The 123,026-nt window shown below is 39.7% G+C and overlaps 3 protein-coding genes across 5 annotated transcripts; all 3 read right to left on the bottom strand.

Annotated features, from left to right (window-relative positions):
* Nucleotides 1-12,402: 12,402 nt before the first annotated feature.
* Nucleotides 12,403-46,543, bottom strand: nfatc2a (nuclear factor of activated T cells 2a). Of its 3 annotated transcripts, none has more exons than XM_084720376.1 (10): nt 46,203-46,543; nt 40,601-41,534; nt 39,484-39,652; nt 35,127-35,329; nt 34,851-35,023; nt 30,373-30,513; nt 25,940-25,995; nt 25,681-25,813; nt 23,856-24,560; nt 12,403-13,291 (listed from the first exon to the last, which is right to left on the bottom strand). In XM_084720376.1, the coding sequence occupies exons 1-10, from the start codon at nt 46,258-46,260 to the stop codon at nt 13,236-13,238; spliced, it is 2,628 nt and encodes an 875-aa protein (XP_084576502.1). In that variant the 5' UTR covers nt 46,261-46,543; the 3' UTR covers nt 12,403-13,235. The 3 variants fall into 3 exon arrangements, with proteins under 3 accessions (XP_084576502.1, XP_084576500.1, XP_084576501.1); XM_084720374.1 differs by lacking the exon at nt 46,203-46,543 and adding an exon at nt 43,320-44,015; XM_084720375.1 differs by lacking the exon at nt 46,203-46,543 and adding an exon at nt 43,320-44,014 and having other exon boundaries at nt 23,862-24,560.
* Nucleotides 46,544-60,755: 14,212 nt separating this feature from the next.
* On the bottom strand, nt 60,756-110,781 carry atp9a (ATPase phospholipid transporting 9A). The gene is made up of 28 exons (XM_084720373.1): nt 110,644-110,781; nt 106,787-106,931; nt 102,339-102,452; nt 102,019-102,127; nt 99,438-99,496; nt 98,446-98,497; nt 97,262-97,356; nt 95,934-96,014; nt 94,455-94,530; nt 94,065-94,141; nt 93,669-93,829; nt 93,424-93,566; nt 92,307-92,419; nt 91,428-91,637; nt 87,080-87,241; nt 84,898-84,990; nt 84,677-84,760; nt 81,807-81,977; nt 77,429-77,527; nt 74,121-74,210; nt 73,713-73,857; nt 72,124-72,188; nt 70,174-70,329; nt 67,367-67,431; nt 67,024-67,132; nt 66,853-66,910; nt 64,493-64,696; nt 60,756-62,636 (listed from the first exon to the last, which is right to left on the bottom strand). Exons 1-28 carry the CDS (start codon nt 110,709-110,711, stop codon nt 62,500-62,502), a joined length of 3,141 nt encoding a protein of 1,046 aa, XP_084576499.1. The 5' UTR covers nt 110,712-110,781; the 3' UTR covers nt 60,756-62,499.
* Nucleotides 110,782-112,915: 2,134 nt separating this feature from the next.
* sall4 (spalt-like transcription factor 4) lies at nt 112,916-121,152 on the bottom strand. The gene is made up of 4 exons (XM_084720371.1): nt 120,946-121,152; nt 115,615-118,071; nt 115,229-115,530; nt 112,916-114,912 (listed from the first exon to the last, which is right to left on the bottom strand). The coding sequence occupies exons 1-4, from the start codon at nt 121,010-121,012 to the stop codon at nt 114,478-114,480; spliced, it is 3,261 nt and encodes a 1,086-aa protein (XP_084576497.1). The 5' UTR covers nt 121,013-121,152; the 3' UTR covers nt 112,916-114,477.
* Between the last annotated feature and the right edge of the window lie 1,874 nt (nt 121,153-123,026).

Raw genomic sequence — 123,026 nt, 5'->3', positions numbered from 1 at the left:
TGTACTGCGATGTCTGCCTTCTTTCCAGTATAATGGGACTAAATGGGACTTGGCTTGTGGTGCACACACAGAACTTGTTGTGAGAAGTTTCATGTAGGAATGACTTTCTCTCTAGTAGAAAGAAGGTAGTTCTAGTAGATTATACTGCAGAAAAAAAGTAGTTCCTACATGAATCGACTCACAGCAAGGTCTGTGTATTATCTTGAGTAACCGGGTCAAAGAGAAGCTAGTTTTGAATTTTTCAAGTGTACTGTTTTGGTGTTTTGAGCACCAGAAGCAAAGTGCCATTTAGTACCACTATGCTGGAGAGAAGGCAGACCTCTCTAAATTCAATAAATGTTTATATGCCCCAGTAGTCACCCTCTCCCCTCCACCGTAATTATTGTTGAGGTGTACTTTTGTGCTTGGCACTTTACCTCCAGCAGACCTTGTGATGCTCTGCTGACCTGCAGTGTTCTGGCACTTATTCAACAATGACGCTGTTTAAGTCACAGGATCATTAAGGCCATATTATACTAATTTTCAGGTTCATACTTTTATTTGGGGGCTCTATTAGAATAGGTTTACATGCCTCTGGGCTGCATGGTGGTTAACACTGTTGCCTCAAAGCAAGAAGGTCGTGACTGTACAGCTGCAGCCCACTGCTAATACTAGGTTGGGTTAAAAGCAGAGACTAATTCTCAGCATACTTTGTATATTTGTATATGTGCCCATAATGCTGAGATTCACCTTTACTCTACATTTAATGTTAAATTAATTAAATTTCTCATATTTTTCATAGCCTCAGCGCCTCTGTTCACCGCTGACATGCTCCATTTTAGCCATGGATGTATTAACCCAAGTCAAACAATAACACCATCTAGCTAACAGATCCAGGCAGCGGTGGAACAGAAAATCCAGTGTTCTGCAAGGTAAAATTACTTATTTTATCAATTGAGGGTGGTATTTGGCCATGAGAAAATGCTGTCTGCCAGCAAGGTAAAGTGGTTCTAAATATAGCATACGCTTAAACTGATATTGATGTTTTTTCAAGTGGCTAAAATACATTTTATTGTTGACCCTGGCCACAGCAGTACATTGCTTAGCTTCAAATACTGGGACTGCCATAGGCAATACACTGACTCTCAATAAGAACCTCATGTAACCGTATTATCCAAACCAGCTAAATTCCAGTTTAGTCCTCCACTAAACTGAATGGGGATAAAATGATTTAATTGAACATCTTGTCGAGACTTTTCCAGTGTTTTTGGACTGAATGGATCAAAGCTCTGCCAGTGTTTGTAGCTGGGAAATGACTACTATCGAAGCTGCACTTTTGAATATCAAAAGAATAACCTTGTCTTACTGAAATCCTTACCACTGCACGTGTTCGAACAGCTGATCTGATCCACATTAGCCGTGGCCTTGCTTCCCAGCGGGCCACTAATGTCAGTTTTATGGTTTTCACAAAGCTCCCAATAAATTAATTCCTGAGGTGTTACCATTTCTTTTTCACAGGAGGCAGTATTGTTACCTTCAGGGTGTCTGTCAAGTAAATTTACATACAGCCGCAACACATACCGGGCTTTGGTGTAACAACTAAGCTAATGATAGCTGAGCCAGTGCTCCCCACAAAAGCAACATGAAAACCCAGTTGGCATCTGACTTCTCATTACTTAGATTCAAATGAGGCTTAATGTTCACACAGTTTCTCTTGACTGTCCCTCAATATTACAACATTAGTACATCCCACCCAGCCTGTAGCAGTAGCCACATTAGCAGCGCTACATGCTAACGCCAAGTTCAACAGGGTAGCCTCCAAAATAATACGTAAAACAACATAAAACATGGCAAAATTTACAGCTTCCAAGATTGAAGTCAGGTCATGGACGGCCAGCATGAATACATCTTTGAACTTGTACCGATGCTCATTAAACAGTCTGTAATAAAATGTTAAATGAACACATAACGTTAAGAGTTTTCCAGTGGTTGTGGGGACCTTTCCATCATGTTTCCATCAAAGTTAATCCACTGGTTCTTGACATCCTCTTATGGTAGGGGAGTACATGAAGACTTCTGGGTTCTTGCAGGCAAAAATATATTGGCGTGTTTCACTGATACCTTCCACATCTTTGTGTTACAATAATGGCAAGAGGTTTCAGTGGGCGGGACCGTCACTGAGCTGAAAAAAAGGCTAAATTACAAATAAATGTTTCAAGCAGGTCAGGGGCAGCATTTTCTGTAGGAGCATGTAATTTTCTCCAGTGTGGACGCACAAAAAAGCTATAATACACAAGAGGTAAAACCCATGAAGCATAATGCAGCCACTTTAAAGGAAAATGCACCTGGTACTTTTACAAATGAGCTCTTGAGGAATGACAAATTTATTTGAATTGTTTTACTGTCTGGTGGCTAAATTGTCATTATGCTAATGTACGGCTCCAGAGGCATGTGAAGGTTTTAGTTGCCAAGGATGTCGACTGTAACCATCAGGTTTTACTTTTAGCCCCTTAGGGCCAGAAAAGACTGATGTACAGCCATGCCAGAGGCTCTGTGAGGCTGTAAAGGCACAGGGGAGCTGTGAGCTAAATACAACAGTCAACATGTTGGTATTTTATTATTAGAGTTATTAGAGTTTGTCACAGTTCAGGTCTGAGATGGACCCGAAAAAAAGACACAGGTGTGGATTAACAAAAGGATAACTTTAATAACTTACTGTGGGGAAGGCAGGGAACACAAAATGACAAAAGTCAACTGGGAAGTTCAGGTGAAAACTAAAAAAACAAAAAACAAGAGTCCAAAAAAACACAAAGAATGATCCAAGTGAACAAAAGAAGAACAGACAACCTGACAACTGACAGAGGGAACACAAACTGACAATATACACACAGAGGGCTAAATTAGGGGCAGGTGGGAACAATCAAGGACAGGTGGAAACAACCTTAACGCAGAAGAGCAGGAAAACAGACAAAGACAGGAAGTAAAGGCAGAAATAAGAGGAAAGACTCCAAAATAAAACAGGAAACACTAACAAGAAATCCCAAACCATGACAGCTTTAGTGTTTAGCGTGTTAGTGCGCCAGCAGTTGACTTTGATTAAAGCTGCTACAAGGAGTTTTTAGCTCGTTTATGAAACCATCTCAATTTCATGCTAATGCCTCAATATGTCCTCCATAAACAAAGGAGTCCAAGAAGACACTGGTCAGATTCTCACAGATGAAATAAGCCTGTGTTTACATTTTCCCAGCCAAAGTTACAGTGAGTAGCATGTTAGGCAATAAAAAAAGAAGCATTTTTATTTAGATAATTTTATTTTTTATGATATAATTAATAGTTATGGTGGTGGAAACACTTCCGCTTTGTAAACAGGGGCCTCCAAAATCAATATGACAGTTCCTTGTAGCAGCTGGTCTGTTTTTCAAGAGAGCCAACTAAACACAGCTGATGGGATTGTAATAGTCCAATATTTGTTGAGATATCCAACTTAAAATCAGACTGGAACTAGAAAAGTCAGCATCTGAACAAAATTTTGAGCCACTCTATCATTAAGATGTTGAGATATTTCTCTATATAAATTAAAACTTTGTATAAAATCTCATATATGGCTGTTCGTTTTTGAGATATTTCAGTGTGGACCAAAGCAGTGGACCGACCAACAGACTAACCAGCCTTGCCACCTCCAGAGGTATAGACTGTCTGGTTAAAAAGACAGAGAGCTATTGTTTAGATTCACTCTTTTACTCTTATAACAGCAACAATTACATCACACATAACAATTAAACAGAGAAATCGATCAGACACTTATCTCTCCGTCACCTATAGAACGTTACCTAAAGATACTGTATGTGTGAAGGGTGAAGCAATCATGTTATATACGGCACAATGTTCAGAAAGTAGTCGACAACCTTGCCTGCGCCCACGCACATACACCCACCTTTGATTAAAGGCAGCAAGTTCACACCCACTGGTATTTGCTGTAAGTCATTCTGGGAAACAGGAAATTACAGTACAGAGTGAAGTAGCAAAATGAGACATGTTGAGGGGAACTCAGCACAGAAAAAGAAAAAAAAAAACTAAATAACTTATATATTGTATAGAATAACTTTATGGAGGTAGATTTATGATATCTGTTCGATTGAATCTGAGCGTGTTATTACTATAATAAAACATCACACTGCAGAGCTTCAGCTGCAAAAAAAAATCTGCCAGTGCAGCAGCTTTACAAATTCCAATATTCACCTGTGCCATACCAACTAATGAGATCATTTATTTGCATTAACATGAAGATTTTCTATGAATATCCTCTCAATTACTGCCCTGTCAGGAGCAGGCTGCAGCGAGAAGGAAGCATTATGTAAACGCAGGTGGAGGGAACTAAAGAAATGAAGTATGGAGCCGCGTGTTGCTTTGTGTTGCTGGTGGTGGGCGGCAGCTGTATTTACCACTGGAGCCTGTTGTTTCCTCTGACTTAATGAGCATCAAGGCCACTTCAGAGCTGATGTCACCGTTCACCTCGGAGCAAGAGTGGCTTTTCACCAACTGGTTATAATAGATAATAATGAACCATTTTAAGAGTTTGGACAGTTTGTGTGGCTCACTGCACTGCCTGCTTTTGTTTTGTTGCTGTGAAAAGTGCTCTGCGTGAGGACATGTTATCATTTAACAAATGAAAAGATAAATACAAGAACTGAGGCTGCTATTATGACATGTTGTGAGTTGATTTGTGCAGCTTATCAAGTCGATTGTTATTACACAGAATTGCAGTATTATAACTGGGTTTTTGTTTAGATTATTTTATTTTTTTGTTTTATTGTTTCTGCTCTGAGGGTTACTTGCACCTTGATGTGCAAACATCCAGCAAAAACGGAAAGGCTATAATAAGAACTGACTTACCAATATATTATAATTAATCAGAACCAACTTAGCTGGAACTCTAAACCTAAACCCTAATTTAATGTGTGATATTCAAGAGGAACACAGAGCAAAGAAACCTCACTTCATTGCAGAATAATTTGTTTTATTTGCATTTTTGTTCATTGTCATTTTATGTATAAACCCCAGTTTAAGAAAAAGTTGGGTTGTTGCATAAAACATAAATGAAAACATAACTTGTATTCAGTAGAAGACAGTACAAAGACAATATATTTAATATTCAAACTAATACATATTGTTTTAGTGAATATACACTAATTCTGAATTTAATGCCTGCAACACTGCACTCCACAAGCCTGAGTATCTACTAGAATAACCAGGTAGTCCCATCTAGTTAGTTACATTATCTGTGTGTGTGTGTACATATATATATATATATATATATATATATATATATATATATATATATATATATATATATATTAACCTGAGCCTGCTGCACATTTAACACGCAGATTAATGGTTTGGATACTACAGTACAGCCCATCATAAACCCCCTTAAATTAGCCCAAACAGCTTTGCAATCCATAAAACATCCTTGCAAGTCCATACTAAGACAACATACACTGATGCTTTATGGGCTAACGTCATGATATCAGTTATGAAATGCAGAGTTATGTTTATGTAGTAACTCTCTCCTCGGTCTGATTCCTACAGATGCAGTTTGCTTTGCACCATGAAGCTAAAGAGAGACACTGTTTTTAAAGGCTGTTTTTGCTCTTTTGTCTGCTCCTTTATATTATTTCTAGGTTTCTTCCTGATCCGAAAGAAACCCTGCCTCAGAAAAAGTCAGGCTTTCTTTTCCTCACAAATTTCACTTAATGCATCTGCTTTTTAACAGGCTAATTGTGTTCAGACTTAAAGAAAATCTATTTCAGAATTTAATTAAAACATAAAATGGTCAGTGCTGCAGCTGCTTGAATACTAAATGTATTTTGGAGAGGCTAAATAAAGCATACAGCTGTTTTGACAAAGCAGCTTTTGTAAGCTGCTCATATGTGCTTCATTCGATTTAATTTGCAATTCTGAAGTGCCTGAATCTGTCAGTTCAGTGGTAAAAATACACAGTGAAGTATTCCCATCACTCCACAGAGGAGCACTTCTGTTTGGTAATGCACCTCAGTGACTGTCTCGATTCCAGTGGAGTAGCTTTTAACAGATCCTCCTGAACTGTATTCACATGTTCTTGTCTCCCCCTGCAGGCCGTCAGCAGGTCCCGCCACTGACTGTTAGTTTCCTCTTGTTACACTAGTTGTCAGTATAATACAGAGTATGACCATGCAGCTGAGTTTCCATGTCTGGCTTTTCGTCACTCATGTACAGGTCATCATCAGACTCTGTCCTGCACGTTTGACTTCCAAAGCTGTGTGTCTCATGGGTCAAAGTGAAGTTATGTTAAAAACCTTGAATCTTTCAGCTCCACTAAATTAGTGGTTCTCTCTCGATACATGTAATTTTATTGTTAATTTACTTTGATCATTTTACAACACAGTTTTGTAAAATGAGATGCCAGTTATGGTTCCATTTAAGCTAAAATGTAAATAAAAATCAAATTATTTTACTGGAGCTTCACAGGCTGGGGGAGAGATTTCCTTCTTCAAGATATAATCTGCAACATTTTCCTACAATAAATAGTGTTTAGACTGATATGACATAATCCCTTTCAGTCATCATTATGACCTGCTAAAAGTGTGTGTTGGTGGCTGTATCTGCAAACACTGTCACGTGTGTGTCAAGGTAAACAAGATGAAGGACCCAAAATGCAGACCACTAGGGAGAACCAGTTCAAATATATTTAAAAGTGAACAAAGGAACAAGGGCTTATGGAGGGTAAAATCCAGGGTCCAAAAAACAACAACAAAGGAATCCACAAGAGGGCAAAACACAAAAACAGTCCAGAAAAAAATGACACAAGGTCCAACAAAGAAGGGCAAAACAGGAGACAGCAGGATGACACACATGGGCAACAACAAACTGGCAAAGAAACAGAGAAACATCGGGACTAAACAGACAAAGAACTAATAACCACAGGTGGACAGGACAGGTGAAACCAATGTCAATCAGAAAGAGCAAGAAAAGGACAGGAAGCAAAGGCAAAACACATGAGGGAAGACCAGAACTACAAAATAAAACAGGAAATAACCAAGAAAACCCCAAACCATGACAAGTACCCTGCTCTCTGCCTGTATTTCCCAATTTTTACCCATTATTTTGCTGTGCTCAGGATGTTTCACCAACCCAAAACATTGATATTTGATGCCCTGATGCATTTAGGAACAGCTCAGAGGAAATCCTACTGACTTTGACATTGAAGAATCTTAAGTATGGAAGATTTATTTTATATTTTTATGGTGCCAATTTGTTATATTGGTGATTGGTCTGACTATTTATCTTTATATATATATATATATATATATAAACATTATTAAAGTAATTAGAGTAGATATTAGACATGATTCATTAATGTTATTATTAAATCACTACTAATAGCACTTACAGAATAGCACTCTCTTCATGCCACCCCTGCATAAGTCAGTGTCCCACTTGGGCCACCCCAGTCATAAAAAGTCTGGACTGAGATGAGGAACAATGCATTAAATTATTAAAACTGTTTGCATTTTGTTTGTTTGTTTGTTTGTTTGTTTGTTTGTTTGTTTTGGTGAAAGCCAGACAGCAGATTGATAATAACATCGTTCAACCGACATATTTATCCAAATTTATTTGCCTCTGTTTGCAGAACATTTTGATGCAAATGTCCTCCATCTGTCCTCCACCTAATAAGTTCAGTAAGACGACCAACTTTGGCATTCAGTAAGGCATTTACACACCTGAAGCCCAGGAAACTGACTCATGTCTCTGAGAAAATGATGTGGAGTTTTCAGAAGCGTCTGCAAATGGACAAGGTCATCTTTATTCTGCACAAACAGCCCATTATACTGCTGCTCTGCAGCTGACCCGGTCACTTTTTAATATTTTTTTTCCACCATATGAAGACACCTGAGTGTCGCAGCCAGTTCGGTTTTTGGACATTATATTCAAGACTGGACTTCATGTGTGGGATTTGATTTACAGTTAAATCACAGCTCATGTTGTGTCCAGTTAAAGCTTGATGCCCTCCGTGTCAGGATGAGCTCAGTCTTTTTGATTTTTTTTTTTTTAAATGACAAAAAAGCAAGCTGAATGAAATGCCAAGCTCATCATGTAGTTCATTCTTGTCCGATTTCACACAGCCAATTTGTATGCGGTCCGAACTCATTACACCATCAAGTGCTAAAGGGCGCATGAGTCATCGTGGCATATCTGTATGAGTGGGCTGTATGAGACGACTCATGCAGAGAAGCCCACGTGCTGCTTTTTCACCCCGTGGTGATGTCATAACCAGAGACTTCCTGAACACAAGGTTCATTCACAGAGCCCTCCTCCTCCCGACACAGGGACCAAAGCACCAAACAAGCTGTCTCCATAGCAACTACAGCCTCCGGGCATGAGAGTCCCCTTTTTGTTGTTATTTGCTGTTTGAGGGAGGGATGGTGTTTGAAGCCGTGTGTGCACTGTACACTGGCACGTGCGCCTGTGTAAATATCACATCATTTTACTCGATTAAACCTCAAGTTCTGAGTATTTTTATGTTGTATAAATAATAAACAAACATGTTGGGTCTCCATGAGTCCGTCTGCTCCAGCCTCAGGGCAGGAGGGGGCCACTTAATGAGTCACCGTCTACTGGATCTGCTAATTTTCAACTTTCCTCTCATAAAAGACAGAATATTGAGATGATTTTCACAAGATCCTGTGTTCAAATATTTAAAACATGAAAAAAGACTAACAAATCTCCTTTTTAGGCATTAATAACAAGGTCTGAAGTGTTTGAGTGTTTACTGAAAATCCAACACCTTTTTTGACATATTTAACAAAACAAGTCCTTAAAAAATTTAATTACTGCAACAATTTGATCAACACCGTTTGATTTTTCTCCTATTACAGCAACATCTTCCACAATCTGCAACTTAAGATTTTTAATACTTCACTGAAAACTGACATTATGATATGGCAAACCTGAATTTCAAAAGCTAACTACTATTTTTCCATTTACTAAATTCAGTCTTATGAAAAGAAAAGACAACACACTGGTCTCGGACCTTCATGAAGAGTGTTTTTAACAAGTCACACAGCATCGAGCTCAAGTAGATAACGCTCCTCCCACTCTGTGTGCACAGGTGTGGGACGATCTGGGAGTGTCTCTCAATAATTGACAACCACCTGTGTGCAATCTTTCACATTGTGTTCCATATAAATAAAAAGAAAAGAAACAGGAGACAGTGAGACACCACAACACTAATTAAATCTATTTATAGCTTGAGTCATTCATAGTTGTGCAATTATTTCGACATAATACTTGTATCTTGAGTACACTGTTAGTACAACATAATTCCAGAAAAAGGTGGGCCGTTGTGTAAGACGTAAATACAAACAGAGTGCAATGATTTGCAAATACTTTTTGATTTGTATTCAATTGAATACAGTAGAAGAAAAAAGATATTTAACATTCAGACTGATTTGTTTTTTGTAAATATATACTTACCCTGAATTTGGGGAAATGAAAAACTGTTAAAGTTGAGGAATGCACAAAAACACCAGTTTAGACCACTCGACTGATGAACAGGTTAACTTGTAACAGGAGACAGTATCATGATTGGATATTAAAGGGACATCGTCACAAGCATGGATGGGGTAAGGTGCACCACTTTATGAAAAAACAGTTAACTTCAGAGAATCCAGAGAAATCTCTGCACATACACATGTTCTTTGCACGATGGTGCTTTACTCCTTGAAGTTTTTTTCTCCGTTTAGCTGTTTGTGTTTTGCCTTTCCCGGCTCCACCTTATATGTTGTGTTTTATGTGTTTTTTTATTGGCCAATTTAACACATGGCTGAGGGACAACAGTCATAAATGAGCCTTTTGGCTAACACTGGTACATTTACAGTGATGTTAATTAATGTGCACTGTCCCCGTGAATAAAAAGTAAAATGAAAAAAATAAATGGAAGACCGAAAAAACGTTACTGAATGCCTGTGACCTTTGACCCCTCAGGTGGCACTGCATTAAAAAACTGTTTTAAAAACCCACATAACTGTATAAAAGGATATATCAGCAACATCCAGAAATGCTGCAGACGTCTCTGGGCCCGAGCTCATCTGAGAGGGACTGATGCAAAGTGGAAAAGTGTTCTGATGAGTCCAGGTCGTTTATGGAAATCATGGACCTCATGTCCGCTGGGCTAAAAAGGAAAAGGAACATCCAGATTGTTACTGGTGCTAACTTCAAAAGCCAGCACCTCTGATGGTATGGTATAGGCCCGACTAATGCTGAAAGGTACATACAGGTTTTGGAGCCACATATGCTACCATCCAGATGACGCCTTTATCTCAGAGACGTTTCTGCTTATTTCAGTAAGACATTACCAGGACACACTCTGCATGTGTTAGAAAAGCGTGGCAGGAACTAGACTTGCCTGCCTGCAGTACACTATCGATCTAAAACCCACCACACTCATAGCCTGTGGAGATGTACTGCATCTGCCTATGCTCTTGCAGCTTTTGCTGTAACTTCTCCAGCACCCTCAACTCTCTCTGTCATTCCTTCTGTACTCTTGCACCAGGAGGGTCGGCGTCAACTCCATCGCTTTCTTTTCATCACTTCCTGCTTGAGGTCATGTTAAATACTTACTCAAGAGAGAAACTGCAGAAGAATGAGATTAAAACAAGGACAATCATGGTATATATGGGTATTATTTATTGCTACTTTTAAGGATACAAAAATAGCATGAAACAGAGAATTTTTAAGGAGGCACAAAGTGTAGTAGACTCAAAATGAAACAAATACATGACAACTATGAACACAGAAAAATAAAATAAGACAGTATTAATAACCTTTTCATTACCAAAGATTTCTTTAAAGATTGTAAAATAATAAACGCATGAACAAAAATATAACCTATTAAGGGGAGACTTAAAAGTTTTTGGTAATGTATAATAATTCCCTTCAGAAAAAAAAAAACAAAGTTTTATATTGTAATAAAACAGATAAAAGATATGATAACTAGAACATTGTGTATATTATAAACACAAGAGACAAGTAAAAGATGCATGACAGACAACAAATTGTTTCTATATTAGTCTACTCAAGCTTTATCATAAGACATGGACAATCACACTTTGTATCTAATATTTACAGAAAAGGGGAAAAAACTATTTAATATAGATTACATTCAAGAAATGTCAAATGCACTTGTGCTGTACTGGCTCAATGAAAAATATCATTAATAGAATCATATTAGATTTACTAATATTAAAAAAATAAAACCTTGTTTTCCATCAAATAGGTCCTTATCAAATATTAAACATTGAGATTCAGTCTACATTTTACTTCTATTGCGTGTTTTTAACTGTTTTACTTCACTTGAAACATTTTTTCCTCTTTACAATCATACAAATGGCACTTGGCACTTTTTATCTACTCCAATTCAGTCAGTGAAATATTACAACATTACAAAAAAATAATTTTTAAACTACAGCTTTTTTCATCAAAGCTCATAGGTTATACACACTGTATTCTTTCCCTACTGTGCTTACAGTGTGTATAAAGTGTAATAATGTATGCTCTTTACATCAGCAAGCATGAAGCTTCTGCATAGGCAGGCATTTAGCTTTGAGTATACTGATTGTCATTATGGACAGATGCAAAATTCAACTATACACAAAACAATACACAAAGTACAAGCTTTGGAATATTCTGTTTTAGACTGTGGACGCAGCCACAGATGTTATTACAATCAATTTTAAGAGCAATACAAATACAATAGACAAAAAAAAAGATTAAAAAAGCAAATCCACCTTTAAATTTGAGTGTACAAAATCTCTCACTTCAGCTTGCATGAGCCAGGCATTAAGATACATTTTTAAATCATTTTCAATGTAAAAGTGACACAAAAAAAATCAACTTGAGCAGAGAAATCATTTAAAAATGTACTTGTAGACCCACACTTTGCTGTAGCATCACAGGCCCCTGTGAAGCCACTTTGGCATCATCACCTGAATATAATGCAATATATATTTTTACGAATATAAAATGGTACATTATTCACATGACTCAAATATTATATAAAAAAAACTAAGTAATAACATTGAACCCCCTGTTATTGAAAACAGTGCATATTAGGAGGTGTCATTTTTATATGGTTAAGGCAGGTGTGCGCTTCACTTCAATTAGAAAACTGCACTTAAAATGAGATGATCAGCATGTAAGCTTAGGACAACCTTTTCATGTAAAACTGCATATGAAGATACACACAGACAAAATACACACTTTGTGCAAAAAGATGACAAGCTTTTGGCCAGAAGAAATATTTGAATATTGGTAGTGGGGCTTAAGTTTTTTGGTGTGACATTCAGTCCCTCAAGAAAATTGCGAGGTTGCCAAATTCAACCAGTCTCTGTGAATTCTGCATGAACTTGCACTTTTGTCCAATCACAGCAGCTTTTCTGCAAATGTGACCGATCTTCACAGTTTCTAACAATCATAGGCCCCCATGCAAATGTCATGCATGTACATCTCAGTGAACCAACTCAATGTTTTATCATTAATCTGTTTGTATTTTTTTAATTTTTGTCATGGGTGCAATATGCACTTGCTCCTGCAATTTCATCGCAAAAAAATGCAGAAAAGCTGCTGTGAAATCAGGCATTTTAGGTCACAACAATCACAAAAAAGCCTGCAAAATTCTGAAGGGACTGGACATTAAAGCTGTTGACCAACCGATTTCCTTCAATGAGAAATTTTACAAATTTGAAGCCTTTGCACGCTACATAGGCATCATTCACTAGTATGAGGCATACAGGTGGGAATTTATTGCCTGGACAACATGGAAAATGCTATTCTGGGAACACGTTTATATCCCCTATTTAATCTCCTTTGTAAAACAAACTTTATCAAGAAAATAAAATTAAAACAATAAGGCACATTCCCCCGTCTTCTGTCACGGGCTTGTCAGAAACCTGCTGGGTGTCTGTGTTGACGTTATGGCTAAAATGAATTGTTCTGTTTGCCAAATGAAACTGTTTATTGCAGGGAAACATCCAAAGCAAACACAGCAGCCGGGAGCTGATATTTCTGTCTGTACGTGTAAAGAAAATGAGGAAGAGAAGGTCTGACTGTTGGTGGATGTGCGTCACCTCGCTGGAAGGTTGAAGAATGCGTGCGTGCGTGTCTGTCTGTGTGTGACGGCGGGGGGATGCATGTTGTCATTTCCTGCTCGGGTCCCTCCTCTATGTCTGCCCTCTGGCCTGAACGCCTGTCAGATCCTTTCTTATGATCTCATTCACTGTAAAGCGAAGAAAGACAGGGATGTTAGACAGTGACAACTCAAAAATAGTGTTAAAACAGAATCCTTCTGATTATTGATTATATTTTTATATTGATAATATTCCAGAAATACTGCTGGCATTGTTGCTCAATCAGCATTTCTGTGCAGGGTGTTGATGGAGGCCACATAAAGACTGCATTAATGTTGAATAACCACTAGAGGTAGAGCTATGCATGGGTGTATGAGTGATTACTTCCTGTTGCTGGGACGATTACAAGTGTGTGTATATGCATCAACAGAAGAGGAAGGGGGTTGAAATGGAAACTTTCAGTGTCATGGTTCTAAAAATAGAATCACAATGTGTGGGTGGGGATTATAACAAGTGTCATGCATTGAAAATAAAATTAAATATTGATATTATGTTTCTGCATTGAATAATTTAGATTCTTCATGTCTGTCCTATAGCGAGTATTTGCAGCTTTGTTGCGCGTGTGATGATAAAATAAGCAGCGACATCCAAACAGCAAGAGGAAGTGTAACTACTGCGAGTGCACGTGTTAACCTTTGTTTAAACACAGTCACACAAAAGTCACACTATCAACAGGTAGCTCTGCAGTAAGCAGGAAGGAATGACAAGAATGTGTGACATGTCATCCCTCCAGATATGCCACCCTGTCTGTGTTTATGTGGGAGCCCGGCACTGGAAGCCTACTGTGCGTCTGTCTGTGTACACTGGCACTCGGAGAAATTACAGGCTGGTGCCACTGCTTCCACCGTGCCTCGGGGAACTCATTAGGGTCGATGAGTAATATAAGTATTCCAAAGTGGGCCAAAAAAGCTCTTTGCCTGTAACCAAGCCATTAGAGAGCGTATCGTGTCTGTGATTTTGTAACCATGGTAATGGGCCACAGTTTGGGATTGGGTTATTCAACTAAAGTTAAAAATATAAGTGTTAAAATCTGAATATCAGCACTGGTGGCTCATTCAGCAGATGGTAAAACAGCTATTAAAATACAAATGTTGCCTTTGTTTTGTGGGTGTAGCTCCTGCTTTATCAGTGGTTCAATATTTTCAGTTCATGCGTGTCAGACTGGTCTTCAAAGACATATAAACAAGTCCACTTTTCATTTAATCTTATTTTGAGATTACAATGACCTGGACGAACAAGTTAGACAGGAAGACCAATGTCATTTTCATACCTATACTCTAATATGAATCTACACCCAGCAGCATAGCTTAGCTTAGCATAAAAAGTGAAAGCATGGGGAAACAGTTATCTTGGCTCTGTACAAAGGTTAACAACTTCACATTACATGAACATCTTAAATTTTGTAAAGAAAATAATGTGCAAATTAAGGAGCTTTAGAAGTGCTGTTATGCCTTTTTCCATATGCTAAACAAAGCTAAGCTATAAGAATTCAAAGTGGGTCAGAAAAGCTCTTTGCCTGTAACCAAGTCATTGGGCTCTTCAACAGAAGTTAAAAATGAACAATGTAAAGATCTTAATATCAGCACTGGTGGATCATTCAGCAGTTTGTAAAAAACTTCACTGAAATTTTGCAGTAGTTTTGTGGGTGCTGTTCCTGTTCTGTTCAATAGTTCAACATTTTTATAAATCTGTATATTTGCTTTCTTGCTGAGTTTGACAAGAAAATCGATACCTCTCATGTCTGTAGGCTACTCTAAATATGAATCTAGAGACAGAAGCCAAATAGCTTAGCTTAGCATAAAAATCCAAAAGAGGGGGAAACAGATAGCCTGGCTCTGTATTCAGTTGAAAACTTTGGGTCACTTGTTGTTTTATGCTTCTTTTTTCGCAAAGAAGTGACATCCAACACCCAGTTAGCTTAACTTAGCATAGCATACAAAATGAAAACGGGGAAACAGTTAGCTTGGCTCTAAACAAAAGCTAAAAACATGTGCCTATTTTGTCACTTACTTACTTACTTGGTACTTACTTTAAACTAAGCTAAGCTAACTGGCTGCTGGCTATAGCCTCATGTTCAGGTGACAAATATGAGAGCGGTATCAACCATCTCATCCACTTTAAATTTTGACAAGAAGGCTAATAAGTAAAACTATTCCGTTCAACTCAGTAGAATGAATGAAAGATGTTTCTGTTGTCCATATCTTGGTTTTTATTGATGCGTCCTCCTTTTCTGCTATCCTTTTTGCTGCTGTTGTACCACTGAAATCTTGGTCTTAAAAATGTAAAGATATTATGATGGTTCACTACTGAATCACCAGCCGTACAAAATACTGCATGCTGCTACTTATTACAGAGGTAGAGGACCTTTATTCAGCTGCTTTGTGTCACCTCTATTTAAAACCTTAATTTACATGATGGCTAGACAAAGGACGCAGCTATTAAAACATGTAAAATGAAACTGGACACCATCTCACCCACACAGCAGATGACAGTGTGGAGGTCAGAACGGCTCGCCACAAAATTAACAAAAGTAACTGTTGAAGGTGATAACATGTTCTTACATAAGATGATTCCTGTATAAGAGGTGATGAAAGCATACATAAAAGTTACTGTGTCTAATTTAAAGTAAAGTTGCAATGATTACTTGATTAATAGATTGGCTGATAAAAAAAAATAGTTGTGAACCATTTTGATAATCAATTAATCATTCAGTCATTTTCTAGCAGAAATGTGAAACATTACTCTTTTTCCAGCTTCTTAAAGGGACAGTCCATACATATTTTCCTCCTGGCCTGAAGTGCTATTTATCCATCTAGATTTTTTTGGTGTGAGTTGCAGTTTTGGAGATATCTACCAGATGTCTACCTTTTATCTACTACTTTTTTTTTTACAGCAGAAACTACCTGAAGTACTTTACAGTCTAATGGAACCACTGTCTTTCTATTACAGAGACAGTAGTTCTCACATGAAACTGCTCATAACAAGGTGTGTGGATTATCTTGAGTAACCAGGTCATGATATTTCACGATATTTAAAGTCTGCAAGTCACACCAAAAGAAATCTAGATGGATAAATAGCACTACAAGTCAGAGGAAAAATATGTATTTTTGATCTTGGGGTTAACTCTCTCTTTAAATGAGAGGATTTTCTGTTTTTTTCTTTGTCTTGTCTTTGGGTTTTGGGCTGTTGGTTGGACAAAAGAATTAATCTGAAGGCATCACTTTGGGCTCTGGAAGATTGTTATCAGCATTTTTTGACATTTTATAGACTACAAGATTAGTTGTGAAAGAAATTAGCAAATTAATACATAATGAAAGCCCTAATGGAAATGATGAAGTAGCACTGCAGCAAAGGGTCCTGAAATCTAATTAAGCAATCAGACAGAGATCCTCTTCCATCCAACAAACCAATCTTTGTCTGTCTCTCTCTCAGCCTCTCCCGTTGCCTTTCTGTCTGATCATTTGCAGATGTTGAAAAAGAAACAAGCCGTTAGAGCAGCTCTCAACACTGAGCACATTTTATAGCCAGAGCAGCATCTGCAAAACTGCAGGGGCAGCCAAACTGGGCGCTCTGCTGTCGTCACAACATCAGCGTCCCTGTTTATTTTAGTCTGTAGTGGAATTCCCTCTGACACCTAATGCCTTAAAGACACTTTCATCTCCCCAGCAGTGCCACAGGATTTTTCCTGAGCATAAAACAAGCTCTGAGAAGCAGCAGGAGCGCCGCAGAGGGGGCAACATACAGTGGGGCTTTACTGAATCTAATGAAGGGTTGGCATGGAGCGGCTATTTGAGGCTGGCCCGGGGAACACTCGGGCTAGTCTGTTCAATAGGTGAGTGTCTGGCTCCCGAGTTCTGCACCAATGAGCTGCACTGTTTACCGACGGTGGGAGGAGAGAGCGAGACGGCACGTACAGTAGCTGACTCAGTAGCTGCGCGCTGCCTGCTGCGAGCTGGAATGTGTGTGTTTGTGTGTCTGCAAGTATTTGCATGTTAATACAGTGAGTGTGTTTGTGTTGTAGAAGGGTGCACAGTGTGTTCATGACTGGAGAGATTTGAGAGAGGCTGATGAGGGATTGTAATGACAGCACGAAGCTGAAAAGAGAAAGTAGAGTAAGTGGACTGACAGCTAACCACCAGTCTAACCACAGATCCGGTGTTGTCAGTGCTCGCTTCTTTTTTTTCAAGTCTGTCTTCAAACAATGCTCACACACCCATATGTACAGTGAAAGAGTTATTAGTCGCTGTTATTGTTCATTCTCTCTCGCGCTGGCTGTCAGGAGATCCGTTTTCAATCTGATTCCAACAGAAGAATTAATCTGCCTCTGTTCCAAAGTTCAACTGAAGCAGCTATGAGGCTTCAGGAGTCAAACTTTTTAAAGCTAAATTCCCTCTTTGTCTTACTGTCCCTCCACCACGGATCAGCAACTCAAAGAGGGAATTTCACACTGAGAAAACTAACTTCAGAAGATCTTGATTTGATTATCTTAGACTGCTGAAGTCTCAATATGAGTACTGAAGTTTCAGTACAGTTTGAAGTAGAATATGAAATACCTCAAAAGTTATGAAAAGGATAACCATGAAACTTTGTTCAGACATTCATGACCCCCAGAAGATTAAATCTAATGACTCCTCTGACTTTTTTTCTTGTGGCACCATGAGGTTGATGTGCCTCAAGCATTATGTGTTGTTTAAGTCAGGTGATGTAGTATAAACAGCAAGAAAACCCGCATATGGAGGAGGTGGGGTGGATGGATGGATGATACAAACACAGGACTTTCACCCAGGAGACCAGAGTTTTCCCCGTGTGAAACCAACAGTCAGTGCTGAGTTCCTTTTAACATACTTAACATATATAAACTTACCTAAATGCTTTAACTTGTAACTAAAATACTTATTTTAACACAAACCATGATCTTTTCCTGAGCCTGGCAAAGTAGTTTTATTGCCTAAACCTAACCAAGTAGCTTTTGTGACTTTATCTGAAAGTCTACCTGGATGTTGCATACTCATTACTGCTAACTGTGGAGTACCGCACATGTAAAACTGATACTGGAATGTCATATTTTGAAGTGCAGGGTCACCGATCAGGCTGGCGTATTTGACAAGCTCAGACTGAGAATGTGCTGGAGTGAAATATCTCGACAATTCTTGGACGGTTTGTCAGAAAATTTGCTACCCACCTCGATGCTTTCCTCACCTCAGGATGAAGTGCAACAACTTTATTGATCACTTGACATTTCGTCTGGTGCCATTAAAAGATCCACTTTGTGCAACACTTTGGTTTATGACCACACACCCACAAAACTAAAGACATCCTCAAGCCTCAACTGTACTTTCTGTTTAGTTTAGCTAATGTTAGCATGCTAATGCACCACTGCACCAGAGCCTCACAGAGCTACTAAGTGTGGCTCTTAGTCTTGTATAAAACAACTGTGGACTTTGACGCTGATGTCTCTAAATGCATTTGGAAGGGACGTCTTCAAGGTATGATGTGAAATAACATTACAGGCACTGATCGATGTTGCACTGTATATATGGCCAGGTGAACATTGTTTCAGAACAGATAGGCCATTCATTAAAGGTTGCATGTGAAGGATATAGTGGCATCTTGAAGACTGCAACCGAATGAATACCCCTTGCCTCACCCTCCCCTTCCAAGCATGTAGGAGACCCGAAGGTGGCTGTAAAACTTGGCAAAAAACACAAGCTGCTCTAGAGCACTCTAGAGCAAGTGTCTGGTTTGCCCACTGTGGGTTACAGTACAAATCCCCCTAAATTTTACACACTGATGCTGACAAATACAGAGTCTACATACAGGAACAGAAACCACTCATACACTTTAAATTAAGTTTTTTAAAGCAGATGCCGTGCACTCATCTGTGTGGCTGTAGCACCATCTAGGTACGGCCGTGTTGTGTATTTGATCAAGCCTTTCAAATGGGATGGAAGTGAGCTGAGACTAATGCGTTGCCACCAGGCTGTTGCTGTGTGCTTTATCTCTTCTGCCCTGATCTCTACCTGCTGGAACAATTTCACCTGCTCCACTGCCTCTGGGCTTTATTCCACACCCACTAAATCTGTCACTCTCTGCCTTTGTAGGCCTCGCCATTGGCCGCTGTGCCGTTTTCACAAACCATGTGAGACATTCTTGACCTTTTCTGATCCAAAAGCCAAGCAAGCTCCAACAGGTGTCTTTTTTTCAGGCGGACAGATACAATAAATAAATAATTGCAGCAGATGTTGCACGAGCACAAACCAGAGCCATGGGAACTTGTAGATACGAGACCCCTGCGTGGGAGACACTGCGTACAGAGTTTTGGTACAAAGTGAAAATACCTGACATTCATTTTAACACTCCTCACTAAAGTTGACACAGTTCAGGCACCTCTGAGATGTGACAGTTATCGACCACAACACTGTGACGATACCAGGATGTGGCTTCACCCTTTCGTCAAAAATGACTACAGACTGAAACGCGTCTCGATGAGTAATGTTGACAATCTCACTTTGGTGGAAATGCTGTTTGATAGTCCCAACTTAAATGATTGTTTTGTGGTCAGGATCATATTCGAACACCTTTGCAGTCAAACACAGGGGGATTTTTTTGACCACGCTTATCTTCTCACCCTCTGTCTGCAAAAAAATATTTTGAATATCGGGAAGTCCCCTCTTTTTTTCCTCATTAAATGATGTGGGTAGGTGGATTATCACCTGTAGGAGTTATAAGCAGTGGGCACATTAGCCAAATGCAGATGCTAATGGGTCATAAATAAGCTTTTAAAGGGATAGTTTGGATTATTTAATGTGGGGTTATATGAGGTGCTTATCAATAGTCAGTGTGTTAACATGCACCTAGTTAGAAAAAGCATCAGGAGTACCAGTGGAGAAAGCTAAGAAATGCAACAAAAGCAACAAAACTTATTTTAGCTACCTAAAAAAAGGTCCTCCTAAAAACATCAGTTATATTTACAGTATTTTCACAGTTTTACTTTGCCATTATACAGGTCAAATATTGCTATCCCCAAACAAACAAAACTCCATAGGCAAAAACAGTAGTTTTACCTCATAGAACACAAGAGCTGCTGATCTTCTGCTGCCTTGATCTGTTAGTTTGCTTGTATTTTTGTGTGACTTTGGTGAATCACAAAACACAAACAAAATCACAGATTGAGGAAGTGGTAGACCAGCAACTCCTATGTTGTACAAGGTAAAATGACTGATTTTGCCTATGGAGTTTGGTTGGTTTGGAGAGAGTGATATTTGGCTTATATAACACAGATTACCCTGCAAAAAGGCTGTCTGACAGCAAAGAAAAGCAGTGAAAACATTCAAAATAAAGCGTACACTTAAACTGATATTGATTTTTTTAGGTGGGGATTCTTTAAATGGCTAAAATACCTTTTGTCGCTGATCCTGTCCACAGCAGTTCATTGCTTAGCTTCCATGCTGGTTCTCCTCTCTGCTTCTCCAAACTGCTGACCCACATCTACTGTAGGTAATACAACCACTATCAAGAAATACCTCATTAGAATCCACTTCAAATAATTCAAACTATCCCTTTCATTCAGGAATGTAATATTGTAGAAGTGCTGCTAATTATATTGTAGTTTTAAAATAATAAAATCTCCCGCAGTTTTCGGGATAAAAGAAGGCAATTAAAAAGAAGTAAGCGCTAATTCTGCAATTAGTTTTAATGAGATTTCCAGGGAAATGGTAACGCGCTATTTGAGTAAAAACTCAAACTGAACAAAGACGCAGCGGCACCTTGGGGAGCCGACTGGTCGTCATCACCTTATGATGATGGGAGGATCAAACAGGAGGCCTTTAAGTCCTTGTTAATTCACCGACTCACAGCCCTGTTGCTGTTTACTGCGGAGGGAAACCCTGCAAGCCCCATCCAAAAAACACAAATTCCATTGCTGGCCTTTTTTCTTCGTTTCATTTTTTCCATTCAAACACGCACACACACACAACCCTTTCCCTTTTCCTGCGAACTACCCTCCACCCTCTCGCTATCTTACAGGGATCAGGCTGGATTTCTGGAGGAGAGCAGCTGCAAATAGGAATTTCTTGTGCCAGATTGGCAGAATCCCGTAGTCGGAAAAAAAGCTAATCCTCTGGTGGGTTCCCCCACAGAATCGAGGGGCGTAAGGCCAAGGAGAAGCCCGGGCCAACTATAACAAACAAAGAGGCTTTCCCCAGCTCTCCCAGGCAGCCCGTTCCACTGTTTGACAATGGTTGCCATGGAAGTTGTTTTTCACTTCATAACAGTGTCAACATGTCCAGGCGGTCAGGAGAGTGACACTCTTTTCTCTCTCGCTGTCTTTAATGCGAGAGAGAGAGAAAAAAAGCTCATTTCCTGATCCGTGGAGGTGCCAGACGAACCCCTGCGACCGGCAGAATGAATATTGTTGACGATGACCTCAAACTGCCTTTAAACCTCACCTGACTGACACGGACTACAGAACGGAAAAATACTGTACCTGCTTTCAGAACTACTTGTAACACTCTAAAACTATCATTAATAAATGGTAAATTGATATTTAATTTAATGTTCATTAGTATGTTTTCATTATTGTATACTCTATATCTATGGCGCAGGTCCTCCTCCATGGAGGCTGCCATGTTGCACCACAGGTTTCTGTAGAAGCCCAGAAGGACAAACCAAACAACGGCTCTAGCCTTTCACATTTTTTGCGAATTACACTGCCACCATAGAAGGTGTTTGCACTTAGCAAGCTCAACACTAGATGGCACTAAATCCTACACACTGGTCCTTTAAGAATCATTATATAAAGACTTGGACCAGATATTTTTAACTCTCTGTAATAGATAATAAAAATTAGTTTGTAAACCATTTACTAACATTATTTGAATGGCTAATATTACAACTGATGTTTATAATATGTTACGTTACATAATGAACATTAATACCTGAAGTGTCATAGTTTTAAGGGTGAGGCCACTGACCAACATGTCGTATTTGATGCACTGGGAGTGAGAACATAAATAAATATTATAGATATTTATATGTCTATAAATATCTGGATGGTTATTGTAAAGTTGCAACTGATGTGTATAACTTTACAGTCACTTGATAAATAGTTTATAAAGCATATACAAACATTCTGTTTGTTAAAAGTAAATAACTATTAACTTATCAATTTACCATTTATTAATGATGGTTATTAGAAAGTGTTACCAAAACATAATGTAGTTTGTAGGGTATAAATGATTTATAATTAGGTTATTAGTCAAGTTGCAAAAGCTTTATAAATCATTAATAAGCTGTTACAACATAGTTGATAAAATTGACTATAGGGACCTGTTGCTTGCCAAATAGCGAGCCCACATTTATCTGTACTGTTCAGCCTCAGATCTTATTGCTTACTCAGTTTACTTTGTCTTCTCCATTTATACTAGCATTTATATCTGTCAGCTTAATCAGATATTTGTTAATAAGTTACAAGCATTTTACCACCAATAGAATATCTTAACAGTAAAAAGGTTTTCATTTTGCACCAAATTACAATATCAAATTACCAGATTCATACAGGCTTTGGCAATACTGTTAGTAAGTACTAATACTTTGTTACTGTAATTTACACTTTGGCTATCTACATTTTAACTCAAATATCTGTACTTTCTACTCCTTACATTTTCAGAACAGGCTTGTGTTACTTTAGTTTGAACGCATTTGTGAGGAATTATTGAATGACTTTTCTTTTTCATCATTGCACACTGCCCTCTCAACAGCAAGACTGTTTTCAGTCTAAATTGACGGCACAATAACACATAGACAAGATAACTTGTTGGTGTATCTTTTGGTGCATATCACACTTGACAGAGTTAAGATAAAAACGACGTGTAAGATGTAACAAGATGAAACAGGCAAGAGCGGAAGACTCGACCACGGAGAAAAGTTTTCTTAGCTTTGCACAGAAACAGCTGGAAATGCCCTTCATAAGGATGACATTTTACTTTTATACTGTACATTTCAGAGCCTGTACTTTTTGAATTTTACTTGAGTAAAGACGTTAAATCAATACTACTTTTTTTATCTGTACTTCTACACGTGTATGTTATTGTGCCAAATAGTGAGCCCACATCATCATCAACGTATGAAAACTGTTATAACTAAAGTTTAATTAATAATAACAATAATTATTATACAGTGGTAGCATTTGCAGAACCTTTAACTCTACAGTGCGGAAGAGGTACAACCTGCTGCTGGACGTGGCCTCACATCAATTCTGTCAGAGGGTAATGGGGTTGACAAGCATAAGTATAAACATATGACTCATAATCCATGTTATTTCCACCTTGAGTGGAACAAAACTACACCTCCTGTCGAGGATTGTTTTAACAGTGTGAGCTTGTTCTGTTGGCTTTGTTCAGAGGGATACTATAGCACATAGATCAAACCGGGGTGTGTACAGAGGAGATGGCGCAGATACTGTAAATATCCTTGAATTGTTCTGAGGAAAAGTCATATCTCTGTTAGCGGTTCTTATCATCCATCTTTTTCAAGAAAGGGAATTGTACATATCCATCACTTGTCTGCCTGCTTTCTTACACCTCATTGCACTTAACTGATAAAAACAGAAAACAAGCTCTCCCACTCACACAGAGTATAAAAGCATTAACTTACACTCACCATCATCTAGGTAGGCCTGGTCCAAGTTCTCCTCCTTGACTGTCACCCTCCTCTGTCCGTCTCCCGGAGCCTCCATCTGCCCCGTTCCAGGCGGGGGCCGGGCTTTCTGCTGCCCCTTCTGTGCGTAGGGCTGCTGCTGGATCACGGTGGGATAGTGCTGAGGGTGGGTCACCGCTGCCTGGGCCTGGGGGGGCGTGGGTGAGTGGGCGGCGGCCGCCTGTGGGGAGTAGCCGTCGCAGTAGATGACCTGCTGGCTGTCGGGCTGTGCAGCGGGGAGAGCTTGAGGGTCTCCTGCCCGGAGCAGGTGATGGTTGGTGGGGGAGAACTGGATGATGGAAGGATGCTGGCCTGCACCGATGGGACCTACAGACTGAGCCGGGGAGCCGGTGTGGACCAGGACCGACCGGTGGGGGTCAGGCATCATCACTCCGGTCTGCTGATAAAGGCTGGGGCTGCTGCTCAGACTCTTGCCCCCGCGGGAGTAGACGATGGCTGGGCTCTGCTGCTGGAAACGTGCATCCTGGCTGGAGCCGAGACGCTGGCAGGAGGCCATGCCGGGGACCAGGCCGTTGTCTGGATGGAGGACGCTGCGCTGGTTATGGTAGTAGGAGTGAGGGGATAAGCCCAAGATCTGAGGCACGGCAAAACCCATGTGGTCTGCTTCATACTCATCTATGGGCTCTGTCTTGATGGATGGAGCTGGAAAGAAGTTGAAAAGTCAAAGAGAGGCTGTAAATACTCTGAGAGGAAGTAACTGGTACTTCCATGTGCAGCTGCATAAACCACCTTAAGTTTCAAATTTAAGTTTGTCCCTTATGCAAAATATTTCCCCAAGGTATAGGGTTCACTTAAGACCGTGTTCAGACTGAGGCTTTCACAGTAGTTACAGTCATTTTACAGCAGATGTGCATTCCAGTTACCATGGTTACCACTTCACCATATCACTCTTTAATGTTACTAGAAAGCATTACTGTCAGTTGTTAGCTAGCTTAGCTAACACCCTTAGTTAGCCTGTGTTAGCTAGCTTCTCAATTTTCTACTATTTTCTCAATTAATCAATCAACTGATTAGTTGTTTGGTCTATAAAGTGTCACAAAATGGTGAAAATGTTGATAAGTGTTTCCCAAAGTCCAAGACCATGTCTTCAAAAGTCTTGCTTGGTCCACAACTGAAAGATATTCAGTTTACTGTCACAGAGAACTAAAGAAACCAGAAAATACCCACATCTGAGAAGCTGGAATCAGAGAATTTTGACATTTTTTTTGATTATCAAAATAGTTGCTGATCAATTTAATAATCAATTACTCAATTAACTGTTGCAGCTCTAAATTTGACCCAGCAGCCCTGCATTCACTTAAGCAGAAGATGTGGCAAGACAAAAATCATGGCAAGAAAGTAACAAAGAGAGAAGAGAAAACTTGTGAGTTTCAATAAAGTTGTGTTAACGTTTGGCTAGGTAGCTACGAAGTAGCTAGTGCTAATATCAAATCTTTTCTGTCTAATAAGTTGTGCATTGCTGGTAGTGTTCAGTGGATTTTCTCTACCCTGTAAAATGTCTTGGTATCTTGGTTATTATCATATAATCAGCCGTTCTCTTATGTTCAACAAATTATTTCACTTATAAGGGACTGTTATGGATCCTTTAAAAGTCACAGAGGAAAATGTTTACTGAGGACCTTATAGCAACTCACATAATTAGGGGCAACCGGGCACACGTTTTCAATCATGATAATATTTAGAATCATTATCTAATCTCTTTGCATTCAAATCCCATAGTGTTATATAAGCATACCACAAACGAGGTGAGAAGCGTTCTTACATGCCAGTGGTGTGTAGGTGAAATGTTGTGGCTGGCTGCGCTTCCTCTTGCCGTTAATCACGTAGAAGTTGACTTTGACAGCATGGCAGACTGACGTGTCCCTGTAAGACGGCACCTCCACAAACAGCATACTCTACAAGACAGAGGGATCTGATTACATACAGAAACTGAATCTGAGCCCCCGGATCATCACAATTGACATGTTTCGTGAGTTTCACAGGTTTGACACAACACAACGCAGGAACGGACATGTACGTACTGGTTGGCTCTTATCTTTGTCCACTGTTGCTTCCATTTCCCAGATTTGCTGCCCATCTAGAAAGAAGTAAAAGAGAAAGTGAAAACCTAATAGTGTAATTAGACAATGTGGTAATTAACTCTGCAGTAAAGTACAAAGCGAGCACAGCTGATTGTTTCAAGATGCACCAGACGGTGGGATCATTCTGCAAGTCTTTAGGCCATAAATTTGGGAAAACACTGAATCCTTGAAATCACATTACTTGTGTTTTCAGTTTTGTTTATTTAATTTCACTGATTCCAACTACAGTGATGGACAGTACACTTGTAACCACCATGACGTCTATCTGGCAACATGTCTCCCATTTGATTTCATGTCCTCCACTTCTTCCTTCTCTATCACACAACCATTTCTAGACAGGGGAGTGGGGGATCTTTAGCAGCAGTATATGCCACATAAAAGTGTTATACACCATCTGAAAGCTGAGAACAAGAAGATTATTAAACACTGTGTTTTCTTCAGGTGCCTATTCAAATTCTTAAAGTTTAGATTGTATAGGGGCTTAGAACATTATGGACTGAAGCATATGTTGGCCATTCCAAGTCTCATAACTTGTTGCAGAAGTTTTTGGGTTGATAATATTTATAACAAAGATTTGAAGCTAAAATTTTTGACCACTTGAGAATTGATAAAATGCCTCCAAAATATCACATAACGACACAGAGACCTTGAGGAACACCAAGGAAAAATTCATGCTGTGATTTGGTATCAAAAACCTTTTAAATTTTGGTGATTTCTGTAAGAAAGTTTGTTGCCAAAAGCTATTCATCCAACCTCTGAATGCTGCAGGTCTCTAGTTTGTGGTTGTGAAGTGTTACCAGGCTGCGATTATTCTAGAGGTCGCAAGAGGTCATTTTATACAGTGAGGTTTAAAAATATGGTGTCACTACAGTGAAATGGCTACCATGAGGACTAGCATCATTACACAGAATCCACAAGAATCTCAGCTTTCCAGTCAAACCCAAGTTCTGATATTCCAATATTGTTTAGGGATCCCAGTATACAAGAATACTCAAATAGAATAGGTGAAAATAACACATTTATACTGCATGCAAAAAGCTGCATTGTTTTTGGCTAAAACTGCATGGGATCAGCATAAAGTGGGCGTGTCATTCAGATATATTGATGTGAGACATCAAGGGACCCCTTTGAAAAGGGCCGTGCCAGTTTTTCATGGTGGTTTCACATGGTAAGTACCAACGGATCCTTTAAATCTTCCAGTTTCACATGACAGCAGCATCACTCCAGCTGTAGAACCCACTACAGCCTCTGAGCTGACAGAGCACACACACAGGTCCAGATGATGTGCAGGTTTTCACCTCACACACACACACACACAGTCGGCCATTAATCAGAAAGACACACCTGGCAGAAACACAACATTAACTGGGATGTGATCAAAACTGCAAGTGTTTGCACTTCTCCACGTCTACAACGATTACGGTCGATGTTATGTCACATTGCACTTCATCAGATTACATCTGAGCTGTCACTGAGTTGGAAAAGCAGAAAACCAAACAGGCTTGTTAATGTAAACTCCACATGCCCTAACACATGATCCGACATGTGCTGCAGCGAGTTCTGTTTGAATGTTACTGTAGGTGGGAAACCCTCTGTCAAATTGTAAATTACAAACACATGGCTTGAATGAGTCAGCAGGAGGAAGGGGGATTCCACACATCTCGCCAACTTTTCTTCTCTTTTTTTCTAAACTTTATTTTTATGATCAACTCTCTCCACGTCTCTTACAAAACGTGATGACTACTGCTTTCTTGGCGTTTGTGTTTGTTTGCGTTTTGTTGCAATTCTACTCTCAGGGATACCCCGACCCGTGTTCTCCCTCTGGAGATAATTGTGTGCGGAGGTGGAAAGGTGGAGGGTGGGGGTGGGGGGGCGGCTAGAGAGTTGGAGAAAAAGCCTGAGCAGGGTTGACTTGGCCGGGGAAGCTTTCCTTTCCTCCGTACAACCCTCCCTGTCCGAACACAAGAGCCAGGGGAGCTCCAGCCAGAGGCAGCTGTCTCTTATTCAGAGGGATTTCACAGCTGCACTGGTCCAGAACTTTGTGTCATACAGAAACTCTCCAAAACAATGGCAATCCCTCTTGGTAAGATTTCTCTTTCCGTCTCTGTCTTACTATCCATTACTGCGCTGTGTTACGACACAGCGGCAGGGAACCCCGGAGAAGAGAAAAAAAAAGGAAAGTAGTCGAGGCACGCGGGTCTAAGTTTTAGTTGGGGTAGACTGCGGAGTGCCTGCATATAAAAAGCCAAACACTCAGCAGCGGAGTCAGTGAGTCACAATATCAGACGAACACAAGTATTTTCAACTTAACTATCCGCCCAACAGAACCTTCAGGCAGCAGCTAGAGGTTGAGAACTGCAAATATAGAACTGGCCATGACTAACAGCAGGTGATGAATACAAACCGACCCTTCAACAGTTCCTTGATATAAATCCAAGTCAACTCACTCTTAAAAAGGGTGATACATCCCAAAGCCATGCAAACAGACTGAGGGACACCCAGGATTCAAGTAACAGTACAGGGTCCCTGACCTTTGACCCCACACAAGTGCCTTACAGAGAATATTGTCTGACCCATCTCATATAAAGTACCCCAATTTAAACTCAACATTAACTAAAAACTCATTCATGCCTACCTCGATTCAAATTTTAAATGATCCTGCTTGAGGCTGCAGGGGTTGTGCAATAACTTCATGGTGTTGTGTAATACGGGCATTATGTGTAATATGTGGTTGTGATTTGCTACAGCTGCTTTGTTTATATGTTGTTTGTTTTGTATCACTACCATGGAGCATGGAAGCAGCTATATGTGTGCAGCACTTGAGTCCAAGGCAAATTTCCCTATGAGGACAAGTGTTTTGTTGTGTTTTGTTTTGTTTTGTTGTGTTTGGTTTGGTTTGGTCTGGTTTTGTTTTGTTTCATTTTGTTTCGTATTAGGGCTGGGCATGTGGCCCCATATTTATATCACGCTATAATCTGAAGCACGGACGGTGACGGTGTATATCACGGTATTTGTTTTTCTTAAAATGTCAATACAAATGTTTCTGAAGGGGTAAAGCAGTGGTATGACAACTGTATGGCAGCTCTCATTACACTCTAAACTGTATTACTAAGACATATTTCACATAGAACAGAGGTATTTTAAGAACAACATTTTTGTGTAACCTGTTATCACACTGCAGCTCTCCTCGCTTCAGCTCCTCCTCACAAACACACACAGGGAGCGAAGTCAGCAGAAAGTGAACCAACTACCTCAAACAAGAAAGAAAGCTGAGGAGATATTTTAATCTGCTGTTTCCACGGTCACAGTGAGTTACTGTATCTCGACTGTACAGCGCTTTGTTTCTAACGCTTTCTGAATTTGGGAAAACTTTTGCTTTGGTCAAGCAAACAGAGGGTCAACTGGTCAGTACAGTATAGTCAAAAATCGTATCGTATCGTATCATATTGTATCGTATCAGGGCTGCACAATTAAATGAAATATTTTCAAAAGTGCAACATAGTCAAATGCAATATCCAAATTACTGAAGCTGCAATTTTTCTTTTTCTTTTTCATTTTTCTTGTTCTCCAGATACAAGAAAACATCTTTGTTTTCTAGAAATCCCAACAAACGTCACATTATCATGATTTTAATAGTTGTTTTAGTGAAAATAGAAAATTGTGACGCAAAAATGATCATTCCAACTAATTGTAAATAACATCTCAATCACAACATCTGTCAAAATAATAGCAATATGATTTGTTTTTACCATATCATGCAGCCCTGTATCATATGGCATGGTATTATACAAAAAGACTAAATCAAACTGTACCAATCACAATAAAATCACTTCATTTTGGCTGCTAAATAATTTCAATAAAGAATTAGAAAAAGAGCAATTAATTAAATTACTCTTAACAAAGGGTAAAAACTGCATTTCACTGCCATGAAGTGACATAAAATAACCACACGTGAAACAACTTTTCATGTGACACACAGAACTATTAATCACTTAACAAAAGGCCCATCTGATGATAAGACATCATTGAAGTCAGTGAGGAAGAAAAGGGCAAAAGGAAGTGAGGCTGCAGTTTTATCATTTGGATCATGCAAATAACTCCAGTGGCTCCATCTATACAATGATGGTGGTGAAATGTGAGAGCTATGAATTTGTTACCCAGACATTGTAGTTCATGAGTCAGGTATCAGTGGTGTTGTGGTTGTGTAATAGGAGAAGTACCAGACAGCACAGACCATAAAGGTTTCAATGCGGGTTGTTTTCCAGGCAAAGTGTCTCTTTATGGTTAATCAAAAACCTACAAAAACATGTTGCTTGAAAACAGAAAATGATTCTTGTTCCACAGGTTGTGAGAAATTATTCTATGCAACTCACCCTGGGCTTTCTCCATAAAAATGACCTTGGAATCGGAGCTGAAGTTCTGCCCGGTCAGGATCATCTGCTGGCCTCCCAGAACAGAGCAGCTGTCCATGTCCTGCTTCTCCACCATGGGAAGCTCATGTGCTGAACGCTGGGCTGCCGGGACACACAGAGACGGGCGGTGAGTGACATTTACTGTCCATCTACTGTCACACACTCACGTAAGAAGAACTTTTATCACATGAAATACCATGGAGCTGAAAAAATAATTGTTTCTGTCATTTTTCATGCAAAAATAAGCAAAAATTGTCCAGTGCGAATTTACTTCGTTTCTCAGTTTTACATCACTTTAAACTGAATATCTTTTAAAGACATTTCATGTCTAGACAGCTGTAAATGTCTTTTTTTTTTTTTTACAGGTTCTGACATTTCATAAACTGAATCAGCAACAAATTAATCACAAAAGTAATCTGAAGAATAACCAATAACAAAAATAATCATTAGCTGTAGAACAAAACCACAGTGAGAAAACATGTAACACTTCATTTTAAAAGTTTTGTATTGATGACTGGTGCAAAGTAAGAACATTTGCAATTCTGAAGTACTTGTACGTCACTTGAGTATTTCTTATTCATGCTACTTTATTCTTTTAATCCAATGTATTTTAGAGGTAAATACTGTATTTTTTACTCCATTATGTGTTTTCAACAGCTGTGGTTAATCAGTTAATCATATATAGTTTGAAAAATTTAAGTTTATATCAAGTTTCACATCTGTAAAGACATAATTGTAAGTTGTGAAATTATAATAAAACGTTTGTTCAACCAAAACAAAGTAGTTAGTTCATTCCTTTAAGTGTGGATTGTGTGATACTGGGGTATTTCCTATAGTTACTGTACCATAAAAATCTTTGGAGATTGCAACCCTAACGCTAATACTTTTACTTCAGTGAAATTTTGAAAGCATGACTTTTATTGTTTTATTTGCAGCAGAGTATTTCTACGCTGTCTTACTGACACTCTTACTTAAGTAAACAATCTGTGTACTACTTCCACCTCTAGTACCGATTTCCCACAAGTGCCCGACTCCTTATTACCAAGAAGTGACGGTGTTTCACAATACAGAGGTGATGATGCTGAGTCAAACAGCAATAACAACCCCCGCTCTCAGTTTTAATAAGCAGCAGCAATATGAATCTATCAAAAAATCAAAACTTAAGAGAGTTAACGAGAACAGCTGCCTCAGTCTACATACAGTGAAGTACTGTACAGGAAAGGAGACGAAATAAGAGGAACAGCTAACAGTCTGATGCAATACGATAAAACAGGGCTGCAATAAATGCTTCCGACTGCTTGTGACTCTTAAAAAGCTGTGCTGTCAAACACTGTGTAATCTCAGAGGATTTCATTTTAAATTCTAGTGGAGACCCCCAGAATAAGTCATTTTTGTGACGTGCAGAAAAAATTTCCATGTGATGGAGTATTAGTAGAGGGATTGGATATTTCACTCAGTGAAAACATCATATAGTTTCAATGAAGAGTTGGAACAAGCTGATAAACTGGGACCAGTATGTTAAAACCTTAAATGTAGATCAGAATGATCTGGAAAGGATTAAATATCAAAATGTGGTATTTAAATAAACAGTAGATGTGATCCTGATCCTGCAAAACTGGGATATGGCTTTGGAAATGCAATCCTACCCAGAATGTTGTTTTGGTGTATTTCAAATCTTTAAATGGACACTTCACCCCTAAATCAAAAGTACATGTTTCCCCCCTGGGTCTTGTGTTGCTCAAAGCACCAAAAAATCCATTTAAAAAATTTAAAACCAGTGTCTCTTTGCAAAAATCATGACCCAGTCACTCAAGATAACCCCCAGACCTTACTGGGTGCAGTTTTATGTAGGAACTACTTTCTTTCTGCAGCAGAATCTACTAGAACTACCTTATGATCAAACAGAGGAACTTCTCTTTCTAATAGAAAGAAAGCAGTTCCTAAATGAAACTGCTCAAAACAAGGTCTGTGGATTATCTTGAGCAACTGGGTCATGATTTTTGGCGGGAAACACTGGTTTGACACTTTGAGCACCACATGCTGAGTGTCTTTATAGTGAAGAGATGTCTGCCATCTCTGTGTCTTATATCTCCAGAAGTCTGCAACTCACACCAAGAAAAATCTAGATGGCCAGGTATATCTTTATTTAACTTCATTTAAGGTGTAGATTAGGATGGTTTTGATTCTAAAAATCAGGATTATCCTGATCAATGAAGGGTGGATTCAGCATGGATTCAAGGTGGAGACATGTAGGACACATGGAACAATTTAATTATTCTTAGAAGAACCAGGAGCACAATTTAACATTTAAACAGGGCATTGAAGGGGGGCTTGATTGCCTAAATGTAATTCAAGTTTCATTAACCCAAAGTGCTAATAATACAGTGAAAGCCCCAGCAAGTTGCCCAAATCTGGCCTGCGTGTTTTGTGCTAATGCAGATAAGTGAATATGAATAATATGCAAACTGATTTGCACTTTCCAACATTTTCATGTCTGCGTTGATGAAATGTTACTTTGACCTACAGATGGAGGCCTTTCTAAAGACTGCAAATCTAGATTCTGTAATCTTGATCTTGTGCTTTGCAGATCAGAGTGATCTGAAATTTCTTTACAAAACCAGGACAAAACTTCCAAGATCAGTTTTATCTGGGACAGCAAAAAGAAAGGGATTACAAAATCTGGATAATTATGATCTGGATTCAATATTTTGACCCTGCACACTAACAATCATGGTCTGTGTTAAGTGTTGCTTTCTCATCTTGCAGCCTATTTTCCCCCTTTAGTTCAGCTGAGACTCTACAGTCACTGAGGCGAGCTGAGGCGTCAACAAACAATCCCCCTGACCTTTGCACGGGCTTGTTCGGCGCACTTCCCTGCGAGAGGATAAAACAGAGAGGGTGAACGCCAGCACGGGCCCTGCCTCCTCAAACACACCATCACTGACACAGTCTGCTTATCAACGGGCCTCACAGATGTAGCACAGGCGTCACTGTGAGCAACTTTACGCTTAATTGGTTTTTCGCTGACGGCGATTGTTCAGAAGCTCAGACAGGTACTAACTATTGTTCTGCTCTTCCAGTGATCGGAAAGCAGATGTGAAACGGCAGTTATAAAATCCTATTATGATCTGCGTCATGATTTTTTACAATGACAGGAGCATATTGCACGCAGACTAACATGATGAATGTTGCATCTTGACCAGGGTGTTGGTCAAAGTTAGATAAAGGGCCTTCTTGTTTGAATTTTGATTACACCCGGTGCTTTAATAACGCTGTGTACACACACACTGATGTACCCAAACACAGACTTTTACTACTGCGCACATACAAACAGGTACACACAGACACTAAAACATGCAGCACCCGCCTACTGGTTGGAAGCCCTGGAGGCATAAAGACATCTTTGTGCGCAGGAGTCTGGACTATCAGCCCAGCTCCAAACTCATTTGAATGTGGGCTCCCTTTTTTATGATGTGTATTTTGTGTAAAGTTTTGTTACCTGATGAAAACATCTGCAGTTTGACCTCAACAGGATGCATACGTGGGGAATTCATAAATCCTGCACTGTATCAGGACTCAAAATAATTTTAAAACTAAAATAAAAATAGAGAACTAGATTGATTATGCTGTAGATTTCAGAGTGTGACTGGTATTTAAGGGAGAGCGGTGTTATACATAATGTAAGAGATAAGGTTCTTCACTTTGCATCAGGGTCCTGCATCACCCTGCCTGGGTTTATCTCACAATAATGACCCGCTCACTGTACATTATAGTGTTTATTACGTGATTACTTATTTAAAAAGTAATAATTTGACACATTTGTTAAATATTTGATTCTGATTGGTCAATTACTGCATTCTAGGGTCTGTTATTTGCCATGAGGAACAGCCTGTTGCTATGGACGTGGTTCTGATCATAGATTCTGGAGGAGCAGGAAAATAATGTTTAAATCAATAAAGTAATATTTAAATCTATATTTTCTGTCAAATTATTGATTTTTTTACTGGAATATGTGGAATGATGTGCAGTGAGCTGGTCATTATGGCAAAGTAAACCCCTTCAGGGTGATTCAAGACCCATCCACATCATGCTGGGGTCCTGCATCACCCTGTCGGGGTTTATTTCACCAAAATTATCCCTTACATAGACATTTAATGCTAACCAGTAACAGATGTAAATTATATTTGTTGTCATTTATGTCTTGAAACTAACTTTTTCACTCCCTTCCCAAAACTCACAGGATGAGCACTAACATCGTTCCACAGCAGCAGCACTGACAAGACAGTCTGTAGATGTGTATAGAGACATTTTTTTGTTTATCAGCCTCTTGAACGCAGGCATCAGCCAGTGCCGATTATCTCAACATGCCAGATAATCAGCCGATCCATTACTCAAACAACCCATCATACTGTTACAGTGTAAAATGTGTGGCGGCTTACAGCACTCGATAGGATGAGAGGCCACTTGGAGAGAGACATGTTGTCCTCCGGGCTGAGGTATGTGCACACGGAACACGAGACGAACTCGGGTGTTTTTCCGACCAACGTCTGTCTCGCCCTTCCTCAGCTCGATGTCAGCGTTCCTGAGCTTCAGGATCCCAGCACAGTCGATTCTGTGAGGAGGGACGAATATGTGAGCAAAAATGACAACGGAAAATTTATGTTAGAAATGAAAATGATGTCAAAAAAATCAAATGCACATTATTATGCTCTCACATTGCTTTCATGTTGTTCTTTGGCTCCAGGGGGATCTCGAGAACTTTGGTGCCGTGGATGATCTTCTCAAAGCTGGTGGTCGTAACTGTTTTGCCAGTGATGCGGTGGACTTGATAAAAGGCGTGAGGTTTGAGGATGCGCTCATCGGCCGTACCAATGAAGATCTGCAGGCCAAGTGGCTCCTTGCCTCTGTAGCCATGTAACTGCAGACACGAAAAATTATAAAAACAGACTTGAAACAGAGATACAGTATGAAGGAAATGTTTGAGTCACGTTAAGCTGGTTGTGTTTTCCAATAGCTGCTTGTCCTAACTCTGCCTTTCCAGATGTTGTTCCCCCCAGAGGTGGTTAATCAGTGTCAGACCCACGTGTAAAAGCATGAGTCTTCGTTCTGCAGCCTTGAACAGAAAGCAGCAGAGGAACACAACCTCCAGCCTTGTTCTAGTTCTGTCATGACTGGATGGAGGACTCAGCAGGGGTCCTCTCTTTCACTGAGAGAACTGAAACTGTCATAAACATCGAGCCCGGCTATTTTGACCTCCTGCTGCAGAAATGAGAAAGTATCAGATAGATGGGTGATGCCGTGAAGTGGAGACAGAGAGAGGCAGAGAGAGATGTCACTTTTAACTTGAGAGTGGCTCCTGAGGAAACCTGCAAAAACCACAAAGCATCAACTTGCATCTAAATGCTGTTTTTGTGCAAACAGTGTAGTGCATAACCTTTGTCATAGACTATAACCATAAACTGGTTGCAGAATGACGGAACAAACACTACAGGTAACACTTGCACTTTGTTTGAGTGATTATTTACTCTAACTAGAGAAAATGTCACAGCACAGCTAAGTCTAATTGCCTGAGTCCATTTAAAATATTACATTTCTACACCATCTAACTATAAAAGAGGAATCTTTAACTTTAAAGGAAGGAAGGCAAATCTATCTGTCTGTCTGTCTGTGTGTAAGACTGTCCTTCACATTTCTCAAGAACCGTTCATCCGATCAACTTCACACTTGGCGTGTGAATTGCTGACGACCCACAGGAGCACAGGGTCGAGTGTGAAGTTGATGATATGGGTGGTTCTCAGGGCGGCCCAAACATTTTTTTTTTTAGTTTAGTTTGCATGTCCTCATTCGCACACTGTATTAGATTTTTGAAGTCACTATGTGAGGCTACGAGGTTAGTAGCCAAATTATTCATGCACATCTAAAATAATAACGGGCCGAGGATAGAACCCTGTGGTACCCCAAACAGTATTTTTCTCTGTCTCTGTTTATCAAATGCTTCGGTCAAATCTAAAAAGACACAAAGTATCTTTTTCCCCATCTAAAGCAGAGGACATAGTCTTGAGAAAGCCATTTTTTTCCTATTGAGACTGTTTCTTTAGGGGTGTCAAAGTTTCAATACTAACATGCTTTCAATTTCAAGAATCACACTGAAAGGCAGAATCGGCAATTCTTAAAGTATTCGTTTTTTTCCCCGCTCCCACCTACTTGCAGCATCCGGTGTGTACCCAAAGAAAAAAAAAACAACAACTCTTTAACCAGCGGTTATATCACACTTATCACGTAACTTTTTAAAGAAGAATGACAGTTGTGAGGGCACAAAAGCAAAGATCTATTGATCTTTACGAATCAAAAGCCCACAGTCTAACAGCCATCAGTGGAAAATAAAAAAAAAATGAATCAAACCATGACCTTACAGATACTGTAAAGCAACAATTAATTTCTGTTGTGTCTGGCACCCACACAAATTTGGATGATTAAAAATGTCAGTATATAAAATTAGGTCTCAAAATGGTGAAAATATTAGATGTTTTCTTTGCTCTGAAATGCTATGGCATGTCTGCCCTGCTGTCTCAGTTTCAAACACCACTACGACCTGAAAGCACAGACGCTCCGCCTAGTAGCTGTATTGGACTTGTACAAACATGTTTGAGCCAAAACAACCAGAGGATGGTGACAGGATCATATTTTTTTTTCCTCTCAGGTGAGGCTGTGTCGTTTCTGTCGGTTCGTGGGGCTTGTATAAAATCCTAATTTAACTCCACAATTCAGTACTACATAGTTTTCAGTCTTTTTCGCATGTCTTCAGTAAATATGTCCTGACTTGTTTAAGTAAAACCTCCTTTGCAAAGACTGTAAAATCAAGTCATATGAAATTGTGGATTTGGAGACACATAACACCCTTAGTTGCTTTTCATTGTGGTAAGAAAAACTACATACAGCATTTACAGCAATCATGTTTTAGAAAAGATTATCTCTGTGGATGTAAGTGACAGACATCACAGCAGCTGCTGAAACTATGGCAACATGAGTGAGCGCGCTGGCTCCACGTCCAGGTAGCTGACACACAGAGCGAAACAGAGGAAGCTGACTGCAAACACTCAACAGGCCATGTGAGCAGTCGGCCGGTTGTCATGGCAGTGGCAGGAGCAGTGAGTCATGACAGAGAGCAGTGTAGGAAAAGCGGAGGGTACGGACTCTGAGAGAGAAGAAGGAAAAAGAGAACGAAGGAGGAGGAGAAGAGGAAGGGAAAGACGAGGTGAAGGAGTGCAGCCCGTGGCTAGCCAGGCCTGACCATCTGATTGGCCTGGCAAACCAGGCAGAACTGACCTCAGGGTGAGGCCTGTGGGGATGGGCAGAAAATGGAAAAGAAGCAAGGGAAGCTTTATTTCCAACAAGTCCCTACTATCACCAACAAAAACAGCTTTGAAATGTTGCCACGGTAACGCAGAGTAGGGGAAGTTGAAACTATTCTTGGACGATGCAGCCAGTCGTAACTGTGTCACAGCTAATTTCAGCACGCCGTGTTTGAATTCCATGTTGTGACTGTCAGAGGAATAACAGCAAACTTTTTTTTTTTCTACAATTATCTTAACCACAGGCACCGTTCTTTCTTTCTTTTTTTTTTTTTCTTTTTTTGTACACGTGTCTAGAGAGAGTTTCAGCACTTGAAGTCGGCTTCCTAATACGAGACCCACACGGTCAACAAACCAGTGTGTAAGAGGAAGTAAGGGGACAGCATGAATACAGATCTGTTTGTGTGGTTAAAACCATGGGGGAGAGGACGCACAACAGCAGACTATATTAAGCTGGAAGGCAGAAAAAAAAATCAGAGAGCCTGTGTTGCTCAGTGACCTGAGTTCAGTTCTGAGGGTTGTCATGAGGGCTACGGGGTGGTTAGAGTGTGTCATACGTCTGGGGTTAGAGCAGGCATTATGATTTGTTTCGGAGAGTGAGAAGAAGGAAAGGTGCTATGAAGGTATCCAGCACAGAGAGTCATTTTCATACAGCTGGCCCTGGGCAATAACACCACCACCGAGTGCATAATGAGTAGGAAATACCATTACACGCAAGCTCTCCCTTCAGGACTGCCTGAGGCTCCCTAACTGGACGGCTAATTGAATGGACGAACCTGACAACACGCCGTCATATGGTTATTCATAACTTTAAATTTCAGTGTTAAACTCATAAACGCTTTCTTCATTTAGATTTAGGGGGATTTAATCCCAGAATATATCAGAAATGAAATATAATATTCATAAGTATGTTTCACTAGTGTATAATCACATCAAAATAATAACTGTTGTGTTTTTATTACTTTAAAATGATCCACCATGTTGTGCTGCCATGTTTCTAGAGTACCCCAGAACAGACAAACTTTCCGGCCCCCAAAGTTTCTCCTGTATAGGAGAACCTACGGTGGCTACAAAACTTGCGCAAAACAATCTAGGGCCAGTGTTTGGTTTGTCCTTTCTGGGCTACTGTAGAAACATGGTGGTGCAACATGGCGCACTCCATGGAAGTGGACCTGCACCCTTTCAAGGGCGGCTCAGCGAATGGAAGTGAAAAGATATCATGTTAATTATTACATTAGTTATGAAAAGGATATCACATAAAATAAGCTAAGTATGTGTGACTGGAGATCAGAAATAAAGTCGTTTGGGTGAAATTTCCCACTTTCTCAGAGTCAGAAAATAAATCAGCAGAGATCTTTTTTATGTATTTGAAGTAGTGTGAAGTTATGTCAAACAGCAATATTAGGCTATCTTGTCTAAATTATTGTGTGTCTGTAGGCATCCAGGCATTGAACAAAACTAAGCAGGTAAACTTAAGGAGGTATCTTTTCCCAAGCAAAAAATCCCTCAGTGTAGGAGAATCTACAGTGGCCATAAAAATGCAAAAGGTCATATCTAGAGTGTCTGGTTTGTCTGTTATGGGCTACTTACTCTTATTTTCAGGTGTTTATACACTAATTAAAACATACTTATGAAATGTATATTCCATTTCTGCATTATTCTGCCAACAAATCCCCGTAAATCTTACATACTTGATCTTTAATGCTATTTTTAGCTATACCTGCACAACAGGATGTCCTCCGGTGGGCGCTTTGACAGCACCCCTGCTTCCCTCTGTCTCATAGTGAGCTCTGTGATGCGGCTTGGGCTGCACCTCAATGTGGAGTTCATACTGGTCTGTGCGATTGGGGATCGGCCATTCCAGTGGGGGGAGAGAAGCCACGGGGATGCTGCAGAACAGGAAGGATACAGGAAAGGACATAAGTCATGTTCTGCTCCTGAGACTGGGTTGCACCAACAAAAATTAATTTATTTAAGATTAGTCTAAAGAGAGAAGAAGAAGAAGTCAGAGAAAAGCTGAGTTTAAAATGAGTAAATCTAGTTTTAAAATTAGGCAGAGCTCCGTTGCCCAATTTAAAAATAATCTCAATTTAGTAAATCCAAGTTTATTGATGTGAAAGGAAATTAAGAAGAGTTTAATTAATATGGAGATGCTTGCTTACCCAATTTTTAAAAACAGTAACCAAGTTAGTATAAAGGAGGGGGAAACCTGATAGCATTTGGCTGCTCTGTATTCCTTAACAAAACATTACACTGTTTGCTAGTTAGCTAAAGTTAACAGAACATGAAATTGTTCACTAGTTAGCTTAAGCTAACAAAATGTTACATTGTTTGCTAGTTGGCTAATGTTAACAAACATTACATTGTTCTCTACTTGGCTAACGTAAACAAAAGGCTACACTGTTCACTAGTTATCTTAAGTTAACAAACATTGCCTTGTTTGCTAGTTAGCAAAATGTTACTCTGTTTGCTAGTTCATTAGTTAGCCTAATTAGCTTATTCATTATGGTTCAACAGAGAAACTCTAATTTCACCATGATAGTAAGGAAAAAACAGAGACTGCCTTGCAGCAACTGCCAGGCTGTCTCTTAACTTTCATCAAGGAAGTTTATTATTGTTGCTCAATCCATCTTATAATGGCAGCTATGTTAAAATTTTAACCTGCTCTAGTGGAAATTTAAAGTTATTATTGGATCACACTTCAAATTGGAGTTTTGTTGCAACATAATTTTAAAGTTAAGCCATGATTTAATAGGATTTAAAAACGAATCCTTTTTGGTGCAACTCAGCCTTTATCTTGTGTGGTATGTGTTAGCCTAGCTTTATTGCTAATTTACCTGCAGATGCTGGAAACCAGAGGCTTGGACCATATTGGTGGGATGACAAAGAAAGGCTCTGCAGCAGGTTTGGTTTTTATGTCCTGGTCGCAGGACACCAAATAGTTCCCTTCTACGTGGTTCTCTGGGTACAGAGTGTAAACCGGGTTGGTCTTCTTGACTATTTTAGTGGGCACCAGGCCCGGCTGAGCAGAGCTGTACCCATTCATGGCATCAGCGAGGCTGCTGTGTGTGTAGTGGGCACCGATGTTGTGATCATCATGGCCGCTGTGAGGGGACGGGCTGCGGGATCGGTGCCCGGGAACCAGACCCGGGTTCCTGTACATGTCGTAGGTGCGTTTCCCCTGTGGGGAGGTGGAGCGGGAGCCGGCTCTGGGGGAGGGCGAGCGGTGTCCTAGGCAACCGTCCTCAGCTAGGCTGGTGCCGGGAGAGGTGCCCGGGGAGGTGCGGGGGGAGCCAGTGTGGATGTTCTGTAATCTGGGGCAGAGATCTCCAGGGTTCTGGACACTGCTGGGGGACACACACGGAGACGCCCAGGGTGAGTAGCTTTCCGAGTGCCAGCTGGTGGAGGAGTTGCTGCTGGCGGGACTCAGGCACTGCGGCTCACGATAGGTGAGGTTATCGTGGCCGGGTACAGTGAGGGTGGGTCTGGGGCTAATGTTCAGGTGGTGGTTCTGCAGGGAGTCCCGACCATGGTTGTAGTGCTCACGGGAGGGGGTGATTTCGATCCGCGGGCTCAGGGCCAGGCCTGCAGGCCGGGTACTGTCCAGGAAGTTCCTGGGCTCCTGGTTCTCATATCCCGTGAGAACCTCAGTGTTGTGTTCACTGTAGGGGGGACTGCAGGACTTGATGCCGTACGGGGAGGCCTCCTCCAGAGGGAACGCCTGCTCAGACTCTGGACTGAGGACTTTGTGAGTAGCAAGGTTGGGGTCATCTGCAGGGAAAAACAAAGAAAAACCATCACAAAACACACATTTAAAAACAGAAGTGTTGCTACAGAAATATTTCCATTAATAATGGCAATGTATCTCAATTCAGCACAAAAAGTTACAGGTAGAATATACAGGATTTGTCAGTTTCTGTTTGTAAATGCACCAGTAAGATAGTTGAGTCAGGTTGTCAAATACCTGGTCCAGGTGAGAATGTCGAAAGCAGGCCACATCCTAGGCCACATTAGCATTTTAGCTGCCCTCGAGGGGCCGGTTATAAATCTAATACTATATGTATCTATGTGTTATCATGTTAAATAACTGCCTCCTCATTCACTTATCACTGGTTTTAGTAATTTAATAATTAATAACTAGCTAGGAAAGACAATGGCAAGCAGACATTCAAGTGTACAACTATCAGAGCCACAATTTAATGCCCAAAGCAGTAAAGTAATTAAGTCAAAATAACAACAATGGTTCTTTCAGTTTGTGTAGCCTATTAGAAAGGTTTCAAATGCAAAATGTATATTTGCTTAAAAATGTAATGACAGCATTTTGTTATGCTGCTACTATGAACTCTATTAGCTATGACCACACGGCTGTGGCACCACTGGAAATGGCTACATGAGAGACTATCTAGCATATATTTACATCTAGCGGCTAAACACTTAGCATAGTTTATGGACACAGTACGTCTTTAATGCATCGTAGAACTGTATTGCACAAATTGCATAAAACAAAATGAGGTGTCAGGACGAATTTGGCTGCAGGCCTTGAATTTGGGCTCGTTTATGCCTAAAATTAGATGCGGATACTGATGACACCTTCTGTTCAAACTCTGCGTTCATTTCATCTGTATTTGTGGAGGTTTTCTGAGAGCTTATGAATGTGGATGAAACAGAGCAGTAAAAAGGTCAGTCGTGGGGGGCAGCGCAGCCAATAGTTCGAGCGAGACACGACCACAGGGCGAAGAAGTTCACATGTCGCGATGTATTTATTGGCCTGTATTAAGGCCCCCGCCCTCTGCAGCGCTGTCTCTGTTTCTCTCTTATAACTCTTCCAGCTTTGCTGTTTGTTGTTGTCAGAAACTTTCGACTCTTCTTCTCCTTCTTTGAGGAAACTTTTGACTCTGAGCGGCGCCCTCTGGTGGATGTATTTTTTAACATCCATGCCTCGTGAAGGACATGTGGGAGTATGCGGACAGTGATGATTACATTGTTTGAAACAGATCTATCTATTTTCTTACATAAAAGGGCCATAAATGAATTTAAATACCATCAGTATCAACCCAAAGTGTTGTTACCAATATTTTATCTCTTTCTCCAGAATTACTGCCCAAAAAAACATCCTGAGCACAGCAAAATATTAAGACCAACATACAAAGACCAACACACACCTCTAGTGGATCATAAGTGATGACAGAGAGAGATTATTTTTATGAGCTCATACACTGTTGTTTAGGAAAATCCTGCATAGCATGCCTTTAATGTGCACTTTCTAAATAGCATTGATAACTTCACCTGCAGTTTTTTAAATACTAAAGTTAATTTTTAACTTTTTTGTAAATAAAGCACACAGTCAGCTGAGAGAGGCACTTCTTCATGTTGACATTTTCTCTCACATGGCTACTGTGTCTCATAAAGCACTGGCCTGTCAGATTTACTTCCTGCTTTTCTTCTTCATTCATGAATAAATCTTATCTGAGGTCATACACATTAAGTTTGAGCCTAGAAATAGCCAACAGAGGGAGAAGGTGTGAACTCTGGCTGCCAAAAAAGCATCGGACAAACCTTGATCTCCCCCCGCAAAGTCGCTGCAAGGTGGCTCATACTCAAACAAGTACTCAAACTCCAGATCCTCATCGGGACAGTTGACTCGACTGAGCTCTTCCTCCAAGTCTTTCTCGTCGTAGAAAGAGGTCATCTGTCTCGGTTTGTTCCTAACGACTCCTCCGTCCGAGTTCAGGCGATATTGAGCGACAGTGACGCGGCTGGGGTTTGCGTGTCGCGGCGCTGATGTGGATTTGAGGAACCTGCTCAAGTGCCAAATGATGCATCGGTGAAGCTGCACAAGTTTCCTGTTTGAGCCGCAGGTTATTTTCAGATGAAGGCGGGTCTGTTTTCACGCCGAATGCAGAATTTTAGAGTTCATCTCTGTATCTGATCACGCCTCCTCTGTTCGTCGATGCGTGGAAGATAAAAAAAAAAAAAAAAAAAAAGCTGAAGTGCAGCTTGGATGTGATGAATTAACTGCCCCAGTCAGACAGCTGAGTGTGAGTCTGCAGCCTGGTGCTGCCCCCGGGTGTCTGAGAGGTCGCAGTGACACAGCAGGGTGCTGCTGACTGGGCTCATCCCGGGGCAAGCCAATATATCAATATTATATCAATATCGGCTTATGAGACTAGATATTGGATATGTCTATATCATGATATTTCATAAGTGTTGTCTTTTCCTGTTTTTTTAAGGCTGCATTACAATAAAGTGATCATTTTCTGAGTTTATCAGACACTTCTAGCACTCAGCACAGTCATATCCACATAACTGATGATTATCAAGAATCTAACTGTTTTAATGTTTTGTGAGCTCAACAGTAGTCATCACTACTAATAATATTGTTGCCATATTGATATATTTCGTCAAAATTATTGTGATATTTAATGTTGTCCATATTGTTGTTGTCCAGCCATATTTCATACTGATGGGCATTCAGTCTAATGCAATGCATCATATTCTATATTATAATGAGTATTTGAGAATTTATGGTATGTTATTTCAGAGAAAATGTGTATATGGAGTAGAGCCCAACTGATACTGGATTTTGGGGGCCAATACCAATGTTAGGGAGTCAAAAGAAATCAGTTTTAGTATATGGGTATTGTATATATTTAGAATAAACAGTAAACTTTCACTGATTTGTGTAACAATTATGACTAACTATTAATAAAAAAACAGCAATGGAACAACTTGAATTAAGAAAGAGGTATCAAATATACATAAAATACTGCTTTAAAAAAAGCTGCATTATGTTCTGTGAAAAAATATCGGACATGATATATGCAGATACCGATATAGCTGTGCTGGGCTAATAGCAGGCTGATAATATTGGCCGACCAAAATATCAGTCTGTCTCTAATATTGAGGTATATCTGGCATAGCCTAAAAATATTTAGACATTACTTATAAGTTATTGCTCAGCCCTGCTCATCACGTTTAACAACTGACTTACATCCATTAAACGGGATCATTTCATTACATACATGCAGATGGTTAGATGGCTCAGAGAGTGGACTGAATCACACCAACATGCACCACTGCATCATGTTCTCCAGTGGACTGGATTTTATGAAATCTGTCAGCCAATGTGTCGATGAGATCTTTCTTTTTTTTTCAACAGTTCACAAAATGTGCACAGGTTGGGACTCCTGAGGGAATCCCCAGATTTACGCACGACGCGGCACAGATAGTTGGGCGTTCCTTCCAGTTGTAGCCTTACACCCAGTGGGCCAGCAGCCTACTGTATATGCTCAGTCAGCAAAACAAACAGACCGACATCAGAGCAAACTGAACATTTTTATGGCTTTTTTGGTCGTCTGGTATCCGGATGCACCAAGTAACTAAGTACATAAAGTTCTGAGGAACTTTTACTTTACTTGAGTATTTCTGTGTTTTGCTACTTTCCACTTTTCCTCCACTACATTTATCTCATAACTTACTTTACATATTCAATCTGACAATACAAAAGATATAATATGATGTAAATTATAGTTTAAGGTGAAACTTTACTGAAACAAGCTGCCTGACAGATAAAGTATATACAGTCATTCAAACTAGATCTACATTTACTAGCTCCAATATTTAAGTGATAAACACATTAACACATCAGTAATTATAATCCAATACTCATGAAATAGGTCGTCCTGTATAACGAGTACTTTTACTTTTGGTATTTTAAGTATATTTCGATGCTAAAACTGTACATTTACTTGGGAATGTCGGAGTTTTACTTACAGTATTTCTACACTTTGTTATAGCTACTTTTACTCAAGTGCATGATTTGAGTACATCCTCCACCACTGGGTGGTTTGGACATGCAGCCCAAATGAACCAGAACCAGGGTCAACAAAATGTTCTGTATCAGACAGGATATACTGTAAGTCTTTTGTTGACCCTGGTTATATATAAAAAACTGATATTCGAAACTTTAAATGACCCTAGTTTGGCACGCCTGGGTCAAAATCTTTGTTATAGTTACACCCAAATCAGGTCTAATGTCATATATTAGAGCTCAAAAGTTTAGATCACGTGACATAATTTATATCAACTTTCTTTTTTATTCATATCCAAAGCGTCTCTCCTCTTTTATCAGGCAAAATAAAGTATTTTACTACTAATTACTACACTTACATGCTGCTGTATTTAATTGGCTCCGTGTTTCCCCCCTCAAATATCTACGGGTTTCCCTGGGATGCCAAGACACGCGCTGCGCGTCGATCAGCGTGTCTCTTCCCAAAACATCAACATCCCAACTATCTCTGAAATGTTACACAGACAACTGACACATGACAGCACAGCCTCACATCAGCACAGACTCAAACACTGCAGGAATAACTCTTAGTCTATCAATTAGAAATCAAATGGTTTGATTACCAGATAATCACAACACTTCAGCAGTACCTTGATCCATCGACCTCATGGTGTGGTACTGTGCCAGCCTCCAAGTCTCTCTAAACATCTGGAGAAAAAGTTTAAAAAAAAAAATAAAGAAAAAGAAAAATTACCTTCCGCTAATAACCATAGCAGAAGCTTTCTTCGGTTTAAATGTTCAAAAGAGACGAAACAGAGAAAAAAACTTTCTGTTCAAGTTCAAAAAACTTCAGGCTGCGACACAGCAGCTGCGCGCAAACTCCCTTTCTGTTCAAAAAACATGCAGCCGCATCAGCTACAGCGACGGGTCTGGTATGAAGTCCCCCTTCCTAGAGCTCTATAAGGATTACTTGAGTATCAAGAGCGGCTTCCTTCCCCGCTCTGGGTGTTTATAATGGTCCAATGCTGTAAAATAACGGGATTCCCTCAGTGTTTCCTCCTGTTTGTGCGCCTTTGCCATGGAAACCTGGAGCCGGTCCATGTCGGAGACTCAGGGCTTTCCTGCAAAGCCCCACACTCAGGAATCCATGACGTCTCCGGCTCCTGCGCCAAGGCATTTCTGCGGCTTCTCTCAGACAGTAGCACACAAGAACTTCATTGTAGGGATGAAGAAATTACTGTAGGACGCTGTAGGAGAGAGAGGGAGAAAAAAGAAAAATAGTTCTGAAGTTTGATTACAGGATAAACTACATGCGATTTACTTAACACAGTTTATAGACTGTTCTGTCTACAGTTCAGTCTGTCCTTTAGTTTGTGAATGATTGTAGAAAGAGGACTCTAAAACGTTTATTTAGAGAAGATTTAAGTGACCATGGTTAGTTTTTGAACATGGAATATAGAGAATTCCATTGTTCCCATTGAGGGAAGAAGCTACTATAATTTCCATTCTCTAATGGAAATCTGCAGCATCTTCTGATACTTGCCTGTAAAAAAACAGGCAGAACAAGACCTCTACATGGACTGACCCTAGCAGTCACGTGGAGAAATTCTCCATTGCAATAAAAGTTACATAATGTAGCATCCAAGGAAAAAAGTCTTTCGATATTTTGGATTCATCTGTGCTGAAGTCTTCTTGTGCCAGTGTTCCTGTCAGACACCAAAAATACAGACTCACTTTTTCATTTCCACATGAAACTTCATCAGCTGCACTGTAAAAAAAAATCATACAGGAATTTAATGGAATCAACAAATCTTTTTTTCTAATAAACAGAAGTAAATACACAAGTTTTATTTATTCAAGTTAACAAAACTTAAAATGTCTAGTGTTTCTTTTCAGAACATATCTGAACTCATAAACATGAGTTCTTTCAAGTTGTAGTCTTTTGACTTGAAATGATGAGTTGAATGAATGTACTGTTCATCCATCCATCATCCATCATCCACCCATCCATCCATCATCCATCCATCATCCACCCATCCATCCATCATCCATCCATCCATCCATTTTCCTCTGCTTATCCATGATCGGGTCACGGTGGCAGCAGGCTAAGCAGGATATTCCAGATGTCCCTCTCACCAGCAATGCTTTCCAGCTCCTCCTGCTCCGGAGGCGTTCCCACGCCAGATTGGGTATGTAACCCCTCCAGAGGTTCTGGATCTAGCCTGGGGTCTCCTCCCACTGGGACATGCCCAGAAAACCTCCAAAGGGAGGCATCCAGGAGGCATCCTAATCTGATGCCTTAACCACCTCAACCGGCTTTTTTTGTCACCAAGGAGAAGCAACTCGACTCCAAGCTCCCCCTTGGCGCCCGAGCTCTTCACCCTATCACTAAGGCTGGAGATATACTGGCTTTTAACAATGCGTTCGAGTGCATAAGCAACTTTACTCATTATGGCTTTGGACTAACAGTTGTCCGTGTCCTCAGAAATTAACACTATGCATGTGCATAGGCGAGTGGAAATATGGTTAAACAGCAAGTATAACTCCGGCCTAAGGCTGAGCCCTGACACCCTACAGTGGGACCTTGTTTCTGTTGCTTTATATACGCAATCTCATTTTTTCAGTTTCTATCCAAAGTTCATGGTCATAGGTGAGCGTCAGAACATAGATGGACAGGTAAGTTGTAAGCTCTGCCTTCTGGCTCAGCTTCCTCTTCACCACAACAGGCCGGTACAACATCCACATTACTGCTGATGCACTAACAATCCAACTGTCGATCTCACGCTCCATTTTACCAGTGAATTCTTCCCCCTCTGGGTTGAGAGTGAGTTGCTGGTATAAAGTAACTCCAAGAGAAACAGCTGAAGCAAAGTTCTTTTTGTGAAATGAAGAACTGATTCTTCAGACTGAGAAAATGCCAAAGATAATCACATTTGTTGAATATGTTCATTAGTGTGACTGAAGACTTGGTTCAACTTAATATCTTAATTTAATCTTAATCTTATTGAATAGGTTTTATCAACTGATATCAAGTTTATTCGACTTGAAACGTTTTTTGAAATAAATAAAATCACCTCAACTTGTCTTTCCAAATTCAGTCAACTTGAAATTTTTAGGCAGCCCAAAGACTATTTCAAGTTAGAACAAATAGTTTATTTTTACAGTCTACACTGTAAATAACACTCAAAGATTCAAGTTTATCTAAAAGTAAATGATCTCAACATAAGATCAGTTGTTGGTAAAACTTTTTCAAAACTTGAGTTGGCCTCAAAACTCCAAAATCTGTTGCTGTAAGCTGACTTGTCTCAACTTCTTTGTTTTTACAGGGCGCTTGTGTTGTGTAGGGAGTACCTAAGGTCACGGAACATAAAAACTAAAAACTGTAGAGACCCAGACTAGAACTTGAACTTTGAATCACATGTTTATCTCTTGTATAACAGTGGCGATGATGTTTCTTACAGTAGCCTGCAGCGTTTCACGCTGAACTGTCTCACTTTAAATCCCACACTGACTTTACTCCACTGTTGGCAAACAATCCTATCTACATGTCTGAGTCATGTCTCACTTTATGTGCTGTCAAGTGTATTAATATCTCTTCTCTGTTGAGGTTCCCTTTTAATTTCTAAACAGATAATGAGTTTGTAGTTCAAACACTGTAAATCATCCAGCAACATAAACAGGCTTCGTGATTTAAGAGCCTAAAGGAGATGGTTGAATCTTGACTAACAGCAACTGATCTTTATTTGCTGCATCCGGGCAAACAAAAGTTTATTTGGTAATCTGCTACTGTTTTACAGTCATAAGTAACAAATAGAGGTGATTTCATGTAGCCAACTCTGAATGCATTTGCTAAAATCAAGAAACAGGCAGTAGAAACAGTTTCATGAGAAGCTGTACTAACATCAAGTTCACATATTGCCCAGGAGAGGAAGCTGTAAACCATTCAGGAGAGCCAAGTTAAACTATACATTACTGTTTCAGTGCCATAAATTTATGCCCGCTCGGGTGTTTTTAGTGCAGAGCTGTGATCGTAGAGTTTAGATTCAAAATATGGATGAAAAAAAGAAGAGAATCCATAAATGAGGGATTGTTTTTTTGCAAAACCATTTCTGCTTTTGAACTTACTCCAATTACCAATCAGCTTTCCAAATGCACGGTATGTGGATAATGTTGTCTGATCATGTTTAAAGGACATTTCAATGAAATTGTGAAACAAATACATGTTTTAATACACATACACTGATTCGCTTTCTTGCCGAGAGTCAGGTGAAAGGTGGCGCTGCTCCACGGCTGATATTAAGTTTTCGTATTCAGTGTTGGGCGGGTTATTGCTGTACAAAACAAGAACATACTGGAAAGGGTTGTTAATAATGTTAAGATAACTGGCCAAATAACTGGACAACCAATCTGCAGTATTACTTACATGACAGATCAGTACAACACAAATTTAGCTTACTAAAGTATAACAGACCTAAATATGCACTTTTATCTTCAGGGTGAAGGTTTCGTATGTCCAAAGCGTGGACTAAAAGAGGCGTCACATCTTTTGTCTCGCACTGATTTTAGGGGGTACTGCAGCCCCCTCAGCACCCACACCCTCCACACACAAGACCTATGCTGAGTATTGACTGCATGAGGTAAGATATACTTTATTGAAAACATTTGGGAAATCTGCTAGATCGCTTTTTTGCTGAGAGTTAGATGAGAAGATCAATACCAGCCTCATCTGTATGGTAGATTGAAGCTATAGCCAGCAGCAGGTTAGCTTAGCATAGCATAAAGACTGGAAGCACTGGGGAAACAGCTGGCTTTAGTCTAATATTCACTAAAAAAGTTTGAACTTTTCCCCTTTCTCACTGGGATAAAGGCAATATGTATAGCACAGAAGGATTTGTGGCATGAAAGAGGCTGCACTTTATTCATTGAGGTGTTTTATAGACTTTGGACTTTTTTAAAGTGTCCCACTGAATCAAAGTAAGCAGAAAACATCAGGGTACTGTTCACTCTGTGAGACAGACCCCTGGAGACAGTTCAGTCCAGTCAGCTATAGCTGGAACTTCTGCCACTGTACAGTGACACTTATGGGCCATTTGTACAACGTGATTTGGCTCTTAATTATAAAACAGATCTGGTAACTGACCCTTGCTCTAAAGTCTGAACATTTAGCAGAGTATTCATTTTACAATGTTTAAAGTACTCTGTGTTCTTGGCTGTGGAGTTCCTGCGGCTGCTATGACAAACAGTATGTTGCTGTTCAAGTCTGCAAAACGTTTTAAATGCTGTCAATAACTTATAGCTATAAATTATCCCGGCCATTGAAAATAATACCAAAAAAAACACGGATGTCGCCCAGAATTTAGTGTGACATCATTATATAGACTCTCAGCACCCTCTGACTGACTTCCTGCACCACTGACACACCAGTAGTGTGTTTGGCAGATCACACACCTTTCAGCAACTTGATTCCAGTCAACATCAGGACAAACCAGAAACAGAACATTCATATTGTCTAGAGTGAAACGTCTTCAGTGCACGTCCTCAGTGACTGATCCCATGCTTACATCAGTCATGTCAGACCCAAGGCCATTCATAGGAAAAAGTGTGTACTTGAGGAGAGAGGAGGGGAGGGGAGGGGAGGGGAGTCGGGGGGTAATCAAAGGATCTGTTTTGGATTGAGACATGGATTAGTCTGAGAGAGGCAGCCAGTGCGAGACTGTTTGGTGAACAAGGTGACTGCGATGACTCTGTAAACCGCAGTGAGCAGCGTCTTCGTTTTGGGGGTAACCATCCAGCAGCCTCGTCTGGCAGATGTAAATTCCTCCACTGTTACGGAACTCTTATGCAACTCAAATTATGAATGAGTAAATGAATACGGCACACGTTTAAGAAAGGAAAACCGCCTGTGTCCAGACGGCCGAGTTTGCACTTCCGTCTCTCTCTTTTTCTTTTTTTTTTCTCTCAGAGAACCCACTTTTTCCAAGTTCATGCAGTATTTTCCATCACTGTAAAAACAGCTCATTGAGGTAAAGTTGTCTGGGTTAGAGCATTGCCCTGTTTGAGTTTTCCAAGTGTAACATGTGTGATTGAGCTTTTAAACCCAAGCAGTGGAACTTTGATATGGAAATAGTACATTGTATCGTGTCTCATGGAAATCTTTCCAAGGAAATTCAGGGGGCACAGAGAGGCATGGACTTTTGCCTCCATTTGGGTCTTTTGATCTGCTCTCCTTTATGCCAAGTAACCTGTACTTTTCTCCTTTGCATTAAATCTGATTAAACCTTTTAAGTCTTGACAATATTTGGAGTAAAGCCCCTATTTTCTATACCACTTATCCCATTCAGAGCTGCAGGGGGCTGGAGCCTGTCCCAGCATGCACTGGGTGAGCAACAGGGTACACACTGGACAGTCTGCCAGCCTGTCACAACCATAGACATGTATACATAGACGCTGCATTTGATGCCGGAACGTCCACCAACGTAGCCACCATATTGGGTGGGAAAAAAACTGATCTGTTAAGAAGTAAACAGGGGAGTTGTGTTTTGTTTTTGTTTTTTTGGTCCTTTTCCAGATAAAAAGCACCCTAGCACACTCACAGAAAGTATAGTAACTATAATATCAGTGTGGTTTAAACCACATATTGGGTTATACATATAAGTGGTTAAACATGCCTTCATATGTACAAGGCATTCAAATATCTGCTTTAAAAGAGTAGTTTGACATTATACGAAAGAACTAGAGTCTATGAATATTCATATATTTTTTATTTTAACTGCCGAAGACATCTCCTACTTGTTTCCACGTAACACTTAGGCATAATGATGATCACAACCTTGTAAAGTCACGAAATGAAGCTCATATATACACATATCCAGTGGTAGAATGTAACTAAGTGCATTTACTCAGGTACTGTACTTTAGTACATGTCAGTACTTAAATATTTTCCATTTCCCGACACTTTTAAATGCTACTCCACCACTTTTACTCTATTTTGTGGTTCTGACAGCTGCAGTTACATTAAGATTTTACATGCATAATAATACATGAAGAACTTTTAAAATATAATGGAAAGCATTTAACTACATGAAACTGGACCTTAGCCAATTTGATGCTTAATTAATTAGTTGATAAATCAATTATCAAAAAAATAATCACACTGTTTTGATAATGGATTAAACATTCCAGTCATTAAAAGCAGAATGCCAAACATGTTTGACAGCTTGTCAAATGTGAAAATTTGTGGCTGATTATTTTGGTCGGACCAGACGTCTGAAGGTGTTCAATCATTTGTTGCAGCATTAAATAAAAATTAGTTTCACTCAACAAACTACAAAAGTCTAATGTAACACTGATGCACAAATAATAAGATCTATATCAGTGTATATATATAATTGGATGTACTGTTTACACTCACATCCTGTTTGCATTTTTCTCTGTCAGTTACTTTGATACTTTTAGTACATTTTCCTGATGGTGAATGCAGGATTTTTCCTTGTAATGGTCTGTTTTTACAGCTTGGTATTAGGACTTTTACTTAAGTAAAGGATCTGAGTACTTCCTCAACTACTGCACATCTTAAACTGAGTTTTAAGGTGAGCTCGTAAACCTCGGAGAACTTTCCCTCTCCAGCAGGTTAATGTGAAAACAATCTCTGCCCATCCATCATTCTGCACAGTGAGGCTCAAACATCCGAGTCAAGCAAGAGTAAGCAAAACATATTTTTGAGTGGAGGGAGACTTTAATATCAGTACTAGGGGAAAAAAAGGCTATTTTATAGGATTCTGAGAAACAGTCCAGGAATCTGTGAGGTGGTTTTCACTGATGAAGCAGCATAATGAGATTAGGTTGTGTTTCATTATTATCAAGATTGTTAGACGAGCAGCGCTGCAGCTGCTGAGAGAGCTACTGACAGGATTTCAGCTTGGGCAGCGCTGGCATGTCATTGTGCAATAAGGAATCTTATTTCCTTCCTGCCACAACTTGAGATCCCTGGAAAACATTTTCCTTCTTTTTCCGAATTGTTCGAATGAACTAATATGTTCCATCAACATGGAAACTACATACATCCACCACGCTGGATGAAACCGCCTCATTATGTAACAGGATTCTGATCGATACTTGAATGTTTGTACAGAGAATTCAAAGTGTCTTAAGTCCAGTGGAAAAGTGGCGGAGGAGCTCATGGATTTTTCCCTTTTGAGCGCAGCATTATGAAATCCCATGAAACAATATCACCCCCCCCTTGTCCACGCTATTTTCTGTCTTGTCCAGGTTTCCAATTCCATCCTACAGTATTTCATCTCCCTGCATCTATTATCAGCACAATATGGATGTAAAAAAAAAGTCAATATTTGGTAGTCAAAACAAACTTATTCAGGATTTCAGCTGAAAGAAAAACTCACTCCTCCCATTGCAGCTTCATTCATAACAACATCTGACTGTTCAGCCTCAACAATCACAATTAATCACGCCTTGCAGCAGTTTTATAAATATATTTAATCCTGTCAGTCTTAAAGTGATTTGGGCGTTTTCGTTCGGTTGTTTTGGGAGGCATTAACCAGTGTCATCAGAGATCACAGGGAGAGGCGAGGGAACACATCTGCAGCCCTTCTTTAACAGTCATGGGTGCTAAGACAAATCAAAGCATTCCAGGCCCACAGAGCTATAAATAGTGCCAGAGGAGGGTGTGTGTTCATGCTTTGCAATGTTTCTGTGAGGGGCCTGTCACTGCCAAAATCCAGTGTTTACACAGAGCAATAACAGTGTGTAGTAAACAATTCATCTGCACTCGCTGGTTCATTATTTGGTGTCATTCCAAATCATCCATCAAGGGTTTCTGTTATTTCAAAACAGCCCGCTGCATCTAAGCAGACACGTTTAATGTGGCATATAATCCTGGGAGCGTTATGCAAATGAGAGTTACTGCAAGTTCGTTTATTAGATCCTTAAAGGAAAACTTCACCACTTTCCATGTGGACGTCCAGTCAGTGTTGATGGTAAATGTATTCAACTGAAGCAATAAATTCCTCAGTGCTATACTGACCAAGAAAGCTGAGTTCTCCTGCTTCCTGAGGTGTGCCGGCAGTGCCTGCATGTACCAGGATACACTGGAGGCGAACCTCTGACGCCCACGCCCATGTTAGTGTGTATCGCCACTCTAGTCTATAGAATGTTTGCACCGTCACTGTTTGGTCTGTAACCCACATGTGTGGCCATGTTGGAGGTGCTGGGATGTTATTCAATTAAATCTGACTTTAGGTAATCTAAACCACGGAAAAGTCCAGGAAAACGTGGAGTGACGACCCAAAACACTTTGCCTTCTATTTCCTATCCCAATATAGTGAACCACCTAATTTTTTCACCAAGCCAATACGAAGAAGATTTGAAAGCCTGCACTCAGATTGCCTGTGGTTGAGAGAGACGGGCTACTGTGAAAGCCAAGGTAGGTGATCACCTGATCTTTACAATTTGAGATATCTAAGATTTTTAGGATTTTGCTTCTAATAGTAAACTGGCACAACATTTTGGATTAAAACGCTGATCTGATCATTAACAGAGTTAAGTGCAGGCAAACCTAAAAGAACATTTGGATGTAACCAATTTGGAATCACCACCATTTTCATCATAAACTGTAATTTAATTACATATTTTTTCTCAGTAACAGATTATAATTACATTTAGTTACTCTTCATCACTGCTAGTGTCCTATTGAAATTTTGTCATAATCAGCAGATGAATTTTTGGGGTCACAGTGACCTTTGACCTTTATTATTATTTTATTATTATTTACCAGCCGATCTGCATCGACTGGAGAGTACTTCTAAACATGCTATATAAATAAACTGACTGGACTTTATTTTGACCACCGCAATCTATTCAGTTCATCCTCGAGTCCAAGCGGACGTTTGTACCAATTTTGACGAAAGTCCCTCTAAGCGTTCCTGAGATTTCGCGTTCACAAGTGGGATGGATGTCATGGTGACCTCTGACCTCTAAGCAGCAAAATCTAATCAGTCCACCTTTAGTCTGAGTGGTCATTTGTACCAAGTTTGAAGAAATTCCCTCAAGGTTTTTTTGAGGCCTTTGGCCACAGCTGAAGAATTCTAAATCACAGAGCTCCTTCAGCAGACGGTCATGAGTGTGCACAAAAATAAGTAGCTGAAAAGATTAGCTGCAGATGTAACTGATCACATGATCTATCCAGGCTTACACCAGCAGAGAAAATTAAAATGTCCCTCTTCAACCAGCTGATTAACAAAGTCAGCTTCTGAGAAACTATTTTATTACTCTTACAAGCTTATATTAGATTAACCAAAACTGACCAACGGTTGTGGCCTTCAAAGTTCTTCCTTAACACCAACTACATCACTGTGACATCACCGGATGCAGGAAGAACAATGGATTTTGCAGCGGGAGAACTCAGCTTTCACTCACTGAGAATTTTACTGCCTCACTTGACAGCATCACCATCGACGCCGACCGGACATCCGCATGAAAAGTGCCGAATTACCCCTTTAACCAATCAGATGCGACACAGACGCACAGCTGACCGCAGACCCAAACTGTGCAGCAGCAGCAGCAGCAGCAGCTCAGTGTTCTCTGCAGGAAACTGGCGAAGGCCCAGCGCCCTTGTTGATGTGGTCGCCCTGGCCTGAAGCTTGGATATGGATCCCACATGGTTCCATGCTATCATTTGTATGAACCGCTCCAGTCAGGACCCTGTGACAGTTTGTGGTGTACTCTGCAGCACATTCATGCTAGTCTCTCTCTCTCTCTCTCTCTCTCTGCACTGTTCCATTGGGAGCAGCGTGTAAGATGTTTCCAAGCTGGAAACAAATTCCTGTCTTGAAGTGCCAAAGATAAAATGCACCGACCTTGTGATAATTAGCCTGGATCTGTTACGTAACAGCTGCGAGCTACTTCTCTTTAAAGCCTGAAAATCCAAACCTTGTAAAATGCAAAGTAAATTTCAGAATTTACTCTGACTCTGATTGGATTGTGGATTTGGCAGCGGACCAGCTGGGGCTCCAGAGCTGGCTTTAAGAGCGGCCGAAAGACCACGAATGTTAAGGTTATAGCAGGCAGCAGCTCTGTTGATTCTGGAGTGGAATTTCACTTTTCATGGGACTGATTAAGTTAAATGGTTTCTTTTAATGGTATAACTTACGCATTTGGCCAGTGGAACAAGAAAAAAAAAGTTGGACATACACTGCAGTTTTAATTCGAACATGCAGTACTGAGGTGCCTGACTGCACGTTTAAAAAAAGGGAAAAGATTTTATGACTTGAGGATCTTGTCCAACTAAAACCATCTCTGGGCTGACACGCTATGTAAGCTTCAACACTTTTATAACTTGTAACTACATGGATAATTAACAAAGTTCCTTCAAAAACATTAAACTTAAACTAAGTGTGGACATTTCAAAGAAAAATGATGAAACATTTTCCGTGGGGTTCTAACTTTTATGACCAGCGATTTTAGGGCTGCAACTAGTAATTAATTTCATTATCAAATATTTTCTTGATTAATCATAGTTGTTTGGTCCAGAAAATGTTGAAAAATGTTTCCAAAAGCTCAAGATCACGTCCTTAGATGGTCTTGTTTTGTCTTGTTTTACTGTCACAGAGGACGAAACAAATCAGAAAATATTCACATTTGAGGCATTTTGTCTAAAAGAAAATGATTAATCAATTGTCAAAATAGTCAACTAGTTAATTAACTGACCAACTGTTGTAGCTCTCAGTTATGTAATAAAGAACTCTAATGCATAATTGTGTGTTTTTTAGTTTTCTTTTTGGTTCCTGATTACATTCAGTGTCACAGTTTGAGATTGTGGATTACCTGAGACATGCAGGACGGGGCCGCGAGTGAAGGAGAGTGAAACCACAGCAGCATCTGCAGGCATCAGGGACTCCCTCCTCTGGTGAGAGGGTGCCAAACACCCAGCCTCCTCAATCTGTACAGTATGTCCTGTGTAAGTCACACCTCATCACAAACCGGACTGCACTGAAACACGAACATAATGACCGTAATTGTTTTCACATACAAACTCAGGATGATGGTTTCAGGCCAAGCTCTGTTTCCATGTACGAGGGATACCCTGGGAAAGTAGTACGGTTTGTTTCATTCACAAAAATCTGTGTTTTTTATTATCCTTATGTGGAAATTCGCCTTCAGCTGCACAGATTGATTAAAACACATCACAATAAATTACAATATACACAACAATAACAAAACATACCATGGACATGGTTCCAGTCTGAATGATGTTTATGAATTTAGCAAGTTATTGCATTTACCATAAAATACTTTTTACAAATGTTTTTGGTTGCTGTAGCAACTCCATAGTGTCTTCCTGAGGGAAGTTTTATGAATTCTATATAATGTGTCAGACCTTTGTTTCACCTGCATTTTATGTATCACCCATTCTTGAGAATTGGGGCAAATCACTTAAAAAATATTACTACTAACACTATTTCCATTTTTTTTATTTGAAATTTTATACTTTAAGGCTTTATATACACCACCCAGATTTAACAAAGCAAACAGGTAAGAGCCTCCTGTTGGATAATTACTGCAGCGATTAATAGGTTTCAGCTGTCAACAAGTTATTTAACCCTAACTGATGCAGTGAGCAGCTTCTCATTTCTTAAACAACCATGTCAGAAGACAAAAGATGTGACTCTGTTTCAGAAGGGTTAAATTATTGGCCTGCATCAAGCAAAGAAAAACAACCAATGAGTTTGATGAAACTACTAAAATTGTCCAAGGCATTATTAAAACCTGGAAGGATAGTGGTGAACCGTCATCTTCGAGGAAGAAATGTGGTCGGAAAAAAAATCTTGAATGATCATGATCGGAGATCATTTTGGTGAAATCAAATCATAAAAAATCAAGAGTAGAACTCACGGCTGTGTTTAAAAGTGAAAATGAGAACATTTCCACACACACAATGTGAAGTGAACTGATTGGGACTAAACAGCTGTGTAGCCTTAAGAAAACCACTTATCAGTGAAACTAATCAGGAAAAAAGGCTTCAGTTTGCTAGAGAGCATAAAGATTGGACTGTGAAAAAGGTCATGTGGTCTGATGAGTGCAGATTTACCCTGTTCCAGAGTGACGGGGGCATCAGGGTAAGAGGGATGAAGTGATGCTCCCATCATGCCTTGTGCCTACTGTACAAGCCTGTGGGGGCAGTGTTATGATGTGGGGTTGCTTCAGTTGCTCAGGTCGAGGTTCAGCAACGTTATGAGCCCAAAAAATTAGGTCAGCTCACTACTTGAATATACTGAATGACTTTTCACAGCAGTCTGACTCTCCAATCATCAGTACGAGATCTTGGTGAAAAATTTATTGAACTCTGGTCAGAAAAACATTTTGTGACATTGCATAAGCTTATCGAAATGTGTGCCATAATCAAAGCTAAAGGTGGTCCAACGAAATATTAGTGTGTGACTATTTTGTAAATATGAAATATATGTGCTTTTTTTATTTTATTTCTAAACTCTAAACTTTCTAAACTTTTATTTTTAGCCTCCAGTATGCCCATAACATATTGACATATTAAAAATCACAATTTGCCGCAGGGGGCTTTACAATCTGTACAGTGTGTGACACCCACTGTCCTGTAGACCCTAGAAAAAGGAAGGATTTAACTTTTAACAGGGAAAAAAAATGAAAAAAAAAAAAACTCAGGAAAGACAGAGGAGGGTCGCCCTCCCAGGACAGAACAGAACGGCAAAATCACAAAAAATATTTGAAGACAGTTTGTCATACATCGAATTATGAAATATATATGTGAAGAATGTGAGTCCAGGATGTAAAACATCTGTTGTCGCCCGTTGGATTTTTAACTGTTGGTCATAACATTTAAAGTACAGTCATAAAAGGTTCGTGAATAATTAAGCTCCTCTGTGGCGTCAACAGACTGATCATTAATGATAACAGGTGGGAAATAATGTCAGGCAATGTGTTGACTTGTAATAACCAGCTCCTTGGTCTTACATATATATATATATACATATATATATATATATATATAAAGGGCACATCATTTAGTAAGCTCAATAATGTAATAAAAATATGTAGACTGATTAACTGCGTACACTCCTATCCTCAACATACTGATGATATGGTCTAATGACCTCAATGTGGCCGTGTTAGGACACATTAAACTCGACTGGCTCCACTTTCTCATCAATGTTCGTCAAGCCACATTGAGCTTGCAAGACAAAATGACAGCAATGTCCTTGAGGCGGCTGCAAAAGGCCCAGATACTTCAATCTACCTATCATGTGGGTCCATTTTAAAAAATGTGCTCCTCACTTATTTTCTGCCCTTTTGGAGAAGAAGTCTGGTTGTTGTCTTTGGTCTCGGTGAAGACCAAAATGAATTGATTCTTCTAAGAAATGTTGTCTCTGCAGCCAAAGACAGTTATATGTCTTATTCCCCTGTGCCATAAAACTCTATTACTGTCCACGAACTACTCAAAACGCATCAACTACCATGAACACACACACACACTCTAGGCACACATCCCACATACACCATCCTGCTGCCATAAATACTCACTCAGCATCAAATGCATATTAATCCGCAGCTGAAAATAGTCCCCAATAAAGGAATTATTTACTCCCGCTTGAGTAATGTTTGTTACAAACTACAGCTGTTTTAAGAAATTACTAAACTTTTAAAAAACAAGTGCAAAGTAAAATTTATGATCAATGGAAGTTTATATGGAGGTTAGAACTTTATTTTAATATCTTATTTCATTTGTTTTTTTCTTCTCTTGTGATTGAAGTGTGTTTAAATGCACTGACACGTTAATGCTCTTATCATGGGTCTTATCCTGAGTATACAGCTATATGTACTATTTATCTGTACTTATTTATTTATTTTTGGTATTTTGTGTGTTTCACAACAATATGTGAATGAAAATAAATGTACAGAAGGTTTACGGGATCACCCAAATGAATAGATGAGCTACGTACATTCAAATTATGTTGTGACACTTTCATATAAATTGTAACCTCCAAAGTCAACAAAGAAAAAACAATAAAAAAAACAAATTCCCACAACAAACAAACTAAATATTTTTAACTTTTATAGATTTTATTCTCTAACACAGTGGTTCTAAACCTTTTCAAGTCACGACTCCCCCCTGATGAATCAGGTCGATGATTGGAAGAAAAAAAACACGGCACAAGAAAAGAAAACATGAGATTTATTAATCATCAGTACAACATTGACATCGACACAATTCTCCCTTTTTTTTTGTTCTGCTCATTTGAGTGCAATCAACACCATTAAATAAAACATGTTAATAAATAAAAAAAACAGGTTATTTACAAGCAACCAAATAATTGTAGCATAATTTTAATTCTGCAATTCTATTACAACATAATAAAAATATAATAATCAGTCGTACAAAACAAAATTCTGTGCAAACAGCTTGTAATTTCAGTTAGGATTTAAATTTGAGTTGAAATGATTAGTTATGGCACCCTGGATGCTCTGTTTGACACGTTAGGATTGATCAAGTTGTACTTTTTCCACCTAAACTGAAATTAATTTGAAATAAGTGACAGTGCGGTCATGTTATTCTGTTAGTTGCTAATTATTTACAGTGTCTCCACGATCACGTCACTAATGAAATGAAGCGAGGAGTGTAGTGTCAGCTTTTTCTCTCAATGTGCAGTACAGTAGTAATACTTATAGACAATATTCACATTGTATTTGACTGAGGAGAAGTGATTTGATCCCTTTTTTCTGTCACAGCTGAACTGTGGAGGTTAGTAGAAGTGAGCAGTGAGGGGGCCCTGGATTAGTTGACATGAAAAGGGGGGCAGCTGGACGCCGGTCACTGGAGTATTTTCAGTTATGGCTTTAGGTCACTGTTACAGTGAGTCATCATGCAATGCTGAAGCTTGGCCGGCGCTGGGCCGCCGAGCAGCCACATGAGAAGGCTGCAACATTCCCCTGCAGACACACAGCCGGTGGGGAGCCCCGGCGGAAGGTTTTCGACTGCAAATAACCGACGCTCCTTTGTGGCCGTTTTGACCGCGCTCCACAAACAAGGACAACTCAGGGTCCACACAAAGAGACAAAGACAGATTTAACATCAGACACCACGGGTCATGCTAAAATAAACAACCACACCACCTCCGCCGTGTCGGGCTGTAGCATCGCGGTGACGCATAAACAAATACACAAACTTGCAGACGTGTGTTTTATGCAAAGTCTAGCCAGTAAACTTCTTCTTCTTTTTTTTTTTAACCGTGTAAATCTCAAACTGCATTTAGAAATCACTGTTTAAGGAGAGTGTGAATCAAGTCCTGAGTGAGAATGCTACGTCAATTTCAGTGTCTAACAATAAAAAAAGGTTTTTACTATTTAAGATGGAGCTGGAAATTAAGAGAAAACTGCCTGAATGACACAGAGGTGAGTGAGAGACATTCAGCTTTTCCAGTTACTTTTCTTGAGGTGAGTTCTGACATTGTAAAATAAACTTGACCTACATATTTTACTGAGCTGATTTTGTGCCTTAATTTATTACATACAGGCTAAAAAGCCACATCCTACAATACATATTTACATTTCTCTTCAGGACATTTTTCGCTCATAATTCTGAGAGGACTGCTGACAATAAATAAGTTAAACTAACTCGACCTGCAAATCAGTGCAGATGTTCTCCACGCCGAGAAATCGTCAGCTAGTCTTTGCATCAAACACGTGTAGCAAGAAACACTGCTTTTCAACACACGCTCTCAGTAAACAACCCGTCCCTGACATAATCCCGCTTTCACGTTTCCAAGCTCTCAGGAGAAATTAAAGGGGATGAGTCCGTGTTTGATTCTCCGGTCTAAGCGCAGGCTCTGCTGGATGAGGACAGGGACACCCTTCTGCGTTTTTCCAACGAGTAAACAAGGCCGGAGAAGATCCTCTCAGTCTTTAAGAGGTCAGCTTGGAGTAGTTGGGCGGGGAGAAGCGTCTGCGTAGGTACTTGAGGATGTAAAGGGGCAGACAACTCACCAGCGTGATGACGGTCACCTTCCACAGGAACGATACCGTGGTGATGAAGTAAACGTCTGGCGTAGACGAAGAGGCAAAGGTCAGAATGAGGTTGCAGGACACAAGCATAAATTCATTTATTTATTGAGAGCTGAAGAGGCCTGCACAAGCATAGTTCAGCAGTTAGTAGTAGTAATAGTTATGACTGGAAAATGACCTTTTTTCCATGTAATTTTTTGACAGTTTTATCAGAACTGTAGCTCAACAGTGTTCAAGTCAGATATGTTTGTTTTATAGTTGTTGTTTTATTTTATTTTTACACCAGTCTTTCAACTAAATTGAAACACAAGGACTATATTCTCCACCTGCAACTACAAATATTGTTCTTTTCTTTTTAATATTCTGGGAAAAAATGATTCAGAAAAATGTTATATCTGTGTGACATATTGGCCTTTTTTTTACATATAAAATTCAAAATGACATGGGGGCATTAAACTTCAACTGGTAATAATTGGAAATAATTATAAATATACACAAACAGACCTTGAATTAAGAAAAAGAATAAAATAATTCTAAAATGCTCCTAAAAAAAACTAAGAAATTTAGAGAAAATAATCTGCATTATGTTCTGTAAAAAAAAAAAATATTCAACAACATACTGATATAGACTTAACAATGTAGATTTAGCTACTCGAGGCTGATAATAATATATCTGTCTGACTGCCACCCCTTAGACAAAACTGAGACCGTTCAAATTTCAGGGCTAATCATATGCTGAGTTTTGGAACCACAGTTCCCATAATCTGGGGGCTTTGAGGGATGTAAATGGGGGACAGTGAGTTCGCTGTGGGCTACAACTTCAGCTCAGTTTTTGATCTGGGCACCATTAAAAGTCAAGTTATACTGAATTAGCTATTAGCAGCTCCTGTTTGCGTTGTGCCCACGGATGTACTGACAGTTATCATTGGATTACTTTGACACTGAAGAAAACTTGATGATTCTCAGTGAAGTTCAGGGGTTATAAGGACAAAATCTTTCTGAGTTGTAAACATATCAGTCCTTGTATGCAGGAGAGACAAACACATGACCATTTCAAACTAATTTCCTTGGACAATGTCCAGTTAAGTGTGTAAACTGCACACTGCAGCAGAAGAATAGCCTTTAAAATCTATTCCAGTCCGACTTCAAGAGGGAGGAAAAGTGTCCAAAAAGGGTACGCTTGACCACATGCAAGTCATGATCCTCAGTGGTCGAGATTGTAGGCAGAAAATGGAACTCCACGCCCCACATAAAGCTCAAAATAAAGGCCTTGAATGCTCTCGGTTTGAGTATTGTATATGTCACGAGTCTTAATATGGCACGACTAAAATGGGCTTATTTTTTCGCATGCTCAAGTAAATAAATGTCCAATAGCCTGGAAACATGCAGACTGTAGTGGAGGAATATAAAGACCAACAATAAAACCTTCTTCTGCTATAAAAGTTGTTTGTTTCTTCTAACGGCTGAATCTAAAAATACTATTTTGGTGGCCAGTGTTTTCTACCAAACACACCTTTACTGTGATAAACACATGAACGTTGGCTGTCCACAGGAAACTAACAGGACTGTTGGCATTTCCTCAGTATGCCTGAGCCTCGTCCACACCAGGACAACTTGTCAATGCACTCACCTTTAGCCTTCCTAATGTCCAGGCTTCCTATTGTCCAATTCTTATTGTACACCAGAGGCATAATATGAACAAGCAGGTCTCCCTTATTGCTGAATGCTGACGTACTATTTCAAGGCCAGCAAAAGCACAAAAACATCAATCATGTTGCGGTGAAATAAATGCAGACTGGGTTTGTTTTCTTGTCTCGGTGAAATACGTTACTGCAGCCTCGGAGTCTGTGCGAGTGAAATATGAGTTAATGAATTTTTGTTTGTGTTCACTCACCTATGAACTCGTGCAGGAAGACGAGTGATGCGACGTAACAGGCCAAACTCAGGAGCTCGGCGACTATCATGAGCCAGTGCCACGTCTGAATGGTCAGGGCCACCATCAGCAGCTCGGTGAGGATGAGGGAGGTGAAGGAAATTGCGACGATATGGACGAACTCGGACTCGAAGAGCAGCAACGCCCCGTACATGATGATGCTCCCTGTGGGGTGAGAAGGGGTCACAACTTGAGAGTGAGACCAACACAACGTTCCATTCAACATTTAGTCTGGAAAAAGTGAATGAAATACTATCATGCAGGTAGTCATGTACCAGAAGAGGAGTGAAAAACAAGGACTTTCCCTTTTAAATCATTACTCTATCTCCTCCCTATGCAACATTTCCTTTGTCCTAAATACATTTCCAACTTTGTCTGGCTTGTCCAGCGCAGACAGTCTGGACGGTGTAAGATAAGATAAGCTCAGAAATGATTTATGGTCCCTGAGGGAAAATTTGGCATGGGCAATAGTAACACACACAGCTACAATCAGCCTGCAGACAATACAAAACATAGCCAACAAAACAGTACAGTGGTACACCTAGATACAATAATACACAACGATAAGAAAGAGGTATAAAATACAATAGAAAGTATAATAAAAAAGGTGTGAAATATTGCTCATGGCCGTGAGATAAAGATAAACATACACAGACATAAAAATGAGAAATGCAACGTAATTTCTAACATTGGTGAATACAGACAAGAGCAAATGGGAGTACTGTGTTGCTAGCTAGCTTACATGAAAACACCAGTAGCTACAGAATGCGATTTCATTTTTTTATTTTAAAAATGAACAAGATCCCCACCCAGGATATTATAGACAATTCTTTTCACAATCTTCACCTGTCACAGACACAGTCTTGTACCTGTCATCAACTTGAACAAGCAAAGAGAACATAGAGTAGAAGAAAATGCGAATAAAGTGATGCCAACATGCAGAGCAGTGGTTTGGAAACCAGGCCCGATTACTTGAAAGCTTAAGAACAAGCGTTCATGCTTTGACAGAAATAGATAAAAAGGTTTCGGGGCGTAGCTTATGATATCCCTGCAAAACACCTTTTCACTGCAAATGGCCCATGTTGGAAAGTTACCTCAGGCTTTTTCACAAACAAAGCCCACAAACAGAAATAAACTAAGAAGAAAGTGTGTGGGCTGTTAATGAGTGATCTGTCATGAAGCGGAGCATGATACCTCCTTTTATCTTTGTTTGTCAGGGTTTAATTTTTCTGTCTGCCTAAATTGGACATCTGATCGTCATCTTGGAGCCTTGTACATCTGCAAACAGCTAGACAGAAAAATGGTCTAAAATACTGTTTGAATACTCCAAAATAATGACTGTTGACTCTATGTATTTAAAGTAGTAACTGTTAACACTTGGTATTAACATGTTTTGTAGCGTCAAAGCTAATACTAAGCCACATGTTCTTCACCGTGCCTGCACAACTGACACCCTCTGCTGAGGTGGACGTACACACTCATTTACACAATGTGTGTGTGAAACAAGAAGAAGCCGTAACAACAGGCCGCTACCGTCTGCTAAATGCTACCTGCCGTTAGCTACTTTGCTCAGCTAGCACTGCAACTTGCGGCCCTATTTGTTGACTCATCCTGGACTCGGAGCACAGATCGCTGAGGGAGTGTTGGTGTTTACACCACGAGCACAGGAGATTTGGACCACCAGGAGGAGGTTTTATTTAAAGTTTTTTCTTTAAAGCTAGTAGAGCTACTATCTGCACAGCTAGACCAGTAGCTAACACTACAGTTTGCAACAGTTAGCTATCTGTCCATCAAATCACCAAGAGTTGAGGCAGAGCAGCTGGGGGACATCAAAAGGAAAACCGGAAAATATCCTTGAAAGCTTCATGAAAATCAAAAAAGTTGTGCTTTTGTACAGTAATCAGTGAGGCCAAGCCCTCAGAAACAGTCCACTCTGGCAGCATCTATAACTTTATCTAATTCTTGTCTTAATGTTGTCCAACATAAATAGAAACATGAATAAAATTAAGATTTAATTTGGTCCTTGCAAATGGAAATGATGTGTTTTTCTTTGCATATAGAGAAAAGAAGTGGGATATAATCACAAATGGTGACTCAAGATGCACATGGAGACTTATTCAAATGCCAGGGGTGATCTGACGTCCTAAGAGGAGTTCACTTGGGGTCCAATCACCCAAGATGCACAATAATACCAGGTCTAAACAGGCTTATGCCCTTTGTGTGTACGGCTGTTTTTCTTCAGGTTAATCTGAGTTTATCTTTGTCCACGAGCAGCAGTTATTCACTCTGATTATCAGCAGTTTGTACAAACTCTTTCTTACCTTGATAGATACTTATTAAGACCCATATTAGAAATGTCTTGAAAGATAACGGTCGACCCTGTGGAGAGAAAACAGCAGAACAAACCTTTATTTTCATCACTTTTCATATTTGTCCGTATGTTATATGATGACTGCACCGTAACAGTCTGCATGTGAAAAGTCATTAAATACCTTCAAGAGATCTTTGTACAATTCTGGGTACAACATGGCAACCTCTGACTTTACATCTTTGTCCAACACCAGGGAGAAGACGGGGAACATGGTGTAGATAGTGGAGTATCTGAAACAGACGATCCCATGTGACCTCAGCGTGGGGAATATGCTCCATGAGCAAGATATTTCACACATTTCATTGTTAGATTCAGCAGTGAAATGCATCACTCCAGTAGTCAATACTTTCACATTTTCCCCTTCTCGCATTTCAACAGTGCTTTAACACAGAGGAAATGCCAGGGAAACAAGGCAGCCAAATGCTCTCTTGATAAGTCATCGCCATTCAGAGTTTGTATCTCACCCAATAGTCAGGAATCCTTGGTAGAGTGGAACTGAAGCAAAGTAGAAAACAGAGGAGAAGACCGCCTAGGGAAACAGAAAAGAACCCAGACAGTCAGCGAGCTATCATTTATTCTTCCAAATGGCATTACAGACGATAATGGAGGAAATCAGAGCAATCGCTTAACGCTACAGGCACAAGAATCAATTTTTACAGTCCATTTTTATATCACAGTTCTCCATCACAGAAAATACAAGAAAATGAAAGCCATAACATTAATCTGGCATGGCAACACACGAATCAAAACCACACATTGACTAATCAATTAGCTAAATCCCACACATAAAATGCAACACCGCAATAACCCTCGTTCTACCGCAGAGCTACTGCCGGAGAAAGTCAAACTTCACTGACTAATTCTAGCATGTGTCCTACACATATGGATGATGCCAGTATTGAGCTGTCAACCAGTCAGCTTGCCGTCCAGGCGGCCCCAAACCAGACAGGTCACAGCTGTGGCTGTGGTCGGCGTTAATGTGAGACATGTGGAGGAGGGCCTCCCTAAAACCCCAAAATCCATGATGCAGTGAGTCATGGGCTGTCCCTCCACGGCGGGGGCTGAGGTTGGACTGGGACATGGGAACTGGACTGGGGACGGTGTTGAGTGTGTGTGTGTGTGTGTGTGTGAGGGGGGGGCGGCTCAGAAGGGCAGCACGGGCTGACTCCTCTGAGTCATCACGCACCCCACCCTTCCCTGACCACCCCTGAAACTTCTCCCTGCCTCGCCCCGAACATTTCCTCCCTGTATTTATATCTTAGGTGTTGTGGATACACAAACTGCATATCTCCCTGCCCAAACTACTGTCGCTGTCCAATGGAAACCACTTATCTCCAAACTGTCAACTTATCGGGAGAAAAGAAACACATATGTTTTCAGATTTATGGCAGTGCATTTTTCAGATGATCCAGTGGCTTTGTAAATGGTTTGCTTGTCATAAGAAACAGGAGAACTGTCTTAACTCATACTGGAGCACTTCTTCCTTCAGTTTTATTGAAACATTCAAGATCAACGAATTTGGAGATACAGGTTAGCCGCCAGATATTATTCTTCAGACATTTTATTGTACACTGTCTGGCCCAAAAAATGTCACACTCTAATATTTCATTGGACCCCTTAAGCTTTGCTTACAGCACGCATTCGCCACAGTATTGTTTCGATAATCTTACACAATGTCACAACATTTATTTCTGGCCAGAGTTGCATTAATTTTTTTCCAAGATCTTGTATTGATGGTGGGAGAGTCAGATCACTGTGTAAAGTCTTCTCCGGCACATCCCAAACATTCTCAATGTGGTTAAGGTCTGGCACACAATGTTGCTGAACCTCGACCTCACCAGCTAAAGTTCAATACAAAGATTCAACGACTTGTTGCTTTTTTTCAGTTTAGTTCTCCACTTAACTCCCATGAAGGGCTGTCACGATATCAGACTTTCACTACACAATTATCACAGCCAAAAGAATTCCCAATAACAAAATTATCACAATATCTATAGAATATCTATATCAATATCTATATTTAAAAAAATCAGACAAATTCATATTAAAGGAATAGTTCACCCAAAAAAAGAACTTTTTCCTTATCTGTAAGGTAAAAAGGTGATTTCTGCTCAGTTAGTTCTTTCTCTTCTCTACCCCCCTTTTTCCCTTCATATTTAAACAGTTTTGATGCAATAGTAGTACATATCTGTAGGCCTATACTGTATCTTTTAGCCTGGGGCTCAGCTGAACATTGTACAAAATAAAATAAACAAAAAAAAACAAAAAAATTTTTTTTGTCGTGCTTTAAGCACTGATCAGCTGAGCTGTCAGAGCACACGAGGTGCGCTGCTGTGTGCACCGCTGTAGTTTGTGTGTTTGACTGAGAGAGAGACAGAGAAGGGAGAGGAAGCTAGAAGCAGGACTATTGCACACAATGTTTTTGGGAGTCGTTCATACTTACACCCACCCACTCACAGGGTTAACTGGGTCTATCTGTGCATCACTGCTTTTTCTTTTGGACAAGTCAAAGCGGAGCAGCTGCATGTTTCTATCTTACACGTGTAGGTGTTGTTGTTCAGTGCTGGCACTGAAGAGCAGACTACAGCACTTATAAATGTTTATGTTGTCCTTGTCATGTCCAGAAGAATTGCATCTCCAGTACCTACAGTGCCAACACGTTTTGAAAATTTTGGCATCGACTTTGTACATAAGTATCAGTTCTTGTAACATCCCTAGTTTGTAAGCATTTTGGCTTACCTTTAATATCTGTGGCAGAGGTGTAAGCTGTAGTTTAATGCTATATGTTCTCTATCCATCATTTTACCTTACATGAACATAGGACTTACAGTGAAACTCTGGACTTTAGATTGTGTGTGATCTTAATCGTGTGTGATCTCAGTCTCTTATGAGACCTTGAGTCCAGTGTGAATAGGGCTTTATACAATAACTAAAATAAAAGCTTTCAAAGTCATAGCAATCTGTATAATCTTGAGGAAATGGCCGCTGCAAATCTGATAAAAATTGGCAAATGTTTTACTATTTGATTATTTAATGCAATCAGTGCAATTCATGGATCCGATGTGATGTATTGCCTAATCTGATACAGACAGCTTCATGTTGTGTGGGACTTAAAACCTCGAGGGTGAATGTAGGAGTGTAACATTTTGTGGTCAGAGTTTTGCAAACTGTTATTCTGTTGTGAACGCTTGCAATTTAAAAGGTACAATTTTCATTTTTTTTGACTGATGAACTCAACCCCAAAGGTCACCGTGTTTTAGTTGCACCCTACCTGCATAGCGCTGATGCAGAGGCTCCTGTGGATGACGAACTGGCTGAGGGCCGCAGACCTTTTGTAGCTGTTCCGACCGTGGACCATGAGGAGACGGCCTAAATGTTTGAACTGAGTCACAGAGAAGTCGGCAGCCAGCGAGGCCTGCTTTCCTTCCTGTCAAACACACAACACAGAGGGCAGTGAGGACAAGCTTCAAGAAGTCTTTGCTGACCTGAAAAGTCTTTTGGGTGCTTTGAATGTACGGTGACAGATAAACAGCTCAGTTACATAAAAATCTGGCTGAGAGTGGACAAACAGACTCCCTGCACACAAGGCCTTAGCAATCAGGAGTCAATAAGGGAATTCCTGCAGAATTTAATAAAGTGTTGAAATACAAAAACTTTAAATATTATTGTTTATCCTTACAAACAAGTTTGCATCATTCCTTTTTTCTCAGTTACTTGATTTGTTTTCTCTAACATTAAAGCTACTACAAGTTTTCAACTGATTATGAAACAGTCTTGATTTAATACTGATGCCTCAGTATGTCTTATATAAGCAAATGAGACCATCTGTGACAAGATTGGCTATACAGTTGTTCTTAATGTCTGCCACCAGGTCGGATTCTCAGTTAATTCAAATGAAACAAGCCTCCACTTATATTTTCCCAGGCAAAGTTACAAAATAATTTTATTATAGTTTGTGGTTATGGCGGCGGAAACACTACCACTTTTGTCCACAGGGGGCTCCAAAATGAACAAAATATTAAAATTCCTTGTTGTAACTTTAAGTAAAAATTCAGTTTGCTTGTTTTGTCCAACCAACAGTCCAAAACCCCAAGAAATTCAATTTATTGTCATCGAAGGCTAAGAAAATATTCACAGTTGTGAACCAAAAAGTATTTGACATTTTTGCTTAAAGAAATAAACAAATAATGTCATTCAATCATCAGAATTGCTGTAAACTTTGAGTTGATTGATGGCCTTCTCATTTCAGCCCTGATAAACCACTTCATTACTAAATGCAATGGCCTTTCATCATGATGCTATTATCACGCTTCTATTTTCTGTCATGAAATGGGGGTTGTGTGTCCCGAGGGCACAGACTTTGTGGAGTCACCAGGTTTAAAGATAACATCAATAAGATGCTGCTCCCAGACAAGAGTTATTTCTGTACTAACCCCTGGTAAAACCACAAATTGTTTTTCTCACACTTCAATTTTTTTGTATGGATTACATAAATATGATATAACAATTAAAAACCATAAGTAAGAAAGTAAATAACCAATACAATTAAAATAAAACATTATTTGCTGCTTGTATTCTATTTGTGCAACCCAGATCTCAGTATATCTGTGCACTTTATCCATTTATGAGGCAATAATATTTATTTTTCCTCTTAGTATAATGCTACACACTGTGTGTGTATTTACAATTTGTGTGCATCTATCCTTCTGTATTTATCATTCACTCCTATTTCGACCTGTGTTCTTTCTGAGCTGCTGTAATGTGTGAATTTCACTGGTGTTGGATCAGTAAATTCTATCTTATTTTATCTTAATAAGTGAGCTTTAGAAGTGTAGTTTTTGTTGTTTCTGTGGTCAGAGCCTGGCTAGTATTTCCCCTTGTTTTCAGTCTTTATGCTAAGCTAAGCACACAGGTTGTTGGCTCCACCTTTATTTCAACAGACAGTTATAAGAGCACTATTGTGACGTGTGTGCATTTACCAAAAAGTCGAAAACTTTCTCAGACAAGTGCTGATAAGAGATGCTTACTTTTATTTGAGCACAAAAGCATTGTGTCATTCTTGTTTCCTCTACTCAGACAATGGATCCTCATAAAGAGGAATCATCTGTGTGCACGTCTCTCCACGTCTCTGAACATGAGAGAGATCTTGACAGGAAACACAAAGCAAAAATCTGTGACAGCGGCACGTCAGTGTGAGGCAATGAGATGGAGAGAGTCTTACTTTTCCCTCCACTCCCACGCCACAGTCGGCTTCCTGGATCATGCTGACATCGTTTCCTCCATCCCCTATGAGAAAACAAAAGCCATGGAGGTGTCAGGATTCACATCACTGATTCACTAATGTGTGTGTGTGTGTGTGTTTTGTAAGACACTCCCTTATTTTGACCAGATTGAGAGATCTGAAGCATCAGCCAAACAAAGGAAAATGACGCATGTTTGGAATTTACTAGATAAAGACTGAGATAAGGGGGTAGGGAATATGGGGTTTTTTTAAGTGAGTTTCATGGAATTGTTGATTTTTTAACAAAATAACATGATCATATATTGAAAGGCAATAGCAACAATTTGAATTATCACCCATCATAACTAAGTGTTACATAGTATATTAGCATTAATGCACATTTAAATCAGTTTTGCTTGGTCGTGGCATTTTATTTATTTTTTTTAGAGCTGGTGAGATGAGTAGAAAGTCCTTTTTTACACCAGGTATTAACACGCGTCCAGGGTCAAGCGATCACAAGCTAGAAACTCTAGGTACAGGTGTGAATGCACCCGGGATGCCTTCAGGATGCATGGAGATTTGATTGCTCAGATTACATTCAGAGGTGGTCTGGGTGGCAAGTGATCACTTTCTTTTAGCAGTGAGTACGCAGTGGGTCCCGGCCACATTGAAGGACCGCCTACTCAACTGACATCCTCTGCATAAGTGGAGGTAAGTGTTCATTCGTCATTTTGCTATGTGCAAGGCAACAAGAAGCCTCGTCGAGTTTCCTCATGGACAGATACCTTCACTTGTTGTTAAAGTAACAGCTGATTAGCTGCCGTTAGCTAGCTGAGTTAGCTGTTCAATTAGCAGTCCCTTTAGTTGCTGACTCTAGCAGCTTGAGATCAGAGTATTAATGGAGTGTTGGTGTTTACACCACTGGCAAACAAACTCTGGGCAGTCAGGGGAAGGATGTTTACCAAAGTTTATAAAGCATTATTTAAGCTTAAAAACTGTTGTTTTTCCTCTTACCTGGATTGCTATTCATCCATCTAGATTTTCTTTGAGATTATTTTTTTGGCCTTTGCCTTTATTTTGATAGGGACAGCTGAAGATGCGACAGGAAAAGGGGGTGACATGTAGCAAATAGTCTGAGCTGCAGAGTTTTTGAGACATCGGCCGTAGAGAGTTCTGCCTTCTCTCGAATATAATGGGACTAAATGGCACGTTTTTTTTCCAGCTAATTCTTGTCTCATTTGTAGCATGATGCACAGTAAATATCAAGTTCAGGTTAAAAACAATACTACATTTGGTCTTTGCAAATGGAAGTGATGGGAACTGAAATCTGATCACAAGAGGTCACTTAAGACTCATGCAATGACTGATTGGATCATCCAAGACATGTTAATGCCGGGCCTAAACAGGCTTGATTTGAGTGACAGAGGTTAGTAACTGAAAGAGTTAAATATATTATGAGGAGGATGCGGAGAAGGGAAAGATATCGTTAAATCCACAGTAAAAAACAGAAGAAAAACAAACAAGCTGAAAGCTGTGCTGCTAAATTCCCCCCTGAAAAAGCTGTTGGACAGTTTCTATTTTTTACTCACCTACAGCGCAGGTCAGTTTGCCTGTGCGCTCTTGCAGCAGCCGGACTATCTGAGCCTTCTGAGTGGGGGTGCATCGGCAGCAAACCACAGCAGGACACTGACATGCAAGCTCCATGAACTCATACTCATAGTATTTCAGACAAACCTGCAAGAAAACCGAGCAGAACGGACGGGTGAGCAACTCAGGCCACCGCAATATAACTGATCTCAACTGTGCATCTTCAACACCTCGACTTAAGTTACAGTTTAACTCCTACTGCGGTTCAGAAAGTGACTCTAACCACAGATACCACTTCCAGAGATGCTTCAGTGGCAACGATATTATCATGCATCACACAGAAAACATGTCAGAGTTTCATAAGGAGGGACGAGTCAGTGGGAGGAGGGTTAGACACAGATACAGTTTACCTCAAGCGAGTCTCCTGATATCACCAGCGCACAGTCGTGTTTTCTCCTGAAAGCGTTGAGCTCCAGGTGGGCTTCCCCTCGTGTTGTCACCTGTGGAAATGGAAACCACATTTAAAAATTGCACACGTATGCAAGCACGCACAAAACACTTTCACAAGGAAAAAAAAACACATCGATTACAATCTGTCTGGCTTCGCATCCTGATTGTTATCAGACCGGTAGCTCTTAAGAATGGCAGCTCATTTCCCTCCAGCTGCAATGATGGCAAACGTTAAAGCTGCCAAATACCCTGCCAAACATCCAGCTAATTAAAAACCTGACTTATTAGGTTGGGTGATATAACTGAAATACATTCATCAGGTCAATTTAATCACTAAAACAGAATTATACTTACTGTATATCTGTTTTTCCCCCTTTCTCTTTACTGACTTACCTTTATTACATGAATATAAAATAATGAAACGGGCAGCATACCTTTTACTGAATTTTACTGTTTCAAAAGTAAAGTACAGTACAGATGTTTGTGCCTCAGCAGCCTCCCTGTGCAGTGTCTTAAACATAATGTTCTCTCTCTTTTTAAATCACTCAAACCAGCATATGGAAAGTTCGCAATTGTCCTCTCCCAGGTTTGCTGGGAGTTGTTCTGCCCCGCACAGGGGGGCATTACGTGACCGAGCATTATCACTCAACGTGATGAGAGTGGCCTCAGCCACATGTACTTTGCTGTGCACATACGTTTTCTGTCTCCATAATTAGCAGGCTGTTTGTCACTGTTTGAGCAAACTACACAAGGTAGCCTGTGCAACACAGAGTTTCACTGCTGCATCTCATTGTTTTGTTTTTGGCAAATCACTTTCTTTTTCCTGTCATGATTTCCATGTGCACGCAGCACACGGAGGGAGCTGCAGAAACCAGTTGCCGGCAAGCTTGCAAGTAAAATGAAAAAAGTAGAATTAGCTTGTTGCAGTTTTAAAATCTTTTCTATATGGAGACCCAATGTCATCCCACAAATTATTTCAACAGTATTTGTGTTTGTATATATTTGTGTCCCAAGCTTTTTGATCTGTACAAGCAGTTGATCACTGGAACTGTGAGAAGATGTACTTTTCTCATATAAATTTGTGATGCACCACTCAGAGCATAGCTCTCACAGCACGGTCCCCACTGAGATTATTTTTATGTATTATGTGAGATGAAGCTGTAACCATAACTGTAAGGCATTCAAACACAACCATCCTTTAAAGCAGGGATGTCAAACTCATTTTGGTTCAGGGGCCACATTCAGCCCAATTTGATCTCAAGTGGGCCGGACCAGTAAAATTAAAGCATAATCTATAGATTGTTCTGCCGATTGATCAAGTAATCAGATAAGAAATATTGCATGTTCTGCATTTTTTTTCTATGCAGAAGAGAAGATATGATAAGACAGGTCTATTAAATGAATAATTATAAATTGCTAAAGTAAAAATACTCAGCAAAGTAACTTTACTTTTACTGTAGATTTACTTTTACTGTTTTTACTTCATTTTCTACTTTTTTTCCAAGTACAAAGGTAAAAGTAAAGGTAGTAATGTCTGCAGAAACCACAAACAGAAGATGGAACTGACTCTTTTAACTGAAACAGTCACCAGAATGTTTTGCTAACATGTTAAAATCACAACATTTTTCTTCTGGATCAGGATGCTTCCAGGGGACTGGTTTACCAACATGCCACCTTTTATCCTCTTATGGGCTTGCAGGTCTGTATTTAGTACAACAAAAGCAATAAAAATGTTGATTTTTCAAAAATGGAAACTAACAATAACATCACAAATGGGACAACAATCTCTGTAACACTTCTATCCCCCCATTTAGCATTTATAAACAGTACACAAACATAAAAAAAAGAAATGGTTTGTAACGAAAGTGACTACATGCCAACAAACCAAATGTTACAAATGCTGAGAGGTGGTCTAAAATTTTGATTTAATAATCTCTATTCTGCCCTTTAACGTATAACATCACCAAGCTTTGCCCTGTGGTAGATTCAGTAGCACACAATAGACTATGCAAGTTAAGAGTGTGGTAAACACCAGTTATTTCAGCTGCTGTTACTTAATCTGTCTGTCAATAAGCTTTCGGTTTCATAGATCGGCACATCTGTGTTTGAGCCACACATTTCTTGTGAGACTCACACGTACTGTGCCGCCTCACGTCATATTGAGACGATGGATAAAGACGCTCTGCAGCCCCACAAAAAGTGGGACACCTGGTCACCCCGTGTGTAACACATTATAATGTAGCTGTAATCATAAATTAGTGCTTATTAATTTATTTGTCAACAACTGCATCTCCTCCTGTGAGCAGCTGAAGTGGAGGCTGGTGTGTAAACAGACAATGAATGAGAATATATTAGTACAGATGTAATACAAAATATGTCTTCATAGGAAAAGCCAGATTATAATGTGTTAAAAACCATTCATTAAATGTTTATGTGCTGCTTACAAACGCTCAGTAGGGAGGGTTTAAATCTCTATCGGACAGTGGGAAAATACACCTATCAAAAAAACAACAGGAGGTTCCAAACAATTGTGTCAGGTTCAAATATAGACTTAAAAATTCTCCAAAAATGCAGCACTGACAGGGCATGGTGTTAATCTGTCGACAAGAGTTATGCTCTGGAATGAGTATCCTTCAACCGCTGACTATTCATACGTCAATCCCGATCAGGCCATTGGTGGCCACCAGGAAACTAATCCAGATGTATGTGTTGCAGGCCCAGTCAGCACTCCCCCGTCCACTGGGACAGAGGTTTTAAAGCCGTGCCAGCCATTGTTATTCTCTTCCAGTAACCGCAGTTGTACGCAAGTTGTAACCTTCCTATATGGCAGGCGCTCCTTCTGCTCTGGCACGGCTCCAGAGGGGAAGGCAGAAGCGGACTATCAAAGCGGCGAGAGAGCCCTAAACCTGCAAAACAAATTAGGAAGTGAGCCCTCTGCATGTTCCCTCTGGGAGTGGTTCAGCTGGTTTCTCCTCTGTTTGAGCGAAGGCCTGTTTGTTCTCTTTGACAGTGGCTTGGATGCTTTCGCTGGTGGGAGGTGATTTATTCAGCTGTGGATGCTGGCCTGGCCTGCATGCGTAGTTGTGTGGGGCTGCCTGACCACTAGCTAATGGGCCTCGGTCGCACAAAGGATGGATGCCCGTGGGTCGATGGAGTCAGGAAACTGTCAGCGCTGCAATGAACTGGGATGAACCCTACGGTACTAAAATCAACTACTACACACTTCATATGCATAAAAGAGGAAGAGGGGTCCTTGTCGTGCACTTACGGGTCTAAAGATATGGATGTCCTGGTTGCGGGTGATCAGATGAGCGTTCTTAGCGGTGCATGTGGCTGTTTCGAGCTTGTCTCCTGTCAGCATCCAAACCTACAAAGAAACCAGAGAGTAACATGTAGCAAAGATCATTTCTGGATACATAAGATATCAGAGTTTCCCCTACACACAGAAAGAAACCAAATATTTTATTCATGTTAGGCTATTCACCTAATTCAAGTGCACTCATTTCTTCTTGTCTTTTCTTTTCTTTTTTCTTTCTTTGCATTTACACCTTATACACTTTACATTTTTTGTTTATGTTTCTCTTCAACAATTGTTGCTCTATCTATTATTATGTTACTGTAATTTTGGAGCAATCTGGCACAAGAATTTCCATTGGAATAAATAAAGTTCTATCTTATCTTATTTCAGCTCAGTGTGAGAGGTTTCAACGCATTTGCAAAACCGCTCTGCTACTTTTTTCTTCTCTGCTATTTCACGAACGCCCACACAGGTGAAGCGATGTTGTCGATACAAGTTTCAAACAGTCTCAGGGTTGAACAACATGCTAACGTGCTGACAGATTTCGGTGTTTTTGTGTTTTTAGCTGAGCTAAAACAGATCGGTGATGCTGTTTTGACCTCACTGTTCTCTGTGAAGTTTGCTGGAACTGATGAAATGCAGCCCGGCGCGTTTTATGTGGAGTGAGAACTGCGCCTGACTCTGTTTAAACGGCATGTTGCTTGTGAGCAACGATCCTAAGCAATTTGTCCTATTGTTAGTACACCAGCTGAAAACTCACCACTCTTTTTGAAGACAGAAATAACGGTAGTAACAGATGAATTGACTTTAAAAGTGGCTTGTTTTCTTTTTAAATAAGTGCTGTGTGGTAGATCTAATTTATGAAGAGTGCTTCATATTGATTTCAAAAGATTGATTTAAAAAAGTAACAGATAAATAATCTCTGATGAGTCTACGTTGACATGTAAGCAACGCCTCTTCCTCCGCAGCCTCATCTGGGGGAAACACTGGATGCACTGATGTTTGAGAAATTCTTAACAAAATGTTTCCATTATCTCTCTGTTCAATCAGTTAACAAAAACTACATTTTTAAGACCCTAATCACTGACTTAATCAAGCAGCCTGCATCCACTCACATTTAATGGAAATGAATGGAAAGTCAATGTTTGCAGTATTAAAAAAAATTACATTTAACCCTCTAGACCCCTGTTGCATATTTCAGTATAGCGCCTGGGAGCACGTCTCATTTTCAAATCATTCCCAGTGTATTAAAAAGTTTTTTTTCTCCACTGTTAGTAAACAGCTGGACCTCACCGGCTCTCACCGCCGGAGGTGGACATTGTTTTCAGAGGGGAAGTGCGACGCAGAGTCTGTGGGGACAACCAACCATGTTGCGACTTTTCCACACAGTGATCTTTTTTTCATAAAAGTTGCCAAAAATACTACCTACAAGACCAGCGTGGAAAACGACAGACATTGTGAGTTTTTTTTTGTTTGAAATCGCATCATATAATCAGCAGCAGTAAACAGTGCGACCTCTCCATCTCTCACCGCTGGAGATGGGGGCTGTTTTCTGGGAGGCTGAGTCAGCAGGGACGACTGACCTGGTGCCGAGTTTTCCACATACAAATAAGGCAATTTTTCTCCTAAACTGTAAGCTGCCAAAACACTACCTACTGCCACGTTCCTGTTGTTTGTTTTTATTACATAGCTGTGAACTGTAGCAACATTGTGGAATTACACTGGGATCAAAAGGGTTAAAATATTCAGCAGTAAAGTCGGTATGTCTTTCCAAAAACAATGCTCCTGTTACTCTGGATAATCCACAGAAAACACTGTCAAACATTTTTATCAGAACTACTTTCTATGGAAGGAAGAGTCCCAGTGGAAACTGTTGGCAGCATGTTCTGTGGTTTATCAAGAGTTTAGGCCACATTCAGACAGAATCAGAGGTTACAGCGAAAATGCCAGTTATCTCGTTTATTTGAATGGGGGTAATCCTTTTAGGCTGCAGCGGTGGGGGCCGCAAGGGGTGCCGAAAAAAAATGCAGCATGCAGTGGAAAAATTGAAACAGGGTCAACTTTTGAAGAAACACGACCCGCTGTCACGCTGTGGTGGACAATCACATAGGCCAGCGATCACGCCACTTCACAGTCAGCCTGAAATATCTCTGAAAGCGGGCGCTCTCCAGATATAGACCAAATGATGGTACTTGTGTCCTCGCTGGGTCTGGGTCTGGCTTGCAGTTTAAGCTGCAAAATAGACAGACGCAGCCACGCCCCTTAAGGTGGACCACCAAGGGACCTTACTTCAGAAAAAATAAGCTGGTAGGTAGGTAGCCAATGGCGAGAGGCAAATTATTACGTTAGCAGCTGAAGCTATGATGCCTGTATGTTTTCGTACTGGGATGTAGGCACACAAGCAATAAGTCTTCCTCACTGAAGACAACAGACTGGAAGCGCTGCTCACAGTGCAGGTGCTCTTCGGATACTTGAGGTATTTTGCACTTATTCTTCAGGTGAAGGGCTCATTGCACGTGTCAAACAGTCTTAGTGAAAAATCAAAAATGCAAGGCTCCTTCAAAAACACACAAAGGCACACTGTAAAGTTAAAATGAGTTTAAAAAGTTACCATTTTTTAACTCTTGTTGACTCTTTTCGCCATGTAAAATGAAGGCATTTTAACTTTGGTGTGTTTCTGAAGGAGCCTTGCGTTTTTGATTTTTTACTAAAACTGTCTGACCCATGCAATGAGCCCTTCACCTGAAGAATAAGACTTACTCATTCTTTCACTTCCCAGCTGTTAAAAGGACTAGGAGTGACTGGATAAAATGCTTCAGGTAAGGTAACGCTACAAACATTAGAGATACTGGTGTTTAGGGGTGGGGGAAATTTCCGATTCTTAGATGCATCGCGATTCGGACGTGGACGAATCTGAATCGATTCACAAACGTCCAAATTTCGATTATTTAAATCTGTTAATTAAAGTGATACAGAAGCTTCTAAATAATGTGGAACTAAGAAGCGCGGTACGCGTCATCGCCGGGACACTTTGGGACGCGCACCTGGAGCGACACGCGCACAGCGGAAAACAAACATGGCCGACCGGCAGCCACCTCGCCATGAGGTCCGAACAGCTCCTTCTAATTTAAAAGCAGCCGTGTGGAAACACTTCGGCTTCTACAACGTCGACGGCGGAAGCGAACTGGACAAGAGCCACGTTATATGTAAGTTGTGTCGAGCTAAAATAAAATACTTTGGCAACACAACAAACATGAGAAGCCGTAACTCGATTCCACCCGACGGAGGAGTCGGGGAGACGGCAGGCTGCTGTTGCTGCGGCTACTAGTGGCTACTGTTGGTACTTTCCAGTTTGCACATATTTCCAATAGTTTAATAAAATATAATCGAAATGAATTCTTATTACAAATGCGCTGTTTTTAAAAATTGCAAGTGACGAATGCTTATTCAGTGAGACAAAAAGAAATGTGTTTGTGAAAAAGTGCATCAATATACATAAAGATGCATCAATAATCGTTTTATAATCGAATCGTAGCCCCTGAATCGTAATCGTAATCGAATCGGCAGGTGCCCAAAGATTCCCACCCCTACTGGTGTTGGTGACGTATATTATGCAAAATGAGGGATGTAGTTTTTTGAGAAATTTCACACAAAACTAAAATAAACCACAACAAACCTACTACAAACTGCGACTTTCTTGTCTTGCAACATTATCTTTTGAATTGACAAACACCTGATTGTTTCACAACAGTTATGTTCTAAGCACAAATAAACACCGCCGCACAACCCTGCATCTAATCACCGCAACGCATGATTGTCTGAATGTGGACTTGCAGGACGCTTTTCCTGAATTTTTTAAATGCTGAAATGAAATTCCATTCATCTCCATTTTACTGACTTGGAGGCAGAAATCAGATACTTCAGATCAGAGGAAATAAAACTAAACCCATATGCATGGCTAGATGCCACTGGAACTAAGCGAGAAATTTTCTTTTTTGTATTTTGGTTGAACCAACAATTTGAACTGAAATGCGCAAAGGGCGCGATCAGCCCAACTTTTACCACAGTGACTATTCAGCTTTCTGGTTCTCTTGCCAAAAACCAAATACTCAGTTTTAAAAAAAAATGTGGTCAAATATTTTATATCAACCATCTGAAGTATGCCAACCAACAACCACTTAAAACTTTGCTCATAATTCATTCAAATTCACTGTAGCCTTGGTTTTTATACTTAAAGGATGCACTTGGACAAGGTGAATATGAAAAACATATGGATTTGTCTTGTTACTATGTTTTGCTTCCTTAGTTTGTTGCTACTGTGAGCTATGAGACCGTCTGCCCTCCAGACCTTGATGCCTGCATTGCGGAGGATCTCCAGGGTTGGCCTGACATCAGTCTGGAGCTGGTCCTCCACCCCGGTCAGACACAGCAGCTCCATCTCCATCTCCAGACTCTCAATCACTGTGGCCACCTTCAGAGAGCGGTCATGGACGCTCAGCTTGGCCTGAACATACCGTGCCTGGGGATCAGCAGAGGGATGGGAAAGTCGAGATTAAGTTAGTATAAGGAAGGTAAAATCATCGCAGGACCTAGTGAGGAAGGGGAAACAGCCAAAAATAGAAGGAGAAAATATCAATATGGCCACCAGCTGTGAAAGTAATGACAAACAGAGAGAGAAGCATTAAAAAAAAAGCAAGAGGGATTCCTCACACAGTGTGCAGACATGAACAGACCACCTACACAGAGATTAAACTGTGCACAGCATGAATACACGCCCACAGAAATCCCCATGTAAGATATCAATGTTTCACTTTAAACAGAAATGATCAGGAATTTGACTGCAAGCATTCCTTACAGCTACCATGTTTTAGAGAGCTGGAAATACAGAACAGACATGATCAATGGGTTAACGCCCATCTTCGGCTCTCCAGCTCCAGGGCAATTTGCGAGTGAGATAAAGCAAAAACAATCTGAGCGTGACTCATACAGGAACACAAACTCTGTGTGTGACTCAGGCGGTGACTCACTGCTGCCCACCAGCTCTGCTCACACAATTATACACTTCAGTAATGGGCCTGGGGCTGAAGCCTGCAGGGGAGACAGCCCTGCCCTGCTGAAACAATGAGTGGGGCCGGGGTGTGTGTGTGTGTGTGTGTTTGAGGGTGGGGTGTATGGACTGGACCCTCTAATTACCCGGCAACACACTTTGACATTTAGAAATACTGCAAATGTCTGCATAAAATATGATTCTGCATGTGTGTTTGTCAGTGTGAGTGGAATTTGAGATGTCGGACATGCTGTTGCTATTTCTGTGGCTCACCAGCTGTAATGGCTTCATCAGACATCAGCCAAACAACCTAAATGTGTAAGTATTGTCTGTTTCTAGAATGAATTTGACACCCAGTCCTTCAGCTAAGCCTCAGTGCCCATCTGCTTAAAACCACTTAGACTAAGGTTTCCCCTTAAATTTTCATCTAAGGATGCTTTATGAAAAACAAGTTGCAAAAAAATCACCATAAGGATTTCCTTGGGAAGTTGTAAGGGAAACCCCTTTCATCTCTAAGGCCTTGTTCTGACCTGGTATTAGCATGCATTCTGAGTGATCTGATCACAAGTGTTAATACCAAGTCTGACCAGGGCCAAGTGTTCGACCTCAGCTACTAAAATATTCTTGTATGTGTTGCAAGAAGATCCTTAGCGACCATTTACCTCTGAAAATTTTAAGGAACCCACAACAGTCCCTGGAAAGTGATATAATTTGTGGAACATAAAGCACTGGCTGAATTAATGTTGCTTGAAGAGGAGGAGGAGATACCAAAATGTATTTTTCAGGGCAGCGAAAACCGACTGGATATTATGAGGGATGCACTACTTGTTAGAGAGTATAGATGTGCAGAGGTGGAAAAAGTACCCACATTCTTTACTCAAGTAAAGTAGAAGAACTGTGGAAAAAGAGATAAAAGCAGAAGTATTGATTCAACTTCTTTACTTGAGTAAAAGTTTATTTTTTATTTAACTTCTTTTTATTTATTTATTAATTTACATTGTTGTTACATGTTTTGGTCTGCATGTGAAATGCTCTGATGGATACACCAAGGAGTCGTCTTTCCTGTGTGTTTCTGTCCCATCCGTTTAGGTTGAAATCAATCTTAACGGAAGGTGGTGCGCAATAATGCAAAACTAAAATAATCAATAATTCCCCTAAAATGCATTAAAATTAAAGTAGCAGGCCTGTTTTGAGAATGTAAGGAGTAGAAAGTATAGATATTTGTTTTAAAATGTCAGCAGTAAAAGTAAAAAGTAGAGTACAGCTATGAGAAAAATCTACTTAATTACAGTCATGAAAAATTGTACTTAGTTGTTTCCCATCTCTGTAGATTTGATGTTAGCACCAGCAAATTTGTATCTGTTATCATAACTGTCTCATATATTAGCATTAGCAAAATTGTTTTATTGAAACTGGACGAGATTTGTTGACTCCTGTCGATGTTTGGCTTTCTCCTATCTAAATGTCACAGCAATATCTTTATATTCCTTCAGATTTCTTGCTTTGATTTTGTCAGTACGTCTCACCATTTATTGTGTATTTATTATGGCTATGGGTTAAATTTACTTAACTACTTATGTGCTTGTTTTTTATTTTCTTTGAGTAGAACAGAAGCTAGCTTACACAGTCTAGCAATAAGCAAAAACAACAACAAGGCTGTCTAGTAAAATTAAAGCAACTACAAGGAGTTTTTAACTGGCTATGACACACTCTCAATTACATGTACTCACCTATATGACCTACAGAAGTTTACAAGACCATCCATGAGAAGACTGACTATTTCTGTACAGTTATTCTTAATGCCTGGGTTGGATTCCTTTTCAGATCAGATTAAATGAGCCTGTGTTTGCATTTTCACAGGCAGTGAGAAGTACATTAGCCAGTTAAAAAGAAGCAGGAGGAGATTTTTATTTAGATATTTTTATTTTTGATGTTATTATTTGTGACTATTACTGTGGAAATATTATCACTTTTGTCCATAGGGGCCTCCAAAATCGAGAAAATGTTCCTTCTAACAGCTTTAAAGAGTGATGTGAGTGAGGCGTAACCATGGTAACCGAAGAGCGTATGTGCTTTTTATGACAGTTCATGTCATGAAAGCCTTAATCTTAACACTTGAGCAAGGAGACAACCAAAGAGCCTGAGGGTTAATCTCCTGAAACAGCACTTGCCTCAAAATCTTGATACTGCTCCTCTGTCAGGGACTTCTTGGAGACCACAAGGACCCTCAGGCCTTCCCTAGCCATGTTTCCACACTAGAAAACAGTCAGAAACATCTGGATTTAGCAGGTTTACAGAAAGTCTATTAGTCTGTGAGTCATTTTGAACGAGAATAAAATCAGCGTTGTTATATATTAATCATCATGTCTGGTGACAAGGAAGGAAAACCTACCTCCTCCTCCAGCCAGTCATTATACTGGACGATGCCTGCCATCACCACATCAGCACCCTTCATGTAGAAAGTGATCTCTCCTGTAGATTCATCCTAGAAAATAATAATTCACAGTTTATTGAGTGTGAGACATAAATAGGATATAAACAGGCCGATATATCTTAGATTAAACACTCAAGTATGTTTCACTCATAAGGGATTTCCTCTACATGCCCACGTGAGCCAATGAGCACGTGCAGCGTTTTCTGATTTTGTGTTGCCTAGAAATGCATAACTTATTTTGGTATTCTCGAGGGGTTTCAAAAAGTGTTTCAAAATATTATCATGAGGAAGTTGAGTTTAAAAATCCCAGGCTTCCTGAGTTATGGCCCAGCCAACAAAAATGATGTTAGTCATCAGACTTAGTCAGAGGTTGTTATAAGGTGAGGCTTTTCTCAGATAATATCCTTTAATATGAAGCTGTTTTTCTTTTGTTTGTCTTGTTGAAGCTAGCATCAAGTCACAGTCACCCCCGTAGCAACAAGCACTGACCTACATTGTAAATGAAACATTAAAAAAGGCGAGTACACCTCAAAATCAAAAATACATATTTTTCCTCTTACCTGTAGTTCTATTTATCCATTTAAATTGTTTTGGCGCAAGTTGCCAAATTCGACAATAGAGCTGTCTGTCTTCTCTGAAACATAATAAAATAATACAGCACTACCACACTTGATTTGTGGTCCTCACAGCGCCAAAAAATACATTTGAAAGACTCAATAGTGACGTCGATTTCCAGAAATCATGGTCTGGTTGCTCAAGATAATCAACAGACTTTGTTGTGGGCAGCTTCATGTAGGAACTATTTTCTTTCTACTGAACTACATGAGCTGACCATGCAGAAGGAAGCATGCATCAACTCATGGACGAGAGGTTACAGCTCAGCTGAGGGGAACGCCATTAATATTTAAATCCTGCGACATCACAAGCCACACCTCAACCTTTGATGAAATGCATGAACAGATAATGCATGTTTTTGTACAAAGCGCACATTTTTTTCTCATAATTTGGTCTGGTCTCTGGTACTCAGGGGGCATAACAATCTGTAAAGTGTGCCACATCCCCTGTCCTGTAGACTGTTGAAAGTGTTGAGAAAAAGTCCCCCCGAAAAACCTCTTTTAACAGGGAACAAAACTGAAGAAACCTCAGAGAGGGATCCCCCTCTCAGGATGGACAGATGTGCAACAAATATGTACAGAACAGACCAACAAAGTCATAAGAAAAACAGATGCTGATGACAAAAATTCTGATAGTATTGTCAAAAATATCTATATATTGATTGTCAAGTATCAATATAATTGATAAATATCTATACTTAATATTTGATATGATTTTAATACTCTTTTTTCACAGTATCAATACTCCAGTACCAGATGCACTTCCTCGCTGTCTCTTTCTCTGTGACAGCAAGGTGACACACACCACTGCGATGTTCACAGAGTCCTGTCTCATCTCACTTACTCACAGTCTTGTCTTAATCAGTGGTCTCATTTGCTATATTCTTTCTTTTGTTTCATGTCATAGCCTTATTATATTTGTCATTAAGTAAAAATCTTATCTTTTATGCCCTCGATGTTGAGTCAGTTTTTCCCCATGGTACTGAAAATGGTGTGGTGGGATAAAAGCAGCTGTTTTGACTGAGAGTTTTATTTTATTTTTCTGTTCATTTAAATTCTTTGCAGTGCACAAATTGTTTCACATGACTACTGTGCAGCTAGAATTATTTAAGCAAAATTTAAAATGAGACTTTTTGTAAACATATTAATTGTGAATAATTGATTGTTGATTGTTGAGGAAAATGCTCAAAATCTGCAACCCTAGTTCCTGCACGAAACCACTAACAGCAAAGTCTGTGGGTTATCTTTAACATTCAGGTCATGATTTCTGAAAAGAGACACTGTTGCTGAGTTTTTCAAATGCATTTTTTTGCACGTGGTGCACCACAAGCTGAGTGAGTGCCATCCAGTTCCATTATAACTGAGAAGGCAGACACACCTATGGCTAAATGATGGGTAAATACCACTACAGGTAAAAGGAATAATGTGTATTTTTGATTTTGGGGTGTCCACTGCACAACAGCTGCTTGAATTTAGCTGTCAAAAAAAACATTAATCACATGCAATAAAATGATTTTGGCACTCACTCGCACTATGATGCCCATCCTCTTGCTCTCATAGGTGAAGGGGAATATCTGCAGGATGGTGAAGTTCAGTATTTGGCCAGTAGGGGTCCGCAGCTGCATGGAGGACTGATCTCTTCCCACCAGTGTCAGACCAACACTCTCAGTCCACTGCACCAGCGACACCTATCAACACCACATTGTAAAGGCTTTAGTTGGGAGTCATTAAAATATATATGTATAAGAGAAAAAAGATGAATACAATACAAAACATTTTATGTTTTTACCAAATAATAAAATATAATCATCTTTCAGGTACACACAGAAAGAGAGAAAAGTGACCACAGCTTCAGGTGTTTATTATTCTCATGGTAAAGCCATTATGTCAATATGATGTTCCATTACTTGAATTACAAAGAAAACAGTGAAGGGCACTTTGGAGCAAGCAGGACGTCAGAGAGCACAGTTACCATTCAGCTTTAATCAATAGCTTGAGCATTTTCAGCACTCAAGTCTATTGATTGATAAACTAGGGAAATGTCCATTTCTGAACTGAAAATATTGTTTTTGCTTGATTCTTTGAAGGACACGACAAACAACATCCATTAATACAATGTTAGCTTGCATGTGCGTGTGTGTGTGTGTGTGTGTGTGTGTGTTTGTGTGAGGAGAAAAAGAGGGGAGATGGCATTGCCCAATAACTTCCAGACCAGAAGCCAAATCACAATCTCAATTCATCATCCATCTTCTGACAGGTTTAATAGCAGAGTGGCCAAATGGACACAGATGAGAGCAAACAACAAAGATCGCCATGTTCCAGCTCCGATTTTATAACCACAGATTTTTGTGGTTCCAAAAATTCCTTATTTTGGAAATACATGACCGCGTAGTCTGACAATGCCTGGCCGGGAGCACTTTAACGTCAGAAAAGCTCTGACTACCGTAATGTTTGTCATCCAGGTTGGGAAATATGAAGATTGTGCTTAGTCACAGTCTAGAAATAAGACACTGTGGGGGCATTCTTGGATCTGGTGTCGGCCACAACACTACCACCTTGTAATAGCAGCATCTGGGTTGGCTGCAGATTTGAAACTGAGCTGAATAATGCTGTATCCAGTTGGCTTGACTCAGAACCACCGCAAGGCTGACAAGTTTTTTATGAGCCGAAGAGCAAAGTGATTCAGATATCAAGTCTCCTCAATGAATCACACATAAAATAGGTCATCCTTTTGATTTTTATTACTAAGACATTCTGACATTAGTATATGAACAAACAATCCTATTTTCATTTGCATGTATGTGGATTTAGGCTGTACTGAAAAGTAAGAAGCTTTGAAGTAAAGCTGCAACTTTAGTCGATTGATTATTAAATCGATTAGTCATCAACTACTGAATAAATCTACAACTGTTTCGATAATCGATAAAACAAGACGAGGCATCACATGGAGCTTTGGGAAACACTGATAAACATTTTTTTTTTTCACATATCATTTTCTGAACTAAACAACTAGCAGTATTTTGGTCAAGAAAAAAAACAAACTGTGTCAGAATAAGCTGGCATGAAACCATTTGACCACAGAAATGCGTGACCACATTTAGCACAGGCATGTGGACGTTAACCTGTGAGGAAAGCAGGCTGCTGCTGCTGTTAGCACATATATGACACGGATTACCAGCAGAATCTGATCTGGCTCTGTTTGGAAAGATAACACTTTTCAGTGCGCTGTTTTGTGGGATAATGCATAATGTTCATAATGCATGGTGCAAAACGGCACACATCTCAACTGCATTTAAATAAGATTTGGTTCTATAAGAATTTGATTAATGGATTCAAATGGCTCTAATTTTTTTCACATTACAATCCTATTGAGTAATCTTACTTTCAGGCTTGTTGATTTGTATAAATTAAAATTTCCTGTTCTTTGTCAGGAAAATCAGTTGTCGGGAGCATCTTTATTGCAAAGTCCAAATGGCAACAAATAAAGATAAAGAAAAAAGATAGATATGATCATTTACAAAATTTACATTTTTGGGGGGGAATTCAGCCTCTCAAAAAAAAAAAAAATTCCATGCTGTGTTAAGGGGCATTCCACATTTTAACAAAAAATTACATTTATCTTACCACAAAAATCTATTCAGCTCTCACAAAAAACTAATTTATGTATGAATCAATTTCTTCACATTGAAAGCTTTGCTCAAGGACTTTTTTTCTGGGGGGCAACAATATCAAAAAATAGTAAAGTTTCACTCAAAAACCTAAATAGAGGCTTTGAATGAAAAAAAAAGACTTTCGGTCCAGCCACCCAAAAAAGGGACAAACACATAGTAAAATCAGTTTTGACTGCACATGTAAAACCATGCATTCAACAGTCACTGACATTGTGTCCATAGTGCTCACAGCCAAAACCAGATCTATATTAAGACTTCCTGAAAGCTTCAGGAAAGCAAACTGAATTTTGCTCTAGATTGTATCAAACCCATACAATGTACCTTTCAGGGCTCAGCGACTCGAAGAGAAACGTTTAAATTTTTTATCCAGTGTGACCTAAAAGAATAAAACGGCTCGATTTCCTTCCCACAGTATAAACCACAGATCTTTAATTGCGACAGATGTCCTGCGCTCTATCAGAATATGCTATCAAAGAGGAAATTCAAAAGGGGATAAGTGCAATGGTCCGGGGAGCACATTAAGGAAATCTGTATTTACACGGCAGGAAATGGATCCGAGTCTGATTCCGCAGGCCTCTTCCTGACGTTCAAAGAATTCATACTGATCAAGGACATAAATGTGGAATGCCATTTGGCTTGTGAATGTAAGAAATCAGAAAGGGCACTCAAGATAATGGCCCTTACTGACAAAAACCAAGAGGTCTACATCTTGAGATCGGAAGTCTGGTGGACCTTCTGTGTTTGTCCTTGAGAAAATGATGTTACAGTAGATTAAGTGCACATTTCCCAACAGGTCAAACTGAAGTATGTATTTGCCTTTGTGTATTTGTGTGTATTTACATATACCATCTGATGGATAAAGTGCTGCTGCTGTATAATAAATGTGGGAAACATGCACATCTGCACATTCTGATTCCTCACAGACAACACAACATTTGATTGTTATTGTTGGTTAAAAATGTTTTCAATGAATAAATCCAGTGAGCCCAATGTGCCTTATTTATTATCATCTGTTTATATATTTATTTATTTTTACTTTCCTCCTATTTTTGAGTATTTTTAGATTTCAATTGTTCGCTTTTTTGTAAAGCACTTTCAGCTGCGTTTCTTGTGTAAAAGGTTTGTGCACTCCAGAATTGAATATCACAAATTTCTTCCTGTCACATTCAGTGAGAACAGAGAAAGCTGAAAACCTGTTTTCAGGCCGATAAATACAAAATTACTTTTAATACACCTGGAAGCATAATGGAATCTCTAAAATTAGGTGTTACATGATTAGATGTCAGAGGATAAAATGTTATAAGATCCTTTTCAGACATTTTTTAAGACATATAATAAATACTATATGAATAATTGTAATTTGCACTACTTGTGATGACCTGTTCTTATGCACACGTATTAAACTGAGATTTAAGGTGAGTTCAGAGAAACTTTTCAGCAGATGAACATGAAAAAACAACCTTCATCCATACAAACATTTTGTCTGAATTAAAGCCAAGATAATTGGTACTATTCCATTTTCACAGCACCACACACTCTGTGGAATCTGAAAATCAGAATTTTTCTCAGCATGAACATCAATACAAATGGAGGAATATGGACACCACTGGTCAAAAGTTTGGAATTGCCTGCCACAACTGCTTGATTTAATACAGTCAGATGGCTGAGAGGACAAGTCTACATTTTTGAATTTTCATGCTTTACAAACAGATGTTGTTTTGTATGAAGGATTTGGAGGAAAAAAAAGTTATGTTTTGTGCATGGAGAACAAAACACTGTACAACCGTTCACAACCAGACTGACACTTTAAAGGGCAGAAGAAGCAAAGATACATGTGAGGAACAGTTAATAAGAATAAAATAAAGTAGAAGCTTAGCATCAAAATCTTTTCAGGTTAAAATGGAAATAGAAGGACGGTCTCAGGACGGTATCAGGTGAACATGCTGCAGACGGACAATTCGCAGTTTATACCTACTCAATCTAACCCAGCATGCAAAAGTTCCCAACATATTTATTTCCCAGTTGCACCATTATGGTTCAGTAATGGTCGAGGGCCACTTATGTTTTTCTAGACGGTAGAACAAACGGTGTACTTTAACTTTTTTATCCTCTGTTAAAATATTGAAGAAAACCATCAATACAACAGGTGATTCCAAACTTTTGAGCAGCGGTGTATATATTTCTGTTTGGTAGGTCACCATACCTCATCTGGGCTAGAAGCCTGGTACACTCTGCACGTGTCTTCATAGTGCTGCTCGGCCTCGGCCTGGTCTGTCACACCGTTGGACTCGTACACCGGCGTCACGTTGTGCACCAGGGCGATGGCCTTCACAGCCTCATGAACTCTGCTGCTGATGGTCTTGCGGACCTTCGTGGCTGCCGGGGCCCTGGAGGCTGGAAGGTCATGGGTGGGCTGAAGAGAATTACAGAAGGTACCGTGATCAAAAGAAGGGCACGTAGGAATCTGAAAAGAGCAGTAACACCCTTTTCTTTCATTGCAGTCAAGGTTTATCTAAGAGAGGGCAGCTACTGGACCTGGAATTAATATTCTATATTGTCCAACTTGAAAAATAAACAAAATGTAAATGTATAAAGACACACATTTAAAACGCTAACGTTTTAATCTGAGAAACTAGCTGCTACACTAACCCCTGTTTCAGTAATTGCTGTGATAGTGGTCTGTAAACATAACCAGATGTGTAAAGTAAATATGGACAATTTGCTTTTGCGTTGTGGCCGTGCTATTTTTAGACGGCGGTGCGTTCCAGGGGTTAATGGCAGCGTCATTAAAGGAGTCCGGTCAGTGCTTCGCTTGTGGGCTAATCCTGTTTCCTGCTTCACTAACCTCTGGTGTCAAGGGGGACAAAGAGTGTCATCTGAGGTCAGGAAGCATTCAACCAAACAATAATCACAAACTGATATGTTACTTAAAACAATGCCCACATCTGTTTGTTTGACCCTTCCCCATGATTTTGGAATTTCAATCCTTTCTTTTTTTTGGTTTGTTTTCTAAATGTTGTGAGTAAATTTGTCCATTTCTTCTCTCTCAGTGCAGAGACTGATGTGTGTATTTTTTTTTTACCTGTGTGTAGGCGCTGAACACATGACTCTGTACTTCGTCCATTGAGTCCATCCCATAGGCCACAGTTCCAAGGTGGAGCCGCCTGAACACCATTTCATTTTGAGTAAGAGTCCCTGGTAAAGATTACATTACAGGCAGTGTGAATGAGACTCAACAGTCAACTATATTTCTCCAGAATTGCGTACTGAACCTTTAATCAGCTACTTAAAGGTAGAATCTGTTTCTAAACGCACCAGTCAAAGTTGGCCTCTCCTCCCCGGCTCAACAAATGTGCAACGAACAAAACAGTGAGACAAAGAATGTAATGTAACTGTTGGGCACCTCATTTTTATAGAGCTCCGACCTAAAAATCTTGCTAGAGGCCACACACCACTATCAAACAGGCCGAAGTCCAAAATAGGGAAATGCAGGCAGAGAGAGGGGTCTCTGCACCACCACATGCTTCTAATGGGTCATAAGTAATCATTTATTTCTGGGGGATTATTTTTATATTGGTCTGTAGATTATTTTTTAAGAAAATAATGCAGATTATGCCGTTAAAACAGAGTTTATATGTCACATATGGTGACTGAAAGAATGGTAAGAAAGCCAGAAGCCTTCCCTTCAACACCACACACAAACTCTGTATCCTCACACTCACTTTAAAAGCATTTTCCGCCAGTATATCAAAAAGACCTCAGGGGCCTCGCACGTACATTAGCCTGACCTGCAGACCCCACTGGTCTTATCACGGTCTGGATGGGAAATGGCTGATCATTTTATTGGGCATGAGGGCTATAAATCTGAAGTGTAACACCTTACGCCTGAGGAAATGCACTGGTGGAGGCGTTGTGCTCTAAAGGTGTGTATGGATGAGAGACTTCAGGCTTTTTCTTTATGATTTAAGGGTCCAATAAGTAGCAGGTCTGCAGGAGCAGGGACCCCACCAGGGAGCAAAACCCCCCAGGGAAAGAAACAACTTAACTCTGTCCTACTGGATACTTCCTTGGCAAATCCCCAGCACTATAACCTTTCACTGTAGTACTCCACAGTGGCCTTAGTGATTCTTTTGGCCACACAACCAGAAATATTTTAAAATTCAGTATGGTGCTTGCACAGTCATGTGCTGCAGTCTAACCTGTTTTGTCTGTCAGCAGGTAGGAGATGCGTCCGAGCTGTTCAGGTATGGTGCTCGCCCTCACCATCGTCCCTGGGATCTTGGAGTCCTTCTTAATCATCCAACTAAAAACCATCTTTCCCATATCCAGATTGACACGCAAACTGCATGAAATAAAAACAGTAAATGAGTGCTTTTTAACTCCTTAAATGTAAATAAAAGACACCACTGCAGATCACTTCGGAGTATAGGGTCTGAAGTCGTACCTAATGGGCACAATGTGAGAGAAGAGCAGCAGGAAACGAAATATCTGGAGGTACCAACGGCCAGCGAAGTGCTGGAGGGCCACCATGACCAGTGACACCACCACCAGGGCCCCAAACAGGATCTTAGTCAAACAGTTCACCTCCAAGTCAAACAAGCCCACCTATCATAAGCAAAACAGGCAAATATTATGAGTAGTCAAATGAATGTAAACACAAATGGTCTGTTTATGTACAGTATGTAGGTCAAAGTCAACAAAAAGTTAAATAAATTATACAATTAATTAAACAATCTACGTATTAAGGATAAAAACATTAAAAATCCTCAAAATAAATATGTCTTCATGCAAAGTAAATGATCAGACGTTGGTCATCAGGCTCTGGTTCACACTACTGTACCTTGTGCCTTGGGTTGGAGGTGTTCATGACACTGCGCAGCTCCCTGCCTGTGTAAATCACAACCCCCACCACCGTGCCTGGAGGGAGGGAGAGAAAAAGACCTAAAAAAAACTGTCTCGGGTCATTATAATAAAGCAACAACATAAAACACAGAATGTCAAGAAGATGTTTCCCAGACTTTATAATCTTGACATGAATAGACTTTTTCAAATGAAGAACATCATTTGGAATATGGGATGCATATTTCAAATTGCTTAATGGATAACATATGAGAGCGCGGTTTAAAGTTGACTCTCCTGTGGAGGAAGCGCACTTTCTTTACCATTATGGCTGGCTGCCCCTCAAAGTCATTTATATTTATATGTCCGACTGTGTGTGTCCGTTTGTTACCAGAGGCGACAACAGTGCTGGCCCACAGGGTGTTCTCAATGCTCAGACTTTCGTTGACTGGAGGGTCTCCGTCTTCCTGCAACAGTTCAGATGACAAATGATAGGTGAGGACACAAACCTGTCAAATGACCCATCCCACCCTGGACACTCTTCCCCTCCGGAAAAACGTGAAGGACATTAAAAAGCATAACAAACAGGCTGAAAAACGACTTCTTTCCAAGAGTTGTAATGTCTGTTTTCCCTCCACTACCAAGAACTGCAAATAACTGAAGAATTATTCATCATGTGACCATCATACCTTTCAGGCCGCTGTGAACCCCTATAGTTTTTGTTCTGATTATTCTTTCTTTAATTATTATTTTTCTCTGATAAAAGGATTTGTGCAGCAAAGACCGTAAGACAGCAAATCGGCAGGTGGGTTGCAAATTCCACCAGCTACTCAGGCAACAAAAATGACACTTGTTGACCTCAGGGTGTCGCTAAAACAAAAACAGTTTACATGTTTGCAATTATCTCGAAAACAGCTTGGCACAGACTCAAAATTCTTTCACCACTTCAACCTGTCAGTTAATCTGCATCTTTAATTCATGAACACATAGAGATGTCAAACTGGAAATCAAGACACAGTCATGTTCAGGAGTGTTAACTTAGCCTGCGTATACGAGCACATTGTGTCTCACCTCTAGGGGGCACCACAAACACAAAAAGTTTACATCTTGTACTTGGCTGCATAGATTCCTACAAACATAGCTTAGCATGATCGCTGACGCATGAAATTTGGTAATGATGGATTAAAGTTGCCGTCACTTATTTCATCTTATCTAAATTTGTCGACATTTCACAATTCAAATTTTTAAAAATAAAAACAAATCACCCATACGTCCTACAGAGAGGATTTTGTTTCAGCACATCCAGTGGATTGTGACAAAAGTTTTCCTCACTGCAACCTAAGATCTATTCAGAAGTCTGTAACTCTACATTTTTATAAATATGCTAAATCAATAAAAATCTATATCTCACAAGTCTTAATTACAGCCAATTACAGTAAACATTGCTGCAAACATTTTTCTATTAAAACAATGGCTTTTTGTCACTCAGACAAGTTAGGTATCTTTTATGTTAAAGTTCCAAACGGCTTTAGTCAAAACATTCATGCAATGAGCAACTAATGATTATTTTCATCGTCAATTAATGTGTTTATTATTTTTCAAGTCTTTCCTGTACTGACAATTTTCATTGTCATCTGCCGATCATTTTATCCATTGATCAATTAATTGTTTGGTCCATAAAATGTCAGAAAATGCTGAAAAATATTGATCACTGTTTTTCTCAGTCCAAGATGACTTCATCCAATGTCTTAATTTGAAAGGGAGACTGAATAATTATTGAGTCTGACCTACCTACATAAGTTTTGAGATTTATAGCACCGATTAAATTATCATCACATTAACATAAAAGAATAGTAATGTGATCACTCACCCTGGTGAAAGTTCCAATAAAGTTGTGGATATCAATGTTTGGTTCTTCTGCATACACATATGATCTGATTTGTAGAAGGTCCTGTGAGACATCAAAAACATTATTTAAGATCACTGACAGGAGAAAGTAAATAATGAGTAATGACTGACAGGAAGACAAGAGCACCCAAAGTTTTTCTTCGGTGTTCGTGCTATGGATTTGCATTTTACACTGACAAGGCTTTGCTTAAGGCCATGATTAGTGGATAAACGGTCATGACAAATTCCAAAATAAATATTTCCCTGTTTGTGCTCTTGTTTGACAAATACAGCGGTTATTTTATTTTACTATCTTGTGCATCCTAAGGCACATGTGGTTTTCTGCCAAAAACCGTCCTGTCACCGGGGGCTCAGAGAGCAGGACTGACAGACGCAGAATCAGCACAGGTGGGAAAAGTAGCAGTTAACGACTCAGTAAGACCAACGGTTGCAACTGGCAGTTATTCACCATCCTTATCGGATCTTATTTATTAACCTACAAAGCCCTTAGCAACCTTGCACCATCGTACCTTACAGATCTCCTCCATCGCCACTCTCCCACTCGCCACCTACGCTCTGCTGATGCCAACCTCCTTACCCCCACCACCACGACCAAATACCGCACCCTGGGTGACAGAGCTTTCGCCATTGCCGCTCCTACCCCTGGAATTCCTTCCCCCCTCTTCAAGACCATATACAACACCTGACAAATCATCTTTTCCAGCATCGCTTACCCCTAATCTGTTTCTTGTATCTAGGCATTGTATTGTATGTACGTATTGTATGTATGTTTCCTTTGTCCGTATGTATCCTTTTCTTATCTTTTGTAAAGTGTCTTTGGGTACTTAGAAAAGCGCAATATAAAACCTATGTATTATTATTATTATTATTTATTATTATTAACGTATTGATCAGGATTATTGCAAATTAAGTCTTCACCTTATGGCCCAAACTGCTCACTCCTCACCAGAATGTCATTAAGTTTAATTTAATTGTATAATACTGATTCACAGTGAAATTTAAATATATCAGCATGAATATTTGCCTTTAAAAACCCAAATTGGTCGAACACTGAAGAACTCTTCAAAAGTCCAGGCCTGAGGTGAACCTTTGACCTTTCAGTCATGACGTTCTCCGACGACCGGACCACCCTGCACTCTACTTAAATCTTCTCTGAGACCACGCTTGGCATGTGCAAGCGCTCACATATTCAGCAAAATCGGAGGCACAGCAACAGCATAAGCGCAGTGTTCAACGTACATTTCCCTTCTACATCCTCTCTACCTCTCCCATCTTTATTTTAGGACTCACAGCAGCAGTGGGCAGTCTCTGTGTGCAGGCCACTGGGAGGCGTAGTTTCCAGTCTGTCTCTCCATCCAGTTGGTCAGTCCGCAGGAAACAGGAGCCTGGGAAGGAGAGGACAAGAGCTGCCACTGATGCCAGATGGAAACACATTCACCCCTAGGGGGCAACAACAGATAGACTTTTAGTTTAAGGAGGGACATCACGCATCTCTGTTCTCAATGATCATCAATTGTGCAAATCACTACATTTATGTTTAAATAGACACTGAAGGCTACTTTTAACTGTTGCTGGTTTCTGGTGTTCTAATTATTACCTTCTCCCAGTTTGAATAAATACATGAAAGGGGCCAATAGAGCAATTTAGCATGGAGTCACAAATGAGTAACTTCTGTGAATGGGACAAGGCTGCATTTTACTGTTGGGATTGAAGTGGAGGCATCCACCAGAGCCCATCCCCCCGCTGGCCTGCATGCGTCATCCTGCCCAGAACTCCCAGTCCTGGCCTAGGCTCTTCATAATTGACCTAATGGCCTCCACATGGAAGAGAGATAACCAAGCACTATTTCCAGTAAAACAAAGCTGTTGTTTTTCTTCCCCCGACAGGAAAAGGCAACAACAACACGCACCTAGCTTCTCCACCAGAGTCACATTTGGGTTTTTAGAAGCCGAAAATAAACCCTCTGATGAGATTACTGGTGAGCTGCTGAGAGGACTGAGAGGTTGTTATTTTGAATGGACTTGTGTGTATTTTGTATATGTGCAAATAAACGATGCAATGCAATTCACTAAGTTTGTGTTATCACTGACAAATCTTGTCCTAATCCATATTTGATTATTCAGATGAGGCATCCTCCTCTCATGTCTCCTGTTTTGTCTTTGCATTTGATTTTTGTGTCCCTCGATTTTCCTTTTCATTATCTTCTCATTTGAAAGACAAAATTAGTCATAGATGAAGATGAAGAGAGAACAGTGTTTTGTCTACAGTGCAGCAGGAACTCCCCACCACGCCACACTTTGAGTGATAGTTTAGTACTGGACCCAATTACAATTTAGACATTGTAGGACTTCCTGTCCTGGCTCAGGGCTAATCCCTGCACCTCAGCGCCTTTTTAAACAAGTCATTTCCCCGGCTGGCCGGCCAGGCAGCCAGCCTGTTGTGGAGATCTGGATGAATGACCAGCAGATGTTTACCATTTCTTTCAGAGGTCCTTAAAAAGATCATGTCAGCAGGAACACGCTGGTTCTACAAAGAAAGGCAGAAAGAAAAACATGACTTCAACATCACTTCCTGATCCCGCACCTCTCCTCCTCCCTCCCTCTTCTGCTCTTTAACTGCAAGAAAAGGACGACTTTTAGCTTTTCATGTGCCACATTACCAGCAGCCAGTCAGTCAAAATAATAAGCCCTCCAGCAAATCATCCTGTCGTGGCCTGAACGGGACCCTGACCAGGTTTTACACTCTGCCTGACCTGCTCCCTCCACAACATGAGACAAATTCACCGCTCAATTCATCTGGACAGCTTCCCAAAAATTGAACAGCGCATGGATTATTGCTAAGTGGTCAATAGTCTAATAAAGATGTATTACAGCTCCTCAAATGCAGGTTAATTTAAAAATTCTTTCTTTTAGCTACTGGTTTCACCTCTGCTGATGAGCTCACATTTCTGAACTGCAACCCACATAACTCTAAATCACTGAGTCATATTAGTGAAATGCGTAGGACAACATGTGTGACCTTTCCTTCAGCTGCGTTGAAATGAGTTGGAAACTGAAGACAGGACTCACTTCTCATATTTCATGTAAAAGACCTCAGAGAATCCACTCCGTCCACGAGAAGAGCAACACAACAGATGACCCTGAAAACTCAAACTAACTTAACTATAAACGGGATTTAGAGATGAAAAAACAATAGTAAAATAGTATATAATTGAGTTTGTGTTGAAGATCTAATTAAGGGCATTTTAGGTTCACGTCTGATGTGTATGCATTGAGTTTGACAGGCTGAGGCTCAGCATTGATCACAAGATTACAAAATCTTTACTAACTCCTTTCACCTCAGTCACCAGCAGAGCACAGAAGATTAACAACCCCCTCATTATTCGCTGTCATGTAAATGGCAACTTCACAGTCCTGAAAAGCAAAACTATTTACAGGTGTGGAGGAAACAATCTTTAATAACAAACCTTTTCCACGATTATCAGATCTCCAACTTGAATGCCACTGCTTTTCACCTTCACTGTGCCTGAAATACAGAACAAATTAATTGTTCAATTCATTTGTGCAGTCATTGTGCCTCATTGTGCTTTGCCTTATTGTAATGAGAATTTTTACACTTTTTTTTGGACATTTCATAAAATAAATGAATCAACTGATCTTGAAAGTAATCAGCCCTACATATTTTTGATTGCTATTTGATGGGTTGCATGCACGGCACCCGTGTAGTTAAAATTCTCACAAATAAGGACTATCCATCCTGATATTTTAACACAGATTTTTGAGCATTTTTCAGAAGTGATCCTTCCAAGATCTTGTCTAAAAAAACACAAGGTTCTCCTGTGTTCCTTAAATCCCGTATGACTTCATCACACTAATGTCTTCTTTGGGTGAGCTGTTGTCCTGCATGCCTCATCAGTCACCCCCAGTGAATTTGGGAAAGCAATTTTCCTTGCAGATTTGAGAAGAATGCTGGGGGAGTTGAGCCTTTTCTCTCATTTCATTTGGAATGAACAGGCAAAATTGTTTGGAAGAGATCACCGACCCCTGACCTCTGCTGTGACCTCTGGGCTTTGCATATGTAAGACATTAAAGCACATTAATATTGCTGAGCATTAGGGTTGAAGAGACTTCAAGAGTGCTCTGCTCCACCAACGCAAAAACATTTCATAGATTACTTTACAGAAGAAAATTCAGGACACAGCAGCTCTGTGCAACACCTGAAAAAAAAACTCCTACAAAAGAAAATGTAAAAAACATCTTTCTTTATCTAAAATAAGAGATGAAGCTTTGATTAATATAAATAAGTGTTAAACATTTATTGCTTGATTTCTTGAGACTGAAAACTAGTCTATTGATTAATCTTTTAAAAAATGCTAAACATTCACTGGATCCACTTTCTCAAATGTGAAGATCTGTTGCTTTTCTTTTTAAGATGTTACTAGGGATATAACTATATATCGAATATTGCAGTATCACAAAAGAAAATGTCTCAATATCATACTTGTTACAATATCTATTGTGATATTACATGGTTCATTATTTTATTTTATTTTGTAAAAGGACTGCTACTGACAGCTGCATTGTTTTTGTTTTGCAGTTTTACATACATAATTCAAACATTTATTGCAAAAGACAATTCAGGTCATTTTTTGCACATGCTTAGGTCATGGCTGGTTACTTAATTTAAAATTTTATTAAAGAAAGAAAACAGAAGCACTATGTTAAAAGGAAATTCATCCCAATTGTATACAAACAAAAAAAATTTTTTTCAAGTCTTCATTTTTCTTTGTTTTTTAATATAACAATGAATATCAAAACTTTTTACCGTGGTATTATCGTATCATGTTGAGTTTTTGGTATCGCAGCATCCCTACTTACGAGAGCAAACTGAATATTTTTTTAGTTTTTGGACTGATGGTCAAATAAAAAAGCAATTTGAACAGATCTCAGTGACCAGTGGGAAATCAACTGTCATTTTTCACTACATTTAAACAGTTTGGTTTGGTTTAGTTAAGTCTGATTTAGTTTGTTTTCCCCATTTCAGTGTGTATTTTTCAATACCATTTTTACAAAACATAACATAATCTACTTATGCACTTTCCATGACCGTAAAGGAAGCAGGAGAAAGACAAATCTTAGATTACCTGCTCCTTTCTTAATCATAACAAAACATAAACACAGATAACCTTTTTCCTTTTCACAGATCACATACAAAACTTTAACAATACATATTTAAATACAGTCACTTAAAATATTCAACAATACTCAAATACCATCAATTACATTTTTCTCCATAAACTCTCTTAAACTGAATAATATTCGAACAGCATTTTAAATTATTGTACAGAGAATTCCACAGTTTCACTCCACATACTGAATTACACATCTGCTTTAATGCTGTATGTGCATATGGACTTTTGAAATTAAATTTCTTTCTATGATCTTAATCATCTGAACTCAATATAATTAACCTCTGTACATTTTCAGGTGATACTCTATTTCTAGCTTTACAGAATTGAATTAATTAACAGAATTAATGTTTGCAAATTAACTAAACTTATTAGTTATTTTGCATTCATCTTATTTATTAGGTTTATTGCTCTTTTCTCTAATACATACAAATGTTAATAGACAAAACTAAACTAAACAACTTCAACTTGTTTCTTCCTATGCTAGAAAACAACACACCAAGCTCTGACATCATTAAGTTTCTATAAACCACTAGATATGCACGGGGGCCGCTATCATGGAGGCAACCAGTCATTGTGTTTATGGGTAAAACAAGCTGCCACATCAAAGGGGCAAAGTGATGGAAACCACAAGAGGTCTCCTGCTTTTTATTGCTGGTAGCACTTTATACCAAGGCCTCTTATGTACACTTTTACATCTCTGCTTTGAATTACCCACCATTTCCCCTAGCCCCAATAAGTTTTAATAGGACCAACCTCCTACAGTTAATAGACGCTGATGCTGAGAAATAAGCAACATGGTTCAGATATGAACACAGACAAAAACATGAGCAGTGTTGTCCAGGTTTCTGGTCCTTACCTCTTGTTGAAAGCTTGCTGTAAATCTGAGAGTTCACCTCTTTGTCTCGAAGGTAGCATCTTATTTCTTCAACTGCCTCTCTCATGATGGTAATAATCAAAACAAGACCCTGGAGAGTAAAATGTCAAATTTAAAAAGAAGTAATTTTCTCTGAAGTAGAGAACAACAAACTAACTTTACATATGTGAGTTCTGCATTTGAGGGATTTCCAACAATAATTACAAGACACACCGAGCACAAATTAAGTATATAAAAAGCAACTGATTGACCATGGTAGTAAACAATCTATAGGAACAGGAACTTTGTGAGATGCCACATACCAAAGGGACCCAGTAGGTGTAGAGCGCACCTAACCGCAGCTCGTTGACAAATTGAGAGCAGGCCAAAAGCAGAAAGTACAAGTTGAAGAAGTACTTGAACTGATTGAACAGCACCTGTGAACATAAAACAAGGAAGCACAGAGTAAATATTTGCAGTGTGGTGAGTTATCGTGTGCATGACTGTATCTGACATTTACTGCTAAAATTTGATTTTCTTAAGGCCATGATTGATGACTGATTGTTATTGAAAATGCGTTTGATATCATTGGTCTTAATGTGCCTTGTTACAACACATTTTTGGTGAACTTCAGCTGAAAATAATCAATGTATCTATAGATATAAATATATAGATAACGAAGATAAACATAAGAAAAATGAAAAATTACTTCAGGTATAGAGAAACTCCCCTCTTAGAGTTCTGTTGACAGAACCAGTATCCCAGCAAACATATAAATCATAACAGAAGGATCGGGTGATATGGATAAAATTCTCGCTGGTTAGGTTTGAGTACCATTTACATTTGAACCGTTACCGGAACCGATAGGCCTACCTGGAGTTTGGAACCCGTTTTGAGAATTTACTCTCTCTGATAAAAGTGCTAGCTGCAGGCATGCTAACGTCAGCTGCAGCGGATTTGCCTTTCAGGCCATCATTCAAACCACACTCTTCAGATTTTAGATATATTTTGTGTTTGACCAGTCGTTTCTTCAGATTAGATGTTTTGCCCTGGCCAGCTTTGCGCTTTGCATCACAAATACTGCGGCGAGTGTTGTCTCTGTTAAGTCGAGTGAAACAACAATTGTGACCACGTTTTGCTCACCATTGTCCTGACTCACTGTGAGTCTCTCTCCTTCTCTTTAACACTATACTCTACTCTCTCTCCCAAATGCACTCTCATGCCCAGATCACATTAATGTGAATCAGTACTTGGCAGTCTAGTTAGTCCATTAGTGGACTGACTTGAATTTCTTAATGTAAAAATATCAAATTGACTGGTTGTTGCTTTCCTAAATTATTGTTTGTTATTTTGATTTTGATATTTGATGTTTTTATGTCTCCTGTGAAAGCAAAGTGAAGAATTTTTAGGCAGCCAGTTGAACAAACAAGCAATTTGAAAATCTTTAGGAAACTGAGATGGGCATTTTTAACCAGACAACTAATTGATTTATTAAGAAAATCCTCGGCTTATGAAAATCTTCAGTTGCAGCCCTAATTATAGCATAGTAAAATGTCTGGAGAATACAACAAGAAACCATGAGCCCATGCAAATAAAGCAACTTTCTAAAACTGATGCACAATCATAACCTCATAATCATAATCATTACCTTATACACCCAAAAATTTAACAGAAGACAGTATGGCAAACCCCGACTATAAATACAGTCTCACAGTAGTGACATATCATGCACTCCCACTCAAAAAGTACATTTTCAATAATTTAGGGCACAGATTTTAACCTAAAAATCTTTTGATCCAACTAAAAGATATGGAGCAATATAGATATTCTAACACATACTGTATAGCAGCTTTTCCTCCGCTCATGTCATTCTTAAAAATAACACTCTCCCAAAACAACTTTGCTAGATTTCATTACCACCAGTGTGCAAGATTACTACCAAAGGAAAACTTGTGTCGTCACATTGCCACTGTGTCGTTTAGAGAGAACATGAACCCTGCACAGAAACATCAAGACAACAGTATGTTCTAGTGAGAAGAACTTCTTGACATGATCCAAAGTAAATAAAAAGCATCGCAATTTGCAATGCAAAAAGGAACTGCTCTTGTCTTCTGCTTTCCAAACAAATCTGTGCTACTTTCAATGTCTGACTTCACATACAAAATAAAGACATAAGGTCTTAAGACAACTGAATGTCTGGAAAACAAATGCATATGTAAATCCGGTCGGGGTTTATGCAGGGACACCAGAAACACGCGGCTTAGTAACTGCTGTCCATGTAATCATGAAGACCTGGTGTTATGAAAGCATGTAGCTATTTGTCCAAATGTGGCTTCACATGTTACTATTTAACATTCCACTATTTTTGATTGACTAATGATCTTCATATACTGCCACCATGTGAACTGAGGAAAGTAACCAATATTTCATTTACAAACCAGACCTCACCAGCATATCAGACTGATGCATTCCTATCCTATGAGAATGTAAACTGTGCATCTGCCCTCTGGCACAATTCATACAAGTAAAAATGTGACCAGCGTCTTTGTGTCTCAGCCTCCAGAGGTATGTTAATATGTAGTTGTAGTTGTTGTAGTATTATGCTGAATAGCAGCAAACAATACTAAACTAAATAAATATAAGCCTACAAACACAAATAAAATTCCATTTCAGGCACGTATCTGATCTAGAGCTGCGGCGGTAAGTCGATTAATCATTAAGTCCATTGTGGAGCTGCAATGATTAATCGAATAATCGATTATCAAATCATTCTGCAACTATTTTGAAAGGAAAAAAAGATAAAAATTCTCAGATTCCATGTGTGAAAAGTTTCTTTACTCCTCTGTGACAGAATATCTTTGGGTTGTGGACAAAACAAGATATTGGAGAATGGCATTTTGGGCGTTGGAAAACACTAATCAACATTTTTCACCATTTTCTGACATTTCAACAACTGATCGATAAATCGAGAAAATAATCAACAGATTAATCAACAAAGAAAATAGTTAGTAGCTAGCAGCCCTAGTCCATTGACACCAAGTTAATGTACAACTATTTTTATAACTAATTAATTGTCAGAGTCCTTTCTCAAGCCAAATTGCCAAGCATGTGCTGGTACCAGCCTCTTAAATGTAAGTGTTTACTGATTTTCTCTGTTTTATGTTATTGTAAACGGAATATCTCAGTTTACAACCACCTAGGGCTCCACAAAGTTCTAATGGGAATTATTATTTTCTGACAATCTATCCACTAAATTATCTATCTGGTAGATACCCATCAGTTTAATTGATAATGAATATAGTTCATTCAATCATTTAAAATATCACGATATAAAAAAGATATTTATTTACAAAATACATTATAGATCAATGAATACGGGGTGAAGTAAGGGTGTGTATCTCACTGACAGAGACCAATTCGATGCGTACCTCGATACATGTTCAACGATACGATACATCTTAAAATTTTTAAATGGCCGACGATTCGGTTCGACACGATTCAGCTCTGTCACGATACGATACGATGCAATACAAGACAATGCAATGTGTGAATCTTTACACTGTGATTCCATTAATGCTACATTTGTAGAGCACTATTAGCTGCAAAAGGAAATCCTGACAGTTTTACTAAATACAAACAGGACAGACAGAGAAGAAGGAAACATTACAGTGGTGTTAACATCTTATTATGACTCTCATGTGTAAACGAGATACTGTAGCCTAAATGAGAACCTGTGAACAAACTTTAAAACAGTTTAAAATATTAGTATTTTTGCAGTAAGATGATCTGCTGCTCTGTTTCATATGAAGAGTGTTGTGGTTTTGATTAGTGTGGGGTAACAGTAATGCTCCGTGTTACCTGCTCTCACAGTGACATGACGTCTCTGCGAGTCAGACTCGTGTCTCTGTACTCTGCTGTCAGACACGTTTTGCATAAATGATTTGCAGCAGCGTTTCTCATCTTTCTTATGAAACCCAAACTTATTCTACACTTGCATGTAGTGAAAGTTTGGTGGTGTGACGTGGTACAATGTCACTTCTGTTTTCAGCGGCGTCTGTTTTGAGGAAATGAAGAGGAGAGACAGGAGAGGGAGGAGGGAGCGCCTGTTTTACGTGATCGCGCCAGCAGGCGTCCAGCAAGGGGCGGAGCAGGCAGAGGCAGGAGGAGAGAGAAAACGGAGGAAAGTTACAGTGGCAGTTCTCTGATGCCAAAAATGAAACATATGCGCATCAATTTGTTTCTGATTCATGTTCAGCTTTTTACTGATACAGGCCGTGTGAACCGATGCACTCGTATCTTACTCATTAAAGTCTGATGCAACGGATGCATGAGTGAATCGTTACACCCCTAGTTAATAGATTACGGGTATTCTGTGTTGTTAGGTCTAGATATTTTCAGTGCATGTATATTGTCTTTATAAGACATTTCTCTTGTGTTTTTCTTTTACATAAGTGTAAAAAAATAAGCTATGACAAATTATTCCAAGGAGCATACATCTATCTTATAAGGGGCCTTTGGTTGAGAAAAATTGCTCTAATCCGCATTAAAAATTAGTCAAATGCCTTGACCACCCACATTATCAGCAACCAACAGCGAGGAACACAAGATGACAGCCAAGACAATCAGAGTCTACAGATTATGATCCATTGTCTTAATGGGAAAATGTGTCAAACAAGTGACAGTGAATCACAGCCAGGCTGAGAAAGGTGGGTGGGGTTTCTGGGTGTAAAAGGGAGGGAGGGTGGAGGGGTGACCTTTGACTGACACTAACCGCAGGCAGGAAGGTGAAGAAGTTGTACTTCTGGTTGTTAATGACATTCCTGGGGTACCTCTGCTCCCTCTTTTCTGGGTGGCCGAGCCACACGGTGCGGGGACGGAAGTCACCCATGCCACAGCATCTTGACCACGGGCAGCACCTGAGAGGAGGAGGCGGGCGGAAAGTTCAGGAATTTCACATTTAAACTCACCATTTTGTTTGATAGCAATCACGTTGAGAAAGCAATATTAAAAAGGAATAAAATATTTAGAATTTTATTTGATTTAATCAGGCTTTTTCACCGTAAAATGAAGATTCTGTAGTTTGTCTCACAACCCTGTGTTGCATTGTGTGACTCTGTTGAGATAAGGGCTCCATTTTTAATGAATTTCCTGTCACATCTCTTAGTTAATGTGTTGCTTATTGCAGCTACAAACACACAGAACAGACAAGCCGGAGCTACAGATCCATGACCATGGAATCAGGAGAGATTTTAGCCTCACAAAATAAACATTAACTTCATCTGGAAAAGGGTGACCACTCCCTTTGCTCTACCCAAACAAAACATTCCATATCAATCAACCAAGCGCCCAGTGACCTGATTAGTACTTGAATGGCTTTATAAGTTACATAACACTGGCTATAACCTTAACAAAATATAGGCTTGACAAATATAAAGTAGGGTTGCACAATTAATTAATAAATATGATCAAATGTGGCAATTTGGTCAAGTGCAATTTCCAAATCACAGCAGCTGCAATTTTTTAGGGAAAAAGTGTCTTTCTTTGCATGAGCTAACTTGACAAAACCTAAAACCCCAGTCAGAGATATCATCTATCACAACGGTGGTTATCAACTTTCTCTGTTAACCCAGGCTTTTGGTGCATCATTTGACTCCGCACAAAATGGACCAAGTGCATGGCCATTTCTGCATCCTTATCTGAGGTTCCCGTGGCAACGTGATCAATACAGCTTGTGTTGCTGTAATTACATTACACAGCATCGTTCGATGCGATTACTAATGTACGGCTCAGCAATCTTGCATATATAACGTCTTCCTTCAGCTTGCTTTACGAGTTCAGCGAAAGTTACCACAGCTACTAATCATGAATCATATTGTTTATTATATCTGTCAAAATAATTTAAATCTGAATTTTTTCATATCTTGCAGCCCTAATATAAAGCCTCTATTAGCTGCAAACAAAGTGGTTCTATTCAGAGAGAGGGCTTTAAGGAAACAATAGTTTTATGACAGATGACTCAATTTTTTAAACGCCTTGACAATATTCACAGTTCAAAAGCAGTCTGCCAGGCCTGACAACTTTTCTACTGCAGTTAAATATGAGAGTTCACTGTTTGATAACCCTGCAGACACCAAACACAAGGTTCCTCTATCCCTTCATACCCTACAGCTGAGAGCTGGGAGAAACCAAACATTTGGTTAAATCGAGCCCACATATGAGGATATATTTTTGTAAGATGTCGTATTCAAAGATAGAATTCATAAACAAGAATTAGCCCTGTCACTGTTAAGCAACTCCTGGTTTCTGTAATCTGGTGTTGCTCTATTTAGACTCCAGAAGCCTCTCACAGAGACAGCTACAGTTCATCCTGCTGTAGATTAGGGCAGCAACTAACCACAGTCCTTTTGCAAAGAGGACATTTTTACAGGTCACACAGAAGGAAAGCACAGGTCTAAATAACAAAATGAACAACGGCTGAATACTATGTAGCTGCTTTCGTTGTCAGGATCCTAGTATTATTCATGCACCTGTGCTTTTCCTACTATGACAAGTCAAACTGTCTACTGTGAAAGAGAACCTTTACTGATTATTTGGTCAAATAGTTTGTTGTATAGTATGTTTACTTATTGATATATGAGAAACTTCATTGCAATCTTTGGTTTAGATTCTGTTGCACACTCAGTTGCCATTTTATTGGAACATTTAGCTAAAACTAAAACAGTTCAGTACAACAGTCTTGCAACAAATTAGGGCTGAAATGATAATCAGTTTCACAGAAAAACAACAGAACACAGGTGTTGCTGGTTTACTGCTGACTTGTTCTGAATTAACCTTTCAAAACACCAAAGTCATGCAATAATATAAACAAACTCACCGATCAAGGCAACCTTTGACCAGCAACTCCCGTGTTCTGTGACACAACATGAATGTTTTTGACACTGGAATTCGGTGGCTTGGGAGGGAGAAACATTTTGCTTATATAAAAGCGGTTTCCCATCGGAAAAAGCAGTAAAATGTTTTTTTAGGTGTCCTTTTTTTATGTGGCTTAAATACACTTTGCAGCTGACCCTGTCCACAGCAGCACATTGCTTTGCTTCCTATACCTGTACTCCTGCTGCCTCTCCAAACTGGGGACATGCTGACTGCATGTCTACTGGGGATAATACACTGAGTATGGAAAAGTACCTCATACAAACCCACTTCAAAAAAACTGAACTATCCCTTTAAGAGAGCAGTTGATGCAACTCTATGTTTATTAAAGGATGTAAATGCAGGTGCTGTTGAACTGTATTGCATCAGACAGAGAGGTGTATCTGTTATTCAGCCATTATTTAGGACACCATAATTAATCAAAATGTTATTGAAATTGCAATATGACCAAGTGCAATATCCAAATCACATAAGATCCAATTTTTTAATAAAGGAAAAACATGACAAAACAGCATTATAATGAAGTAATGTAGTGTTGCAGAGATGCCTGGCCTAGAAGAATTTTGACTTGTTTTTCTTTAAAAATTATTCAAACCGATTCATTCAGTTATCATATTATCATGCAGCCCTACCATCACTGATACAAAACTGAACTGGAAACTGAACACTCACTTCATTAGAGTAGTGTTTATTGCAGGACTTTTGTATTGGACAGCATCAGATTTTAGCTGGGTGTATCTAATAAAGTGGCAACTGAGTGTCAGAGAATGGACAGGTGAACGATAGATCCGGTTTGACTATAAATTATGTTGACAATGAAAACTGTGATGCAAAAATGATCATTCTCATTAATCCTGACTTGTATCACAATCACAGTAGGTGTCAAAATAATAGCAATATCATTTTTTTTTACCATACCATGCAGCCCAACCATCATTACTACAAAAATGAACTGAGAAAATTAAAATTAGAGTTTGGGTTCATTGCAGGAGGATTATTAGACAGCGTCAGTTTTAGCTAGGTGTACCTAATAAACTGGGTGGACAGGTGAACTGGACGTGATGATGCATCAGGTATGAGCAGCTAGCTCCATTATGTCTACCATATGACAGTTCACTTCCAGATATTTGACTTTGTGCATTGTGTTTATTAAGGGCGGTGACGTCACCACAATAGCCTGATGAGACTACTGGCTGCATGTCAGCACTGTGTCTCTCCATCATCATCATCATCATCATTTATGAGGCCTGCCTCTTCACACTAACGGTCAAAATACACATTTAAAGAATCATATAAGCTAGCATGTGAATCCGGGACACGTCTCTTTCAAGACAGGGCCTACATTTATAGTCTTTGACGAGCTGAGCTTCACTCAGCCGAGCAAATATTGACATGGGCGTTAATGCACTTGTTCCAACTGCACCCCGGAACAAGGATGTGTCTGGTAGCTCTAGCTAGCTTATTTAAAAGCTAAAATAAATGGCCACGTATTTTTTTATAAGCGTGTGTGCTTCTGTTAGCTGTTATTTCCCCCCCCCCTGACTGCTATTTTTCCGCTAAAACCTGCCACCGGTTAGCTAGTTCATGAGACAATGTCGACGCGCTCCTGTAAACATTTAACGGCAGACGCGCTCATTGAGCGACAGATGCTAACAAACGGCTTCAGGTTAATATCTCTGCGCTGTGCAACGACCTTACCCATTTCTGTGTTTACTGTCGTGCCTTTTCGGTCGTCTCACGGGCTGTAGGGGGATATTGTCGGTCATTCCTGCGGCGGCGGCGGCGGCGGCAGCAGCAGCAGCTCCTGGTAGCGGGGCGCAGGCTGTGGGCTGTCCGCCTGGCTGTAGCGGTTCTGGGCGGAGGCTTCCCAGCTGTCACTCAGGCAGGAAGGTTCAACAGTCAGGACTCAGCACTGCTGACACACACACAGCACCACACCAAGCACACTTATCTTATGAACTACTGACCTATTTCATTATAGATTATTTAGATTTGATAAGAGATTTACTGTAAGTGTTTGTCACAGGAGTACATATGTATTGTTTGGGGGAAATGTGTGTATTTCAATGAGCTTACAGACAGAACAATTTGAACATAGTGCTAAAAACAAGGACAACAATCTGTCCACAGAAAGGTAAACATTAAACATAGAGAAACTGTATAAAAAGCAACAGTGGCCAACAACATGTAATGTCTATAGTTTAGTAATATAAATGAATATAAATTGTGCAAAGAAATAAAACTGAATATGTATACATGAAGTGGATGGTTATGTAATGTATATGCATGTATAAATGTCCATATACTGTACTTGGGGTGTAATATTTAATACACAATTTTATTTTATTTTTTTTGTGATACATCAAATCACAAAAACACTATTGTGATTAGATCTGCAGCAATTAATTAACTAATCGATCGGTAAATTAACTGCCATCTTTTTTGATAACCAATTAATCGGTTTGAGCAGTTTTTAAGAAAGAAAAAAGTCAAAACTCCCTGTACTGTAAAATCATAAATAAATATACCCTGTATCTTATAGTAGTTATGGTTTACATGTGCACTGAAAAGCAATTCTACAAAACTTGTCTTTTACTTTTATGCTTCTTTTATTCTTCTGCTCCACCACATTTTAGGTGGAATTTATATATTGTACATTTATATAACAACCATAGTTTTTTTTTTTTTTACTTTTACATTACAAAGACAAATGGTCAGGAATATTGTGCATTATTACAATGCATTAATCCAGATGTTTTCAGTTATTGTGGCTGATTAAACCTGCTCAGGTTGGATCTGTGCAAAGATATGGTGAAAGATGAGGTCAAAATCCAAGAACTAACTCAACAGCAAACAAAATACTGTATGTCAAGTGTGGATATGTGGGGTTTTTGAACTACGCAACAGTTTAAAATTTTGTTCATATATCTCGTTCTCAACCAGCTACACTGAAATGCTTACATTTTAACGCATCAATAATAATAGTCCACCTATTGATACTCTGAGCAGATTCTGTAAAACAAATACTTTTGATACTTAACATACTACTTTAAGTAGTTTTTTTTTATATAATGGAGTTAGCTAGTTTAATATTTAAACACTGATATTTCTACTGTGTGAACAGAGAAACAGAAATGTGGACACTGCAATCCAATACATCAGTTGTGATTTTTGTCATAAGCTCTCTCATTCTCTGTATATGTTTGGTGACATGGACAAAATATTAGAAACACTTCCCATGTATTGCAGTCCAACACCAGGTAGTACAGGGACAGGGATTTAGGGCAGCCAACACATAGTTAATAAGTTGCATTAGCTTTTAATGTTTCTATTCTGTACCATGCTTATGGATAAAACATTGTAGTTAATTTAATTTTTAAATGCTGTCTTTGTATGTCAGGGTGTGTTTGTACTTTTGTGAATGTTGTCTGTTACACCACCAGAGTACAGTGTCAAAACAAACCATACAAACAGTGTGTAGCCTTATGTAGTCTCAGCAGAAACTGAACACTATGACTGTGGTTCTCTTTTGCCCTGCAATACAAGTGTTTCTGTATTTCTGCTTACTTACTATATGCCCACTACTACAGTATTGTATCATGCCACAGTTGTGACAGAAAAGGTCACTGAATAGTTGACCTAAAATGAGTTGTGGACACACATGATTTGAGGGCACCTTTCAGCTGTGTATGCAAATATTTTTCGTTGAGGATGCAAAATGGCAGGGGTTTATAGCTACTGGTGGATCATAAGAAAAGAAAAATACTTCACTTGACACATCTGAAGGTGAATTGATGTAAATTAGGAATCTGATGTCCATTCAAACTTGCATGTGCAGGAATAGAATTTAGCAAACGGCGAGTGCATCACTATCAAATAGATTTCCAGCCAACTGTATGTGTTCAGACTGTTTTTTTGCGAGTAGTTCATGTAAGGTTTATTCTGTGTTGAAGTAATAACAGGAAAATAGTTGAAAAAGTCACCCTGATTTTATTTGTCAAAATCAGAAAACATTTAGGTGAAGGAAACATTTGAAAAAAAACAAAAAACAAGAACATTTACATTGTAAACAGGCCAAATTGGCTCAACATTACTTGAATTGTAGAGACAACTTGAAAGCAGTTTTGACATGGTTTGCTAAAGAAAGGCACAACTTGGCAAATGCATATCGATAAGGAATGTACAGCAGGGGCCTACAAAGTACTCTGATCATTCTGAGTTGTGTAAAGTGTCCAGTGATACATTCATTACCGTGCAACTCAGCAGGTTGAGAATGAAAAATCTTGTCGCATACTCGAGAATGTATCGGAAAATGTAGAGAGCGTCGCGTTGAGAGTAGGGGGGCGGAGGACAACTAAAAGCTAAACGAGGTAGAACTTACCCCCTAAACTCAAGCATTTTGTGAAGTATAAATAAATTAATGATGCTACAAGTTGAAAACCTAGAAAAAGAAAGTCTGACAATTATTCTAAATGGTTTCAAACAAAACATGACAGGAAGGAAAAGTTGGCAAAATTGTTGATTTGCCCTTTCCCTGTTCAGCCATGACAATAAAAGCAGTGAAATGTGTAACTATAAAATGTAAATGTAACTATAACCTGAAATAAAGTGCAGGCATGAGAACATCTAGCATTTAAGGGCCTTCAGACCTCAGCCAACTTTGCAGATTTACACGTGGAATATGTTGGTCAGGGGTTTTTTTTGGAAACTGAAAATATGAAATGTGTAATGGCACACAGTTCAACAAAGTTATCAGTCTAATAGAGCCTTCATAACATTATGGTGCAGCAAAAGACAACAGCAACATGTACAAATCGGGTTAGGCACTTGGCAAAAGGTTTGGGTCAACTACTGTATCTTAGCACCAACGCAGCAAAAATGAAAGGCTAGTTTATAATCTACATTATCCAAAACTGATGACTGAACTGTTGCACCTTGATGTAACGGACAAGACGCTGGAATAATCTGTAAATCTGATCAAAAGCCCCTTCAAAAATGAGACATGCTAATGACATTTACCACTACCAAAAATGTACAATGTCATAAAAACCTATGGCACACAATAGGAGGGAAAGTAGTCATTATAGATACATACGGTTAACTACACCATTATGTCTGACCACTGAGACATGGTGTCCTTAAAAAGTCATGCCCTGAAACTTTTCCTAGTAAAGTCAAAATCCTTCAAAAAGTATCAAGGAGACGGTCTGAATTAAAGCAGTTTTCAAGTAAGTTATACATTCAAACTTCTGGATAGACAGCAAAACAAAAAAAGAACGCACAGAGAAAAAAAAAATACCCGCATATACTGTATATTTATATAAAATAAAATACAACTACAGTAGTTATATCAAGTTCAACTAAAAATAACACTTGAGAATCGTTCAGATCAGGAGGGAAGAAAGCTGCAATGAAGTTACTGGAAAAATTCAAACAATCTAAGCAGAATTCTACAAAGTTTTCTCTGAATATTGATTGTACCTCATTCAAAAAGGAGACATTCAAAGACTGAGTTCAGGTGATAAATTGAGCCTAATTAACTGCAATTTTACCCTCCTCCATGAAATGTGGGAACTGTGATTTTGGCACACTGTCGGAGCTGTTCTTTTCGATTTCAGCCATGGTGGCAGGCAAGCCGGAGTGGGATCCATCCATCTTCATGAGGCCTCCAGTGGATCCAATCAGGGGCCCGCCGGCAGGGCTCCCGGGGAGCGGGATGCCACCGCCCTGGATGACGGATATTTCATTGGTCTTCATGGTGAGGCCACCACTGAACGCAGCAGCGTACTGGTTCCACAAAGACGGGTCAAAGTTCATTTGTGAAGCAGACAGTTCTTTGGGGGCCTGCATGATGTCTGGCAACATCTTGGCCTCGGAGCTCATTGCCATCAGGGCCATGGGATTATCCAGAGACAGACGCTGGCCACGCCTTGATGTGTTGTTCCACATATGAGTGCCGATATGCACCTAAAGACAAGAAACAATTAATACCAATCCCATTACAACACTTGGTATCACATTATTCCCAAGGGCACACTTCAAATTAGTCATGTCTAGAAGGGAACCCTTGATTTGCAAAACTTGCAAGATTTGTAGGTGTTGTTTTTCATTGTGTACCTTGTGCAAATGTTTTATAAGGTGACAGCACTATGGTTAAAATCTGGGTAGGTTTAGGGACAGAAAATACTTTGTTAGGATTGTAAAAAGATCATGGTTTGGGTAAAACTGCCCAGTCACAGGCTCCCTTCTAGACCCGACCTTCCAAAAGGACAAGATGACTCACCTTCAGATTCCCCTTGGTGGTGAAAGCCCTGCCGCAGATGTTGCAGGCAAAAGGCTTCTCCCCTGTATGAGTGCGCTCATGGATCTGCAAGGCACTGGCAGATGAGAAGTTCTTGCCACAGACGTTACACATGTGTTGTTTGGTTGATCGTCGTGGTGCCGCGGAGATTGAGGGCATGGCTGTTCCCTGAGGCATGTGTGAGCTGAACAAACCATGAGGGCCCAAAGGATTCTCAGGAGGAATCTTCATCTCCAGACTGGCCAGGCTTGATGGTATCCTCATGAAAGGCATGTTACTGGGAACTGTTGGTACAAGGAGGTGGAGAATTAGATCAAAGCATCCAACAGGACAAACTCTACAACACTTTTCTTAACTGATTAACTCACCGTTATAGTCTCCGTTTGTGAATGGAACACCAGGTTCCTCTTTAATCGCTTTGGGGGTGAAGCTGCTGGAAGCTGTGAGGTCAAGGGCTCCACTTGACTCTGCGCCACCTTGAGCACTACCATCAGACTCAGGTTTTGGCACACTGCGGGGGTATTCATCAGCAGCAGACTCGGGAGACTTACTCATGTTGTTTACTGGCGAAGATGACTGAAAGGATGTGGCAGAGTCAGAGATGGCAGGACTACGGCCATTCTGATACTCCTGCTCTCTGGAAGCCGATGGAGATTCTTTGGGTGTCCCCTCGCTTTCAGAGGTGGTGCTACTCTGTCGTTTCAGTGCAAGAGCAGAGGTGAGATTCTTTAAAACATCTAGGCTGGAAAACATGGCAGTGGCAACGTGCTGCTGCTGCGGTTGTTCTTCTGAGGCAGATGGAAGGGAATCCGCGGTGTCGTTTGGCTTGTGGGAGTTCAGCTCTGGCTTGTGATCCTCCATGCTTGCTTCAAAACCATTTGTATCCATAGATGTGTCCTCTGGCAAAGATGACTCCAATGCTTCTGCTGCTTCAAATTGGTTTTCTGGCATCGGGGTGTTGGGGATCTGCCCACCCATGTGCATACGAATGTGCTGCTGCAGAACCACAGCGTTGGTGAACTTCTTCTGGCAGATGGGACATGAGTGCTGCATTTTAAGGGGAGTATTAGCCCTGTGAACCCCATAGTGGGCCTTGAGGTTGCCCTTGGTGGAGAAGGCACGGCCGCAGATTTTGCACTTGTAGGGCCTCTCACCGGTATGTGTGCGGTAATGCATTTTGAGTGAGCTCTGGCAACTGAGCACCCTATGGCAGATCACACACTCATTGGGGTCATTGGTTCTCTTTTCCAGGCCGTCCACCATCTGCTGAAGTTTTGCAGTTCCAGAGCTTTGTTCTCCTGGGAGGGCACTGCCGTTCATATGATGCAGCGCTCCTAGCAGCTCTTTAGCATCCTTCTGAGCCGGATCCAGGCCACTCTCTTGGCCAAACACAGAAGAAACAGATGGGGAGCCATCACTTGTTGATGGGGAGGGTCTCTGGGAAAATGGGTTCTCTGCAAATTTGTCAAATGTCTTCAACCCTTGCATGGATGATGGGTGGAACCCTGCAGCAGGATGGCCAAGCATGGGCTTCATTTCAGTCATATTTGATTCATCCATGGGCACAGACATGCCAAAGGGAATGCCACTGCTGGTGGGAATATTGTCCAGGTGCTCCGGCACAGGATGTGGGTTCATGCTGATGTTAGGGTACTTTTCTTTATGTCTCTGGAAATGCACTTTGAGGTTTCCTTTGGTTGTGAAGCGGTTTCCACAAATGTTGCACTTGAAGGGCCTCTCGCCGGTGTGAGAGCGCAAGTGAATCTGGAGAGCACTGTCATTGCCGAAGGTCTTTCCACAGTACTTACACTTGTGCTTGTATAATGAGTCGCCATTCTTTGATTCTGGTGGGAGGTTCAGCATCTTTGTCTTCACTTTTTTGGAGGCTTCAATCCCTGCTTGGATACCATTAAAGGTGCTAGGGAAACCCATGACACCTTGTGACTGTGGCAGTAGTGCTGGTAACCGGCTAGCCAGATCTGGAATGCCCTTCAAAATGTCTGTTTTAGAAGTAATTGACTCTAGTCCTCCAGGTAGAGAAGTGGGGTCAGTGGGGAGAGGTAGTTTACCTTGCTTCAAAGCCTCCATAGACAGACTCTGGCTGCCAGTCCTTTTTCCTATCAGTGCTGCTGCAGCAGACAGCTGTTGAGAGAGATGTGCACCAAGGGCTTTCAGAGGGTCCATTACTGCCCCTACTGATGACTGGAGACCCTGTGGAGTCATCATGGCTACCTGGATTCGAATCTGTTCTGTGAGCTGGATTTGCTGTAGCTGCTGTTGCTGGAGGCACACCAGCTGTTCCAAGATCATGGGGATGGCCTGCAGGGCTTCTTGTGACGAGGCCAGGGATGTATTATTTGAAGAATGTTGTGAGACAGCCACTTTGGTGTCTGCCATGGTTTCAAGAGTAACATTTGAATCTTGCAGTTTGGATAAGGGATGGAAATTCAACTCAGGGCTAGTGGCCATCTCTGGTCCCTGGTCGTGTTGTCCAGGGTCATCTGCATTCATACTGGACTCTTCCTCTGTTCTCTCCAGGTGGTCTGCGTTGGCATTTGATAGGGAATGACTGCTGGACTGGCTATCATCGTGGTCGCTCGTGAGGCCTTCAGGAGAGCATTGTGAATATTCCTCTGGCACTTCATTCCCATCTCCATCTTTCATGATGACCACTTGCTGACTTTTAGTGCAATTTTTCTCATGTTCAAGAAATTCTGCTTCATCAAAGAACTCGGCACAGCATTTGTTGCAGACCCTGGTCTCGTCCATTCTGAACCTCTTTGACTCATTTCCAGCCTCCTCAGCTTGATCATCTTGCAGAATCCCTAAAATAAGAGGACACATGATTTAAATTAATGCTCTTCATACACTTATGACAATTTGACCTATAAAATTATTCTTTTTTTTTATAAAAATGAACAACAAAAGTAGTATAATCACAATATACAGACTTTCATAGATAGTATTATTGGTAATGTTTCAAGATAAGTCAAATTGTGGTAACTGATAAAGAGTAAGATCCCTGCGCAATATCTTGAAATAATCTACAACTGCCTTGTAATATATTTTAACTAGGGACGCATAACAGGACTTTTTTTTCCCTATTTAAGTACCTCAGAAACTTCAAATGAACTTTGCCTTTATAGAGCATTTTGCCTAATAATTCAAATTAAATTCTTAAACATAATCTGTCAAATCAGATGTTACAGTCGGCAGCCATCGTTATTGATATAGTGTGTAAACATAAGTTTCCAATTATTGTCCAACTTACTATTTTCATGGTTGATTAATCTGTTGATTATTATTTTTTACTGATTAGGTGTGTCTGAAAATGTTAAATGTTCTGATCAATGTTACCCAAAGCCCAACATAACATCCTGAATTGTATTGTTTTATCCACAACCTAAATATATTCAGTTTACCATCAAAAATGACTAAAGAAAGCAGCAAATATTCACATTTGAGAAGCTATAATCACAGAATTGACTTTCTATAAAAAAAGAGAGACTCAAACCAATCATCAAAATAGTTGGAAAATCATTTAATCTTCAGTTGCTTAAGTAAAATGATGTGACTAGGTGTTGATTTAACACAAAAGTAATTTTGAGGCTTTAGTTGGCTGTGTTCATTGTCTAACCTTGTTCCTTTTATTTTGTCCACTCCCTGTAGGTCACTGCACTGGGCTGTTGAGGACTGTGAATTTGACTATTGTCCACAGGGCCAGCAGAGGGCAATCATCTACCTTTGACATTATCCAGAACAATGTCCCGAAAGACAAAGAGCCTTGGGCATTAAATTACTGAGTTTCTGAAACAGACCACCAAGCACTTGCTAAAAATCAGATCCCATTCCACCACCAGTGCCACATTTGTAAAAAAAAAAAAAAAAAAGAACATTAAAAAGTGAAAGAGGGCTCCACAACAAGCAAATGAGTCTTTATAAAAACTAAGTTTACTATGCACAGATAAACTAAAAGGAGAAAAACAAAGAGGTAATCTAATGTTGATTACATTCATGCATTTTCACAGCCCGTGAAAGCCTGATAAGTGCTCCTGTGTGCGTTTTAATTTGTCTGCTAAACCAAGAGGCCATTTCACAACTGGGTGTATTGTTAAATGCTAATGCACCAGGGAAAGGGGGTAGACCACCTGTTTGCATTTGCCCGAGGAAACTTTTGGACTTGTTAATTGCTCACCAGGAGGCACTGAAGCGGTGTCACAAAAACAAACAAAAAAAAAAAAAGTTGCAAACTGAATTACATTCTGATCTATGAGAGAAAACGGTAAGCAACACTCAGCCACCCACGTTTACGCACTATACAGTCCTTTCTGACGCTCTTATCTTAATGCAATTAACATCGATATGGACTGTAAACAAGAATATTTAACCATTTGTCCTCTCCTACGCTTCCAATAAAATCACGACCTGTTGATTATGAAGTAAAAATGAGGATCAACGCTCTGGTTAACCACTTGACGGCGCATGACCTGTATGTGATCACCTTCAGTGGGGTACATGACACGAGGTCAGACTAAACATTCAACTCATTGGCCTTGTGTGGGACACGGAATCTGTAATCTTTCATCAAACAACAATCTCCTGAAAGAAATCAGAGCGCACTGCTGCTTTCCAAAGCACCGCGTTTAACGAACTTTCCTCGTTATTAAAAAGGTGGTCTGCGGCAGTGCTGGAGCTGCATATGGCAACACCAAAACGCACCCCCACCCAGTCAGTCAGTCTCCACAAAAAAGGCCACTGCTCCATCCCCCACCTCTCCACATATGTACGAAAGGAAACAGTCATGCATTAAACTGGGGGATTTATTGCCTTTAGGTCAGCTTACTCCAGAGTCACATTTCATACAGTTTTTGGGGACCTTTGTTTAAAACCCTCAAACTTTGTCGCACACTTGCAACCAATTCCAAAAATATCTATAACAAAATGTATACACTAGATACAGAAAATATTAAAGCAAAAAATGATTTGATATATGGCACAATAAACAATGGCAATTTCAACAATAACCATCTAAAATTCATTTAGAGGGCTTTGAAAGTGCGTAATAATATTTGTCACCAATTAAAAGTGATGCGTCATGATAAGTGAGCTCGTTGGGAAATACCTGAATAAAAAAAGATATACTTAAAAGACATTCCGAGCAGTCATTCTTTGCTACACAACTTCTTACATAAGTCTACGATCTATCAAACAAACAGGTAGTGACACACGTTTCAAAGAATCCAAAAAGTTCAAAGGGATTCACCGTCTCCAGGTTTTCCCACGAAATAACTCGAAAAAACTGTAAGTTATCGATTTATGATAAAACTGGTCAGTTGGTTAAACACCAAAACCACAAAAAAAAAGTTGAAAATAAAAAGGACGCGACTCGGTCAGTGCATCATTTTAAAGAGAAATAAAGTCAAAGTTTACAGTGTCGTATTCAAAAAACGAGCCTCTCGAACACCTGTATTGTGTTAAAAAATCATTTCTGAATGCGTCGCTTCCCAGAAATGTGGCCAAGTTTCACTCCTGGTCAACTCAAACGGACAGCAACAGGTCAAAGTGCGGCAGGAACAATGTAAAAGACCCCCCTCAAAACTTTAAGATAAAATGTCGATATTTCGCAACACGGCGTGGCGCAGCCACACGTTAAAGTTTTTGGATGACTAACACTCTCATTATCTTGTGCGTAAACTTACCATTTCCTAACGAAGCAGGCTCGTCGGAGTTGATGTGCTGCGGTTTGGCTTGCTTACGCCTCGACATGGTGCAACCATCGGGAGCAAAGAGTTGCAAACAATTTTCCTCTCCTTCTTCAACAAATTCTTCTTCGGGCTTGGGAAAATTAGCCCCTCAAGTAGAAATGCGCATGTCAACGTAATTATTATTATCAATAATGCATTGCGATTTATCACGGTCCTCTGACAGCTGATTGGCTCCAGTCCAAGTGCTCACACATTATTCAAATGTGCTCCCCATTGATGAGCGGAGCGGAGCGGCAGGAGGGGGCGGGAGGAGCCATGCGAGTGGATGGACTGCAGGATGGAGGCAGGGTTAATAACACCCAACTCATCGCTCGTTTTCCTCGTTCATGAAAAAAAGTATTTATGTATAATGTCACCGCCAGACACAAGCGAGGAAAAGATCCGTCAAACAACATCATTTTAAACTGGCAGTGCGATTATAACCTGATTTAAACACCGGGATATTGTAACTATATGCCGCGATTTAAATAGTGACATTGCACACTATTTCCCATTAGATTCGGTGTATGTGTATGGTCTCTTTCTGCAGGGACTCAGTGGGTGTACTTACCGCCCAGCACTTTCCAGGAAACTGATCACACTTTATGTATTTATCCTCCTACAGCATCACTGCAACATATTTATGATGTCCCTGTAATCAAGTTACTTTATTTTGTGTATTAAAATTGCATTAAAATCATTTTAAAGTGCTTAAACTTTGAAAAAAAAAAATGGAAAGCAACTTTCAGAATATACAGCATCATAGGACTATTCTTGGATCAGATAATAATGAAGTTGTCAGTGTTGCATTTGGCAGCTTGTGATGAACATTTACACATATTTTGACACAAAATTTCTTAAGATATGATTTCCATTAGATCCCCGTTAAAGTCATACACACATTCAGGTGATACTGAATGTAGTATATGTATGTGTATCGTCTTTTTCTGCAGGGGCTCATTGTGTGAACATGCTGACCAACACCAGGAAACTGGTCATATTATACATACTGATCCCCCTACAGCATCACTGAAACATATTTATGATCATGTAGGCAAATTACTTCAGTTTTTTTTACATGTTAAAAAGTTTTCTCATTTTCTAAAGAGGCAGTATCAGTGTTTTATAGGCTTATGTGTAGGCTGTGTATGTGTAAAGCCTTTTTTCTGCAGGGACTTAATATGTATACATAGTAAACACTTTCCAGGAAACTGATCATATTTTATATCTTCATCCTCCTCACTGTAACATATTTATGATGTTCCTGTAGGCAAATTACCTTGTTTTTATGTTTAAAAAATCTTCCTCCTCTCATTTGTTTTACAGACATTTTAACTTGAAAAGAAACTGAAAACCAACTTTAAGAAGACTGAATAAAAGAAAGTGTGAATATTTGTGCACACCAAGTGGCTATTCTGATGCAAAAATGAAAATAAAAACGTTAAAATTGGAATGAAAACAACAGTAGAGGTTTATTTTGGATTTGTCTATGGGTCAAAAATGAATCATTAAGTTGTCAGTGTTGCCTTTGGTAACTTGTTATGAACATTTCCCATTAGATTCCACGTTGACTTCATGCACACATACAAGTGTTTTTCAATGTATGTAGACTGTGTATGTCTTTTTTACAGGGTCTCATTGTGTGCACATGCTACACAAATACTTTCCAGGAAACGGATCATATCTTCTTACAGCATCACTGCAATGTATTGATGATGTCCATGTAGGCAAATTATGTTATTTTGTGCTAGAAATTGCATTAAAACCGTCTCAGAGATCTATTTCCTGTTACATCCCTGCTGAATTCATACATACACACACAGGTGATACTGTATGTAGGCTATGTATGTGTATAGTCTTTATCTTCAGAGACTCATGTTGCCCAAAACTTTCCAGGAAATTCAAATGTTATATGTTAAACCTCCTACACAGTCGCTGTAATGTATTTATGATGATCCTGTAGGCAAATGTGGTGCATCTGTGGCAGGAAAAAGTCAGCTGAAGGTCACCTAAACATATTTCTGTGTGTACATATA

The sequence above is a fragment of the Lutjanus erythropterus genome, chromosome 6, assembly GCF_056507025.1.
Source record: "Lutjanus erythropterus isolate fLutEry1 chromosome 6, fLutEry1.hap2, whole genome shotgun sequence".
In the NCBI taxonomy this organism is placed as follows: Eukaryota; Metazoa; Chordata; class Actinopteri; order Lutjaniformes; family Lutjanidae; genus Lutjanus; species Lutjanus erythropterus.
Note: the sequence above shows the minus strand (reverse complement) of the source record. Positions and strands in the feature narration are given on the sequence as shown.

Bases quoted from the DNA above. Each gene is read 5' to 3' on its own strand.
- nfatc2a (XM_084720374.1), bottom strand. From the start codon at position 43,452: ATGACCTCTTTCTACGACGAGAAAGACTTGGAGGAAGAGCTCAGTCGA. The intron at 35,330-39,483 runs GTATAGCTAAAA...TCGTGTCTGCAG, and splicing joins GAGGACATCCTGTTGTGCAG to TTACATGGCTACAGAGGCAA. The intron at 13,292-23,855 runs GTAAGTTAATGC...TTCGCTTTACAG, and splicing joins CTACCTAGATGATGGTGAGT to TGAATGAGATCATAAGAAAG.
- atp9a (XM_084720373.1), bottom strand. From the start codon at position 110,711: ATGACCGACAATATCCCCCTACAGCCCGTGAGACGACCGAAAAGGCAC. The intron at 74,211-77,428 runs GTAAGTGCACGA...CCATTTCCACAG, and splicing joins ACATCCATATCTTTAGACCC to GTGACAACACGAGGGGAAGC. The intron at 66,911-67,023 runs GTATTTAATGAC...TTCTCTCCACAG, and splicing joins TGTACAAAGATCTCTTGAAG to GGTCGACCGTTATCTTTCAA.
- sall4 (XM_084720371.1), bottom strand. From the start codon at position 121,012: ATGTCGAGGCGTAAGCAAGCCAAACCGCAGCACATCAACTCCGACGAG. The intron at 118,072-120,945 runs GTAAGTTTACGC...CTCTTATTTTAG, and splicing joins GCCTGCTTCGTTAGGAAATG to GGATTCTGCAAGATGATCAA. The intron at 115,531-115,614 runs GTGAGTTAATCA...TTGTACCAACAG, and splicing joins CACAAACGGAGACTATAACG to TTCCCAGTAACATGCCTTTC.